Genomic DNA, 144,179 nt, shown 5'->3' with positions numbered 1-144,179 from the left:
AAAATTTACCATAGCAAAGTCTGATGACATTTTTGCCAGTAGATGAAATAAACATGTGTGAAATTCAGTCAGTAGAATAGACTGACACCTATAAATTTAGCAAATGCTTACATCCTGAGCTTAAGAGAGGGCAGGTAGGTAGAAGTTAATCTATCTTGATATGATGCTAAGAAGTGCTATTCTTATATATACCTTTGCAGTATAATTGACTTAGCTGAAAAGTTACAGTCTATGACCTTGGGACTAGTTAAAGATAATTTGACCTCAAGGTGGTTAAACCAATGACCTTGGCCTCATTAACCCTCATCGAATGAGTGCTTGGTCCTAATACTAACAACGCCTGAGTACATCATGATTGTACAGTTTCCAGGTCAATGGGCATAAATATCAAGGACTGAAAAATATAGAAATGATAAAGAACATAGCTTGCAATAATTTTTCCTTCAGGGAATTATTTCCTAAACCTACTATATTAAAGTTTTCTGGGATCTGTTGCACACCTAAATTGTCTGATAAATGGAAATCATCATTCAAAGCTGTTCATCAATTCTGTGATGAATCCAGTTGACAATATAAGGATTATTGACACTAATAAAAGGAACTGGCTGAAGTTACCAGGGACAGCACGTCTCTAGAGCTTTTAAAAAACCCTGCCTGAAAAGCAGATAGCTTGTCTGTGAATTAGGTGATGTGTTGCATGGGAGCATGAGCAAGGTTTTCAATGCTGAAATCTAACTCTTTCATTTATTTCATTGTAACTCTGGAATATTTACCTCTGAATAAGGATGAACTCTATGATGATCATGAAAATGTGCTTCCCAAGAAGCACACTAGACTGAGGGTCCTGCTGCCGTGCTTTGATATCCGGGGCTGTGTTTGCCTGGAGTCTGTGCTTCCATGGGTCAGCAACATTCAATGAATAAATGTGTTCTGACCCCGTACCAAGTCTTGTTTCTGGGATACTAGGGACTCTTTGCTGGCAAACTAGGGCAGATGCCTTGCCCAAATCTTTTACTCCCCAGATGCCTTGCTAAATCTTCCCCAAACTGCTTGGCACTCATGGACACTTCCATTTAACCTTTTCTACTTTCTCCTTTCATGATTATATTCTCATTGCAGTCCACTGTTTGCCTGCCTTTGCTAGGTCTCTTCTGTATTATCTGTGTATTTTTATTCTAATACTTTGATATCTGTGTCTTTTTATTCTAATGCTGAGCCTGGAAGGAAGGATCTTTCCGGGGTTTAAAGATTCCAAGACATAATAAACAACTTGCCGCTGAGCTTTCCTTTCTTTCCAATGCAGACCAATCGATGCACACCAATCGATCCAGAGACCATATACCTACCAACCACTTCTTGTTGGGCTCTTACCCCCAGGCCACTGTCTACTTGCTCTAATTATCCCAAGGCCAGGTACCAGGCAACTCTAGGCTGCTAAAATTATTCAAACTAGTCAGTTATTTAGGATTGCCTCTGCCTATTCTTGCCCATAGAAACCAGTCAAGGCTTTTGCCCACATTCCTCTGTTCCTTTTGTCTTCTGACCAACCCTGGTGCTCACCTGTGTGGCATGATGCACCTCTTCTTCCTAGAGAATTATAAGTATTGTTTACATTTTTGCATGTCTTACCATTCCTGATTAAAATTAATCCCAGGTTTTCTTAAAACATCTTCCCATTTCCCTTCACACAGGCATCTCCTTAATAATATCCTTTCATATCTAACCCCCTCTTGGCATCCATTTATCTGAAAATCCAGACTAAATCAAACTGTTTGCTAAAATTGCTGTTTTTATTTATTTAAAAAAAATGTTTATTTACTTTTTTATTTGGCTGCTTTGGGTCTTGGGTGCAACCCTGGGGCTCTTTGGGGACCTTTCATTGCCATGCATGGATTCTCTAGCTGTAACAGTGCCTCGTTCAGTTGCTCCCCAGCACGTGGGATCTTAGTTCCTGGACCAGGAATCAAACCCGTGTCTCCGGTATTGCAAGGTGGACTCTCCACCACTGGACCACCAGGGAAGTTCCTTAAAATGACATTTTTAAAATACTTAAGAAAAAAATAAAAGACATTATGTATCTCCAGGACCGGAGGATAATGCCACTTCGCCCTGCTTCAGGTTTTTTTTCTGAAGAAGAAATCTGTTTTTAAAATGTTCATTCAAATGCAAATAAAAATGCTGTGAAGATCAAGTAAATATCAAAGGGCTGGATGTGGCTTGTGGAGTCAAAAAACGGGCAGAGTAAAGAGTGTGGAATTGCATGCAGAGGAGAACACCACATGAGCCAAGCTGGCAGGCGAGAGCAGCGCCGGCCACGGAGAGAGCGTCTTTCAGTATGTCTAGTGTGTGCGTGCTAAGTCGCTTCAGTCGTGTCCGACTTTTTGCTATCCTATGGACAGTAGCCTGCCAGGCTCCTCTGCCCATGGGGATTCTCCAGGCAAGAATACTGGAGTGGGTTTCCCTGCCCTCCTCCAAGGGATCTTCCCGACCCCTGGTTAGAACTGGAGTCTCATATCTCCTGCCTTGGGAGGCAGGTTCTTTATAACTAGCACCACCTGGGAATCCCCATATGTCTAGAGGTGAGAGTTTTTGGTAGGTAGGAGTGGCTGGAGGAGTCAGCAGAGTCCAGATTAAGAAAAATTTTGTCAACCATTTATAGAATATTGGCCCTAACCTTTCAAGGCTTTTAAGAGATGAAATTAGTTAGCTGGATTTCCCCTTCAGAAAGAACTATTTGGCTGCAATATGGAAAAATAATTTGAGTGTGCATGACTATTAAATTGGAAACCATTATCTTCACCTCTTCAGAGATATCATTTTCTGTGACAACATGACAATAAAGTGAGCTTTGTGGACCATGAACAACAAAATGGAATCACTTATGTCAAACGGATCAAGTGGAGCCAAGAGGCCATTAAGGAAGGAGAACTTCCATATGTCTACACCCGAATGCAACATAAAATTCTGACTTGGCAAACCACAACTATCCAAACTCATTTTCTTCACTCACTGGAAACCGCAGCTTAGCAACCAATCAGCTGCTCACAAATAACTGAATGCCTGCTGGCACCAATCATCCTTCTACAAAACAACTATGTAACTTCCCTGGGATGTCTTTGTCTGCTGTCTTTATAAACTTGTACTATTTTTACTTCTCTCAGGTCACATTCCACTTGCTGCTTCAATCTGTACCTCCCAAATTGCATTCCTAAGACCCCAAATAAACTCTTTTTATTTGTAACTTTCTGTGTATCTTCATTGACAGGATCAACCTAAACCCTTGGGCTGTCTGTATTCCCATCCCCCTCTCCCAGTTCAGTCTCCACCTCCAACCTGCCAGTTAATTGGAAAATACCCCAGGAGTAGTGGAGACAGCCTACCATAGGAAAGAAAAATACACACACACACACACACACACATACACACACACACACAGGCTCTATTAGTCAAAAGTTTTATCCATAAACTTAGCAGCTTAAAAATAACAACAAATATTATTCCTTCAGAGTTTCTGTGAGTCAGAAATTTGTGAAACAGCTTAGCTGAATGATTCTGGCTCTGTGGTTTTGTAAAAGGTTGCAGTCATGATGTTGGTTAGGGGTGCAGTTATTGAAGCTTTAACTGGAACTGATAGGCCCACTTCCTAGATGACTCACTTACACAGGTACTGGTGGGAAGCCTCAGTTCCTCCCATGTGAACCTCTTCATAGGACTGCCAGAGTGGCCTCATGACATGGCTAAAATGGACTATCACTCCAACACTGAGATGCCCAGCTATTATTAAAACCCTCATAGTTTTAAGGTATACCCAGAGGAAGAAAGTGCAGGTTCAGAGACAGACATTTGTTTGGCTTGAACTGACTTAATCATTTGATCAACAAATAACCTTTGAGTAAATCTGACCAACAAATCACTATTTATTTTAACTTACATGTAATAGTTTGAATAGTTATTTACGAAAAGACCGTCTGGGAGTTGAGTCTGAAATCAAACTTAGTTCTAGTATAAACTTCTATTTTATAGAAGTCAGTTTGTTAGTTGTCATAATTGGTGAAATAGATACATGATAGGTGCTAGGAAATGTGGACTAGTAAAAGCTTATCCCTGTTCCCAAGGGGACATGGGAGACTCAGTTTTGGCCAAAGACTCTCTCATTTAATGAGACTACTACCTTAACATACGCTTGGGGAACCAAGGATGTTCCAAACTATTCTAGTGATACCAATATGCATGAATTCCTAGAAACCCAAGGGAACTAAATAATAATCTGAGTGTCATTTAACTCAAGACATTTAGCTAAATAATATATAAAGAAATTCTTAAATATATTCGGATTCCTTGCTTTAAAATAGAAAAACTGATAATATAACATACTGAAGAGTATAACTCACAAAGAGATTCTGACTGAGCTGAAAACTAATCTCATGTCTACATTAGTAAATCACGTGAAAGATTAATGATAAATTAATATTTAACATTATAAGTGAACTTAACTGCTACAATGATTTTTCTCCCCCCAAAGAGACAGCTTACTATATAAGAAACTTGAAAGCATGAAAACAGATCATCATTTCTCAAAAAGCCACTCCTGTTAAGCATAATGGAATTATGCATCTTTAGCACGAAACCAGGACAAAATGGCAAGCTAACATTTTTAAGATACACATAAACTTAACTGTTTAAAAAGTAAATCAAAATAAAACACAGGTAATGAAGAATATATCAATGATTTTTCAGTGAAGATGACCCAAGAAATCACATAAGTATTTTAAACTATGTTCTCTGCATCAGCTGAAAATTACTATGGTTTCTGTCATGATTTGCCACTTTTTTTTAGTTTTGCAGAAGTTCTTCATGTGTGAGACTGAGAATATGCTTATTCTATCTGCCAAAGGTCCAGTTAAGACTCCTCACTTCCAATGTGGGGGGCATGAGTTTGATCCTTGGTCAGGAACTAAGATCCCACATGTTGCTAGTCTAAAAATAATTAAATATATATATATATATTATAATACATATAAATATGCACTCTAAAAATTATCTGCCAAAGCAAAAATTGCACTGGAAAAATTTAAACAGGCAAGGAAGACTTTATTCAAGGCTACTGAATGCAATAGAGGAGAGAGGCAAGAAAATCTGAGCTCAATCTACTATTAATGAAACAAAGAACTGGAGAGTTTTTAAGAGCTGGAAGAGGAATTGTAGGCCATCTGAGTCTGCTAATTATCTTTACCTAAAAGATAAACTTTACCTAAGAGTAAACATCCTCTGATCTTCATGACAGGAGGTAGTTGTACAACCTTATGAAAGATGCCTACTAAAGTTAGGTTTCTACCCTCTGGAAGCTATGGGAGACGGGGTACTTTTTGCCATGATAATTACATTGCAAAGGTATGATTCCCAGGTCTTCGAGAAAGACAGTCTTTAGGAAATAAAACTGGCAAAATCTCAGAGGGGGCAAAGAAAGACTTTATAGGTTTTCTTTGAAGTAGTTAAAAAAAAAAATCTAAGAAAAGAAAGGTCAAGGGCCTCAAGTCAGGAAGAAATCTGTCTCAGGTTGAGTCAAGCTGTGAGGAAGGTTAAGGCTGTTTTCATCTTACCAAATCTATATTCACACACATGTATTTGAACTAATCTGTCGTTCTTTCCTTGGAGGAGGAAATGGCAACCTACTCCAGGATTCTTGCCTGGAGAATCCCAAGGACAGAGGAGCCTGGCAGGCTACAGTCCCTGGGGTCACAAAGAGTCAGACCCGACTGAGCATGGCACGCAGGTTGAAGTGCCCTTTCACCAGTAGTAGACTCTAATTTTGCCCCAGATTTCAAGTTATTCTCTTTTATTCCAACTGACAGTTCAACTGAGGCAGGGATGAGGACCAATTAAACATGCAGGGACTCACAATGGAGAAAGCACCTTGACATGTTTTTTCATGTAATTTAATAGGAGAGAATCTTTTTTGTTCTTACAACTTCCAACAAGGCAGTCCGCCTTCTCAGTTATCTACTACAGTGTTAGCAGCCCTTACATGCAAGCCTTTGTTTCATAAATTCGATTAAAATTCTCACTTCCTATTTTAATGTTCTCCAACCTGCCCTTGGCGATCATCTCTTTCTCACTCTCTGTGCTACTATCCTTGTTGTTGGTGTTCAGTCGCTAGGTTTCCTTTGTCTAGGTCAAATATGATTTTCTCCTACTGTATTCGCTTTTTCAGCCTAAATTGCTCCTGTCCTGTCTTATGGCTTTTCCATAGTTGAATCATGTTTATACCATCATAAGTTAGCAGAAATATTTGGAACCAGAGAAATCGAGTTTCTAATCCTGGGTCTCCCACATTTCTAGCTAAAATCAACTACAAATTGGCACTTGCTGCTGGGCCTTGCCATCTACCTCTCCAAGAATTAAATCATGTGCTGCTGCAGCTGCTGGCTGTCAACAACCCAATTCAAGGAGCTCAGGGTGTGCTCTGGGGAAAACTGGCAAAACAGGTCTTCAGATAGTTAGATACTTTCAGGAGCTGATTTTATGAGCCCGATTCTTATATCTCCTTACATCTAGAAAAACATTAAAATTCTTCATGTGACAACTGCTCTCTGTGACTAGAAGAAACCTTTTGCAAAATATATGTGCTTGATTCCATGTACTCTCCCTTCACCAAAATCACATAAATACTAACTTTCCCCCTGGCCTCTTTGGAACAGTTTCTCAGAGCTATCTGAGGTGCTCTCAGATAATGAGGCTATTATCCTCATTTTGCTCCAAATAAAACAACCCTCACTTTGTACATTTTTTAAAGTTGACAGTAGGGAGCCTGGGACACCATTTTGGAATACCAGTTTCCTCACCATAGAGTCAATAAAACTTATTTTGAGAGAGGAAGATTAAATGAGGCAAGTGTGGAGCACAAGTGAGTGAAGTGAAAGCCGCTCAGTCGTGTTTAACTCTTTGCGACCCCATGGACTATATAGTCCATGCAATTCTCCAGGCCAGAATACTGGAGTGGGCAGCCTTTCCCATCTCCAGGGGATCTTCCCAACCTAGGGATTGAACCCAGGTCTCCCCACTGCAGGTGGATTCCTTACCAGCTAAGCCAGAAGGGAAGCCCTGAGCACAAAGCAGATGTCTAACAAATACAAGCGCCCTTCGCCTTCTTTTTCACAATGGCCTATTTAACTTTCACACTGGCCACCGACTCTCCTACACTGAGAAGGGAGAAAAAATAATTCACCAACACATACAGCTTTTGAGCTACCATTTTACTGATGGGAATGAACACCACATTAAAGTCGTATAATATATCGTGAAGATCCGGAAACACTGATCCATCATTTAATTTATTAGAATAAAAAGGCAGCAATGTTGGAAACCAAATTATGGTTTGATGTGATTGATTTTAAATGGATGCTAGAAAAAACATTTTTCATTCAATCTCCCTTAAAAACCAGTTAAACCAATTTCTTTAAGTTCATGGAAGCCAAAAGGGCTTGTAGATTCATTTCCACTCTCTGATAAAAATAAATGTCATACATAAATAGTATGGGCATTTCCCTTGGTGCAGGTATGTGGAGGAAGAAACTTGGTGATCTGTTATATCACTGATGTGATAAGGACATCAGCTTTTAGAAGTTCCAAGTGATAATTCAACTCTTCCTTAAATCTAAAACAAAACAAATTATCTCCTAAAAACTGAATGTTTTCTATCCTTAAAAGACACATGACAATATTTCCATCGCCTGTTTAGTACTACATTTAACACAGGGTCAAAAACAGAGTCAGCTGAGTAAAATTCAAATATGTGTACCCTTCCCAGAAGGCAAGGCAATAGATGTATTTACTAAATGTATTATGTCCACAATAGAATACATTGCCAGGGGCTTTAAAAACCTTATTGAATTAATTATCTTGTTACCTTCTGTCTCAATTTCCTTGATATTCAGAGTCACGTCCTTTTATAAGGAAGGGTTAGGCTGAGCCTCTGATTCTGATGCACTTCTTCTTCAAGTCAACACAGCATTTACTGAGTATCTATGCATATTTGACTGTGTGGATCATGATAAACTGTGGAAAATTCTAAAAGAGGTGGGAATACCAGACCACCTAACCTGCCTCTTGAGAAACCTATGTGGAGGTCAGGAAGCAACAGTTAGAACTGGACATGGAACAACAGACTGGTTCCAAATAGGAAAAGGAGTACGTCAAGGCTGTATACTCTCACCCTGCTTATTCAACTTCTATGCAGAGTACATCATGAGAAACGCTGGACTGGAAGAAGCACAAGCTACAGTCAAAATCGCCGGGAGAAATATCAATCACCTCAGATATGCAGATGACACCACCCTTATGGCAGAAAGTGAAGAGGAGCTAAAAAGCCTCTTGATGAAAGTGAAAGAGGAGAGTGAAAAAGTTGGCTTAAAGCTCAACATTCAGAAAACGAAGATCATGGCATCTGGTCCCATCACTTCATGGCAAATAGATGGTGAAATAGGGGAAATAGATGGCGAAACAGTGGAAACAGTGGCAGAATTTATTTTTTTTGGACTCCAAAATCACTGCAGATGGTGATTGCAGCCATGAAATTAAAAGACACTTACTCCTTGGAAGGAAAGTTATGACCAAACTAGATAGATGTTGAAAAGCAGAGACATTACTTTGCCAACAAAGGTCCATCTAGTCAAGGCTATGGTTTTTCCAGTGGTCATGTATGGATGTGAGAGTTGGACTGTGAAGAAAGCTGAGTGCCGAAGAATTGATGCGTTTGAACTGTGGTGTTGGAGAAGGCTCTTGAGAGTCCCTTGGACTGCAAGGAGATCCAACCAGTCCATTCTGAAGGAGATCAGCCCTGGGATTTCTTTGGAAGGAATGATGCTAAAGCTGAAACTCCAGTACTTTGGCCACCTCATGCAAAGAGGTGACTCATTGGAAAAGACTCTGATGCTGGGAGGGATTGGGGGCAGGAGGAGAAGGGGACGACCGAGGATGAGATGGCTGGATGACATCACCAACTCGATGGAGATGAGTTTGAGTGAACTCCGGGAGTTGGTGATGGACAGGGAGGCCTGCTGCTGCTAAGTCACTTCAGTCGTGTCTGACTCTGTGTGACCCCATAGACGGCAGCCCATCAGGCTCCTCCGTGCTGCAGTTCATGGGTTTGCAAAGAGTCGGATACGACTGAGCGACTGTTCTGAACTGAACTGACGCATATTTATTGAGGCTTCCCAGGTGGCTCAGTGGTAAAGAATCTGCCAGGAGACCCAGGTTTGATCCCTGGGTTGAGAAGATCCCCTGGAGTTGGAAATGGCAACCCACTCCAGTATTCTTGCCTAGGAAATGCCATGGACAGAGGAGTCTGAGGGGCTACAGTCCATGGAGTCACAAAGAGACAGACATGACTGAGCGTGGGTAAGTGTTCTTATACTCATACAAGGCAGGAGGAGAAGGCAGGAGGAGAAAGAGATGACAGAGCCTGAGATGGTTGGATGGCATCACCAAATCGATGGACATGAGTTTGAGCAGGCTCTGGGAGCTGGTAATGGACAGGAAAGCGCAGCGTGCTACAGTCCATGGGGTCACAAAGAGTTGGACATGACTGAGTGACTGAACTGAGCTGACTGAACTGAATACCCATACAAAGCCCTGTTTCTATAAGAAATTGAAAGAGGCACTAGTCACTGTAAGAGACAGAGAGATGTGGAAAACAAAGATGTCTTCTTAGGAAATTTAAAATGTATCGGGGATACAAAATGTAGAGAGGGACCTATAATAAGCATATTTCACATTTTATTTCTTGTCTGAGAATCACCAGATTATTGGTTCATCACTTGATAATTAACTATTACTCTCTATTAGGTAAGGAAATAAAATATAGAAGACTAGAGATGTATCTAAAGGCTATAGATTGCTAAAACTTCTCTTCAATAATGTAAGAAGTCAAAGGTACCTTGATTAAAAAGCACAGTTGGTATTGAGAAGAGAGAATTAATATCTAAAAAGGGAGCAAATGCAAATGAATAATTGATGGAGTTTATAAATGAATAAGAATGCAAGGGGTTCACAGGCAAGAAATAATGTAAAGCATATAATTACATTTCCTGAGACCCAACCTAAAGTAATTTGCAAATGCAATATTGTCTTTTAAGACTGCTGGTAACTAAACACCTGTTCACTGTTTGAAGCTTTTGCTAAATAAATTTGGTATGTGATAGCACAAACTAGTTAAGACCCTAACCATTTTTACACTGACATGTATTAATTTCATGCTAAGAAATTCAAACCAGTTCAGAGCAGAGGCTTTCATCATTGGTGTCCCCTTCACATCAGCTTTTCCTGTTCAGGGAGGCTTTGCACATTGCAAAGTACATTGTAATTCCAACACAGTTGTCCTTCAGCTTCACTTGATCTGTGGAAAATCAAGAACCAATAGTGGTGATAGCCAGAGTAAAGCAGAGTTTGAGATGGGGGTGATGTAACTTTATCTGGTCTTATGATACACACACCTGCTATTATCACTTGGTCTGGGTTAAATGCTTTTAACTCAACAACCCATCTGGTGATGCAGTGTTGTGTAACAGAGAAAGTTATCTCTGAAGCGAGGCCATTATGCATCCTCATTTCAAATGACACCTAGGTTTATTCTCACAGACCAACTGGAAAAATAATAGATTCTGTTCTAATAAGTGGTGATTTAAAAACCATCTGGCTAAGACTCAGTTGCTTAATTAAAATGAATTTAAAAAAGAAACCAGTTAGGAAAGATATAACTTTGGTGGGGGAAAAGCAAATTTCTAATAAAGATAGCTTCATAGAATTTACACCTAGTCCTTTTGAAACAGAAATATTAACTCATGGTGCACATGCATCAAAAGCTGAAGTTGATATCATTACTTGTCTTTCTCTGCCTGACTTATCTAATTTTAAAAAATGATATGAATGAGTTTATTTACAAAACAGATACTTAGAGAGATTAGAAAGAAACTTATGGTTACCAAAGGGGAAATTTTGTGGGGAGGGATAAATCAGGAGCTTAATAATACCATATACATACTACTATATATAAGATAGATAATCAACAAGGATCTACTGTATAGCACAGAGAACTATACAATATTCTGTGATAACCCATAGGAGGAGAGAATCTGAGAAAGAATGAATGTATATATGGGTATAATTGGATCACTCTGCTGTACATCTGAAACTAACACAACACTGGAAATCAACTATAATCCAATACAATTAAAAAACTTTTAAAAAGACATTCACATTAGTGGTTTGATGTAAAGCTATGGTGAGAATACTTTTATTTCTACCACAGAAAGAAGAAACAAAACCAAAGGTAAACTCCATAGAAAGGACTCTTCCCAAAGATCTACTAGGGTTATCCCCATATAAATCACACACACCCACACACACCCACACACCATTAACTTATTATTTAAAATTATCTCTGAGCATAGCCAAACGTCAGCACTTGATACGATATAAGATTCAAACAAGCCCTCTTGGAGAGGTATGAGCTGTGAAGGTGGGGGTGTGCTGACTCCTCTCGCCCCAGGACCCAGCATTTCAGCATGATTCTTCCCCATGGACACCTAGCACCCATCCCTTTCAGGCACATGGTCCTCCATAAACCTCAGGCTCAGTATGTCCTCCCAACGCCACCCCCGCAGCTCCCCCGCCCCCACACACTGATGTTGCCTTGAGAGTTCCAAGCTATCAGCTCCAGAGAAAGAACAAATGCAAATTAAAAATGAGAGGCCTCATGCTCCCCTTTGAAAATGGGGACGAGAGTTCCATCCCTTCATTCTTCTTGCAGCATTTACCTTAAATTTTTTTCATTGTAAGTATCAATACTTTCTCATTCCTTTGAAATGAATAAAAATTCTTTTGAAGACTAGTTAGGTCTTCTGCCAGCTTTTTAACCCAGAATCGTTTTTCTCAAGGACCTAGGAACCCTTTCTTTGAAATGTTAACATCAAGGGAGCTAGCACCCCTCTTTTCCAGTTTCTGTGGAATTGTTGGGATCTAACTTCAGGGGGTCCCTTGCTCGAAGCTGCAAAACGACCTATAGTCATAAAACCACAAGATTTGTTTTTCCTCTGGATGAAGCCAGTTAGCTAACAGCACCCCCAATTACTAGGACAATTTAGGATAAACTATACATGACAAGCTGTGCTATTAAATCCTCTTACTTGAAGACTAGTTACTGTTTATCTTGAAAACATGTATGTGATGAATTGCATGTGGTTGTGTATAAAAGGGGCAAGATTTTTATCTTTGCCATTTTTAGCAGGTGGTGCCTATTACATTCTGGTTTAATGCTTATTCAATAATAAATGTGTTTTATTTTTCAGATATCTTTGTGAAGAGGATTTCTGGACTGAGAGGAGATTTGCTTTTGATTATATTTCCCTAAACACAGGTAGAGTCCAATCGACCACCTAGGGAAGTAGAGTTTCAGCAGGGAGCCCTCAGCCTGGATAACAGAGGTACTATGTTTATTTACTCATCTGTTCTGAACCCACCTTATCTTCCCTTCCTCGGTGTGAAGGAGATTTGAGCTATTTTTCTTATCTTAAAATCGTACAAATATTCAGTGGCCTTGGTCCTGCCCTTTGACAGTAACTGTGTTAGCCTCTTACATGTTAGGCTTTTCAGAATAATTTATGAGCCCCCGCAAAAAACTGAAGTAAAACTTTGATAATGTTAAAAATTTTTGAAAATAGAATTTTTATACTTGATAAATCCTAATAACCCAGATTTTTTCAACAGAACAAGTATACCAATAACCACCACTACCTCAACCAGTTTCAGATCTATTCTTCTGGTCACATGAGGGGACAAATTTTCTCCCTTCTCTTTATTTTTTAATTGTAGTTTAAAAGATATATATATATATATAATGAGATCTACTCACAACAATTTTTAAGTATATAGTGCAATGTTGTTAACTACATGTGTATTGTTGCACAGTAGATCTCTAGAATATTTTCATTCTACATGACATGACCTCTATATCCAATAAACAATAAGTTCCCACCCCCCTCTCTCTCAACCTCTGGCCACTCTTCTACTCTCTGCTTCTATAATATGACTACTTTAGTTAGATCACTTAAGTGTGAGAGTGAAAGTGTCAGTTGCTTAGTAGAGTCCGACTCTTTGCAACCCCATGGACTATAGCCTTCCAAGCTCCTCTGCCCATGGAATTCTCTAGGCAAGAATACTGGGGTGGGGAGACATTCCCTACCCAGGAACTGAACACGAGTTTCTTGCATAGTAGGTAACTGTGGATTCTTTACCATCTGAGCCACCCGTACAAGCACAATCATGCAGCATTTGTCTTTTTGCTGTTGATTAATTTAGCATAATGTCCTCAAGTTTCATCCATGTTGTAGCATAAAACAGATTTTCTACTTTGTTAACCATGAATAATGTTCCATTGTATTTATATGCCACATTTTCTTTATCCATTTATCCACAAATGGACATCTAAATTTTTTTCCACCTCTTGGGTATGGCAAATAAATGCTGCAATGACCCATGGGAGTGCAAATATCTCTTTGAGACCCTGTGTTCAAGTGAGATTGTTGGACCATTTTTTTAGTTTGTTGAGGAAACTCCATAATGTTTTCCATAGTGACTGCACATTTTACATTCCTAACAACCGTGCACAGGGGTTTCAATTTCTCTACATCTTTTCTAACACTTAATTTCTGTGATTTTGATAATGGTCATACTAACAGGTGTGAGTTAATATCTGATTGTGCTTCTGATTTATATTTCTCTGATGACTGGTAAGGTTGTTTACCTTTTCATATACATGGTGGCACCTTGTATGTCTTCTTTGAGAAATGTTTATTCAAGTTTTGATAATTTTTAAATTAGGTTATTTGTGGTGGATTGATACTGAATTGTAGGAGTTCCTCACATTTTTTAAAATATTGACCCCTTACCAGATTGCCTTTTCACTTTGTTAATTTTCTTTTCCTTTATTCAGAAGAATTATAGGATGCTAAAGTTTCACTTGCTTATTTTTGCTTTTGTTGCTTGGACTTTTTGTGTCATAACCAATAAATTATTACCAAGACCAATGTCACAAAGGGTTTCCCTTATGTTTTCTTCTAATTTTATAGTTTCAGGTCTTCCTGTTAAGTCTTTAATCCATTTTGAGTTTATTTTTGTATATAGTGTAAGAGTCCAAATTAACTATTTTACATTGAATATTCCCAATATAATTTGTTGAAAAGATTATTCTGTCCCCATTTCAAAGATCATTAGCTGTAAATGCATGGGTTTATATCTGGGATCGCAATTCTATTTCATTGGTCTATATCTTTTTACTGATATCATACAGCTTTGGCTACTCTAGCTTTGTAATATGTTTTGCAGTTAGGAAGCATGAGATCTTCAGCTTTGTTCTGTTTTTCAAGATTTCTTGGTTATTCAGGACCCTTTGTAGTTTCACGTCAATTTTACAAATGTTTTGTCTATTTCTGCAAATAATGCTGCTGGAATTCTTATAGAAATTAAATTTACTGTATAGACTGTTTTGATAACATGGACATTTTAATAATCCTCAAACACTTTCTGAAGAACTGAAAAGCAGGGAACACTTTCAATCTCATTTTATGAGGACAGTATTACCCAAAGCCAGACAAAGACACTGCAAGAAAAGATAACTATTGGCCAAAACTCCTGATGAAAATATATGTGAAAATCTTCAGTAAAATGCTAACAAACTTAAGTTCATCAACACATTAAAAGGATCATATACCTTGTCTAATGAAATTTATCACTGGGATGCAAGGATGTTTCCACATATGCAAATCAATCCATGTGTTACATCACATTAACAGAATGAAGGGTAAAAATCACATGATCCTTTTAATAAACAGAGGAAAAGCATTTGATAAAATTGGATACTATTTCATGATAAAGAACACTCAGCAAACTTGGAATAGAGGAAATTACCTCAACATAGTAAGAGTCATTTATGAAAAGCATACAGGTATTATGATACTAAACAGTGAAAAACAAAGTTTTGCCTCTAAAATCAGGAACAAGTCAAGGATGCTGACTCAGACCACTTATATTCAACATAATATTGGAAGCCGAAGCCAGAGCAGCTATGCAGGGAAAAAAGTAATAGCCATCCAAATCAGAAAAGAAGAATTAAAATGATCTCTGTTTGTAAATAGCATAATCTTACATGTGGAAAACTCTAAAAATTCCACCAAAACAAAAAAAATAAAATAAAATAAAATCATTAGAACTAAGAAATGAACTTAGCAAAATTTGCATGATACAAAATCAACATGCAAAAATCAGTTGTGTTTATATTACACTAATAACAACCCATCCTAAAGAGAAATTAAGAAAACAATCCATTTACAATAGCATCAAATAGAATAAAATATGTAGGAATAAACTTAATCAAGGGAGAGAAAGACTTGTACAATAAAAACTACAAAACATTGCTGAAAGAAATTAAAGAGGACACAAATAAGAGGACAGAAATGTTCTCCATCTTGTATGGTACATGTTGGTACCCTATATGTTGGTTAATCCTTATATTCAAACAAGTGTTTGGCCCGTCCAGTTCTGACCACAGTCATCTACATGTTAATGGAATCACTTTACAAAAGTCAGTGGGTGAAAATACAACCTCGGAATTAGATGAAGAAGGTTAGGTGGGTGGCTTGATATGACACAGAGGACCTGAAGAGATACAGTGGAGAAAAATGGTAAAGAAGGGATTGGAAAGTAAAGAATATGGGGAAAGAACTGAAGTTTAGGAAAAGAAAGAATTGATAAAGTTTATCTTGCTGAACCCAATGAAATACCTACAGAAAAGTAAAATTTTCAGAACATTCTAAACCAAGGATTTAAATTCAAAATAGCCATTTAGAGATATCAAGGGTAGGTTATGAGATTTATCTATTCCTCGAACCAAGTGTTACCACTGGACGCAACTCAGTAAGGGTCCTGAGGAAGGGAAGGAGCAGTGACAGTTATTACCTAACAGGGTAAAACCCCGGAAAAGAAAATCAGTCTTACACAGTAATATTAACTACAGTGATACTGCCAACCTAAACTTTGCCTGCTTCCATATATTTTATGTACAAAGAATCTTTATTCAATTGTAAAGTAATTTTTGTACACTATACAATTACTTGAGATTGTGCTGATTCCCAAAAGTCATTGAAAAGGAAAATCCAGGCCCTGTTCCTCTGATCTGAAGAAGCAAAGTGTCCTTAGTCCCTTGAATGATGCTTTTAGAAGAGACTAGTAGAAGAGTTGGAGGTTTGTTTTGTGTGTGTGTGTGTTTTCAGACACTTGACCTCATTATTTATTATGCCACATTTGTCTTCAGAATTTCCATCCTTTACAAAAGAGATTTTATTGTTCCCCATAAAACTGAGTATGTCAGGAAGAAAGTATGAAAGTCAACCTTTCTCATTGTGAAGTTTGATAAGGAGGGGACACTGTATGAGCAAAAGTAACATAAGAGATCTACAGCTGCAGTCAGCAACATTGTTTCTCCCCTTATCCCTTGCAGAACCTCTTAATAAGTAAACAAAACTGGTTTTGACTCTTCAAGGGCTCTTTCCAGAGACCTCAGAATGAGTTAGGGAGTGTGGGATTGATATATATACAATGCTACATTTAAAAATGAATAACCAGAAGGACCTACTGTTAAGCACAGGAACTTGACTCTATATTCTGTAACACCCTAATTGTGAAAAGAATTTGAAAAAGAATAGATACATGTATGCATGTATGTATGTATATATGTGTGTGTGTGTGTGTGTATAAAACTGAACCATTTTGTTGTACAGCAGAAACTCACACAATATTATAACTGTACTGCAATATGAAATTAAAATTAAAAAAAAAAAAGAAAAGAAAGAACTGCTGGCATGCTTAGAGTCAGTGAGGATAATGGAGGCACTACTTACAAAAACAGTGGCAAATATTTGTTTCTCAAAATTGGAGGGTTAGTCTGATTTAGGAAAAATACCATATAATCAAACCAAATTAGTTTTTTATGTTTGTGGCAAATTGAAATCTATTCATGAAAGAACTTTCTAGCTGCTAAAAAAAAAAAAAGAGGCCCTCTGATATGGAATTGGATTTCTTGGATTTCTTATGACCTCTGTTTGTTATAGATATTGTCTGGCTTCCCAATTTCTCATAATAAAGGCCTTAGAGAAAACACAAACTGCCATGCTTGAAACATTCCGACTGTGCTTTATTCATCCTTCTAGCTACCTTGCTATTTCCAAAGCTCCAATTACAATGATTTATGCTCTAAGGAGACAGCTTTTACAGTTAACAACTCTTTAAAAAGCATCAGTGATGCTGAGCCAACAGGTAACTTCTTTGGCATGTGGGTTTTATGACTCTGATGGCATTTTCTATATCATGTCCATTGCTTCACAGAGAATTGACATTGAAGATTCAGCATGTATCACTCAATCAAAGAGCATATAATGGTGATAACTGTTTCACTGATGCCCATGCCATGAATCTCTGTAGAAAGAACAACCTCATTTTTACTCGTGAGGAAAAGATATTGATGCCCTTGAAGACGACATTTTAATAATGGTTGCATTATATAGTTGAAAAGCATCTTGTTCAACTCAAATATTTTCCCACACTATCTCATTTAATTCTCAAACTAACACTTTAAGATAGAAGAGCAATTGTGACCTCAATTTTATAGATAAAAATAATAAGAGTGCTTTCACAGTCTTCCACAATTACATCTGAGGTAGGTAGAACTCTTGTTATTTTCTCAGATTTGGTGATGCAGGGCTTAAACGGTTGCTCATATAGCAAGTCCCCAAGTATTTGTCTCTGTCACTGCTCCTACAAGTGTACTATTATCTCCTCTAGGAATTCTTTGAAGGATGGGAGAATGTTTATCAACAATAGTTTGTGTGTGTGTGTGTATGTGTGTGTGTGTGTGTGTGTGCTCAGTCATGTCCGACTCTTTGCAACCCCATGGTCTGTAGCCCCTCAGACTCCTCTGTCCATGGATTTTTCCAGGCAAGAATATTGGAGTAAGTTCCCATATTCTCCTCTAGGGGACCTTCTTGACCCAGGGATCGAACCCCGTCTCTTGCATCTCCCGCATTGGCAGGTGGATTTTTTACCACTAATGCCACCTGGAAAGCCCCATCACTGCCCCTACAGGTGTACTATTATTTCCTCTAGGAATTCTTTGAAGGATGAGAGAAATGTTTATCAATAATAGTTTAGGTAACTTCAACTGCATTTGAAATTCTTTACTTAAGCACATATTAGAAACTCCAAACAGTGTCCCTCTAACCCATGGTGAGATTGATTAACCATGCCAAATGTGAATGCCAAATCTGTTAGATGTCAATCCTTAGGCAGAATTCCGCTTGGCAGCCAACTATTGCTTCTGAGTCTCAATGCTTCATAAATACATAGAACAGGAAAGCTCTGCCTTTACAGCAATCTTCAGATAAAGGCTTATCAATAGAAAGGTCCAAGATTGGCTTGGGATCATAGTTTACATCTATTTAATGTAAAATATGTAATCTTATATCTGTTCACTCTAGGTGTGGAGATATTTGCTTCCTGTGGAAGTCTGTAGTAAAGTCAGCTGATGGTCAGGCCGTAGATGTATGTTCTAAATTCACAAAGCAGATGTTAACACATGCCCCACCAATCTCTCAACCAACAAAAATTTGCTAAACTCCCATACTTACCAGTTGCAGTACGAAGCATGTGAAAGATTTAAGCATGTATGAGACAGGATCCTTTAATTGTTAGGAATACCAAAAGAGCATATATGTGGAAATCATTTAGCATTCCAGGAATATTTATTCAGTTCAGTTCATTTCAGTCACTCAGTCATGTCCGACTCTTTGCGACCCCATGGACTCCAGCACACCAGGCCTCCCTGTCTATCACCAACTCCCAGAGTTTACTCAAATTCACATCCATTGAGTCGGTGATGCCATCCAACCATCTCATCTTCTGTCATCCCCTTCTCCTCCCACCTTCAATCTTTCCCAGTATCAAGGTCTTTTCCAATGAGTCAGTTCTTCACATCAGGTGACCAAAGTATTAGAGTTTCAGCTTCAACATCAGTCCTTCAAATGATTATTCAGGACTGATTTCCTTTAGGATTGACTGGTTGGATCTCCTTGCAGTCCAAGGGACTCTCAAGAGTCTTCTCCAACACTACAGTTCAAAAGCATAAATTCTTTGGCGCTCAGCTTTCTTTATAGTCCAACTCTCACATCCATAATGACTACTGGAAAAAACATAGCTTTGACAAGATGGACCTTTGTTGGCAAAGTAATGTCTCTGCTTTTTAATATGCTCTCTAATTTGGTCATAGGTTTTCTTCCAAGGAGCAAGCATTTTTTAATTTCATGGCTGCAGTCATCATCTGCAGTGATTTTGGAGCCCAAGAACACAATTCCTGCTCTCATAGAATTTAAAAGCCCTAAATAAGCAAAATGCTGCTATTATAATTTTTAGCAATTCTTGTTATTACCATATTATCATTTACTGCTAATAGTGATATTTATAACAATAATATGATTTATAAGTTCATATTCAGATTAATATTTTTTTCATCAGTATTAAGCAACAGTAAGAACTAACTAGTTAATAACAATCCACAAGACTTAATTTGATCTTTTCGAAGTACTAACCTATGCCTTGAAACCACATTTAAAGGTACTGGCTTTGGGGGTTTTTTAATTCAAAAGGTGATATTTTCCTGTGAAGTCTTGGATTAAATTCAATCTTCTCATTATTATTTTCTTAGTGTATTGTGCTAGATATTAAAAATATATTTATTTAATCTCTTGGCTATTTTTTGGTAGCAAAAGCTTTCTTTCTCTTGCTATGAACATGTATTTGCTTCATCAAACATGCAGATGAACCCTGAGTGAAGAATAGTGACCAGCAGAGTGGAGACTGGGTGAGATCCTAGAGTTCTACTTCAACCTTGGTTAGAAGATGTACCTGTGGACTTCTCTGGTGGTCCAGTGGTTAAGACTCTGCCTGCCAATGCAGAGAACATAGGTTTGATTCCTGGTCTTGGAAGATTCCACATGTTGAGAGGTAACTAAGGCCTTGTGCCCCAGCTACTGAGCCCACATGCCCTAGAGCTTGTGCTCAGCAACAAGAGAACCTACCACACTAAGAAGTTCGAAACTGCAACCAGAGAACAGCCCCACCTCGCTGCAACTAGAGAAAGCCTTTGAGTAGCAACTGAAGCACCAGTGCAGCCAAAAATAGATGTGCTCGTGCCTAAAATTTGTTGTAAGAATTAAGTCTGAATGTAGAAGCTCAAGCCAGCAGGATACAAGTATAAGGGAGAACAGCTTGGTAACGATGAGAAATATGGCAGCTGTATTTCCTCAGTGCAGTAATCAGTCCCAGAAAACTAGAAACTTTCAATCTACTAATTATCGTGCTGTTGGGACTGTTTTTACCAATGAACTTTGCTCACCACTTGCCCCACAGACTTGGTATTTGAAGCAATCAGTTACATGGGTGTTGTGCCAAAGCTAAATCTGTGCACTGTCTCTGCATTTCTAGCTGAGTTGCTGGAGACAGATCAGTCTCCATGGGCAGAGGGCAGGGCAGGAGGGGACACAGAAGGGGAAAAGAGGGACAGTGCTTCATTAGTCAACACTTTTAGACCAGGCCCATGTACTTTATGGTGCCCTTCTACCCGCCGCCCCACCCCCTACCCCCACCAAATTATTTGCAAGCTTCTATCATTCTTGTCTTCATTTAGTGGAGGGGAAAAAAAAAAGAAATTGTGTTTTGATCACTCTCCACACCACATCAAAGCAGAGAAGCTAGGTCACTGTGCCTACAAGAGACTAAGAGCCGTCTGATAAGCCAGCGGTCATGTTTCTCTACAACACACACACACACAGAGGCACATACACACACACTTTGGCCTTAGTGGAGTAGAAGGCTCAGGATCTCCTCTCTCCCCTGGCTGCTGTGCCATGAATGACAACTCAGACAAGCCCCTCCCCTAAGCACTTCAGCTCTCTGGGCTTCGCTGCTCCTGCCCTGCCCTGTCTCACTTCTGTCCTTCCCTTGTGGAACTGCACCCTGAACATGCATCTGACTCAATTTGACCTTGTTTGATGGGGCTTCCAAGGTGGTTCAATGGTAAAGAATCTGCCTGCCAATGTAGGAGACATGGGTTCGATCCCTAGGTTGGAAGATCCCCTGGAGGAAGAAATGGCAACCCACTCCAGTATTCTTGTCTGGAAAATTTCATGGACAGAGGAGCCTGGTGGGCTACAGTCCATGGGGTCGAAAAGAGTCAGATATGATGGAGCACACATGCGCACACACCCTTGTCTGATATTTACGTAAATTTTGAGTTTCTATCAGATGTCCTGAATTTCTTTTGACTTCTCTGTTTTTACTACTAATAAATAACCACCTTTCTGTGAAATACAAACACCATGAAATGGCACGCAGACATACACACGTACACAGACCAAGAAGAGTATCACATTGTCAAATCCCAAGCTTGTTGTTATGCCATTAATGTCCTCCATGCCATCTTGATCTGAATGTGACCCATTTGAAGCGCTGGCCAATTTTACAGCTCCGTTGAGTCACATTTTAAGCCTCATTACTGGGCCTAAAATGATTTGCATCGCCTCCCACTCTGAAATATAAGCTTTTTAAAAATAAAGTTCCACTATAAATAGAACTGTTCTGAAATTACATGTGGTACATAATTAAGTGGTACGCATTTAAGCACTCAGCTGTTTCATAATTCTCTAGGACCTGATGGTGCGGCATTGAAATCCAGAAAATACACTGCCCTTATTCCGGGCACCATCAAACCAGTGAGAAAGGCAGCCACAGATTTAGTTCATCAGGATGTAGTTGCGTAAGCAACATTTAGAAGCAGGGGACCCTACACCAAATGTGTTTTCTTTCTCTACACAGAAGCATCACAACATCAGTACAGTGCCTAGAATTTTGGCTCCCCCTCCTGATGGACAAGGCCTGACCTTTCTTGCTGCTGCCATAGTAGCCTGTGTATCTGCTGATAAGCATCAGAAAATTTTACAGCTCAGGCGAGAAGTAGAACTTCTCCCTGGGCAGCAAATCTACTGACAGGCACATGGGTTTTTTTCACCCTTGGCAAACTTGCAGCACAAGGCTGGAAGAACAAGTAACAGAAGAAAAAGATGGCTAAAGTCTCTTACCTGCGATTGTACATACAGCTCCCCTTGCTTCTGCAGAGTGCCAACCACAGTTACATTAGCAGGCTGCTAGTGTGATATCATCAATATTTAAAGGGGGAAAGGGACAGGTAGAGAGAGGGAGGGAGGCTTGAGAAGTCAATTTCATTTCTGAAAGAGGCCAGAGAGTATCTTCTTTCCTTCTATCATGACTAGTTGCTTTTGAGCCTTGGGACTGAATGCCACAGCCTAAAGCAAGCCTTTCCTGGGCAAGAATAAGAATGCAAAAAGGAAAAGAATGGGACAAAGAACAAAGAAAAAAAATGAAAAAGAGAACAGAGTGAGGAGAAAAAAAAAAGAAGCAGGCAAGATGGGCAGATGGCAAGAAAAAGAATAAAGCAAGGGAAAGAACAAAGAAGATGATCAAATGGAAAAGCAGAACAGTAGAAAACAGAACTGAGTTGATCTAAACATAATCAAGCACTTGTTCAGGAGTCTCAGAGGAAGATTTTCCCAAACAGGGGAAAAAACAGACATGAATGAGCGTTTATCTCTGTGAACACTGCCAAGTGGTACATCATCGTAGGAAGTACCTTGACCTGCTTTGACCAAGGGAAGAATTATCAGAACATATTATTCAAGGGGCTGAAAGGGAATTTTGTTGTTGTTGTTTAGTTGCTAGTTCATTTCAGTTCAGTTGCTCAGCTGTGTCCGACTATTTGCGACCCCATGAATCGCAGCACGCCAGGCGTCCCTGTCCATCACCAACTCCCAGAGTTCACTCAGATTCACATCCATTGAGTCAGTGATGCCATCCAGCCATCTCATCCTCGGTCGTCCCCTTCTCCTCCTGCCCCCAATCCCTCCCAGCATCAAAGTCTTTTCCAATGAGTCAACTCTTCGCATGAGGTGGCCAAAGTACTGAAGTTTCAGCTTTAGCACCATTCTTTCCAAAGAAATCCCAGGGTTGATCTCCTTCAGAATAGACTGGCTGGATCTCCTTGCAGTCCAAGGGACTCTCAAGAGTTCTCCAACACCACACTTCAAAAGCATCAATTCTTCGGCGCTCAACCTTCTTCACAGTCCAACTCTCACATCCATACATGACCACAGGAAAAACCATAGCATTGACTAGACGGACCTTAGTCAGCAAAGTAATGTCTCTGCTTTTGAATATGCTATCTAGGTTGGTCATAACTTTTCTTCCAAGGAGTAAGCGTCTTTTAGTTTCATGGCTGCAGTCACCATCTGCAGTGATTCTGGAGTCCAAAAAAATAAAGTCTGACACTGTTTCCACTGTTTCCCCATCTATTTCTCATGAAGTGATGGGACCAGATGCCATGATCTTCATTTTCTGAATGTTGAGCTTTAAGCCAACTTTTTCACTCTCCTCTTTCACTTTCATCAAGAGGCTTTTTAGCTCCTCTTCACTTTCTGCCATAAGGGTGGTGTCATCTGCATATCTGAGGTGATTGATACTTCTCCCGACAATCTTGATTCCAGCTTGTGTTTCTTCCAGTCCAGCATTTCTCATGATGTACTCTGCATATAAGTTAAATAAGCAGGGTGACAATATACAGCCTTGACGTACTCCTTTTCCTATTTGGAACCAGTCTGTTGCTAAAGTTGCGTCCAATTCTTCTGCGACCCCATGGACTGTATATAGCCCACCAGGCTCTTCTGTCCATGAGATTTCCCAGGCAAGAATGCTGGAGAGGGTTGCCATTTCTTCTCCAGGGGATCTTTCCAACCCAGGGATCAAACTCATGTCTTTTTCATTGACAGGCAGATTCTTTACCACTGAGTCACTAGAGAAGCCTGAAAGGGAATTTAGAGGTTATTTAATTCAATCTCCTATTTGATATAAGATTTCACTACAACTTTTCAGTTAAGTAGCTCTCCACCCTCTTCTGATAGATCATTTAAAGTGAGGAGTCACTGTTTAACAAGTTGTTGTGTCCGTTGTAGATAATGCTCAGATTTAGAAAGAGCTTCCATCTTTTGAACAAAAATATTCTTCCAAAAATTTCCAAAAGTTTTTTCACTGCAAACTGTGTCTCTTTGGCATGAAAATTAATTTAGGCTATTATTTTTAAGAAGCAGAAGGCTCAGGAAGTTTTTCTTGTTACCTCCTCCTTCAATGCCTAAAAGAATTTAGGTAAAGGACTCGTTGCAAGAATACAGCTATTAACAGAGATGTAAGTAAAGAATCTGGGCTTGGTTGTTAGGGAAAATTCAGTAAAGTCTAGACATCAGAGTCCTCTCTCTGTCCCATTGTCTCTGCAGGGCCCAGCAAACATTTATTTACCAAACGTTTGTTTTTCCTTCTCAATGTGAATTATCTTCTTCTCCTTTGAAATTCCAAATCACTACTGTTAACCTCCTCTGTAGCTGAAGATGATATTTAAGATGGGGATTTCTGCTGTTTGGCAAGTTACTCAGTTTTCCTGGGTATCTCCCATGTATACATGTTATTAAACATTTTTTCCCCAAGATTTTTGTTTTTTCATGTGGCCCATTTTTCAAGTCTTTATCGAATTTGTTACAACATTGCTTCTGTTTTATGTTTTGGCTTTTTTGGCCACGAGACATGTGGGATCTTAGCTTACTGACCTGGGATCTACCAGCAACCCCTGCATTGGAAGGTGAAGTCTTCACTGGACCACCAGGGAACTAAACTTTTGTTTGATTTTTTTTTCTGTTAATCTGCCTCATGTCAGCTATTAATTCTCAGAGCAATGAGAAGAACTTAGAAGGGCAGAGGAAAAATGTCTTCCTCTTCAGTACTTCCAATGGTGTACTTCGTAGACACAAAGAAAGAAAATAGAAAAAAAAAATACAGAATAAAGTGAGAGAAAGTATGGTGGAAGATCACATGCTAACTAAAAAGAATGTATAAGGAAAAATAAAAAATATTAAAAAGAGGGAAATTTTGACTGAAGAAAAAGGAAAATTGAAAATAAAAGGAGGCTGTATGAAGGTATCTGCCATTGAAGGAGGAGAGATAGAAACAGAGAAGAGTGTTTTGTCTTCTAATTAATTTTATTTTAATATTTCTCTAATGACTTTTATATCTTTCTCAAAATAGAACTTTATTGTTCTGGAGAATACTGGTAGCAGCTTAATTATCTTTTGTGTTATAATTCTGAAAGTGTTATTTTTCTATAATTTTCCAAACACAGCCAAAATCTCTACAATCCGGCTTTTGATTCAAGAATGAAGAAGCTAAATTTGTGATTCTTCTTTCTACCATGGTCATTACATGGTTAGAGATACAGTAATTGCTTTTTTGTTTTTTAAGTGTTAGTGATTTTCTGTACTATAAATAACTGGATGCTCTCTAGTTGTTCATAAACAACTTCCATCTGGGGTCCAAAATTATAATGAGCTTGGCTTGATACGTGTTTATGAATTGCCAGCATCTGAAATTTATTAAAAAGAGAGATTTTATCTACTGACCTGTTTCTAGTCACACATTCCTGAATTTCCAAATAACTTCAAAATGCCCTGTTCATTTGTATTTCTAGAGCAAATAAATGCATGTTTATAGAAACAATATTCATTTTAAATGTATTCCCTACATAATAATAAGGAAGCCATGAATACATATTGTTACTGCGGAGGGAATTTCTTTACATGCAATACATTAGATAAAAGAATTGTGAACACAACGTTGCAATGAAATTATTGTCCACTTGTGGGGTTTTTTAAAAAGTTTGATTTTCCTATTTGTCAGAAATCTTTGAGTTAAAGAAACATTTGAGAGATCAGTACTGCTAGTGAATGCTCTTGAGGTATTATTCAAAATAAAATGCTTTGTTATGAAAGCCCTCCAACTTTTCATAAAATCCTCTCTAATCAGCTTGAGTAAACTCTTCAACATGAAAATTACACAGAAAAGTCTACGTGATCGCATCATCTGGACGTTAATTGAACGTAAAAATGTCTCCTGTGGTCTTTTACACTCAAACGTTTTTCATCATTTGCTTTTTTAATTTTATAGCTCTTCATGAAAAATAGCAGCATATTGAGAAATCCAAAAAGAAATATAGTCTTCTCCAGTGTTAGGAGGACAGATTTGAAATCCAGGAGAGGAAGAACATTTTTTTTTTTTTCACCAAACTGAAATACAAAGCAATGAGATTTACTTGTTTCAAGAGATATAATTCACTCACATAAATGCTAACCATAAAGGAGTATTGTCATCAGATAAACAGCTCTTCATATGCTGTGATAACTTTTGAGACAGTGCCTAAGGTCTTATTAATGTTAGTTCCTGAAAATTTTCAGGTTAAAGAGTAACTATACCACTGAAAGCTACCATCTTCAATAAAAGTCATATTCTCTGATTCCAGGATTCAATCTGTCTGCTTCTTTCTACATTTGTATTTCTGACACCCAAACTAGTGATCTTATTTATAAAGTGCATGATGGTTAGTATAGAAACTAGATTAATCCATATCAGCATGGACATTCTGGCAACTTTGCTGTTTTCCACATGTTGTTTTCTGTGAGAATTGAGTTGTATTGAAGAAGAGACCTTCCTACCTTCATCTCTTTCAATTTTCTACCAATGACACTTTTTCCAAATTTTACAAAATACTTTCTACTGCTTTAGTTTTGTAGCCATTATCCCACTTAATCTGTGACTTTGCCCAGACATTCAGGTTTCTGGCTTCTGTCTTCAAAAGAGACCTTGCTAGGATTACACATTAGCCTGGAATCTTCACGAGCCTCTCCAGAGCTCTTGCCATGTTGTATCTTGAAGTCTGTTCTAGATCCATAATTACTCACTCATGTTTTCAAAGTCCAAAAATTACAAGTTACAATCTGCAAAAACTTTCAGGGTGGAAGAAGACAGATATAAATGATAACTAAATATTCTTTTAAGGAGATTAGGTTGATCTATACTCACAATGATTTCATTTTCACAAAGACTATGAAATGGTTATTTTTATTAAAGAATTCCATGATGTTTATTTTCTTAAAACAGAATAATAGCTCTTTCTAGAAAGCAATATTGCAACATCAGGAATAATTTCTTTCTCTACTGAAAAATAATGAAAGGAAAAGCAATTTTTTTGATAGAAGTGCCCTGAAGTTGATATCTTGTTTTATGTGGAGAAAATAGATAGGCTGCAAACTTTTTAAGGAAAATAAATTATTTAACTCATTCCCAGGTGACCCACGGCTTCCCTGGTAGTTCAGATGGTAAAGAATCTGCCTCCAGTGCAGGAGACCTGGGTTCGATCCCTGGGTTTGAAAGATCCCCTGGAGAAGGAAATGGCAACCCATTCCAGTACTTTTGCCTGGGAAATCCCATGAACAGAGGAGCCTGCTGGACTACAGTCCATGGGGTCACAGAAGAGTTGGATACGACTTAGCAACTAAACAATAACAACAAATATTCTGGGTACTTTTCTAGGGTCAGATGAAATAATGTTGAATAAGACATAGTCCTAACTATGGCTTATTTGTATTAGTAGGGTCAGAAGGGAAGAAATTTTCTTTTACCCTTCTAGGTTCTTCTGGCTGATCTAGAAATTAAACTGACATGAGACAGATTATAGAAGAAAAATTTAATGAAATATGTACATGGGAGGTGAAACCGTATAATTGAGATTGGGGCTTGAACCCACACCTGGCCTCAGCTCTTGAAGAACCTTAATTTCTTGATCAGTGAGAGACAAAGTGGTAGATAAGAACTGGATTTATTTAGAGACATAGTGTAGGCCATCTCTGGAGAAGATCGCAGCCTCAAAACATGGCATGGTTAGTTTTTATACAAGTGGATGATTTCATAGGCTAATGAGTGGGAGGATTTATTCCACCTATGTTGGGGAAGGGGCTAAGATTTACAGGAATTGGGCCTCCACCCACTTTTTGGTCTTTATGGTCTGCCTTGGAGCTATCATAGTGACTGTCAGTCAGTTCAGTTGCTCAGTCATGTCTGACTCTTTGCAACTCCATGGACTGTAGTACACCAGGCTTCCCTGTTCTCCACTATCTCCTGGAGTTTGCTCAAACTCATATCCATTGAGTCAGGGATGCCATCCAACCATCTCATCCTCCTCTGTGACCCCCTTCTTCTCATGTCCTCAATCTTCCCCAGCATCAGGGTCTTCTCCAGTGAGTTGGCGTTTCACATCATGTGGCCACGGTATCACATTGCTTTGTGCAATTTGAAAGTCTGGGGATATTTCTATGCTCATAAGCCCTGAGAATTCCTGTCTAGTAGATGAACAAGAGCTTCAAATTTTAACCTGCTTAGATGAAATGGGACAGATAATAGTGAAATGGCCTTAGATTTTAATTCCTACATAAAAAAAAAGAGTCAAAATGAAGTTGATTTTCTTAAGCCTTCAGCAGCAATAACGTACCTCCAGAAACTCTGTCTGAGGTCTTTTTCCAAATCTGTGACATTGCAAAACCTGTTTCCCACTCAGGTCTGATTTTAGAAAAAAAAAAACACAAACTCTGTGTTAGATTTGACAGATTTCAGAAAGAAACTTGAACCAAAAAATCTGCTGTCACAGCACTGGAAATTCAATTTTTTAAATGTCACCCTTTCATTCATTTAAGCATAGTTCCACAAACATTTATTGATATCCTACTGTGAGCCAGGCACTTTAGTTGAAACAAGAAGTAAAAGATCTCATGGTACTGAGGAATGAGGTAAAGACTGTGATTAAGCTGAGACTTAAAAAGTGTTTGGGCCAGATGATATATTTCATGTCTTACTCCTATAGGCTTGAAAGCATCAGATGGCCTGTGCCTAGTGGACAGAGAGTCTGGGGCAGCTAAATCACATTCAGAATTTGAGCTTGATGGAGGAAAGGAATAGTCACTAAAATTAGGATAAAAGCCTTGCAGTGAAAATTGCAGGTGGTGTCAGCTAGTTCAGAAACAGTCTTTTCTGAGAGAAAACCATTCCTAGTGGTGAACAGGAAATGAAAACATAATACTCTACACAAACTCCTGCTGTATCAGATGGGCATGTCTTAATGCTATCTATTCCCAGCTACTGTTGGTTGATCCTTAATAGCCCTGACATGAATAGAGCCCTAACCCACTAATTTTGTTACTGCTTCTGGGTACATTGAAATCTCCAGCAGCCCGTCCCAGGGAATAGCATTTGACAAGAGCTCTGCCCACATGCTGCCAATCAGTTAGCCAATGGACACAATGGAGAAGAAGACCCTCTTCGTGTGCATCAGGTGCCATGAGATATGATGTCATGAGACAGCTCTGAAAGAAAGCTCATGAAGTTAAATCTCTTTATTCTAATCCAAAGATGAAACAGTAGGATTGCACCCCGCAAAGAAGCCCATGATTTTTTACAAACTGCATGAGTATCAGGATTATAACATCCAGTTATAAATAAAGTTAATTGTTAAACATATTTAATTTAAAACCTATACCTAAATGTTTATAGTCATGGGAAAATGCTCATGCTAGATTACTAAATGAACAGAGAGAAGCCTACAAAGGAAAATGTCAATAGCATTTTTTTTTTAATTGTGGAAGGACTCATCAAAATGTTTAAAGTGGTAATCTTGTGACAATAGGAATAAAAGTTTCTTTCCTTCATGATTTTCTCTTTTCAAGTGGTTTTTGTTGTCGCATTGAGGATTTTAACATCAGAATGCCATATACATAAATAATTTGATAGAATTAAATAATTTAGTACTAGAATAATGTACAGGAGAAGCATGTATCTGAATTTTGGCCATGGTAAGGAAAAGTGGTCACCGGACACCTTTAGTGTCATAATTTCATTTGGAATTGGAAATTTTTTGTCATTAAAAAGTAAAATGTATCTGGAAGCAATGTTTGCTTCATCAAGCGAGAAGGAAGGCATCTCTAAACTCTATTTCAGGCAAAATACAGTTATGGCCTATTCAGTCTGGTGTCCTTTGCTAACAGGTATTGTAATAAAACAGAAACATGGACCTGCATTTTCTTCTGATATTTGCTTTTTCACATGTGCCATCAAGCGCGTTGTGTAGACTTCTCTGGCTTTTCTTATTTCAGATGGAAATTTATTTCTGAAATTCTTATTTCCGAACACCAGATGGACGTGGAAACACACAGTGTGCTATGAAACATTTACTCCTCCCACTCAAGATTTGTTCCGACAGATTTTACTCCATAATTTCCCTTAAACTACATCATAGTCAAGACCATTATGGATTAACCCATTGCCAGCAAATGTAATGGTTGGTAACTTTTATTACAACAGCAACAAATCTGACACTGAGCCAGGATTCTCAGAGTGCTAATTTGAATAAATCCGGACCCATCTTTTATTTTATATTATTAAAAACCCAACGATTGATTATTATCATTTTGGGAAACTTTAGTTTGACATGAAAACGGGAAGAGTTTAATGGAATTCTGGCTGCAGGTATGCTTGTTGACTCATTAATTTATGCTCTTGGAATAAAAGCTCACACATCACCATAGATTTTCTCATTCATGCAACTCTTTGGGACGTGGTGGCTCAGACGGTAAAGCGTCGCCCTGCAGTGCGGGAGACCCGGGTTTGATTCCTGAGTCGGGAAGATCCCCTGGAGAAGGAAATGGCAATCCACTCCAGTAATCTTGCCTGGAAAATCCCATGGACAGAGGAGCCTGATAGGCTGCAGTCCATGGGGTCCCAAAGAGTTGGACAGGACTGAGCGACTTCACTTTCACTTTCACTTTCACTTGGGACGTTGTTAAAATGTTATTCTGCTTGTATGATACCTTCTCATATTTTTAATCTAAAGCCATCAATGAAACAGTAAGAATGTCTTTTAGTCTAATTCATTTGTAAATAATGCATTGTTTTTTAAAACTAGGTTAGAAAGAAATCTAGTCTATATTATCTCTTCTTAGAAAAGGGTACAATTTTACCCTCAGTATTAGTTCTCAGCTATGGTTGGTGCAAAATACTTTAAGCATCTTTCCCTTCAGTATTAAAAACAGCAGCAGCAAATGCAGGAAATAATTTAAGCATGAAGCTGTTATTACATTTCTACTGTAAATTACTACCTGAGAGATTTCTGAGGCTTTTTATAAAGCGTTTAAACATATAAACACACTTTTTCATCCCAGAATTATCATCTTCATGTTTTCACACATCCTGTAATCCATAGGTCCTTTATATGCAGTGTGACTTGATCTGTGAGACATCAGGAAGATAGTTTATCACTAAGGCCAATTTTTGCAAAGCCCTTACTGACTCAGTCCTTGGGGTATTCTCTTGCAGAAGAGGAGTTTTGTAGCATCCCCCGATTGGTGTATCCTCAGATGTCTTTGCCCTGTGATAGAAAGAATAGGAAAAAAAGTCAAGTCTAACTTTTCTGCAAAATATCTCCGGTAACCTGCAGAACAGAGTAGCATCATTACATTTTCATGCAGAGCTAATGTTACTGAGAAGTCATCCAGAGAAGGACAATTAGTTGCATTACAGCAGCTGTACAGACCAATGCAAAGCACACTGCATTGCACTGGCCTCTCACTGGCACGAGAGGCCAGTAGTGGAGTCCCCTGAGTGTATACAAAATGACATAAACTCTATTAGAAGAAACTTCCTGTATGGGAGTCTTAAGACAAACCGGGATATCAGTGAAATTCAATGTGGACAATCTTTTCAGAACTTCAACTTGAGGTCCTCAAAACCTAGGAGTCTAAAGTTACTCCCTAGGTTCAGATATAAGATTATTTCTTGACTGTACCACACTTTTTATATATATATTATACCCATCTCATGGGTCTCAAATCTGTTTGCCATTTGCAACTTCCAAGTCTCTGATCAGTGATAACAAATAATAAACAAACTCAAGATGAGAATAGGAACCCTTCTTCTTTTAAAGATTCTATGTAAGCACTTTCTGGGCATAGTTGTTTTACCACTGCAGCCAATAGAGAAAATTTTAGTAGAAAGAACTTTAGAGAAGCAAGAAGCAGAGAAGTAGGGAACAGATCTCTGGAGGGATACTGTGAAAAAGGACTTTCTTTTCAGAGGATCTGCCTCAAATAATAACCCACAGATTGTGAAACATTTATTTTGTTATGTGTGTGTGTGTGCATGCTAAGTCACTTCAGTCATGTCCAACTCTTTGCGACCCTTTGGACTGTAGCCCACACCTCTGTCCATGGGATTCTCCAGGCAAGATTACTGAAGAGGGTTGCCATGCCCTCCTCCAGGGGACTTTCCTGACCCAGAGATCCAACCCGTGTGTCTTATATCTTCTGCATTGGCAGATGGGTTCTTTACCACTAGCACCACCTGGGAAGTGCCTATTTTGTTATGGATGTTTTGTATTATACAATATATTGTATTTTCCATATAGAGAGAGACATCTCTCTCTCTATATATATATATATGTATACATATATATTATATATGGCTTCCTCAATGGCTCAGCAGATAAAGTATCTGCCTGCAATGTAGGAGACACAGGAGACATGGGTTCAAACATCCCTGAGTCAGGAAGATCCCCTGGAGAAGAAAATGGCAACCCACTCCTGTATTCTTGACTGAAAAATCCCATGGATAGAGGAGCCTGGCAGGCTACAGTCCATGGGGTCACAAAGAGTCAGACATGACTGAATGACTAAGTGCACACATATTGTCATACATATATTGCAGTATGTTGTTTTTGTACATGTTATTATGCTGTAATATACAATGCAGTATATGTATAATGGAATAAATTGTCATAATTTGTGGATTATTATTTGAGACAAACCTTTTGAAAGGTGTTCCTTTCTTACAATCTCCCTCTGTGGATCTATTTTTACCTTCAGTTCAGTTCAGTTGCTCAGTCATGTCCGAGTCTTTGCGACCCCATGGACTGCAGCATGCTAGGCCTCCCTGTTCATCACCAACTCCCGGAGTTTACTCAAACTCATGTCCATTGAGTCGGTGATGCCATCCAACCATCTCATCCTCTGTTGTCCCCTTCTCCTCCTGCCTTCAATCATTCTCAACATCAGGGTCTTTTCCAATGAGTCACTTCTTTGCATCAGGTGGCCAAAGTATTGGAGTTTCAGCTTCAGCATCAGTCCTTCCAATGAATATTTAGGACTGATCTCCTTTAGGATGGACTGGTTGGATCTCCTTGCTGTCCAAGGGACTCTCAAGAGTCTTCTCCCACATCACAGTTCAAAAGCATCAATTCTTCTGCACTCAGCTTTCTTTATAGTCCAACTCTCGCATCCATACATGAGCACTGGAAAAACCGTAGCCTTGACTAGACGGGCCTTACACACACACACAGACATAGTCATGCACTGCCATGTAACCCTTTTGATCTTGCTACATAGCAAGGCTGAGTCCCTTCTTGTGAACCATTCCTTTCAGAGCAGGAAGGGATTCCTGGGGTCAATGCACTCCAACCCTCTTATTTTCAGATACAGAAACTGAGAACTTGAGAGGTTAAATATTTGCCACAGCAAACAATTAGTTAACAGCAGCGTCTGGTCTAGATATCATCAAGGTTGACTCCTAGACTGGGAGCTTGTAGGCAAGTTTGACCCTGCCTGAAAGTTAAACACTCTTGGATTACCGAGAAATCATTTTGTAAGTCATTAAGACTTTATTTCTGAGCATCTGAGAAGCAATTTCATCAGTGGTGGCCTATAACAGGACTTGACAGTTAGTGGAGCTTCTCAAAATGCCCCTTTTGGTCCTCAGGGAAGTTCACCAGCGAGAATAATCTAGTTCATTGTGTGCAAAGCAGCATAAAATACCATATATTTTGAAAATAAAAATATCATCATACAAATGAATGCTTCTGAAAGAAGCCCTAAAACACAAACAGATGGTTTGTGTATCTTAGAAACACATAGAGTGATAGTTATTTTCTTGGTGGAATTATTAAAAAACAATTCAACACTAATATCCTTTCTTCTCTAAAAATAAAGTTGTTGATTAGGGGAATGTTGCAGAAATTATTAATACCTTTAGATGTCAGCAAAGCATTGGACAGTCTTTTGTGATATAATAACATAGAAGAACAAAAGCAAATAATACTAGAGTTATGTTGATACATAATGGATTAATTATTATGGTAATTATTTGTAATAATAATAATTATCAAGGAAATAGATTTATGTCACCTAGGGAAATCATTCACATCCAGCAAGTTTCTGTTTGAAAATATAGACAAAATTTTTATCAGACACTATAATTATTATTATTCACTCATTCCAAAAAGATATCTGACATAGTTTGCAATGATAACCATACTAAAATATGAAAACATTGTTTAGAACAAGGAAAGAGAAGTAAGACAATGTGAGAAAATTGAAGCCTGAATGAGATTAGTACTCCCAATATATGTGCAAATGCCATTCATTCTCCACAGAGCAGTGGAAAAGTCACTTCATTTCTCAGGAATTCACAATTAAGAGAAAGAGGTTTTTTTTGTTTGTTTGCTTTTAAATTTTTATTTTTACTTTATTTTACTTTACAATACTGTATTGGTTTTGCCATACATTGACATGAATCCGCCAAGGGTGTACATGAGTTCCCGATCCTGAGGTATTTAGGTTTAGTTGCTTCATCTATTAAAAAAGAAATATTAATAATACCTTTCTCATATGGTGAAATTGAAGATTGAATGAGATAATGCCTTTAAGCTCTTTAACACAGCTCTAGAATGCAGAGCATATAGTTCAATTAAAATTTGTTGAATCAAAACCTCATGTATAACATTTATCAAATTATACTTATTTTAGCCCTAGAAACTGTGGGCTTGGACCCCTTGCTTCTTGGGGAGAACCTCGGCAGCTGTGATTTCCCTCCCATTTTTGTGTTGCCTACCCAGGGTTGCGGGTCTCCACCCCCTACCTGCTTTATTGTGATTTCTTCTTTGTATCCTTTGATGTGGAAAATCTTTTCAGCTACTCTTCCTTTTGTTCCCGTCCACAGTTGCTCTGTAAATAAATGTGATTTTGGTGCGCTCATGAGAGGAGGTAAGCTCAGGGTCTTCCTACTCTGCCATCTTGGCCACTTTCCCCTTAAAATTAGAATTTAAATCCAATCAAACTATAACTCAAATATGGGGGGAAAGCCATTGGAAGATTTTACATAGAAAGTTTACCTCTTCAACACACTTTCTGGGAAAAAGTTACTTAAGGATGTACTCTAACAAAAGGGGAGCTGTTCTTTTTTGGAAAGCAGGATGTACACTATAAGAAATGGTAGGAATAACCTAGGAATGCGAGAAAAAGAAATCCCAGAAACAGCTCTGAGGCTAGACCAGAAGTCAGTTTATATTATAACAGAAAGTCAGAAAATCTTCAGAAGAATGACATGGAGAAGGAAGTAGATTTGAATATGTAAACTGTATGTTCAATCAAGAATGTTAAATTTCTTAATGACAAGACAAAAATATATTTTCTGTGGAACATATTAAATTCTATCAGCTAATAAAATATGAAATAAGAAATGCTGGGGGAAATGACAGTTCTAAATGTAACCACTGCTCAAAACCAAAATAAAGATTTTGGATACATTTTGAATAAATAATGGGGAATGAGAAAAAAATAATCCATATGAAATTGCTCTGTGGAATATTTTCCTTTGATTAGCAAATTTAAAGCAGTATAAAGTAATATTTTCTTCTTTATAAGCACAATCACTTTATTGACTCTTCACTGAATAATTTATGTGTTTATAATATTGGACTGTCTGGTTCCTTTTTTCAATTTTTTCAATCAATATATAAACAAAAAACTGACATTTCAGTTTATATAGTGTTAAAAAAGAATGTAAATATGAATAGTGTAAACATTGACATTGCAAAAGCAATAACAATAGAACTGACAGAATTTGGAAGGGGAAGAGAGTTACAGAAGATGAAAGATGAAATCAGGATTATATGTCAATTTTATGCTGTCTATTATTGATAGTTCAAGAAGTAGAGATTTAAGTGCATCATTTATAAATAAAACAGCTAGATGAAAAACCGAAAACCACCAGCCCCTGACGCTGAGAAATATTGAAGGCAAAAGGAGAAGAGGAGAGCAGAAGATTAGATGGTTGGATAGCATCACTGACTCACAGGGCATGAATCTGAGCAAACTCCGGGAGATAGTGGAGGACAGAGGGGCCCGGCATGCTGCGGTCCATGGGGTCGCAAGGACTTGGTGACTGAAGAACAACAAAGTTTATAGTTCAAGAAATGGACGCATAGTGTATCATTTATAAATAAAACCACTAGGTGAACTAGAAATGAACAGAAAACTAATAAAGTGAGAAAAGAGCAAGGGTCAGTAATGTTATTCAAAGTCGATGAATCAAGAAGTAGATACATAGGTTATGTCAGTAACATTCAGAAGGATTTTAAAACAACAGCTGAAATGGTTAACTCAGGAGCTGAAGTGGGGTACAGGGTGGAGAGCTGCTGCTTTTCATTCTGAGTGCTTTTGAACTTTGAGGGCTTTGAGCATGTTGGTTAGCTTTAGCTCAGTCCCCCTCTCAGAATCAACTGAGAAACGAAATATTAGCTTTATTGCTGATGAAACTGAATCTGAGAATGCAGACATGTGGATATACTGGATTCCCCATTTCTCCATCCTTCCCTCCCTTCCCTCATGCAGTCATTACACAGGCAGGGAAACTGCGTAACCAGGGATACAGTTTATCCTTGTGACTTTACAAGATCTGAAAGAGACAAAGAGAAAGAGAGAAATATGCACTCAGTATTTTCCTCCTTGTCTCATCAGAGGTATCACTTTTTCTCTCACTCAGAGTTAGAGAAATGTTTCAGAATGGAACTATTCCTCTGGAAATGAGACTTCATCAATGGAAATAAAAATGAAAGTGCTCGACATCATACATTTACTGAGGGCAGCTCAGTGTCCATCTTCATAAATCCACTCCTTAAATGCAAAAATTCTATGTCCTTCTGAGAAAACAACATATTTCAGAAATTCTTATTGGGCAAAAAATTATTAAAATTAACTCCAAATCATGCTACAATTACACTGAAAATTCATTCAACATTTTTTTGCCCACGTAAAATTTTTCTCAGCCGTGTTTTCCAATAAAAAGAGGCAATTCTTCAATCACTCTTATCATTGATTCTATACCCTCCAATAATTTCCTGTGTCTGGCTCTTCTTGAAAGTCATTTACTCTTTGAAATGTTGACTTTTTCCCCTTAAGTTAGGCCATACTTGGTTCTAGCCATCCTTTCCGATTTATTAATGAACACAATTTGCCATTTATTGAAGTCTCATCTTTGAGAACTATTAGATTTGAATTCATCTTCCTTTGCCATTTGACTGTGTAGCCTTGTCAGTCCTAAGCTTCTAAACTTGTCACTAAAATTTTAACCTTTTAGGAAGGAAACTATTTTCCTTTTATTCTTCCATTTCTGTCCTTGCTCTAATTTCAAAATTTACTTTGACATTTCCTTTAGGAAATCTAAGCAAACTAAATTCTTACTGACACTGTCCAAACTATAGTCTGTTTATATTCCTTAACAGTCTATCAGTGATTATAATAATTGCATTGACTTAATTCTACCCACTGGCCCAAAAGATGATATCTTTCTAGCTCTCTCTCTCTCTCTCTCTCTTTTTTTTTTTTTTATTGTTGGTAAACTCTTTGTGGTGAGCCCAAATGCTTTAGACTGAAACATTTATATGTTGACTCCAAAATTTATATGCTGAAGCCTAACCCCCCATTGTGACTATATTTGGAATACCCCCATTGTGACTATATTTGGAATAAGAAAATAATAATTAAATGATGTCATAAGGGAAGGGCCCTGATCCTCTAGGGTTTGTATTCTTATAAGAAGAGATATCAGAGAATTCTCTTCCCCCTCCTTGTCATGTAAGAACACAAAAAAAGGTGAACTGTCTGTAAGCTAGGAGGAGAACTCTCACCAGAATTGCATCTGCTAGACTTTGATCCTGGACTTTTAACCTCTCAAACCATGAGAAGACAAATTTTAGTTGTTCAAGTTGGCCAGTCTATGGTATTTCGTTATGGCAGTCCAAGATGACTAATACACAAAACTGTGGGTCTCTGAAGTATAAAACACAACTAGACCTTATGAAATTAAAAATCAACATGAACCCAATGAGTGATGAATTTAAGAGATTCTGAACAAGAGCTTAAGAGGTCAGCCCTGCGATAGTCCATTCTTGACCCTGGGTAAGGTTCAAGACAGGATAATGTAGAACAGAAAATTTGACCCACATCAAAGTGCCAACTCCATATGCCTGGCCCTCCACATTTAAGTTAGAATCTCACGCACCTGGGCCCTGAGGCAATATGAATCTTATCTGCCTTTGCAGTATAGTTTTGGCCTGAAGTTCACAGTAAAAATCAAAATAAAGAGAGCAAAACTGATTCCATCCACCAGTGTCAAGAAGATAAATTTCAAAACCTGCATGATGATATGCTTCATTTTCTAATATTCTAACCCTGACTCAGCTGGACTTCCTTCCTGTAGAAGCTGTAGCTTGCTGTTCCCATTAAGTCATTTTTGCTGTATCAACATGGATGGTCTATGCTAACTAAGATCCACAGGACCTTGGCTTATTAAAAACACTGTTGACTTATGACTCCAGTCAACAGTGACTTCAGAAGGCTTGGTATCTTCATATAGTATTTGTTCACCAAATCTTGTGCCACGTCAAACTTTCCAAGAACCATGCATTGGGTTTTCAGTGTACCAAATAATCAAACACCTCTCTTTTCCTAGCAGTTAATTCTAAGAAAGAAATAATCAGAGTTATAGAATTTTTATGAGAATGCAAATTTGTTAACAACTCCAATAGCCAATAAAATATAAAAAGTATATATACTAATATGTTAATCATTATTACAGTGTAGTGGATTTTGTGTTTGTTTTCCTGGATTTGCTCAAATTTATGCATCAAAAATTTATTAATTTAACATTTGTTTTGTGAATAAAGAATCTAAGCTGCCTAGAAAAAGAATCATTACAATTTGGGGTGAATTTTTCTTTATCACATCCCTCCTGTTGCCGAAACTCAGTTAAAATACTCTGCCTCCAAAGGTCTGACAAACAGCTTGAAAAGCCCTTTATTTGGACTTAGGAAAACAATGGGCTATCTGTGTCTGGCCAGATGTATGGTTATGATTAAATGCCATCTTCTCTCAAAAGAATGGCTACTTAACCCAGATGAAAGGCCATTCACAAGCATGCCCTAAATAAGTGGACACAACTGTTTTGAAGCTGTTTTGGCTATTGATGCTAAATTATATTCTCTTGCATGTTTTAGACTCAGAAATATTTGAGGAAAATAACACACAGACAAAAAAGGGAATACAAGCTTAACAAGTTTCTATATTTTTTAATTTCCTGAATCATTTAGCAAGCAATTATTCATATTAGACTGTGGAGGCAAAGCTGACCCATATGTTTGTATGTCCTCAAGTAATCTACCAGCTAATAAGACATACCAATATGCATATAAATAACAACAATGAAATAGATGCTGGAGTAAACCATGAAATAAATACCAATGCAATGGGAAGAGAAGGGGGAGAGTGACAAACCATAAACTTAAGACAAATTGTCCATGGATTCTTCTTTCTTTCTTTGTGTAGATAATGCTGCAATGGGCAGAAAGTAGTCAACTATACAATTCTAATCAGAATATAGAATATTCTATGAAGAGTATCCTCTGCAGCTATGCATCACGGCAGCCCTAGAAAAGAATCCATCCTTTACAAACACCTCCATGTGGTGGCTTAGAATCCACCACTTCTTAGGCCTGTCAATAGTGCTTTGGGTTGCAAAAGCTTAGTGTATGATTATGAAAGATATCATTATATCAAAATACAAAAACTGATATTAGATGCTCTTTCTCCTTGAGAAGTCTATTGCCAGCTCTCTGATTCTTTGTTGTCGTGGATAATCTGTTCTTTCTTTCAGAATCCTGAAGAAGGTGAAGGAGAGACAATGCAAGTAACTTAAGGAAGGGCATGCCAGCTGCAGGTGCTCAGACTTCCTCTCAGCACACAAGCTAACATAGGCTGCTTGGTGTCTTCCTACAGACCACCTTTTCAAACTGACTTTATCAAATAGCCTTCCCTGACCTCATCTATGTAACAGTGAGCACTCCTCACACAACCTTGCATATACTGCTTAACTTTCTTTATTTTTCATTCATTAAGTTCCCTTTTGTTTGTTGTTGTTTAATTGCTAAGTTGTGCCTGATTCTCTTGCAACCCCATGGATGGGGTCCTCTGTCCATGGGGTTTCCTAGGCAAGAATACTGGAGTGGATTGCCATTTTCTCCTTCAGGGGATCTTCCTGACCCAGGGGTTGAACCTGTGTCTCTGGGTCTCCTGCATTGCAGGTGGATTCTTTCCTGCTGAGCCACAGACATATTTTATTTCTTTGTTCCCTTCTGTTAGAATGCAGTCCCTTAAGGGCAGGGACTTGGTCTTTTTTATTTACTGCTCTCTTCTTCACGCCTAGACTGTTCCAGTGTAAGTTGCTGAGTGAGTGAATGAATGCAGAGGTGGTACAGGGACATGGCTAGTCTGTCATTTTCAATGCATGTGTACAAGGCATGCGTTTTGTGCAGTTCTGCTGTCCTGAAGTGGGACTTCTTGAACTCCTGCTATCTGATTCTTAATAAAGTAATGGAATCTAGGAAAAACTGCAGTGCTTGGCTTGCACTCTTACGAGGCTTTTTAGACATCATCTGCTTCAGCTCAAAGTATTTTACTTTGGGGAATTAACTTCCCAGAATGCAGTGTACCACTGTAAGTCTCTCCTTGCTGGTTTTGGGGAGTTACAGTCTCTGAATGAAGTAGGAATATGGGAGAGTTTTAGAAAAAACAGAAATTTCAAAGAAAAGGAATATGTACTGTTTCCTGGCTTGTAGAAAACTATTGCTTGAGTCAAGGGCCGTTTGAAAAGGAATTTAGCTTCTTCCTATCTTCTTTCAGGTTAGAAGAATTATTTGATTTCCTGAGACAAAGCATAAGGCATTGATTACATTTTTTAATTAATTGAAATTCATCCCTGGTTGTAATGAAAGATTCACTGTTAAAATTTCCAATGTTTTGTGTTTTTATTATTCCATAATTCATTTTTCTTTTTTTCACAGGTGTGATTTCTGGAAAATATGCTATGTTGCAATCCATTAACCTTAAGATTTCCTAACCCTGAAGTCAAAAATGATCAGATAGAGGCTAGTAAACATCTGTTAGTGATGTTAAAGAAAAAATAATCCTTAGATTGAATTAGGCAAAACTTAAATATTCTTCCAACTTTTATATTCCATTGACAGTAAACACCTCTGAAACTGATTCAAAGAAAAGATGTTTTACAAATATAAAATATTGCCTTACATTTATATCTACATCATCTATCTCTAAGTCTGTGTATATATCATCAATCTTTATGTCTATGTTTATGTTTAGATCTATATCTAATCTATATCAGTATATTATTGGTATCCATGCTACTTTTTAAACTCACCTTTCTTAAAGCTCACTTGGTCCTCTTATAATTTGTTCTCTTTTTCCAAGACAGTGGATTCTTACTCTAGAGTTGTGGGGTGCCACACATTCCCTGGTAGAATAGACAGGGAAAATGATAAACTTTTTTTTTTTTCATTCTAAGTTTTTTCCTATACCAAGAGCTACCTTTTTGGTTCACTGCAATATATTTCATCTATTCTCCAAGTAGGTAGGATGTAATATATATTGGCTATTTTGAGTAAAAGAAAATATTATAAACTGATATAAATTACTGGCAGTGCAACAAAAATGCATTAGAATATAAAATTCTATCTCATTGCAAGTGTATCTGTCAGAGTTCTCAGTTGCAAGCAACAGAAACCCTCTCTAGTTGATTTAAGCAGAAAAGGAACTTATTTAAAAAAGAATCTCAGCATCACCAGATAAGCTGAAAACCAGGCTTGGGAAAGAAAAAAACAAGGTTTTGCAGCCCGAAACTGAGGCAAAATCATTCCAGTTGAAATAGGTTTTTGCTTGTGATAAATCATTCCAAAATTTTAGTGGGAACCATTTGTTTAGCTTACAGCTTTGCAGTTTGACAATTAGACTGGATTCCTTTGTGGGTTTGTTATAGTTGCCAATGAGCTAAATGGCTCTGCTTCTGATGGTTGTCTGATGGATGGAGGACACAATAGGGCTGTGTGATCCCCATCAACCTGCAGACTAGCCTAGGTTCATCTATATATTTGCCACACATTGTTTCAAGGGAATGAAAATGTGACATTCTTTTGATGTTACAAAAGACAGATATAATTCGCACCCACCATGACTCTTATTGTAGTGTAGCAGATCCTGAAAATGCAATATTGGATTTAATATGTTGAATTTAAGCAGCTCAATTCAATTAATAAATATCAATTAATCCTCTGCAAATGCAAATGTGCTGGCCCAATTAATAATTGTAAGTGTAATAATTATTAACCATAAATATGTCAATCAATTTATGTGTAATAATTCTTTTGTCTACCTCTCTGTTCATTTATTTTGTATTTTAGTACTTTGAGTGATACTTGAAATAGATTTGGCACAAATATAAGCTTTTACTTTAAGTTAAAGGCAAATTCCAAAAACAAACAATTTCTGATTTTATAGGGTTTTTTTTTACTTCCTATATCATATAAATTTCACTTAATAAACAGAGTGCTTCTAAGTGAATGATCATTTATTATGTCTTGGAACTATATTTTCATGTACTTGTAATAAATTGAGAAAACAAATGATTATAATGCCTAGTTAACAAATTATTTTTCAAGACAGGCAAAATCTCCATATGAATTTTATAATCAGATTGTCAAGTTCCTTTTAAAAATATTTTGGAATTTTTATTGGGAATGCTTTGAATTTATGGGTGTTCAGAGAAAATTAACAATTTTGTATTGTGTCTCACTCCACAAACATGGTATAATTCTCCATTTATTTAGGCCTCTAATTTCTATCATTAAATTTTTTTAACTTTTACTGTAGATGTCTTGAAAAGCCTTTGATTAATTCCTATAGCAACTTGATAGCTTTTTATTCCATTATAAATTAATAGAGCTACATCAGTTTCTTCTGGTTGTTTTTATATGGTGTAATATTTCCTTTCTTTATACTTTAATTTTCAAAATCTTCTGTAAATATGATATAATTAATTTTAAAATTTGTGTGCTAGTTCTCATATTTTAGCTAACTTAATCAATTTGAAGTCATGTAATTACATATATAATTATATATTTTATGTTGTTATTGTTTAATCACTTAGGTTGTATCTGACTCTTTGCAATCCCATGGATTGTACCCCTACTGGTTCCTCTATCTATGGGATTTTCCAGGCAAGAATACTGGAGTGGGTTGCCATTTCCTTTTCCAGGGGATCTTCTCTATCCAGGGATCAAACCCATGTCTCCTGCATTGCAGGTGGATTCCTTACCACTGAGTCCCTGGGGAAGCCCATGTATTATACACTACACATTATGAATTATATGCTTATATCTTCCATTCTCCTATGTGCTTTTCTTGTTCTACCTGAAAATTTTTTCTTCACCTGATATGTCTTTATTTCCTCTTTTTCTCCTCCTGTAATACAGACTAAAAGTTTAAAATACTATAGATTTGATCTTCTCTTGATCATGTTTATTTTCCATCTTTACACTTTAATAAGGATATAATCTCCTATTAAATCTTTCTGTATAATTTTGAATTATATAATTTTTAGATAGTTCCTCTTCAAATCTTCAAAACTACATTCCTTGAAAATTTTGAGTTTCAATTTTATCTCCATGAAAAGAATGTATCTGTTTTATTCCTATATATGTCTGGTAAGTCCAGTATTTGAAGTTCTTTTGGGTTGGTTTCTGTCTACTGCTGCTCATTCTGATTCTTGTAAACTCATGTGCTTTGTAATTTTAAATGATTTGCTGGCCAATTTTATTTGAAAATAAACTAGTGATAAAATTTATCACTTATGCTATTATCTTCTTCAGAAAGAATTTTATTTCCTGTTCCCAGTTACCCATGGACACTTGCAGTTATAGAATCAAGGTATGAGGTTTCTCTTGAGTTATCCAGGTTGTCTCCATGAAATATTTGCCCATAACAGGAGTGAGTTATGTTAAGTTTCTGCCTTTGGCAGTCACTGAGCTTAAGGTCAGTCCCCTCATCTCCAAAAATCAGCCCCAAAGCTATCTATGGGAAATTCCCTCCTAGTTGCACTAGTTCCTTACTAATTAAGTATGAGTTGCCTCCTCTCCATGTCCCCAAGGACAACATCTCCAGTTCACTATGTATGCAGTCAATATATATACTTTTAAAAATTGTATTGTGTGTGATGACAATGAGTAACTAGAATATAATGAGTCAATGGAATGTAATATCATTTCCATTAAATCAAGTCATATTCCTTTCTATCAATACAACTATTGGTTTCAGTGTTTAAATGACAGTAAAACCAAGTTCCCATCTGTTTTTCCTGAAAAATTGGTGAATTTACTCTAATTTGCAAGCCATATTAAATACCTCTGAAAGAATTCAGCACAGATTGAACAAATTTGATTTGGCCTTTGCCATTTTATGACATTTAAGGCTTAACATTTTCTCTGAATAATATCTGCAAAGGCAAATGGATGTCTGAAATTTAAATATATTATTAAGACTACTACTTGACTATATTTTGTGACATATTAGGAAATATTTTTAATTTCCCTTAAATCTTTAAACATAAGCTTTAAACTCAAATTTGTGTTCAAATTTTTCTGTGTGTTTGAAGTCATGTCAGAAGTTCACTGTGCTCAGTGATTTCATGTCCCTAGAATGTGACACTGAAGAATCAAACACTTTGATATTTTAGTGGAGTAGGATGTTGTTTGGGCTTCCCAGATTGCACTAGTGGTAAAGAACTAGCCTGCCAATGCAGGAGACTAGAGAGATGTGGGTTGGATTCCTGAGTCGGGAAATCCCCTGGAGGTGGGCATGGCAAAGCATGCCGGCATTCTTGCCTGGAGAATCTCATGGACAGAGGTACCTGGTGGGCTAAGGTCCAGAGGGTTGCAGTGAATTGGACAAAACTGGAGCACCTGCATGTACACACAGGGTGTTGTTTATGAACTCAGCCATGAGCGAGATGGGTGAAAATGGTATGTGAAGAAAAAGTCATGGTTCATTCTGGAGATGGTAAGAGCAAACATGTGCTCTCAGAGTAAACTCAGAGACAAAAATTGGGAATAAGAATAGGTGAGGTAAAGCAAAATTGTTAAAGTTGTTAAATATCAGGAGTCAGCAATGGTTTCTGTAAAGGACCTAAGAATAAATATTTCAGGTTTTGTGAGGGATATAATCTATGTCACAAGTCCTCAACTCTGCCACAGGAGCACCAAAGCAGTAGCAGACAATACAGAAAGGAATGGGGGCAGTTGTGTCCTAATGACATTAGAAAAGAAGGCTAGATTTGGTCTGTGAGCTTGTCATCTACCAGCCCTGCTCTGGAGAGACCAAGGACCACAGGGGGTTGATTAGTTGCTCAAAAGCCTGAGTCCACTGCCAACTCCAGAAGAGAGAATCACAAATCTTACTCTTCCTCTGACATTTTCCTCCATTTGCTGCCATACCCTCAGCATCTGCAGTCCAACTCAGGTTAGCCTAAGGCTGCTCAGATTCCCTCAGTGACTCAGAATCTCACAGCTAATTCAGTTCAGTTGCTCAGTCATGTCTGACTCTTTGTGATCCCATGGACTACAGCACGCCAGGCCTCCACATTCATTACTAACTCCAGGAGTTTACTCAAACTCATGTGCATTGAGTTGGTGATTCCATCCAACCATCTCATCCTCTGTTGTTCCCATCTCCTCCCACCTTCAATCTTTCCCAGCATCAGGGTCTCTTCAAATGAGTCAGTTCTTCGTATCAGGTGGCCAAAGTATTGGAGTTTCAGCTTCAGCATCAGTCCTTGCTATGAATATTCAGGACTGATTTCCTTTAGGATTGACTGATTGGATCTCCTTGCTGTCTAAGGCACTCTCAAGAGTCTTCTCCAACACCACAGTTCAAAAGCATCAATTCTTTGGTGCTTAGCTTTCTTATAGTCCAACTTTCACATCCATACATGACTACTGGAAAAACCATAGCTTTGACAAGATGGACCTTTGTTGGCAAAGTAACAAAGTAAAAGTTGTCTGCTTTTTAATAAGCTGTCTAGGTTGGTCATAACTTTTCTCCCAAGAAGCAAATGTCTTTTAATTTATGACTGCAGTCACCATCTTCAGTGATTTTAGAGCCCAGAAAAATAAAGTCAGCCACTGTTTCCATTGTTTCCCCATCTATTTGCCATGAAGTGATGGGACCAGATGCCATGATCTTAGTTTTCTGAATATTGAGCTTTAAGCCAACTTTTTCACTCTCCTCTTTCACTTTCATCAAGAGGCTCTTTAGTTTTTCTTCACTTTCTGCCATAAGGGTGGTGTCATCGCACACAGGCTGTAACAATACCATGGTTAGAAGTGTCTTGTTTTGCAAATGCTCATCATTGTTCCTCTAAATACCACACCATGTCAGAGTCAAGTCCAGAGGGACTTCCCACCTTAGTTACATATCCCTCCAAAAGGGAGCTGTTCTTTGACTTTGCTTGGGCCCTATTATTTTGGACCAGGATCAATGAATCAGAAATTCTTTCCTTCCAGAGTGTTCCTCTTCTGTCTCTATGTCTCCGTCTACCAGGAGACCACTTCTTTAGGGCTATCCTAGGTTACCTGTAGTCTGTACCCAGTTAAATAGATGTCAGAATCTGGGTCTCTTTCTTCACTGAAACTTTTTATAAAGTAGGTTCACCTCTTGGCATACTAAAGAAAATAGAAAAGCAGCATCCCTGGCTACAGAAGCTGTGTGATAACCTTCTCTGAGAATGTTTCCTATTAAGTTTACATTTGTTCTTGATTACCCTTTAAGAAATGGAGTAGCCATCATGGTCAACAAAAGAGTCCAATATGCAGTACTTGGATGCAGTCTGAAAAACAACAGAATAATCTCTGTTCGTTTCAAAGGTAAACCATTCAATATCACAGTAATCCAAGTCTATGCCTCAACCAGTAACGCTGAAGAAGCTGAAGTCGAATGGTTCTATGAAGACCTACAAGACCTTTTAGAACTAACGCCCAAAAAAGATGTCCTTTTCATTAGAGGGACTGGAATGCAAAAGTAGGAAGTCAAGAAACACCTGGAGTAACAGGCAAATTTGGCCTTGGAATGTGGAATGAAGCAGGGCAAAGGCTAATAGAGTTTTGCCAAAAGAATGCACTGGTCATAGCAAACACCCTCTTCCAACAACACAAGAGAAGACTCTACACATGGACATCACCAGATGGTCAACACCAAAATAAGATTGATTATATTCTCTGCAGCCAAAGATGGAGAAGCTCTATACAGTCAGCAAAAACAAGACCAGGAACTAACTGTGGCTCAGATCATGAATTCCTTATTGCCAAATTCAGACTTAAATTGAAGAAAGTAGGGAAAACCACTAGACCATTCAGGTATGAACTAAATCAAATCCCTTATGATTATACAGTGGAAGTGAGAAATAGATTTAAGGGACTAGATCTGATGGACTGAGGTTCATGACATTGTACAGGAGCCGGAAATCAAGACCATCCCCATGGGAAAGAAATGCAAAACAGCAAAATGGCTGTCTGGGGCTGCTGCTGCTGCTGCTAAGTCATATCAGTCGTGTCCAACTCTGTGCGACCCCATAGATGGCAGCCCACCAGGCACCTCGGTCCCTGGGATTCTCCAGGCAAGAATACTGGAGTGGGTAGCCATTTCCTTCTCCAATGCATGAAAGTGAAAAGTGAAAATGAAGTCACTCGGTTGTGTCCGATTCTCCGCAATCCCATGGACTGTAGCCTACCAGATTCCTCCACCCATGGGATTTTCCAGGCAAGAATGCTGGAGTGGGTTGCCATTGCAAATAGCTGTGAAAAGAAGAGAAGCAAAAAGCAAAGGAGAAAAGGAAAGACATACGCATCTGAATGCAGAGTTCCAAAGAATAGCAAGAAGAGATAAGAAAGCCTTCCTCAGCAATAAATGCAAAGAAATAGAGGAAAACAACAGAATGGGAAAGACTAGAGATCTCTTCAAGAAAATTCAGTGCATGATACTGGATGCCTGGGGCTGATGCACTGAGACGACCCAGAGGGATGGTACAGGGAGGGAGCAGGGAGGGGGGTTCAAGATGGGAACCATGTGTATACTTGTGGTGGATACATGTTGATGTATGGCAAAACCAATACAATACTGTAAAGTAATTAACCTCCAATTAAAATAAATAAATTTATATTTAAAAAAAAAGAAAATTAGAGATACCAAGGGAACATTTCAGGCAAAGATGGGCTCAATAAAGGACAAAAATGGTATGGACCTAAGAGAAGCAGAAGATATTAAGAAGAGGTGGCAAGAATACACAGAAGAACTGTACAAAAAGGATCTTCACGACCCAGATAATCACGATGGTGTGATCACTCACTAGAGCCAGACATACTGGAATGTGAAGTCAAGTGGGCCTTAGAAAGCATCACTACGAACAAAACTAGTGGGGGTGATGGAATTCCAGTTGAGCTGTTTCAAATCCTGAAAGATGATGCTGTGAAAGTGCTGCACTCAATATGCCAGCCAATTGGGAAAACTCAGCAGTGGCCACAGGACTGGAAAAGGTCCGTTTTCATTCCAATCCCAAACAAAGGCAATGCCAAAGAATTCTCAAACTACTGCATAATTGCACTCATCTCACATGCTAGTAAAGTAATGCTCAAAATTCTCCAAGCCAGGCTTCAGCAGTACATGAACCAGGAACTTACAGATGTTCAAGCTGGATTTAGAAAAGGCAGAGGAACAAGAGATCAAATTGCCAACATCTGCTGGATCATTGAAAAAGCAAGATAGTTCCAGAAAAACATCTATTTCTGCTTTATCGACTATGCCAAAGCCTTTGACTGTGTGGATCACAATAAACTGTGGAAAATTCTGAAAGAGATGGGAATACCAGACCACCTGACCCGCCTCTTGAGAAATCTGTATGCAGGTCAGGAAGCAACAGTTAGAACTGGACATGGAACAACAGACTGGTTCCAAATAGGAAAAGGAGTACACCAAGGCTGTATATTATCACCCTGCTTATTTAACTTATATGCAGAGTACATCATGAGACATGCTGGGCTGGAAGAAGCACAAGCTGGAATCAGGATTGCTGGGAGAAATATCAATGACTTCAGATATGCAGATGACACCATCCTTATGGCAGAAAGTAAAGAGGAACTAAAAAGCCTCTTGAAAGTGAAAGAGGGGAGTGAAAAAGTTGGCTTAAAGCTCAACATTCAGAAAACAAAGATCATGGCATCTGGTCCCATCACTTCATGGCAAATAGATGAGGAAACAGTGGAAACAGTGTCAGACTTTATTTTTTTGGACTCCAAAAACACTGCAGATGGTAATTGCAGCCATGAAATTAAAAGAAGCTTACTCCTTGGAAGGAAAGTTATGACCAACCTAGATAGCATATTCAAAAGCTGAGACATTACTTTGCCAACAAAGGTCCGTCTACTCAAGGCTATGGTTTTTCCAGTAGTCATGTATGAATGTGAGAGTTGGACTGTGAAGAAAGCTGAGTGCTGAAGAATTGATGCTTTTTTTTTTTTTTACTTTACAATTCTGTATTGGTTTTGCCATACATTGACATGAATCCACCAAGGGTGTACATGCATTCCCAAACAGGAACCCCGCTCCCACACCCCTCCCCACAACATCTCTCTGGGTCATCCCCGTGTACCAGCCCCAAGCATGCCATATCCTGCATCGGACATAGACTGGCGATTCAATTCTTACATGATATTATACATGTTTCAATGCCATTCTCCCAAATCATCTGACCCTCTCCCTCTCCCTCTGAGTCCAAAAGTCCGCTATACACATCTGTGTCTCTTTTGCTGTCTTGCATACAGGGTCATCATTGCCATCTTTCTAAATTCCATATATATGTGTTAGTATACTGTATTGGTGTTTTTCTTTCTGGCTTACTTCACTCTGTACAATGGGCTCCAGTTTCATCCATCTCATCAGAACTGATTCAAATGTATTCTTTTTAACAGCTGAGTAATACTCCATTGTGTATATGTACCACAGCTTTCTTATCCATTCATCTGCTGATGGACATCTAGGTTGTTTCCATGTCCTGGCTATTATAAACAGTGCTCTCACTGTTTGCAGATGACATGATCCTCTACATAGAAAACCCTAAAGACTCTGCCAGAAAATTACTAGAGCTAATTAATGAATATAGTAAAGTTGCAGGATATAAAATCAACACACAGAAATCCCTTGCATTCCTATACACTAATAATGAGAAAGTAGAAAAAGAAATTAAGGAAACAATTCCATTCACCATTGCAACAAAAAGAATAAAATACTTAGGAATATATCTACCTAAAGAAACTAAAGACCTATATATAGAAAACTATAAAACACTAATGAAAGAAATCAAACAGGACACTAATAGATGGAGAAATATACCATGTTCATGGATTGGAAGAATCAATATAGTGAAAATGAGTATACTACCCAAAGCAATCGACGGATTCAATGCAATCCCTATCAAGCTACCAGCGATATTTTTCACAGAACTAGAACAAATAATTTCAAGATTTGTATGGAAATACAAAAAACCTCGAATAGCCAAAGCAATCTTGAGAAAGAAAAATGGAACTGAAGGAATCAACTTGCCTGACTTCAGGCTCTACTACAAAGCCACAGTCATCAAGACAGTATGGGACTGGCACAAAGACAGAAATATAGATCAATGGAACAAAATAGAAAGCCCAGAGATAAATCCACACACATATGGACACCTTATCTTTGACAAAGGAGGCAAGAATATACAATGGAGTAAAGACAATCTCTTTAACAAGTGGTGCTGGGAAAACTGGTCAACCACTTGTAAAAGAATGAAACTAGATCACTTTCTAACACCGCACACAAAGATAAACTCAAAATGGATTAAAGATCTAAATGTAAGACCAGAAACTATAAAACTCCTAGAGGAGAACATAGGCAAAACACTCTCTGACATAAACCACAGCAGGATCCTCTATGATCCACCTCCCAGAATTCTGGAAATAAAAGCAAAAATAAACAAATGGGACTTAATTAAAATTAAAAGCTTCTGCACAACAAAGGAAAATATAAGCAAAGTGAAAAGACAGCCTTCCAAATGGGAGAAAATAATAGCAAATGAAGCAACTGACAAACAACTAATCTCAAAAATATACAAGCAACTCCTGCAGCTCAATTCCAGAAAAATAAACGACCCAATCAAAAAAATGGGCCAAAGAACTAAATAGACATTTCTCCAAAGAAGACATACGGATGGCTAACAAACACATGAAAAGATGCTCAACATCACTCATTATTAGAGAAATGCAAATCAAAACCACAATGAGGTACCACTTCACACCAGTCAGAATGTCTGCGATCCAAAAATCTGCAAGCAATAAATGCTGGAGAGGGTGTGGAGAGAAGGGAACCTCCCTACACTGTTGGTGGGAATGCAAACTAGTACAGCCACTATGGAGAACATTGTGGAGATTCCTTTAAAAATTGCAAATAGAACTGCCTTATGACCCAGCAATCCCACTGCTGGGCATCCACACTGAGGAAATTAGAATTGATGCTTTTGAAGTGTGGTGTTGGAGAAGACTCTTGAGAGTCCCTTGGGCTGCAAGGAGATCCAACCAGTCCATTCTGAAGGAGATCAGCCCTGGGTGTTCTTTGGAAGGAATGATGCTAAAGCTGAAGCTCCAATACTTTGGCCACCTCATGCGAAGTGTTGACTTATTGGAAAAGACTCTGATGCTGAGAGGGATTGGGGGCAGGAGGAAAAGGGGACAACAGAGGATGAGATGGCTGGACAGCATCACTGACTCGATGGACGTGAGTCTGTGTGAGCTCCGGGAGTTGGTGATGGACAGGGAGGCCTGGCGTGCTGTGATTCATGGAGTTGCAAAGAGTTGGACAGGACTGAGCAACTGAACCGAACTGAACTGGACTACCCTTTCAAAGCAAAGATCTGCTCCAAGGAGCCTTTCCCTTTCCCTGTAACTAAACTAGCAGTTTGTCATCATAAAGTGAAAGTTTATCCCTATTTAAAAGAAGCTCTTATTTCAGTGTGAGGTCATTTTCCTGGGTCATTCTTTCTGGAAGGACTAGGCTTTCTAAACTGAATAAAAGTTAATTATCCAAAATGCAAATTCAAGAACACTGCATATTTTAGTTCTTTTTAATTGCAGGTACTCTTCTTATCTTTATTCTGGCATCACCTCACACATGCTGGCCCATTGTACAACTTGCACAATTCTCCAATCAAAATTTGCCAACTTCAGTTAATCCCAGTGAGTTATAGGGCAAGCTATGTGTGCCCACAAGTAATGAAGCACCAGAATCACTTCCTATGATGGTTCACTGACACCCTTATCATCGTCCCTTCCAAAAGTTCTACAGTGATGAATAACTTGTGTTGAGGTTTACTTTGTAGTATGTTGTGATACATTGCAGCATGACAGCACGGTAAGATTGTGGCTTGACGTCATTTAGACACTGATTGCGAACACCTCATAATTTATTACCACAGAAGAACTCTTAAAATATCATTAGCAGTAGTATTCTTGTAGACTGTGTATTACACAGAGATTTTTGGTTGCAAATGAGTGGAATTTAAAGGAAAGTAATTCAGGCACAGGTGGTTGGGGAAGGGGCCAATTATTGACTCATGTAGTTGAATCTCTCAGATTTTTCTGCAACTGATCTTGTGGGTAATTAAATTCAAGGACTCAAAACTCCCAGAAATCTCTCTATATCCTTGATATTTTATTCTCTTTTGATTCAGCCTTATTCTCTTCTACTACTATGAGCCTTTCTTCATTTAGCTGAGGAAACATGACTTCAGGCAATTTGGGATTTAACACTTGTTTAGCCTTATCACCAAAAAGGGAAGGCATTCTTCCTTCCTATCTCTAGTATGAAAACTCCTGGGAGAATGTTCTGATAGGCTTCCCCTGGTTTCAAGACCATCTCTGGGTAAATCTCCAGGACCAGAGGGTGAGTGAGTGAGTGAGTGAAGTCGCTCAGTCGTGTCTGACTCTTTGTGACCCCATGGGCTGTAGCCTACCAGGCTCCTCCCTCCATGGGATTCTCCAGGCAAGAGTACTGGAGTGGGGTGCCATTTCCTTCTCCAGGGGATCTTCCCAACTCAGGGATCGAAACCGGGTCTCCAGCATTCCAGGCAGACGCTTTAACCTCTGAGCCACCAGGGAAGCAGAGGGTAGAATGTCACATATGATAGGCTTCACTTCAGGTGTGTGCTCCCTCCATGACCAATGTGGTAAATTCTGTGACAATAAATGCCCTCATGCTTCAGAATAATATATCAATTTATATAGAGAGAAGATGCCCTACCTCAGAAGAAGGAGTGATTTTAAACCAAGCAGCACATGTTTCCTATGCCTGGAACCTATAAAAAATAAAAATTGGGTGAGAAAATATTTCACTAGATTACAAATCAATGACATACAAGTTCATGTAAAACTTGAGTCAATGAATCTGAGAATTCCAGAGTTTGAGTGAGCAACATCTATACGTCTGCAAAGACAGAAGAGATCCTCTCCCATTTGTGATCCCATACTTATGTGAAATCAAATTTGTATTAATTTAGCACATCAAAATAAAGTTCAACATGAATATGATTATTTTTCAAATATCAGTGAACAAATATTTATCAAAAACATAACTAAAGGAGTAAAGTTTGTTTTAAATATGTAATTTTCATGTAGTTTGTGTATTACTAAGAAATTAAACTATAATTCTATTGTATTTTAAAGCCATGAGATATCTTAATTTTAAGAGCTGTCTTGCTTTTGATCTTTCCATAAGTGCTTTGAGCATATACTGTGACAATAAAAATGGTGTGAGTGGTGTCAAAGGTTCAGAGCCACTTCTCTACATCATTCTACGGTGCCTTCCATGTCTGGGAAGATGTTTCCTTTCAATAAATCCTTCTAAAATCATCTGGACTCCTGCTCTAATTTTTCTTATAGTTGGTTATGAAACAACATGGTGACCATAGTTAACAGTGTTGAATGGTATATTTGAAATATTGCATATTTGAAAGTTGCTAAGAGAGTAGATAATAAAACACTCATTATAAGAAAAAATGTATAATTATGTATAGGTACAAACATGAGCTAGACTTATTGTGGTGATCATTTCACAACGTATACAAATGCCAAATCTTTATGTTATACATCTATAACTAATGTAATGTTACATGTTAATTGTACCTCCATAAAAATAAAACATAATATTTATCATTATGATAGTCAAATTAAGACAGCGTAAAGAGAAATGTAGTTTAGCATGACAAACACAACAGAAGTCTTGGCCCACAGAGGAGTTCAACTACGGAGACCAGAATAGGCCAGAGGATCTACACAAGAGCCACATAACTGAACAGGTGCTCAGAGAAAGAAGACAGCAAGCATATGGATGATGGAACATGCTTGGATCTGTTAGAGCCCAAAGACCAGCCTAAAGTAACTTCCTAAGGGACTTGTTTCTCTAGGAGAATTTGATCTATAATATTTAAGAGAGATCACTGTTGGTTGGCTAGACACTGGGCAGAGAAGAGGATGAAAGTCTGGTGACTGGAGCATACTTTTTAGCCAGTCCAGACAGATACTCAACCTCCTCATGTTGAATTAATCATTAGACAGACTCTGTGCAATCAGTGAATAATTATTGAAGGATTGAGAGAACAGGAGTCACTCTGGACTAATTAAAACAAGTTTTCATTTGTGTGTGTCAGAGTCCTTTTGCACTTCTTGTGAGAATTGTCAGTATTTTCAAAGTGTTGAGAAGGAGAGAGAATGAGAGAATGTTTATTCCTACAGAATCATGGCTCATAAAACCCTAAATTAATTAATAAGTATGTACTCAGAATCTCTGCATTGTTCTAGAGCTGTGCTAGCTACTGCAAGGGAGAGTAGAAATGATGGAATTCATTCATTCAATAAATATTTACTGAACTTTTTATGTGTACTATGCTGAAGGTTCAAGAGAAAAAGAAAAGAATGATGAGTTAGATATGACCCATACTTACAAGAAGCAAAATATCTTTGATGAAAAATAAGACAATTGATGCAGAAAATAACATGATCTACAAACAGTGTCCAAAGAAAGTCTTAAAAGACTTTTAGACTTGGAAAAGATTGAGTAAGATTCACCAGGAAGTTGTTTTCTGTCTGTAAATTTTGAGGGTGGAAAAGGAAGCAAACATAAAAAGCTTCATTGCAGAAAAGTATAGTTTCTGCAATACCATGTAGTTTGGGGTATCAAGTGTAGGCTCTGCATAGGGGAGAATAAGGGGTGAGACAGACTGGTGGAGGCCAGACCAAGGAAGCCCTTAAATAAACATCAGGATAAAGACTGGAAAACTATGGAGCATCTTGAGCAGATAAGTGGCATAATCAAAATTGTGCTTAGGAGAATTATCCTGGTACAAATTAAAGAACTGATCAGAAAACAAAGAGATGAATCCAGGGAAACTGGCCTGGAGCCTATTCTAATGTCATAGAACTAATGAAGAGCTGAACAAAATGGGGAGAGCAGAAGTGGAAGAGAGGGAGATGGACAGAAGGAAAAAGGCAAGCGTCTCTCCCCCAATTCACTCCTACAGTTGGGAGGACAAGATTATAATGCATCAAAGAAAACAGTTCATAATTAAGAGCTAGAATGTACAGTGCAAAATAAGGACCACTGGTGTTCAGAGAGAGGTCACTGAACATTGGAGCAGCAAGAATACAATTCAGAAAGGAGAGATGTTAATGCATTTCAGGGGAGGGGAACACATATGAGGAGGCACAGGAACAGAACAAAGAACACGGTCCAAGTATGGGTCAAACAAGCTCATCAGAGGAGAGGACACAGTCTGCAGAGCAGGAAACAAGGCTGTTTAGCTGAGACAAGGAAAGTCGAGTGGCATATTTATCCAGAGGGGTGTTGTATGGCAGAAAACTTGAGTTCCTTTTCTTGATAGTCATCACTGAAGAGAAACTGTACACATAGTTAATAAAAATCTAAAATCGTTGCTTTGTAATCATTGAAAATACAGCAACCCTTGAAATTACATTGGAAAAATCCAATAACTCTGCCTTCATTGATAAAGGTAACCTTTACATTTCTGTGATAACTTGGATGTTTTTAAATCCAATTATACATTTTTATGTCAAGTGTTTCAAAACAAAAATGATGCTCTTATTTGCAGAAAGTGTATGTATTTGGGGGCAGTTACTACATAGTGGGCTGGACACCCCATAAAAAACATGGACAGGCTTAACAGATCTAAGAGGGATATCAGTTATACCCATGAGGAGACTTCTGGATCTGTCCATTCTCTCATCACCCCCAACACACCACACCTGAGGCTGTGACAGTAACATGTTCTGCGGCTGACTGTCCAGATGTATGTTCAGTGATTCCAGGCTCTGCTCAGTGGGTTTCCAGGTGGTGGGGTTCCTTCCTGGCTCTGTTCAGTGCACTGGGATGGAACAGCAAGTTCTGATATTATTCCTCTGGTTTTCTTGCTAGCAGCCCTCAGGGCATAATAGCAGAGGATACTCCACCTCCCCACCAGGATGCTCACAACCAGATGCAACCTGAAGAGACAAATATTTTGTGGGACAGATGTAATCCATTCCCAGCACACTAATATGCCAATGCACACCCACAGCAAATCTCTGTAAGGCAACCTTTTGTTCTGTTCTTTGAATCATTGCTATGAGATTTGGGCTTCTCTTTTGAACTGTGGTGTTGGAGAAGACTCTTGAGAATCCCTTGGACTGGAAGGAGATCCAACCAGTCCATTCTAAAGGAGATCAGCCCTGGGATTTCTTTGGAAGGAATGATGTTAAAGCTGAAACTCCAGTACTTTGGCCACCTCATGCAAAGAGTTGACTCATTGGAAAAGACTCTGATGCTGGGACAGATTGAGGGCAGGAGGAGAAGGAGACGACAGAGGATGAGATGGCTGGATGGCATCACTGACTCGATGGACATGAGTCTGAGTGAACTCCAGGAGTTGGTGATGGACAGGGAGGCCTGGTGTGCTGCAATTCATGGGGTCGCAGAGTCAGACACGACTGAGTGACTGAACTGACCTGAACTGTGGCTCAGCCAGTAATGAATCCACCTGCAATGCGGGAGACCTGGGTTCCATCCCTGGGATAGGAAGATCCCCTGGAGAAGGGAAAGGATACCCACTCTAGTATTCTGGCCTGGAGAATTTCATGGACTGTATAGTCTGTGGGATTGCAAAGAGTCAGACACGACTGAGCCACTTTCACTTTCTTGGGGTAGCCCCTATCCCCAGAGGAAAGGCATATTCTGGGGAATGACATTCCCTAGAATTGTGCAGATCACCTTCTACCATGCCCTGACAGGGAATTATAGGAGACCATGGTGGGCCAAAGTCATTGGTAGTAAATACAAAATTTGATTTAAAATTATCTCCTATGTCTCTTGCCAGAGGATACTGTTAGGTGTTAAGGGTTTTTCTGTTTGTTTTGTTTGCTTTTTTTTTTTTAGATCTTAAGTTAATCATTTAGCAAATAAATGTCTTGTGATTCTTTGTAATAGTTAGGTGTTTGGGGTCACAGAAGTGGGCTCTGGCTAAATTAATGGAAAAATGAGAGATGGGGAGAGGAAGAGAGAGATAGAGACAGAGAGAAGAATTTATTTGAAAGAATATGGGATGTACCAAAAGGAGAAAAGTCAGACTTCTGAAAGAAATGGATCAAGGGTCATTCTGAAAATTGAAAGACCAACGTTAATCACTGTTCTCTCTGCTTTTGCCATGAATTGATACCAAGACTTTTCTGTCTCAGGACCACTCTCCTCAAGATTCAAGTTCCTGAGAGCAGAGCCAAGTTGTTTGCCTTGGCTCACCATCCCTTTCTCAGCTCTAGAGAGAGCTGAGCACCTTCATTCTAGGCCCAGTCCTGACTGTGACCAGCAGGACAGTCCATCAGGAAAATTCAAGAAACAAGCTCAAGAAGAATGAACGACAGATCTTGGACAAACAGAAACAACAGATATTCAGTATAAGTCTACTCCATTTTTTAGGTGAGGAAACTTGAGTCGCTAAGGTAAAATGTTCTTCTCCACAGCCTCATTGTTAGTCAGTGATGAGGCCAGAACCAGAAAATCCCTTTACCATCTTCCAGGATGTTCCTCATTTCAGTACTTTTCCTCCTTTACAATCTGCATGTTCAGTTCTTTTAAACCTCTGTCTCTTAGAAAAATGAAATAAAATCTTACAGTGTCTCCTCAAAATACTGTGAAGTGAGCTGATTTCTGGGAAATACATTACTAAATGAAACACACCTTTTTATGATCTTAAAGATAAATGTCAGACAAATATTCTGAGGATGAATAGTTGCCAGGAAGCTGAAGAAGGGTTTGTATTTGGCTGTGGGCAACCAAAAAGGATATATAGAAGAGCTGCTTCTTTCTTATCTCTGGAATCTGACAGTGTTAATGATGATGTCAAATGCATTTTCAGGCATATTTTTCCAAGTTATTTGTGCTGGGAAGTACACTGTCTTATGAAATGTCAGAGTGCAGCTTTTTCAGTGGGAGCCATTTTTCATTTGAACGCACTGAAACAGGATTTTCATGGAAAATATTCAAGTTCTGTGAGGCACCTTAAATTATTTCTAATGCCACTGTAATTATGAGGACCTGCAGCTGACATACCTGAAGCAATATTCAACATATGAGTTCTGTCCTTGACCTAAAGGTGGATTTACATGGTTTGAAGGTGTGATGGAGCATATTTTTCAGTACAGGACCATCCTGTAGTAACCTCAATACTATAAGCAGGCTTGAATGTCAGCTCCTCCTAAGGTCTTCCTTGGCCATCATACTTAAGTTTCTCATAGTAATTATAACTGCATTCTAACGTTTCTTCAGTAGTGTATAGCACAAGATCTAATTCTATGTTTGCGAAGAGATGCAGTATGTGTAACCCTTAAGATCACAGAACTGAAGCAACCCAATGAGTTCACAATCTCAGCTTCACTAATTATAGTAATTATACTCGTTGCACTTGCATAACCATAACTAACCTCTCCAACTCTCAGTTTCTTTTACTGAAAAAATGTGGGAGGGTGGTACCCATTCTTAAGGATGTGGTGAGAATTAAATGAGGTAACATGTGCCAAGCACTTTTAACAGTGCCTCATCTGTGGTTAGCATCATGTAAGTGTTTTCTATTGCTGTGATTAATATATTATCTGTGTCTCTCTCCTCTCCACCTGTGTTAGACTGTGAGCTCTGTGAGGGCAGGAACCATATCTCTTCTCTCCAGCAGATATTCAGAAGGAAAAATACCTCTCACACAGTGGAGGGTCAATCAATATTTGTAGGTTGAACGGATAACTGTATGAATGGATGGGCCAATTTGATCATCTACCAATTGCATTCACACACATTTGAGCTAGAGAATGGTGCTGTCAGTGGTACCAAATACTTTTCTCACTTTACAAGTTAGTAAACTGAAGCTTCACTTCAGTTCAGTTCATTTCAGTCATTCAGTCATGTCCAACTCTTTGCGACCCCATGAATCTCAGCACGCCAGGCCTCCCTGTCCATCACCAACTCCCGGAGTTCACTCAAACTCATGACCATCATGTTGGTGATGCCATCCAGCCATCTCATCCGCTGTCGTCCCTTTCTCCTCCTGCCCCCAATCTGTCCCAGCATCAGAGTCTTTTCCAATGAGTCAACTCTTCGCATGAGGTGGCCAAAGTATTGGAGTTTCAGCTTTAGCATCAGTCCTTCCAAAAAACACCCAGGGCTGATCTCCTTTAGAATGGACTGGTTGGATCTCCTTGCAGTCCAAGGGACTCTCAAGAGTCTTCTCCAACACCACACTTCAAAAGCATCAATTCTTCAGCTCTCAGCTTTCTTCACAGTTCAACTCTCACATCCATACATGACCACAGGAAAAACCATAGCCTTGACTAGATGGACCTTTGTTGGCAAAGTAATGTTTCTGCTTTTGAATATGCTATCTAGGTTGGTCATAACTTTTCTTCCAAGGAGTAAGTGTATTTTAATTTCATGGCTTAGAGTTATTAAATGACTTTCTCAAGAGCAGATTTCAAATGTAACAAGTCCTGGGCTTGAACTCAGTTCTTCTGAATCCAAATCTCTTTCTCTGCTGAATCAACCTTTTATTTATTTATTTATTTATTTTTCATCTCTGAATCTTCAAGACTTCAAGACTTTTCCAAAAAATAGGGGGGAAATTGCCCTGCTTATTGCTTTGTTTGAGCATCAAAAGTTTAAGTAGGTAAAATGCATTAAACTGTTACCCTAATATAGGCATTATTACTCTGTTTAGTATTTAAGGGATTGCATGAGTAGCTTGATTGCTTAGTGAAATGATTTTATACAAGAGTATTTTAAAAGAACGGGGAGAGAAAGAAAGAGAAACTGGGTAAGAGAGTGAGAAAGAATTTGAAATAGGAATGGACTTTTAATTCTGAAATATTTCTTGATCCCTGACCATGTGATCAGGTCAAGTTGGTCAAATAACCTAGTGAGGAAAGGAGAGTACCTTTCTGATGTCTCAATATATTCCCTAAATTATTGAGGTGCAGTCAGGATGTGTCTCTTGTATTTTGACACATATTTTAGCTTCTGGCCAATGACATTAGGGAGCTATAGTTTTAGCCTTGTGTTTTATTTACCTTTATATATAAATGCTGAGTTTCCAGGATGATAAATTCAGGGAAGTTCTAACTTACTTTTCAATATCTACCAAGAATTGTAAATTCTGTCTAGATATTGAGAAAGTTGAAAAGAGAATACTCACACACACAAAGTATCTTTGGTAGTCATGAGAAACACATCTGGTCAATAACATGATAATTAATAATGGAATCAATTAAAAATTATTGAACATTTAATAGGTGGGAGAAGCTGCTACATGATTTTATGTGCATTACTTAACAGACTCATCCATGTTTTTAAACAAATATTTACTGAAGATCTATTATTTTCCAGAAATAGTTCCACTAGCTAGACACATAATGATTTTTTTTTTAAGTGCTCAATCTTATAGAGCTTACATTCTAGTGGGAGAGAAGGCAATGAAAAAGCTGGGCAATCAATACTTCATAAGTTATCAGATAATTATAAGTTCTATGAAGAAAAAGAAAATAATGTGTAAGAATAAAGAATAATGGAGGCCTGGGATGATTAACTGGAGATGGAAATGGCAACCCAACCCAGTATTCTTGCCTGGAAAACTCCATGGACAGAAGAGCCTAACAGGCTACCATTCCTGTGGTTACAAAGAGTTCAAGTCCCTGAGATAGTACAAAGAGTAGTCCTTGAGATAGTACAAAGCTAGATTGGGATCGCCAAACCAATAAGGCACAAAGCACTATGAATGAGGTCCATGAGTCAGGCAGGGTACCTGGGCTTTGAAGAAGAGGTTTGGATTTTCTCCTGAATGTGATGGAAAGCTCTTGCAAGGTTTGGGAAGAATGACAAAATTAGATTTACTTGTCAAAAGATCTTTCTGGTTGCTGCATAGGGACTTATTTGTAGGTTATAAGGGTAGCAAGGGAAGAAGCTGGTAGAACACTTGGAAGCTATGGAGCCAGTCCAGGAAGGAGACAGTGGTGCCTGTGAAGGATGGAGGTTGGAGGGAAGTAGTCAGGTTTGGAAGAAGGCAGAATTCTTTTCTGATTAATTTCATTCTCTGATTAAAATTCAACTCCAGCTTCTTTGGCATTAGTGGTTGAGGCATAGACTTAGGATTACTGTGATACTGAATGGTTTGCCTTGAAAGCAAACAGAGACCATTCTGCAAAAGTAGGAAGTCAAGAGATACTTGTAGTAATAGGCAAGTTTGGCCTTGGAGTACAAAATGAAGCAAAGCAAAGGCTAACAGAGCTTTGCCAAGAGAATGCACTGGTAATAGCAAACGTGCTCTTCCAACAACACAAGAGATGGCTTTACACATGGACATCACCAGATGGTCAATACCTAAATCAGACTGATATATTCTTTGCACCCGAAGAAGGAGAAGCTCTATACAGTCAGCAAAAACAAGAGCAGGAGCTGATTCTGACTCAGATCATGAATTGCTTATTGCCAAATTCAGACTTAAATTGAAGAAAGTAGGGGAAATCACTAGGCCATTCAGGTATGACCTAAATCAAATCCCTTATGATTATATAGTGGAAGTGCCAAATAGATTCAAGGGATTAGATCTGATAGAGTGTCTGAAGAATGATGAACTGAGGCTCAGGATATAGTACAGGAGGCAGTAATCAAAACCATACCCGAGAAAAAGAAAGGCCAAAAGGAAAAATGGCCATCTGAGGAGGGCTGACAAATAGCTGAGAAAAGAAGAGAAGCAAAAGGCAAGGGAGAAAAGGAAAGGCATGCCCATCTGAATGCAGAGTTCCAAAGAATAGCAAGGAGAGATAAGAAAGCATTCCTAAGTGAACAATGCAAAGAAATAGAGAAAAACAATAGAATGGGAAAGACCAGAAACCTCTTCAAGAAAATTAGAGATACTAAGGGAATATTTCATGCAAAGATGGGCACAATAAAGAACAGAAATGGTATGGACCTAAAAGAAGCAGAAGATATTAAGAAGAGGTGGCAAGAATATACAGAAAAACTATACAAAAAAGATTTTCATGACCCAGATAACCATGATGGTGTGATCACTCACCTACAGCTAGACATCCTGGAGTGTAAAGACAAGTGGGCCTTAGGAAGCATAGCTATGAACAAAGCTAGTGGGGGTGATGGAATTCCAGCTGAGATATTCCTAATCTTTAAAGATGATGCTGTTAAAGTGCTGCATTCAATATGTCAGCAAACTTGGAAAACTCAGCAGTGGCCACAGGACTGGAAAAGGTCAGTTTTCATTCTAATCCCAAAGAAGGGCAGTGCCAAAGAATGTTCAAACTGTAGCACAATTGTAGTCACTTCACATGCTAGCAAAGTAATGCTCAAAATTCTCCAAGAGAGACTACAACAGTATGTGAACTGAGAACTTCCAGATGTTCAAGCTGGATTTAGAAAAGGCAGAGGAATCAGAGATCAAATTGCCAACATCTGTTGGATCATAGAAAAAGCAAGAGAATTCCAGGAAAACATCTACTTTTGCTTCATTGACTATGCTAAAGCCTTAGATTGTGTGGATCACAACAAACTGTGGGAAATTCTTCAAGTGATGGAAATACTAGACCACCTTACCTGCCTCCTGAGAAATCTAGATGCAGGTCTAAAAGCAACAGTTAGAACTGGATATGGAAAAACAGACTGGTTCAAAATTGGGAAAGTAGAACATCAAAGCTGTATATATTGTCAACCTGCTTATTTAACTTATATGCATAGTAAATCATGCGAAATGCCTGGCTAGATGAAGCATAACCTGGAATCAAGATTGCCGGGAGAAATATCAATCACCTCAGATATGCAGATGACACCACCCTTATGGAAGAAAGCGAAGAGGACCTAAAGAACCTGTTGATGAAAGTGAAAGAGGAGAGTGAAAAAGCTGGTTTAAAACTCAACATTCAGAAAACTAAGATCATGGCATCCTGTCCCATCACTTCAAGGCAAATAGATGGGGAAACAATGGAAACAGTGAGAGACTTTATCTTCTTGGGTTCGAAAATCACTGCAGATGGTGACTGCAGCCATGAAATTAAAAGACACTTGCTCCTTGGAAGAAAAGCCATGACAAAACTTGATTGTGTATTAAAAAGCAGAGACATTACTTTGCCAAGAAAGATCCACCTAGTCAAAGCTATGTGTTTCCAATAGTCATGTATATATGTGAGAGATGGACCATAAAGAAGGCTAAACACTGAAGAACTGATGCTTTTGAACTGTGGATTTGAAGAAGACTCTTGTGAGTCCCTTACACTGCAAGTCCAAGGACCAAACCAGTCAATCCTAAAGGAAATCAGTCCTAAATATTCACTGGAAGGACTGATGTTGAAGGTGAAGCTCCAATACTTTGGTCACCTGATGCGAAGAACTGACTCATTTGAAAAGACCCTGATGCTGAGAAAGATTGATGGTGGGAGGAGAAGGCAAAGACAGAGGATGAGATGGATGGCACCACTGACTCAATGGACAAGCAAGCTCCGGGAAATGGTGAGGGACAGGGAAGCCTGGTATGCTGCAGTCCGTGAGGTCACAAAGAGTCAGACACGACTGAGCAACTGAACAACAGAGAACTGAATGAAAGCAAGTTAAAGCCATTAGCTGAAAATGTCAAGGTTTGAAGAGACTAGAGGAGGTGTGAGTTTGTCCTCAGAGAATAAGAAAGTGAACAGACTAAGACTATGTGAGAAGTAGTAGGGACTAATTGAAGTTTGTAGTCCTGAGTCTAATGTGGCACAAAACCACATAGTTGTGAGTTCTCCATCCACCTTCTGCTAAAGGCAGAGAATTGGGTTTAACTGTGCTGGGGTTTTGCCAGGTGAGTGTGGTGAACAAGAAGTAGGAACTGAGAGATTATACTTTTGAATTCTGGAACCTAAACCAGTAGGAGAAAGGAACGGTATGAGATGGTAGTGGCAGGGGTAGATGAGAAATATGGACATTGGTAGATCAGACGGTCCTGATGCTGCCAAAGATCGCCTGCAGTATGCGATGGAGTGAGTATTTGTGGCTCCTCAAAATGCACATATTGAAACCTAACCCCCAAGATGACAGCATTTGGAGGTGTGATCTTTGAGGGGCAATCAGATTTAGATGAGGTCATGAGGATGGTTTTTCTAGTAGTCATGTACGGATATGAGAGTTGGACCGCAAAAAAGGCTGAGCACCGAAGAACTAATGCTTTCGAACTGTGGTGTTGGAGAAGACTCTTGAGAGTTCCTTGGACTGCAAGGAGATCCAACCAGTCCATCCTAAAGGAAATCAACCCCTTAATAGTCATTGGAAGGACTGATGTTGAAGCTGAAGCTCCGATACTTAGGCCACCTGATGCAAAGAGCTGACTCATTTGAAAAGACCCTGATGCTGGGAAAGACTGAGGCAGGAAGAGAAGGGGGTGACAGAGGATGAAATGGTTGGATGGCATCACCGACTCAATGGACATGAGTTTGAGCAAGCTCCAGAAAGATGGTGAAGGGCCGGGAAGCTTGGTGTGCTGCATCCAGGGGGTCACAGAGAGTCTGACACGACTGAACTGGAAAATAACAACGAATGAGGGTGGTGCCCTCATGATGGATTAGTGCCCTCATAAGAAGAGACCAGAAAAGTAGCTCTCTTTTTCCTCTAGGTAAGCATACAGCCAAAAAGAGAATCCTCACCACAACCCGATCTTGCTGGCAGCCTGAACTGGCACTTCTAGCTTTCAGAATGGTGAGAAACTGTTGTTTAAACTACCCAGTCTATGTGTTTGCTTGTTTGTTTGTTTTATAGAAGCCCAAACTAACTAAGACAGGCTAGCAATTGGCATGAGTTGAAAAGTGCGGTGGGAATTGGCTCTCAGATGCTTAATGTGGAGACTTTGAAATGACCAGGGCCATGTAATCCTGGAAGTGGGTTATCTTACTTAGCATAACACAGTATTTTATATTTTTGAGTTTTTTCTCCTCTATATCATTTGACACCTCTGGGTTGCCAAAATAATCCTAAAGTTGAGACAAGCCAAGAACATCACCAATAAAGTGAAGGACTTAATTTAGATTGTTAATGGCTGAGAAGTGTCTCCTTTTACGGTGATGACTGTAATACTGACGTGGTTCCGGGGGTGCGATGATGAGGTAAGAGCATAATATCGTGGCTTTGGGGCTTTATGTGGATGCCCACACATCCGCCTCCACCAGTGCCTCACCATTCCCAGACAGGCAATAGTGAAAGTTTATCAGCAGGTTAAGTCTGTGTCCTAGGGAGCCAGGGAGTCTCCTAGGCAGAGAATCCTCAGTCGGGGAAGTCATTCCTGGATGGCAGCCAGCTCTCAGTGAGTTCCCACCACGGCCTACTTTTCAGTGTGGGATCTAAGTTTTAATTTGGCGCAGGTGGAGGTCGGTTTTCGCGATGCGGGTCAGTGAGCAAGAGCTGAGCTTCCTCTCTGCTCTCCAGCAACCCTGAAGTTAGAGTTCCTAGAGGGATCCAGGAGGCTTCCCGGGGGGCCGTGGGTGCCTGGTCTCCTCAGCCTCTCTGCTGCAGCATCCAGGGGTGCGTCCCCCTTTGCCGATTCTTGACGTCAAGCCCCGACCGCCACGAAGCCTCGCCAGGACTGTGGAGAGCAGAGGGAGGGTGGCGGGGAGGGGAAGCCATTGCAGCAACAGCTTGGAGGAAGGAGCTGGACGTCTCCGCCGAGAAAAACTGGGGGTGGCAGCCAGAGTAGGGAGGCGGAGGACCTGCTCGCTCTGGGAGCCGCTGGGTTGCTGCAAAGAGGGGCGGGGAGAGGCGGGGACGCTGCCTGCACCGCGCTGGCTCCAGCGGTGCCCGCGGGGAATGTGACATCAGCGGCGCCGGGCGCTTGCGGCTGGAGGAGGCATCTCGCCTTGGCTGCGCTGTGCACACCTCGCCCCGGGGAGGACGCATCCCGGGCAGGCGGCAGGGATGTCGGCGAAGGAGAGGCCAAAGGGCAAAGTGATCAAGGACAGCGTGACCCTGCTGCCCTGCTTTTATTTCGTGGAGGTGAGTTGGCCCAGCGCCTTGGCGTAATGCAGATCCTCCGAGGGGCTCCGGAGCCAGTTCGGGTCCCGGGAGGTGCTGGAGGCGCAGAGACCGTGCTGGGTGCGCGCTGCTGCCCCCAAATGCCCCCACGCTCCCCTTTCCCCCTAGGTTTCTCGGGATGTCCCCGGAGTGTGCCTGTGAGTGCCCGCCAGCCAGGGCTGGTTGCCAGTAGCGTTGCCCCTGCTAGGTGGCCTGCAGACGGGGAGATACCTGTGTGAGTGAGTGTGGGGCTAGTTCCCTGGCCCTCCTGGACTGTCTGTGTGCACAGCGTCGTCCCTGGCCCGGAAGGGCCATGATGCTGATATTTTGGGATTTGTGTCCTCAATCTACGAATACCTGTCTAGAACTCTGTGAGCTTTCTCAGGGAGTTCAAATACACACAGTCATGCCCTGGGTGTCTGAGGGCTGGGGATGTTTATATAGGATTAGGAATATCGATTGCTTTATTACACAAAAACAAAAACAAAAAGCCCCTCCTCTATTAAAATTACTATGGTGTTCACATCTGCTTCTAAAATTGGGCCCACATCTCTAGGTATCAATCTATTGGCTTTTTTCCATGGTTAACAAAAATTATATGCATATATACATGTATATGTATATTTATACATATGTATACGTATGTATAATGTTTTAAAATAAATGACATCATCTGATTTTACATGTTTGTACATGTGCATTTACTCTGTGCTGAGCAGTATCACAGATAAGCAGTTAGCATGCAGATATATTCATAATGAGCGTCTAAGTTACCAAAATGCGGTATTTAAGGGAGGAACAATTTATGGGAGGGTTATAAAGATTGACAGGTCCAGTGATTCCATGCACTGTGGTCCAATGCATTAGGAAGACATTTTTAAGCAAGAGGTTTATTAAATCATGGGTAGAGAAGAGATGTGTTGGATATGTTTAGTGAAATCATATGGTTTTTAAGCATAAAACTATATTCTGTGTAATTAGAGCCTGGATTGCAGAGAGAAGTATAAGACCACTGTTGAATTATAAATATCCTTCCTTGGCTGTCTTTTCAGCCAAATATGGAGGTTTAGCACTTACAAGTACAGATAGTAGATTCTGTATCTGATGATTGTGAGGCTTATCTGTGTTGAGGTATAGTCACTGTTTTGAAACTTGGGAGAAGTGACATTGTCAGATTGTTTTTATAGATAACAGTATACCTGCAAGTTTCTCTTAGGTTTTGCAAATTTTTTTTTAAATGGTTTCAGGATTAAGAAAGATGTACATGATTTGCATAAGTCTCAGAGAAATGATGGGTGATTCCTTCATCCATGACCCATAGAAAAGAAGGGAAAAAATTGACCTGTTTATTTAAAATAATTAATTGATTCATTTATTTTTGTCCTTTCTCTTTTCACAAGGGATTTTGAGGCCACGGTTTAGATAATTTTGTTGAAAGCTTATGAAGAGTTTTCCCGAAGAAAAAAATATGGGCACAGAAGATTCCATGATGAACAGGGTAAAGGGATAGAGAGATGAGATCCCTGCCTTCAAGTTAAATCCTGTCAGGCCACTTGTCGCATTGCTAATCCGCTGTGGTTTTGTGCAAAAGCACGTTCATTCCCTTCTGGATCTATTACATCTGTCCAGGAGAAATCAGTTAATTGCTGGCTTCTGCCTCCAGGACAGAGCACACCTGAGGTCAGCTAGAATCTGACCACATTTAGATTGCAGCTGTATGGCTTCGAGGAAAACACTTTCATGAAGGAGGATGCAAACCAGAGAATTAAGGATGTACCTTTAAAGAATCTATGTGTGCACTTTTGAGGTACCTTTAATAGGAATACACTATCTTTTAATTTAAAATTTTAAAAGTAAAAATGCCACAAAAGAAATTTGAAATATGTTCTCTAGGAACAAACATCTCACAAATGTTTGTTCTTTTCCATGAATGGAAACAGCCCAAAATCATTACCTTCACTTTGACCCATTCAGATACCCTCTGTGGATTCCCTAGTAGGGCAAGCTATAGAACAATTGCCTGAAAACAATTCATGGAATCTGGATGTGCACTTATGATATTATGTCTTGAGAGTAACAGATTTCAAAGGAGGAGCCACAAAACTGGATTGCAAATGATCTCTCCGAAATTTATATTCATGATGAACCAACCAAATCAGGCTCACCTGACAGGCTGACGTCTCAAAAATGGAAGGAGACATTAGTACACCGATTATTTAAAGAGTAATGGCACTTTGCTTTCCAGCATAGTTTCTCCAGACCTTAGTAATTAAAATGGAAGAATGAAATTGAGTGAGTCTTTCACCACATATCAACCCAAAGCACATATTCAAGTCTTTTCTGTTACATTAGACAATAATGTAAGGAATAAAAAGGTAAAAAAGACCAGAAGTTGAGAAAATGGGGCCCAAGAATTAGGTTAGGTTCCTACCATATCCCATACAAAACTAAATGCCAGACAGACCAATAATTTAAATTTTAAGAAATGGCTAAAAACTAAACAGTAATAATAGCATAACCATATATTTCTTAGATTTTACAGTGTGAAAGACCTTTCTTAACATGTAACTAAAGTCAGAAATAATATAGGAAAAGACTAACACATTTTCCTACCATCCCAAATAAAGTTTCTCTATAACAGAAGATACTCTAAAGAAATTTTAGAGAAAAGGTCTCTAGGTCTCAAGTCAGTGATACCATGGACAATTTAAACTTTGCCTTTCTTCTTGGAGTTCAGGCTGTTTTAAATTGCTATTCATGATAGGCATTAAATATGAAAAAACTAGGTCTTCCTTGGTAGCTCAGTTGGTAAAGAATCCACCTGCAATGCAGGAGACCCAGGTTCAATTCCTGGGTCAGGAAAATCCCCTGGAGAAGGGAAAGGCTACACACTCCAGTGTTCTCAGGCTTCCCTGGTGGCTCACACGGTAAAGAGTCTGCCTGAAATGCAGGAGTCCTGGGTTTGATCCCTAGGCTGGAAAGATCCCGTGGAGGAGGGCATGACAACCCACTCCAGTATTTTTGCCTGGAGCATGCCCATGGACAGAGCAGCCTGGGTCCCTGGGGTCACAAAGATTCAGACATGGCTGAGCCATTAAGCACAGCACAGCACATGAAGAAACTAACTAGGGAAGTGAAGCACAACATTCATTCCAACCAGAGGGGGCTGAAATCAGGCTAAACTGAACTATGGCCAGAAAGCCTGGTCTGACAGACAGGCTGACCTGGTTCGTATACCACCTGTTCTACATACTACTTGGATAATTCTGGCCAAGGTACTTCTCTCATCCTCAATTTCTACATATGTGATAAAAATTATATGATATGACATAAATATATTTATTCATATATACTAGAAATTATAATATCCATGTATCTTAGAAAATATTATGCAGTTAAAGCATGAAATATACCAGCTATCATACCTGAGCTAGAATATCCACTCAGGATATATCAGGTGCTTTTGCATGGTGACAGGGTATAAAAATTATATCCCATATATAGGCTGAGGTACTCAGTCACTAAAATCAAGTAATCATGTCTCAGGTGATGTCCAAACTCGATGGTAAGCAAATGGTAAATTAATGGATAGAATTAATTTTTTCTTACATTTTTGGTTTATGCTGCCAATTGTTTATGCTAATAAAGGGGTTATGGTTGACAGTACTTAAATATACCAATATTACATGTTAATTTGAAAAACAGAAATGATATCCAACATGGTACCTCACTTTATGAACATGTTTGACAATTCAATTTTGCACTGTTTAATTTGGGAAGAGAAAAGTCAAGTTATGAAAGGAACTTTAAAACATGCATACCCTAGGCCTTATCAGGTTAAACAGAAAAGCAGGTGAAAAGGAACATTCCACTGAAGAAAAGGTTTCTCTTGCCTTTAAAGTTCCAAAGCCCTCTCCAAGTGATGGTTGTATCACTTACAGTGCAATTGCAGCCGGCAGCACACCTCAAATTAATAAAAGGTGTTGTAGCTTAGGAACCCAATATTATACATGAGAAGGCTGGTTGTGTGCCTAATTCATTCCCTTTATGCAATGCTTAACAATGGTTCCACCTGTGCTCAGACTCACAATTTTGTTCTCATTAGTCATCCTTTTCCAAGATATGAATTCACATTGACTCAGTATCTACTATAAACAAATAACAAATTAACCTTGAAACCAAAAGTTGCAAGTTCTTAATAAATAAATGGGGAAAAGATTCTCTATCCTTTGAATGTGAAATAACTACCTGAAGCCAATTCAAAATATTTTAAACATGACAGGCTTGAAATCACATAGAAAATTTTCATTAATTGAATATTGTACTTAATGGATATGTATCAGGATTTTGTTAATGCAGGTTAGTTACTATAGTTTAAATCAATATCTAGACATTGTGTTCAGGAGTAAAAGCCGTCATTTCTCTGTTACTGTCCTGCCTGAAGAAGTTCAAAAGGCCTTTGTTTAAGCAAGCAAAGATACCCTGGTTAGTTCAGTCTGAACATCATGCCTAGACATTATTGTGTCTTGACAGAGCCTTAATATGTTTTTATGTTTTTCCTCACTGGAAAGTGTCCACTGTATCTTAATTGTAGCAAACATTAACTCATAAGATTTCTGTTTAGCTCAAGATCTATGTGAAAATTTTATAACTCACACGATCTTCCTGGGAAATATAGCTAGCTGATTTCCTTTTACATAAACTTTAGCATCAGCAGGAAGTACAAAATGACAACATTTCTGCAACACACATACCAAAATAGTTGTAGGATTTTTCCCTTTTCAGCGTGGCATAGGTGGTCCACTCAAAGAAGCAGAAACCCTACCAAGAGAGACAAGCTGACAAATCTTTCTTCCTTTTTTAAAGTTACAGTGCAGAGTCCTTTGGTGAAAAACGAAAAAGAAATAGAGACAATAATAGAGTCCTGGGTTTTAGAGACACTAAATGAGGACATTTCCACAAATACTGAAACCAGGTCTGAACATAGAACCAACTGTTACGGAATCCTATACTATTCCTAGGTTGCTCCACTTTATGGTCAAGTCACTCATAGTAATTCCTGTCCTAGTAGGGAAAAAAATGGGTGCCTTCTACCAACCTTAAAGGGATGTTAATAATAATGATAATAACAATAAGGAATAGTCAATTTCAAGCCTCCTTTAGATTACAGACTCTATATATACATTATCTTTAATCCTGAGAACTACTTTAAATGGTAGTATGATTTGTATTTAGGTAGTATCAAGAAGGGGCTTCCCTGGTAGTTCAGCTGGTAAAGGATCTGCCTGCAGTGCAGGGAACCCCAGTTCAATTCCTGGGTCAGGAAGATCCCCTGGAGAAGGGATAGGCTACCCACTCCAGGGTTCATGGGCTTCCCTGGTGGCTCAGACAGTAAAGAATCTGCCTGCAATGCAGGAGACCTGGGTTTGATCCCTTGGTTGGGAAGATTCCCCTGGAGGAGGGCATGACAACCCACTCCAGTATTCTTGCCTGGAGAATCCCCATGGATAGAGGAGCCTGTCAGGCTACAGTCTGTGGGTCACAGAGGGTTGGACACAACTGAGCGATGAAGCACAGCACAGCAAGAAGGCATTATTATTCGTATTTTTTAAATCAATATGTTGTAACTCAAAGAGCTAAATGTCTTTCTGGGGACACAGCAGTTAAGTGAAGAGCCACGATTTGGGTGCTTGTCCATCTTCCTCTTGCATTACCATTACCCCCAGTCTACCGCACAATGACTCTAATAATGCTAACCTTAATGAGGGGGTGGGTTGGGGAGACCTCTCCTGTGACTTGGCTAGCTTTGTGGTTTTGGAAGTCATGTGTGTGGATGATGTCTTGTTGGGGTTCTACTCTGTGGAACAGTTTTCTCTTCATTTAGCTACTGAACTTGGCTTTGATAGTGTTATCTTCTGCAGAGAGCAACTGGTTTAATTCTAACATAGATGTGTAAATGGCACAGGGGCTGTCTACCCCAAAAGATGCTTCCTTTGGGAAAGTACAGGTGGTACACTTGAGACTCCTGTGAAGGAAGAGTGAACATGGAGCTTTGGGTAGACTGAGAGGGCAGAGTCGGAATTAAAAAAATATTTTAGAAAAATAGATTGTGTATGTCTATGAGAATAAAATGCCATGGATGGAGGACCCTGGTAGGCTGCAGTCCATGGGGTCGCTAAGAGACTGAACGACTTCACTTTTACTTTTCACTTTCATGCATTGGAGAAGGAAGTGGCAACCCACTCCAGTATTCTTGCCTGGAGAATCCCAGGGACAGAGGAGCCTAGTGGGCTGAGGAGCTCTGTGGACCCTTATGGGGTCGCACAGAGCCGGACACGACTGAAGTGACCTAGCAGCTTAGCAGCATGAGAATGATAGAGCACAGAGGAAAGAATTCCTAATAGAATAGAAATGGAGGGAGGTTAGACCAAGGAGGATTAAGAGAAAAGGCATGTGAAGGCAATGGACATTGAATCTGTGAGCAAGCCGTGAGGATTCCTTTAGGGAATTGAGTTGTCTAAATTGGCTTGTTAAATAAAAAGCATTAAGGGTGCAATTTTTCGTGTTTACTTTGGGAATCTGTTACAAATATTATCACAAAGATTTCTTCCCTTCATGTGTATACATCACAGGCTATTTCTCATGCAATGTATTAACAACAAAATGTGAGGAAATGTCTCATTGCTGAATTAGGTCTAATAAAGTCATGTACTCCCAGAACACTTGGTTTGAATCTCCTATCACAAATGAGAAAACTGTGGCTTGAAAAGGTTAACTGAGTTACCTAAAAACACACTATGGTTAATATCAGACAAGAATACAGCCTGTCTCCCCACTGCTGTTCTAGTGCTCCTCTCTAATTATACTATTTCTAGAATTCCTTACATTACAGGCTTTCCCTCTGGATTATAACACCATATAGGTCATTATAATTCTACACATGAACAAATTGTGTTCACTTTTTGAACTTTATATCTAAATACCTTTACATATTTCATGTCACATTGCATTAGCAAGTTAAAGCAATTATGAATGGATCTTCTGCTTTTCCAAATTGTTAGGCTTGTTGAAAAGCATGTTTACAGCTAAAAATCATAAAATTGTAAGTGATACTTTTATTTTTCATTGCCTACTTGTCTACTTATCATTTCACAATGACTTCTCTGGACATGATGAGGTCTCTGACAGGAAAGAAAAGTGGAAACATTGAAAGAAGCAAGGATATAATTTACAATATAAGTGACAAAATAACTGAATTTTCTTTACAGTTTGTTGTTTTTTAGTCTCTAAGATATGTCAGACTCTTTGCAACCCCATGGACTGCAGCAAGCCAGGCTTCCCTGTCCATCACCAACTCCTGGAACATACTCAAATTCATTTCCATTGAGTAGTGATGCCATTCAACCATCTCATCCTCTGTCACCCCCTTCTCCTCCCACCTTCAATCTTTCCCAGCATCAGGGTCTTTTCAAATGAGTCAGTTCTTCTCATCAAGTGTACAAAAGTATTTGAGTTTCACCTTCAGCATGAGTCCTTCCAATGAATATTCAGGACTGATTTCTTTTAGGATTAAATGGTTTGGTCCCTGGACTTGCAGTCCAAAGAACTCTCAAGAGTGTTCTCCAAGACTATAGTTCAAAAGCATCGACTCCTCAGTGTGCAGCTTTCTTTATAGTCCAACTCTCACATCCAACCATAGCTTTGACTAGACAGACCTTTGTTGGCAAAGTAATGTCTGCTTTTTAATATGCTGTCTAGGTTGGTCATAGATTTTCTTCCAAGGAGCAAGCATTTTTTAAGTTCATGGCTGCAGTCATCATCTGCAGTGATTTTGGAGCCCAAGAAAATAAAGTCTCTCATGGTTTCATTGTTTCCCCATCTATTTGCCTTGTGGTGACGGGACCAGATGCCATGATCTTGGTTTTCAGAATGTTGAGTTTTAAGCCAACTTTTTCACTTTCCTCTTTCACTTTCATCAAGGGGCTCTTTAGGTCTTCTTCGCTTTCTGCCATAAGGGTGGTGTCATCTGCATATCTGAAGTTATTGATATTTCTCCCAGCAATCTTGATTCCAACTTGTGCTTCATCCGGCCTGGCATTTCGTATGATGTACTCTGCATGTAAGTTAAGTAAGCAGGGTGACAATATACAGCCTTGATGTTCTCCTTTCCATTTGGAACCAGTCTGTTGTTCCATGTCCAGTTCTAACTGTTGCTTCCTGACCTGCATCCAGATTTCTCAGGAGGCAGGTAAGGTTGTCTGGTATTCCTACCTCTTTAAGTTTTCCACAGTTTGTTGTGACCCACAGTCAAAGGCTTTGACGTAGTCAATAAAGCAGATGTTTTTCTGGAACTCTCTTGCTTTTCAATGATCCAGTGGATGTTGGCAATTTGATCTCTGGTTCCTCTGACTTTTCTAAATCTAACTTGAACATCTGGAAGTTCTCAGTTCACGTATTCTTGAAGCCTGCCTTGGAGAATTTTGAGCATTACTTTGGTAGCATGTGAGATGAGTGCAATTGTGAGGTAGTTTGAGCATTCTTTGGCATTGCCTTTCTTTGGAATTAGAATGAAAACTGACCTTTTCCACTTCTGTGGCCACTGCTGAGTTTTCCAAGTGTGCTGACATATTGAGTGCAGCACTTTCACAGCATCATGATTTAGGATTTGAAATAGCTCAAATGGAATTCCATCACCTCCACTAGCTTTGTTCGTAGCAATGCTTTCTAAAGCCCATTTGACTTCGCATTTCAGGATGGCTAGCTCTACGTGAGTGATCACACCATCGTGGTTATCTCGGTCATGAAGATCTTCTTTGTATAATTTATCTGTATATTCTTGGCACCTCATCTTAATATCTTCTGCTTCTGTTAGGTCCATGCCATTTCTGACTTTTATTGTGCCCATATTTGCATGAAATAGGCCCTTGGTGTCTCTAATTTTCTTCACGAGATCTCTAGTCTTTCTCATTCTATTGTTTTCCTGTTTCTTTGCATTGATCACTGAGAAAGGCTTTCTTATCTCTCCTTGCTAGTATTTGGAACTCTGCATTCAGATGGGTATATCTTTCCTTTTCTCCTTTGCCTTTTGCTTCCCTTCTTTTCACAGCTATTTGTAAGGCCTCCTCAGACAACCACTTTGCCTTTTTGCATTTCTTTTTCTTGGGGATGGTCTTGATCACTGCCTGCTGTACAGTATCATGAACCTCCATCCATAGTTCTTCAGGTACTCTGTCTATCAGATCTAGTCCCTTAAATCTATTTGTCACTTCCACTGCATAATTGTAAGGGATATGATTTAGGTCATACCTGTATGGTCTAGTGGTTTTCCCTACTTTCTTCAATTTAAGGCTGAATTTGGCAATAAGGAGTTCATGATCTGAGCCACAGTCAGCTCCCAGTCTTATTTTTGCTGACTGTGTAGAGCTTCTCCATCTTTCGCTGCAAAGAATATAATCAATCTGATTTCCGTGTTGGCCATCTGGTGATGTCCATGTGTAGAGACTTCTCTTGTGTTTTTGGAAGAGGGTGTTTACTATGACCAGTGCATTCTTTTGACAAAACTCTGTTATCCTTTGCCCTGCTTCATTTTGTACTCTAAGGCCAAATTGGCCTGTTACTGCAGGTATCTCTTGATGTCCTACTTTTGCATTCCAGTCCCCTATAATGAAGAGGACATCTTTTTTGGGTGTTAGTTCTAGAAGGTCTTGTAGGTCTTCATAGAACTGTTCAAGTTCAGCTTCTTCACCATTACCAGTTCCAGACATAGACTTGGCTTACTGAGATATTGAATGGTTTGCCTTGGAAACGAACAGAGATCATTCTGTCATTTTGGAGATTGTATCCAAGTACTGCATTTCAGACTCTTTTGTTTACTATGATGGCTACTCCATTTTTTCTAAGGGATTCTTGCCCACAGTAGTAGATATAATGGTCATCTGAGTTAAATTCACCCATTCCAGTCCATTTTAGTTCACTGATTCCTAAAATGTTCATATTCACTCTTGTCACCTGTTTGACCACTTCCAATTTGCCTTGATTCATGGATCTAACATTCCAGGTTCCTATGCAATACTGCTCTTTACAGCATCAGACTCTGTTTCCATCACCAGTCACATCCATAACTGGGTTTTGTTTTTGCTTTGGCTCCATCTCTTCATTCTTCCTGGAGTTATTTCTCCACTTATCTCCTGTAGCATACTGGGCACCTACTGAACTGAGGAGTTCATCTTTCAGTATCCTATCTTTTTGCCTTTTCATGCTGTTCATGGGGTTCTCAAGGCAAGAATACTGAAGTGGTTTGTCATTCCCTTCTCCAGTGGACCTCGTTTTGTCAGAACTCTACACCAAGACCTGTCCCTCTTGGGTGACCCTACACTTCATAGCTCATAGTTTCATTGAGTTAGACAAGGCTGTGGTCCATGTGATCAGTTTGGTTAGTTTTCTGTGATTGTGGTTCATTCTGTCTGCCCTCTGATGGAGAAGGGTAAGAGGCTTGTGGAAGCTTCCTGATGAGAGAGACTGACTGAGGGGGAAACTGGGTCTTGTTCTGATGGTCAGGGCCCTGCTCAGTAAATCTTTAATCCAATTTTCTATTGATGGGTGGGGCTGTGTTCCCTCCCTGTTGTTTGACCTGAGGCCAAACTATGGTGGAGGTAATGAAAATAATAGGACCTCCTTGAAGAGGTCCCATGCAGGCATGTCACACTCATTACCCCGGATCCTGCAGCAGGCCACTGTTGACCCATGCCTCCACTGGAGACTCGTGGACAATCACGGGCAAGTCTGGGTCAATCTCTTGTGAGATCATTGCTTCTTTTTCCTGGGTCCTGGTGCACCCAAGGTTCTGGTGTGCCCTCTAAGAGTCTGTTTCCCCATCCTGTATAAGTTCTGGCAGCTCTATGGTGCGTTTAATGGTGACCTCCTCCAAGAGGCCTTATACCATGCCCAGGTCTGCTGCACCCAGAGCCCCTGCCCCTGTGGCAGGCCACTGCTGACCTACACCTTCTCAGGAGACACTCAAGCACAGTTCTGGTCAGTCTCTGTGGGGTCTCGGGGTCCTTGTGCTCACAAGGGTTGTTTGAGCCCTCTGAGCATCTCTGGTGGGTAAGGGGTTTGATTCTAAATTTGATTTTACCCCTCCTATCGTCTTCCTGGAGCTACTTCTTTGCCCTTGGACGTGGAGTATTTTTGTTTGTTTGTTTGTTTGTTTATGGGATCTAACATTCTCCATTTGATGGTTGTTCAGCAGTGAGTTATTTTGGAGTTCTCGCAGAAGATGAGCGCAATTCCTTTGTACAATTCCTTCTACTTTGCCATCTTATGCCACAAAAAAACTGAATGCCAAGAAGGAACCCTTCCTGCTCACACCTCCCAGGGACACCTTGGGCCTGGTTTTGAAATCAAGGTGGCTTCTGTACATTCTGCTAAAACTGCCATTAGGCCATTTTGGTACAAATTAAAGAGAAGAGGAAATAAAGGTAATAAAAATCAATGTATTTTCAGGAAAAGGTGAACAAGTTATCAGGACATTTAATGGACAATTGTTTGTGAGTAATAACCATGGAAATATGTGTGGATGTATGGTCTACAATTTAATGTCCTCACCAAAGCCTGTGCCCTAGGAATGCTTTGGTGGTAAAATCATCATTTAATTAAGTTCTATTCACGCCTCAGAAACTGGGCCTTCATGGATGGTCTAAAAGAGACCATTCTTATATTAAAGATACTCCAAAATGGGTGCCAAAGTAAAATAGCAGAGTGTATTCTGTTTGTACTTTTATGAAAATTCATTTATTCATTTCATAAATACTTATTGATTGTTTATTATATGCTTTTTGGTTAAATTAATGGAAATAATATGGAATCATTACTGGCATACCTTCTAATCTATAGTAGAATTTCAATAAAGTTCTATTGAATGGATGGAGTAAAATAAGACTAATAGTTATGAACATAATTGTTTTTCTAAACTTTCTTTTCTCAGCCAGTGGTGACATTTGTATATGAAAAAGTTGTGATGAAGGTTAAGATTGAATCAATCTCTAGGATCTCTAAGTCCTCATTCTTAATTATATTTATGCTCATTTATGATCTGGAGCATACCTACAGATTATTTGAGATTTGCAACTTCAAAGAAAGGCATATTTAAACAAAGAACTTGTAGTTTTAATTTTCATAGAAAATTATTTGATATAAAGTGCACATGCCAACAAAGGCATTTTTTTTAATTGTTGCTTTGGGAGAATATATTATCAGAATTGTTAGTAATAAAATGTGTTTCTTTGTGAGATATACTTTTATCCCATATTAGATTTTATTTCTTTTATATATTTTGTTCATAATTTGACTTTTTGGTGCATCTCACAATGAAACACATAACAATCATACTTAATTTAATCATACCCTTAGGATGTTGGAAAATTAAAGTTATTAATGTCCCACATTAACAGCCCCCCTTCAATATCTCTTATTCATCAATCCCTTTTATAGACATATTCAAGTAAATAAGGTCTTAAGCAGCCTTGGAAAGATTTTAATACTGAAGTTTGACCTATAATGTGCATTTAAATATGATCTAAGAGTCAGACATGACTTAGCAACAACAACAATTATATAGGAGACAAATTTGAAAAGACAGTGGTTAATGATATATTGCTGAATTATCATCTCCCAGAGTAGATTAGATCCCTTCTCTGGATAACTTATGGATTGAATGAAATATATCAGGCACATGGTATACACTCAATAACCATTTGCGAGATAAACTAGTTATTATATAATATAAAATGTAAACTTTTATAGTCCTTAAATAAAATGGTTTATTTGCAACAGTGTGGATGTACCTAGACATTATTAAGTGAAGTAAGTAACAAAAGAAAGATAAATACCATATAACATCACTCATTTGTGGAGTCTAAAAAAATGTACAAATGAACTAATTTACAAAACAGAAATAGACTCATAGACCACAAACTCTTGGTTACCAAAGGGGATAGCTGAGTGAAGGGAGATAAACTAGGAGTTGGGGATTATTAGATGCACACTACTATATATATAATCAACAACAAAGACCCACTGTATACCACAGGGAACTGTATTCAGTATCTTGTAATAACCTACAATGGAAAGTAATCTGAAAAAGAACACACACACACGTATATAATTGAGTCGCTTTGCTGTACACCTGAAACTAGGACCATATTATAAACTACCTATACTTCAGTTTTAAAATGGCTAAAGAAAGTGGTGGAAACTACATTTTGAATAAACTTTGAAGTTAGTATGACATGAAATGTTTTAAGGACAGATTTGATACTTAACTGAGTAAACAACTCAAAAGAAGTAGTTTACAAATATTGATGAAAGTGAATGGGATCATTTCCCTGCTCTCAGGATCTCTTCATTGAGTAAGAGAGAAAAGTAAAGGAACAACTGCCATCCCAAATGACAATTGCTATGTCAGAGGCATTCACTGGGCCATCTCTGTGCAGTTAGAGAAAGTGATCCAAAAGAAACACGATAGGAAAGCATCCGGGGAGCTTAAAATGTGCCAATTCCTGATATTTTGTATTTGAGACATTTGCTATGGAAAATAGAAGTGAAGATGAAAGCCAACCATGTCCAAGATATAATTAAAGTTCTTGAGATTTTTTTTTAAAAAATTGGAGAAAACTGAACAGGAAAAAAAATTATCAAGACCTTAGAATACCATATAATTAAGAGCATGATTCAAAAGTGCCTGGCACCCCTTTGCTCTGGGTGTCATTAAACCTCTTGTACACATGGCCATCTTGAACTTCTGTCCTCTGATCTGGTATTTCCACTGAAGCCTGCGGCTATTCTTTCCTGAAAAGCACCAGAATAGTGCCAGATGGCCGTGGTGACATGTACCAAAGTGGCAGCAGGGTGTAATGGGACTCATGCTTCCAGGAATTTAACAGATTGGGTTCCTACAATTGGCCTGTACTTAGAATCCAGGCATGCTGTTCACCTTATCTTGAGCAGGGTCTTCATCTTAAAGTTTATCTTAAATTCCCAGAAAAATTATGGGAAAAATGTTTAAATAAAAAGTCAATATATTCTTTTTTTTTTTTTTAAGGAAGAAATGCTCAGTATATTTTTTTCTGAAACAAAATGAAGAGAGCTCTAGTAAAGATAGATACTAGATTTGCTCAAAAGAAGCAGTTTTCATGTTTGAGTGATAAAAAATCGGCAGAGAAACTGTTGAGTATTTAAGAGTTAAGAGCAAGGGGGAGCGTTTTCATACTGCACATTTCCTCTGCAACACCCTCTTCCCATTTGGGAATTTCAGCCATTGTAGCAATGTCGAGAAGGAAAGCAGTTTGAGACCCAGGAACAAAGCAGTTTAGAGCGTTTTTCCTACACTTAGGCACTTAGGCAGGAATCTGGGTGATCCCCTTTACCTGCTTTGTGACCATTGGCCAATTTATGTGCCCTCTCTCGGTTTTCTCATCTGTAAATTGGGGATACCAGTAGATGGTATACAGGGTTGCAGAACTGAATGCAGCAGTCTATTATAGAACTAGCCTAGTATCTTTCACCTAGGTCCTCAACACATTCTATGTACTACTAAGAAGCTGTCCATGTTTTCTGTTTATTTAGTAGTAATATTCTTGATTTCTTTCAATTAAATTTGGCAAGCATTTTATTGGACACCCAAAATTTTCAAAGCACTGTGTGAATTACAGAGGTCTTACTTTGTAGTACCAGATCTTAAGACAAAGGCTGATAATAAATAACTATAATCCAAGGCAGACTAACAGGTCCTACAATAAAGATATACATAAGCACATGAGGCAAAATCTTCAGTTCTGAATGGAGACCATGAGGGAGGTTTCAGGGAGAAAAAAGTTATGTGATCTCAGTTTCTACGAGGATAGTTTTTATGGGAAGCAAATGTGAAAATGTAAATCAGAGACTTGAACATGTCTGTCTGGGACATAAGTGTAAGGGGGTCATAAGCGTCTGAGGTTGAGCAAGTGAAGAGTAGGGACAGAGCACAATTAAACAAGAAAGGCAGATGGAAGTTGTAATATGAAAGATCATGTATAATACAAAAGGTTATTCTGGGAAATTTGCATTTTATTTTGTAATTAGTATGGAATCATGAAAGATATGATTAGAGGTGAATTCCAGAAAAATTAGACTTGAAGTATTATGGAGGATGAAACAAATTATAGATAATAGAGGTAAAAAAAATCTAATACATTATATGTGGTAGTAAGAGTATAAAAGAAGTGTCAGGGATGATTTTTACATCATGACAGCACATAGAGAATTTTAGATCTAGATGACAATATTAGAAGCCCCCATTTTACTGATGACAAATAAGGCCTAGAAAGTTTAAGTGACCTGCTCCAAATCCCAGAAGCTCTGTATGCGCTCAGTTCCTCAGTTGTGTCTGACTCTTTGGGACCCCATGGACTGTAGCCCACCAGACTCCTCTGTTCTTGTGATTGTCCCAACAGGAATACTGGAGTGGGTACCATTTCCTTCCCCAGGTTATCTTCCCAACCCAGGGACCAAAACTTCATCTCCTGCACTGCAGGTAGATTCTTTACCACTGAGCCACCAGGGAAGTCCAAAAGCTAGTGGAATAATTGAGGGAAGAAACTGAATTTTTCTGGTCCTGAGGTCAGCATTGATTTCTCTCAGTTATACTGTCCTGTTTTAATTTGTATCAATGCATGTCATTGCATAAGCCACATCCATTCTATCTGTGAAAAGTTGTTTAAATTTCTAGACCTTGAATACTTTATAGACACATTCTGACCTACTCTTAATGACGTTACATATGTTAGTATGCTTTTAATGATTTATATCCTTGAGGTTCATTATAGTTAACCTAAATATGCTACAATTATGTTGAAGATAAACCATAAAGCCCTATACCATATTACTAGTCATTATTATTTTCAGTATTTAAAGGAAATATTTATCTCTATTAACTATAAGGCAAAAATGCTAAGGAATATCATTAAAGATTGCACTATAGGAAATGGAAAACTCTATCACTGTGTGTTGACCTATGACCACATTCTTATTGGCCACGAGGTTTAATAAAATTACTTTCATCTGCTAATATTTCTTCCATTTTGAATTCCATTTGAATAGAATGTGTTTTAAGTTTCATATTTTGTACGACTGGGGGATACTTGAATTGATTCAAGTCTGACATTTAAAATTTGTTATTAAATAAAAATGTTCTTTTTCTCTTAAATTATCTCCTGCATATAAGTGGTGTGAATATATTCAATTATATTCCTTGATTCTTGTGACATTATTTGTATCAAAACCAAGTTAATTTAAGTTTGAAGTTTCCTGTGCAAGTGGTGCTTTTCAAAACTAAAGGTAATGGTGTTCAAATCATCCTGTATCAATGACATGCAGCTTTCTCCCTGCAACTTTGGACTCACTTTAGACCCAGATTGGCATCTTACTCTCTTCTTGGTATTTTGATAACTGAGAGGCATCTCAGTTTGAATATTTCCAAAACAAAGCCTTAGCTTCCTCCTAGTTAAGCTTCTCCCAGCCTTCCTTATCCTAGTAAATGACACCCCCTAGCCCAATCACTCAAGCCTCCAATCCTTAAAATCAACCTTTGTTGTTTTCTTTTCAATAACCAGCTCATCAGCAAGCCCTGTCATTTTTATCTCTAAAGTTATATCCAGAATCTGCCAGCATCTCTTTGTCTCAGTGCTGTGTGCTATGTCTTATGCTAAGTCTCTTCAGTGGTGTCCACCTCTATGCAACTCTATGGACTGTAGCTTGCCAGGCTGCGCTGTCCCTGGGATTTCCCAGGCAAGAATACTGGAGCAGGTTGCCATTTCCTCCTCCAGGGGATCTCCCCGACCCAGCGATAGAACCCATGTCTCCTGCATTTGCAGGTGGATTCTTTACCACTAGTGCTGCCTAGAAAGCCCTAGCACATGCTAGGCACTCAATAAGTATTTGTTGGGTTTTGAAGAGCCTTCTAATTTTCACCCTGCTTTTACCTTTGACCCATCACAATCATTCTCAACTCAACTGCCAGTGATCTTCCTAAAATATATTTTGAGTCTTACTACATCTCTGCTTAAACACTTCAAAGTTATTTCCAAATGTACTTTGAATGAATAAAATACGAATGCCTGCCATGGACTTCAATGCTCTGCGAAGTCTGGTCCCAAATCCACCTCTCTGACTTTAGCTTTCCATTTGACTATACCTTTTATCTGGTTTTTATATGGTTAGTTCATTCTTGCCCACTCGAGTCTCTGTTTTAAAGATACTTACCTAGGTAGGTCTTCCTTGATCTAAAATAGCAATATAGGCAATTACCACAGCCCCCTGTCTTGTCTTCTTTATAATATGTGTTTTTGCTGATATTGTAATTTTTATTTTTTATCTGCATTCTTCAGAAAGAATGAAATCTTCATCAGATAAGGACTTTGTCTTTTACCACAGTTGTATTCCCAGGATGTAGAACAATGCCTTGAACTAGTAGGCTTCAAAAAATATTTGTTGAATGAATAAATAAATGAGGCATGGATACAATGTATGTAACCGACCTTCTGTTACCATGATCCCACCAGTTTATGAATATCTCAGTGGACTCCAAATTTACCATGTCTGTGTAAAAGGAAAAGAATGGAATTGATAGGTCTCTAGGCTGAGAGCAAGTGAACTCCCTGAATGAGAAAAGTTTGTTATTATCAAGATGCTAAAAACAAGTAAGCTATCTGACCTAGATAGAATGTCATGATAGATTCCATAAAATGTTTCACTAACATTGATGTACACCTTGTATCTGTCTTTTTCAAGTTGGCTTTAGAAAAATCAATATTATCTAGTAAATGCCATCTTTTGAAATACATTTCTTTTGTTTGCTCTGTTCTCTAAACTATTATAATTTTTTCTCTAAAAATTGCCCTATTATTTTTCTCACAAGTCTCATATCAGAGGATAATTATAAAAATCAATCTTTTCCTTTTGAAAACCACTTTCCCAATCTTCAGATAATTTCCCTTCTCTGTATTGGTGCATAAAAATAGTGTGGTTCACACTTTTTCCTTTGCTCTGACATAACTAGAAAATAAAATTCTTAATACTTAACTATATAAGACTTTAAAAATCTCTTTTTAAATCTCATCTTAAATGCAATCAAAAGCTGTCTGTGTGATTCTATGTATATATATCATTTTATGTATATATATCAATTCTATATCTATGCCAAAGTTAGCACATACTGTCTGTTAAATTTCTTACATTCCAAAGAAAGTTATTGTTGTATACTTCAAGAGGTAAAAATAATCTTTGAAGGTAAGTATGTTAGAAACAAACGTTGCCATTTAATCCATTACACTGTCCAGTAGTAAAATACAGTATAAGAAAATGATGTCTAAAATTACTTTTACCCCAAATATTTTAATAAGTATTTTGTTTAAATCTCTTTCATAAAAACCAAAATTGATATAAAAGGCAAAGAGTAAAAGATACCTTTTTTAAAAAGTCAGAGAAACAAATATCAAAAGGGAATGAAAATTCAATTCTTATTTTGAAAACAGTTGAAAGTCTTGAAACATGCTTCAATAGAACCATATAAAAGATATTAACATATGGATAGAAAGATATATGGATTCTGGAAAAATTAGCCATTTCAAGAAGGCTAATGTCTTAAAAGGCTAAACTGAATAATATTAATAATGAAGGAAATTATTTTCACACATATTTATTTATAATATATATGCATATATATTTGAAAGACACTATGATATTATGATATTAGTTTAAATATTAAAGTGAATAAGCTTAGGCCCCATCTTAAAGATATTTTCATTGGAGAAGCAGAAGAAAGGCTATAAGTAATCTATACCAGATCACTGTAATAAAGAACAGTGTGTAGAAATTTCCAAAGACAAAGTAGTGGGAAATTAAGAAAGAGGAAATTACTCTCAAAAAGGATTACCAAGTAAGGTAAGTGGGAAAGGTTACATTTGAATGGTGTATTATTATTAATAGGTATAACAGCAACAACCGTCTCAAACATGACTCCTGTTTAAAACATATATGTAGAAGGTCTAAAATATGAACTAATGGCATCAAGGGAAGAATGAAGATCATCAAATCTGGTTAAATATTTGACATTCAAAATAATGGAGGAAATTTTTTTTTAATTTATTGAAACCACATTTCTAAGATTATGTTTATGCTAAGTGAAAGTGAAGGTGAAGTCACTCAGTCGTGTCTGACCCTTTGCAACTCCATGGACTGTAGCCTACCGGCTCCTCCGTCCATGGGATTTTCTGGGAAAAGGTACTGGAGTGAGTTGCCATTCCCTTCTCCAGAGGATCTTCCTGACCCAGGGATTGAATCCAGGTCTACCTGCATTGCAGGCAAACGCTTTACCCTCTGAGCCACTAGGGAAGCTAGTGAAACTTACTGTTAACTACAGATTTGCAAATATAAACTCTTATTTAAACAGAACTGCAGATTAAATGATACCCCCATTCATTGATGCTAACTGTATTTCAGAATACCAGACCACCTGACCTACCTCTTGAGAAATCTGTATGCAGGTCAGGAAGCAACAGTTAGAACTAGACATGGAACAGCTGACTGGCTCCAAATAGGAAAAGGATTATGTCAAGGCTGTGTATTGTCACCCTGCTTGTTTAGCTTATATGCAGAGTACATCATGAGAAACGCTGGGCTAAAACACAAGCTGGAATCATGATTGCTGAGAGAAATATCAATAACTTCAGATATGCAGATGACACCACCCTTATGGGAGAAAGCAAAGAAGAACTAAAGAATCTCTTGATGAAAGTGAAAAAAGAGAGTGAAAAAGTTGGCTTAAAGCTCAACATTTAGAAAACTAAGATCATGGCATCTGGTCCCATCACTTCACGGCAAATAGATGGGGAAACAGTGGAAACAGTGTCAGACTTTATTTTGGGGGGCTCCAAAATCACTTCAGATAGTGACTGCAGCCATGAAATTGAAAGACGCTTACTCCTTGGAAGAAAAGCAATGACCAACCGAGACAGGATATTAAAAAGCAGATATGTGGTTTTTTCCAATCCCAAAGAAAGGCAATGCCAAAAAATGCTCATCTCACATGCTAGTAGAGTAATGCTCAAAATTCTCCAAGCCAGGCTTCAGCAATACATGAACCGTGAAATTCCAGATGTTCAAGCTGGTTTTATTAAAGACAGAGGAACCAGTGATCAAATTGCCAACATCCACTGGATCATCAAAAAAGCAAGAGAGTTCCAGAAAAACATCTATTTCTGCTTTACTGACTTTGTCAAAGCCTTTGACTGTGTGGATCACAATAAACTGTAGAAAATTCTGAAAGAGATGGGAATACCAGACCACCTGACCTGCCTCTTGAGAAACCTATATGCAGGTCAGGAAACAACAGTTAGGGACATGGAACAACAGACTGGTTCCAAATAGGTAAAGGAGTCAAGGCTATATATTGTCACCTTGCTTATTTAACTTATATGCTGAGTACATTATGAGAAATGCAGGGCTGGAGGAAGCATAAGCTAGAATCAAGATTGCCAGGAGAAATATCAATAACCTCAGATGTGCAGATGACACCATGCTTATGGCAGAAAGTGAAGAAGAACTAAAGAGCCTCTTGATGAAAGTAAAAGAGGAGAGTGAAAAAGTTGGCTTAAAGCTCAACATTCAGAAAACTAAGATCATGGCAAGTGGTCCCATCACTTCATGGCAAATAGATGGAGAAACAGTGGAAACGGTGGCTGACTTTATTTTTCTGGGCTCCAAAATCATTGCAGATGGTGACTGCAGCCATGAAATTAAAAGATGCTTACTCCTTGGAAGGAAAGTTATGACCAACCTAGATAGCATATTCAAAAGCAGAGACATTACTTTGTCAACAAAGTTCCATCTGGTCAAGGCTATAGTTTTTCCAGTAGTCATGTATGGATGTGAGAGTTGGACTATAAAGAAAGCTGAGCGCTGAAGAACTGATGTTTTTGAAGTGTGGTGTTGGAGAAGACTCTTGAGAATCCCTTGGAGTGCAAGGAGATACAACCAGTCAATCCTAAGGGAAATCAGTCCTGAATATTTATTGGAAGGACTGATGCTGAAACTGAAACTCCAATACTTTGGCTACCTGATGCAAAGAACTGATTCATTTAAAAAGACCCTGATGCTGGGAAAGATTGAAAGCGGGAGGAGAAGGGGACAACAGAGGGTGAGATTGTTGGATGGCATCATCGATTCAATGGACATGAGTTTTAGTAAATTGATTTAACTCTGGGTGTCGGTGATGGACAGAGAGGCCTGGCGTGCTTGGGGTCGCAAAGAGTTGGACAGGACTGAATGACTGAACTGAACTGAACTGATCCTAAAACTCTACTCCCATTTTTGGAAATGAAGCACAGAACTATGTTTAAGAAATAAGACCTTGTGGCTACAATTCGTGGATTCAGAATCCAACCACTTCTACTTGTTAGAGGATACTGAGCTTATCTATCTGAAAAGTATAAATAATTGTTTAGCATAAGTACCTCCCAAATAGTTAGCACTTCTGTTATAATTGAAAGTTTTTAATTAGATGAATTAAAATTAATAAAGTTAATTAAAATTTCAAAAACAGAAAATTATCTGTCATATTGAGTGCTATTTAAAGTATTTGTTGAATTTAAGATAGAATATATTTAACTTGATTTAAATGGAAAAATCTTGATTGTGCACAAAAACCATAAAGTGTTGATTTATTGGTCGAGTCTGGAAGCTACTACTTCTTACAGGAGAGGGAAATGGTGAGGAGGAATGACCAGATATTTAGAGTGGTCAAATGGTCATGGATTTTAATAGGAAAAATGTAAGTGTTTTTACAGGCTTTTGTTCTCTCTATTGAAAAACACCCAGGTGAAAAACAGAAAGACAATGCCAGATTAGTTTCATACATTATTAATTTTTCCAATAAACTTAATTCTCACCTCATTACAAAAACTATATTGGGAATAGAAGACATAATACTGTCTTGTAAATTTATTTATTTTTAAACCAGATGACCGAAATTATGGATGGTCAATAATATTTTTTTAATAAAGCTTGATCTGCTTTGTTAAATAAATATTGTATCCTCCACTAGTAAGTCAGCCTTAAGATAGAAAATTTTTTCAATGTTGTAGGAATCTGTGTCTTCAGATTCTGAAAGACCTGGCATTGGACATTATATTTGAAGTAGCTTTCTCTAGCTGAGAACAGGTGTCTAAGTAAGCTTATGATCTTTAATCACCAAGCGCAGGTCTTGTTTGCCATATCACAGTAAGGACCCACATAGTACCTGAAACATTGTAGGTTGAACAAACGAATAATTCAATCTATGACACAAAGTCTAGAAAGTAAATTGTGCCTAGTTTAGATTTAGTAGACAAACTGGAGGACATCCAGTGAAATTAGAATTTCAGATAAATAATTTTTAACATAAGTTATCTCCCAAATATTACATGGGGACCACTCTAAAAGTGATTTATTGCTTATCTGAAATTCTAATTTCACTGAGTGATGTATTTTCATTTGCTAAATCTGGTAACTCTAGTCTAGTTATTGTAATGAATTAATATTTGCTTTTTTATTCAATTAGTCATTTATCAACAGGCATTTATTGTTTTATTAAATTACGAAATGATATATTGCATGCCTACCATGTTCCAGGAATAATTCTATACCTTGGGGACTCAGCAATAAATAACACTGGCAGACTCTCACTTCATGGAGCATGTATTTCAGTGGGAGATGAGGGGAGAAGAAAAATAAATAAGTGAAGTATTAAATCAATTTCAGTTAATGATAAATATCATGAAGAAATGAAACGAGATGATAAGGGTAGAGGGAAAGATGGATCAATGACTAATGATGATACAGAAGTCATCATTAAATAAGGAAAAGCCATTCAGACAAAGAGCTGGGGGAGAGCACAAGAGAAAGAAGAAACAGCACATGCAAAAACCCTAGGTAGAAATGAATTTAACTGCTACAGGATAAGAGTGAAGACCATAGGACTACGTCAAACTAAAAAGCTTCTACACAGCAAAGGAAACCATCAAAAAATGAAAAGATAGCCAATCAGATGTAGTGAAAGTGAAAGTCGCTCAGTCATGTCTGACTCTTTGTGACCCCATGGACTGTATAGTCTATGGAATTCTCCAGGCCACAATACTGGAGTGGGTAGCCTTTCCTTTCTCCAGGGGATCTTCCCAACCCAGAGATTGAACCCAGGTCTCCACATTGCAGTCAGATTCTTAACTGACAGCTATGAGGGAAGCCCAATCAGATGTAAAAAAGTATTTATAAATCATTTACCTATTATAATAGCATCACCAACTCAGTGGACATGAACTTGGGCAAACTCCAGGAGATAGTGAGGGACAGGGAGGCCTGGTGTGCTGCAGTCCATGGGGTTGCAAAGGGTCGGAAATGACTTAGCGACTGAACAACAAAATCTATTATAATTAGGGCCAATGTCCAAAGTACATACAAGGGTCTCATAGTACCTAATAGGGCCTTCTCCAGTGACTCAGTGGTAAAGGGTCCACCTGCAATACAGGATACGTGTGTTTGATCTTTGGATTGGGAAGATCCCCTGGAGAAGGAAATGGCAACCCACTTTAGTATTCTAGCCTGGAAAATCCCATGGACAGAAGCTAGTGTGTTGGGCTACGGTCCATGGGATTGCAAAGAGTCAGGGACAATTTAGCAACTAAACAACAACTTAATAGGGAAAAAAAAAAAAAAAACCTCCCACAAAACAAGAAAACCCAAGCAATTTGATTATAAAATGAGCAGAGGATCTGAATAGACAATTTTGCAAAGAAGATATACAGTGGGCAATAGATATAGGAAAAGATGCTCAATATCACTAATTATGAAGGAAATGTAAATCAAAACCACATGAGGTACCACCTCACACCTGTTAGAATGGTGATCCTCAAAAAGACAAGAAATAACAAGTATTGACATGGATGTGGTGGAAAGCGAACCATTGTGCACTGTTTGGGTATGGAAATTTGTGCATCCACTATGGAAAACAGTAGTTTTCTAAACAAATGTAAAAGAAGAGTGTCATATGATCCTGTGGTTCCACTTCCAGGTATTTATCTAAAGAAAACTAAAATACCAACAGGAAAAGATATACGCCCCACTGTGTTCATTGCAGCAGAGTTTGCAGTAATCAAGACATGGATTCAACCTAAGTGTCCAATGATGGATGAAGAAGTAAAGAAAATGTGGTACACATATAGTATAGAATATTATTCAGCCTTCAAAAAGAAGGAAATACTAACATTTGAGACAACATGGATGGATTTTTAAGGCATTATGCCAAGTGAAATAGGTCAGCCAGAGAAAGATAAATATCATATGATTTCATTTATATGTAGAATCAAAGAAACAACAGCAATAAAAAATCAAATTCATAGAAAAAGAGAACAGATTGGTGGTTGCCAGAGGTGGAGAATGACAGTGGGCAAGACGGGTAAAGGGGGTCGAAAGTCACAGATGCTCAGTTATAAGATAAATAAGTCCTGAGGATGTAATGTTCATATGGAGACTATAGGTAATAATACTGTATTGTATGTGTAAAAGTTGCTAAGAGAGTTGATTTTAAAAGTACTAATCATAAAAAAGAAATTGTTAAATATGTGTAGTGATGGATGTTGACTAAATTGATTGTGGTGATCATTTTGTAATATATATAAAAATATTAAATCTTATGTTGCATACCTGAAATTAATATAATGTTATATGTTGATATATGTCAATTTCTCAATTAAAAGGGGAGACCCATTGGCTTATAGTGGTTAGGGGGCTGGTTGCTACTGCTGCTGTTTAGTCGGACACTAAGTTGTGTCCGACTCTTTGCTACCCCATAGTAGCCCTTCAGTCTCCTCTGTCTGTGGGGTTCTCCAGGCAAAAATACTGAAATGAGTTGCCATTTCCTTCTCCAGGGGATCTTTCTGACCCAGGAATCAAACCCAGGTCTCCTGCACTGTAGGCAGATTCTACAATGAGGGGCTGGGGAATAGTATAAATATGGTATAAAAAGATGTAAGAAACTGAAGCAAGAGCCAGATCATGCATTCAATGGTGTGAAATTTGAATTTTATTCAAGCAAAATGGGACCCACTGGAGTAGCTAAAATCAGGATCAATATGACCTAAAATAAAATATTTTCAGAATATGTAGGATGCTGGGTAGAAATTGGATAGGTGGGATGGGGAGGGTAAGTGTGAAAGTGGAGCAGCATTTAGAAGTAATCCAAGAGCAAAGGTGAGGCATGCTGTGGGTTCAGAGAAGGCTGGTGAAAGAGGTGGATGAATTGGAGTTTATTTTGAAGGTAGAAGCAATAGTAAGTATGAATGATTTTAATTCTGAGATCAGAGAGGAGTGGTAAGAGAAAATGGAAAACACTTGTGTTTCTAGTTTCAAGATGTACTGATTCTATGTATGACCTGTGTAGAAAAATAAATTGATCTTCTCTGTCCTTCATTCTCAGTTGCCTATATTGGCATCATCGGTGGTTAGCCTGTATTTCCTTGAACTCACGGATGTCTTCAAACCCGTGCACTCGGGATTCAGCTGCTATGACCGGAGTCTTAGCATGCCATACATTGAACCCACCCAGGAGGCAATTCCTTTCCTCATGTTGCTTAGCTTGGCTTTTGCTGGACCTGCAATCACGGTAAGAATTGCCCCTAAATTGTGTTTGTCAGCCCCAGAAGACTAAGAATGACCACATTTATGTAATAAATGAGGTGTCCCTGGTGGCTCAGATGGTGAAAAATCTGTCTACAATGCAGGAGACCTGGGTTTGATCCCTAGGTTGGGAAGATCCCCTGGAGTCGGGAATGGCAACCCATTCCAGTATTCTTGCCTGGAGAATTCCATGGACAAAGGGGCCTGGTGGGCTGCTGTCCATGGGGTCGCACAGAGTCGGAAGGACTGAGTGACTGATTTTCATTTTCATGTGATAAATGGGTTCAAAGCAAACAATAAATTTCTGATACACTTTCTCATTAATGTATTTTTCATGTGTTCATGGAGACGGAAGTGACAAGCCACTCCAGTATTCTTGCCTGGAGAATCCCATGGACAAAGGGGCCTGGTGGGCTGCTGTCTATGGGGTTGCACAGAGTTGGGCATGACTGAAGCGACTTAGTAGCAGCAGCAGCATGCATTCATACCGTATCTCAAGTCTTAGAAACTGTGGGAAAGAAACAAATATTTCTATAGCCAACAGACATTGTTCTCCAAAGTGCATGTTGCTATCAATTTTAACAGATTAGCACTTTTTATTGATTCTTAGCCCTGAGCATGCACAACTGTATAGAAAAGAGGGTACAACTCACATTCCTGCCCCCCGCAAAATAAAATAATTTAGATTCAGAATAAGCATTTGGATTCTAAAATGTGTAACCTGAAGAAATGACCTAACCTAATGAAATTGAATTAGAAATGTAGTTGTTTTTTAGTTTGCTAATGTACAAATTGGGAATTAAATATTTTTCAATAAATTTATTAATAAGTAACACCAGCATAGTCTTTACAGTATCTCTTTTGCCCCCAAACCTACCTAAAGGACAAGAATCATGTGTCACGGTTAATAATATTTATTTCTAACAGCAGGAACTCTTACTTTACTTTTATGATGCTAATGAGGAAGTGGTCATTAAATAACAAGCTGTATTTGACTGGAGTTTTTATAGGATCCCCTAAAGAACTGGTCTATTCTGGTTCAGTATATGGCAGCAGTTTTAGAAAAGTCTCTGCATTGACCTTTTGTATACCCTTGGATTTGTTTCTTTTTTAGTTTCCCCACATTAAACAACAACATTCTATTTACACTATAAATTACATGAAATATTATCAGAAGATAAAACTGAAACTTACTTTTTCCTAGAACTTCATCATACTTAAAAGATGAATTTTGAGACCTTTTGGCCTCAAAACACTTTGTAAGTTTTAAAAAATGAGTTATCTGAACTTCAATAACTCCAGGGTGATTGGAACTGTTAATGATGTACTTGGAAGTAGCTGCGACTCTGACTAAAAGCATATTTAACGTGCAGTATTGTTTAGAGTGGGCTGCCTTGGTGGCTCAGATGGTAAATCATCTGCCTGCAATGCGGGAGACCCAGGTTTGATCCCTGGGTTGAGAAGATCCCCTGGAAAAGGAAATGGCAACCCACTCCAGTACTCTTACCAGGAAAATCCCATGGACAAGGAGCCTGGTAGGCTACAGTCCATGGAGTCACAAAGTCAGACATGACTGAGTGACTTCACTTTCACTATTGTGCAGAGTAACAGTATTTTCTGGTCATTTCTCTAATGACTTACCAAAAAATCTATTATCATCCAGTTATTTGACAAAAGCAAAAAGTATATATGTTTTAAATCTAGTAGACCAGAAAGCATTTGTCCTAACTGGAATATAATGCAGAAATTTATTGTAATTAATATATTAGAAGTACAATTGTAAAATACAAATGTTTGTGACTCTACTGAAGAGACTATGATGATATTTCATCAATTGCATAATTTCTTTTTTATATACCCAGAAGTCTTCCTTCCCTCGGTTTTAGACTAAGTGGCTAGGAGAACACATCTGATTGTGACTTTTCCTGCCAGCATCATTTATTTCACACTGTTCCCTTTGCTGACACTGTTACAGGTCCTGGGGCCAATGACCTTGGCCTCATCATTGTGTTCCCACTTTTCTGACTCCCTCATTTCCAGTTATAAATTCTCAATATGCAGTTAAGGATGCTTTCTGGGGGATTCTGAGTCAACACTTTCTTTCTTGAGCCTTGAGACATGAAAGAACAAGTTTGCTATGACTACCTCTACCAAGTTGACCTGGGAAACCCAGTGCCAACTCCTTCGGCAAAGACTGCCTGAATTCCCAGGTTGCCCCTGGGCCTCCATAAGCTGTTTGCATGCCTCTTTATGGGAGGAGAGGCAAACTAGGGAAATGTTTACACTGCTGGGTCCCTGATCTTCCCCTTATCATTCAGGATATTCCAAGATGTCAGTGATTCTTTTCTTCCACACTTCCTTCATGGATTTTGAGTGAACAACTTGGTGGTAAAACAAATCTTGACTTTATGGACATCAAATAACTGTCTTTTACACCTTACTCTCTAAACATATATCTTCTCTAAATTTCTAATTTCATTTTCCCTTGTTTTAAAGCCTTTCCCCAAAACATTGGTTCTATAGTGTCTGTATGTCACTATAGTCCTAGAATAGGGGTCACCAACCCCAGGGCCATGGACCAGTACCAGTCCATGGCCCATTAGGAACCAAGCAAAGCTTCATCTGTATTTACAGCTACTCCCCATCACTCACATTACCCCCTGCGCTTCACCTCCTGTCAGATCATTGGCAACATTAGGTTCTCACAGGAGTATGAACCCTACTGTGAACTGTGCACGTAAGGGATCTAGGTTGCTCACTTCTTATGAGAATCTAATGCCTGATGATCTGAGGTGGAGCTGAGGTGGTGAGGCAAGCGGGGTGGGAGTGGCTGCCACTGTCTCTCATCACCCCCAAACCTTGTTGCAGGAAAACAAGCTCAGGGCCCCCACTGATTCTACAGTATGATGAGGTATATAGTTATTTCATTATATACCACAATGTAACAATAATAGAAATAAAGTGCACAATAAATGTAATGTGCTTGAATCATCTTGGAACCATCCCCCCACCCCCATCTGTGGAAAAATTGTCTTCCACAAAACCAATCTGTGGTGCCAAAAAGGTTGGGGACTGCTATGCCAGAACCATGATCCTGTCTCTAAACTTTCTACATATGTTACTGCTCCAACTTCTTTCCCTACTCTTCCTGAAAGTGAAAATAACAGACTCTAATTCCCGACTTTCAAGGTTGCCATTTTCTTTTTTTTTCTTTTTGGCAGTATTAATCTGTTCCAAAATGGAATGGTGGGGGAGACAGAGAGGCAGGATGAATGCTTCCTTTGAAAATCACTTTCATAGTCCATTTGTGTAAGGAAAGATGCTTCTTATTTTCACCCATTCATATGAAGAGAAGGCAAAGCAAAAAAAAAAAAAAAAAGACCATACATAGGTAGTATTCTTTAAAAGGAAGTTTCTAATTCTTTACAAAAGGAAGATCAACTGATTTTTTTATACAGGCATTTACATATAAATCATTTGATGTTTGCTTCTCAGGTTAAAAATTTTTTTTTTTTTAATTTAGTTATTTTTGGCTGTGCTTAGTCTTTGTTGCTGTGTGCTGGCTTTCTTTAGTTGGAGCAAGCAAGCGGGGCTACTCTTCATTGTGGTATGTGGGCTTCTCCTTGTGGTGGCTTCTCTTATTGCAGAGCGCAGGCTCTGGAGTGCACGAGCCTCAGGAGTTGTGGTACATGGGCTCAGTTGCTTCATGGCATATGGGATCTTCCCGGACCAGGGATCAAACCAGTGTCCCATGAATTGCAAGGTAGACTCATAAGCACTGGACCAACAAGGAAGCCCCTCAGACATTTTTTTTGATGCTGTGAAAGATATTTTAAAAATTACCTGCCTTTGTATTGTTACACAAGAAATTGTAAAACTTCTTTTGTGTCTGTGAAATGTATATTCTTATTTTTTGAAACGGTCTTTAAATTTTCATCTTTAACATTAACTTTTAACTTACTTTTAAGTGATAATGAAACAAGCATTTTGTTTAGTCCTTTGGAGATTCTCAGGGAAAATAGCACAGAATATCGAGGCTTATCATAAACCTTTCTGAAATCTGTATGAGTAGAAAACATGTGTATGTTCTCTTCCCTGGAAGTAAAGGGATTAAAGGGTAAGCATATCCAGTTTTATAGAAGAATTGTATTGAAATTTATTATTGTTTCTGGGAGGTAACCTTAGCTTTAGGAGAGTATATACTCTCCTTTAAGTGGCTTTTCCAAGGGCAGTGCCCATATAATAATAAGCAACGTATTTCCTCTCTGCATCTCCCCTGAAACAGTCACTTTAGAATCTATTTCAAAAACCTGCGCAAGATATCTGACATGCACAAAATGGTATTGTTTCTTTTCAGGATTGTGTACGGCATAAACAGAATATTGTGAGAAGATACTTGTCATATACTGTTTTCTATTTCCAAAGGACAACAGCAACAAATAATTTTGTTGTCAACACCTAATCCTTTAAACCATATTGCATCACAACAGCATGTCATTCAGAATGGGGAGACAAGCAGGCATATTTGAAAATACATCAGGAAACATCTATCCTTTCCCTGAGGAGAATTCTATCTTTAAAGCAAATTAAGTCATTTTGAAAATGCATACAGTGACATGTAGGTCAAGGTTAAATGAATAGTAGTGTGAAGAGAAAATTAATGTGCTCCTTAGAGAGTGGGAGAATTGGATGATGTCAAAGTACTGACAAGAAACCTCCATCCATTATCAAACCAGGGTGTGAAAGCACTCTCCTGACATATGAGTTTTGAGCTTATTAAGCAAAAAGTGAAAACTCGAAATTTCAAGGTCACTTGAGATAATGACTGCTGTGTTATATGACAAGAAGCATTTCCCTAATGACACTAAACAAATAAATTCTTACATACTTTAGCATTCAAGGATAATATGTGAATCACTATTTACATGTATAATTAAAAAGAAACAAAATGATTCACAGAATTATTATTAAAGAAATGAAAATGAAATGAGTCTCTCAATGCATTTCAGGACACATTTCAGAAATGAGTGGTTAATTTTCTTGAAATGATGAATTTGGGATAACCATGATATTATTCTACTTGCATGGTGCAGCATGTAACATCTATCTGTGCAGAATATTATAGAATCTTTTGTGTTTCTATGTCTAACTTGAGGTGATAATGTATTATGGTATTTTTCAAAAAGTATAATTAACTTAGTATTCAATGATCTGAAAAAAAATTCCTTCTGATTATTTATATAATTATCCATAAAGGAGTGTATCAGTGTATGCCACAAGATTTTCATGCTTGTAAGGTTATTGGTAGAATTTTATTAAGAAAATTGTTTTTATACAAGTAAAGGTTCTTTGTAATTGTACACACACCATATGGAACTAAATATATCAGATAGAACATTTGAAGCATAACGTCATAGACTTAGTCATGAGTTTTAAAAATCATAAATTTAAGAACTTTATATATAAAATAAATGTTAAATAGGTGTTGAGAACTGGGAACTTTCCCTTGGAAAATATATTTCAGTTCCCCGTCACTGTGATGATCTTTAAAGTAACATGATCACTTATATCTAAGGGACTGCTTGTTCCCAGTTTTTCAGTTCCACATTTTTAGTCATACTGATTCTAATTTCACAATAATCTCTGAGGCACAGTAACCCCAAATATTTGATTTTTTGCATTAAAAAAAACACATTATTTCAAGTCTTACTTTTCTTAATAACTACCAGCCCAAATGCCCAAAGTAATTAGCCAATGAGAATCCCACAGTGAAGGTAACAAAAGCAAACCCCACAATGCAGGACACTGTGCTAGACAGAATAAAAGGTAAAACAAAAAAGATGGTTTTCCCACAGAGGGTCACAGTCAAGTGAGAAATAATCAAGCTATGCTAGAGAGGAGGACAAGATACTAAGGGAGCCACATAGAAGGGGGCATAATTCAATTTAGGATATAGTAAGGGATTTCAAGGGAAAGTTCTTGAAGGAAATGATGCCTAAATGTATTGAGTTTTTCACTGATGTCCTGTGCCTTAGAATCCAAGAGCAAGTGTGCTGTTCCTTATCATAAATATGGTCCTCTGTTTACTGAAAACACATTTTCTAAATATTTCATTCTTAAGACATATTACTCACTGGTAGTGGTGGTGGTATAGTTGCTAAGTTGTGTCTGTTTCTTGGACCCCATGGATTATAGCCCACCAGACTCCTTTGTCCATGGGATTTCCCAGGCAACTGGAGTGGGTTGCCATTTCCTTCTCCAGGGGACCTTCCCTACCCAGGGATTGAACCCATGTCTCCTACATTGTAGGTAGTCTCCTGCATTGCAGGAGGATTCTTTACTGCCAAATCACCATTACTCAGCATTACTCAGTATGCATGGATAACTCTTCAGAAATTAACCACATCAAATTCTATTTCAGTTGTTCTGGAGCATTTTCATCCAAATGTTACTGCTTACCTAGATAGATTCTCTTATAATCTACATTCTCCAATAAGATAGTTACTAGCCACATGTGGCTATTTCATTTTAAATCTGATTGATTTACATTTTAAATTGCAGTAGCAAAAAAATTTCAAGTGCTCAGTAGCCAACAGTGCTATTTCAAGTGCTCAATAGTGGCTGCCATATTGGACAAAGCAGAAAATATGTCCATCATCACAGAAAGTTTTAGCAGATAGCTCTGCTTTAGATTGAACCTTTCTACTTTCATGTCTGCTTTACATGGGTGATCCTTCTGCCCAATCCCAAATTTTATTGAAATAATATGCTAATAAAATATTCCTGATTCTAACTCTGGTACTTATTTTATTCTCTCCTTGGACATCTTGTTTTCATGGTTTTAAGGATAAAATGTCAAGACTCTAAGCGTCAGAGCAGAATCAGTCACCATGTGATTAATCAGCTAAGCAACACTGGGTATTGTTGGGCATAGGGCCAAAGTCTGGGTGCTGCAGCCACATTGCAATGCCAGGATGCTATCACAATTTTGACCAGTAGGTAGGAGCACAGAAGATCCAACAACACTAGTTACAATGCCCTGATTACTTCTCACTGCTTCTGCAAATACTCAGGACAAATCCTCCCATCTCTAAAGTGCCTACAAAAGGTACATCTTTACTTAATTTAATTGATGGCATGTTAAGAGATAACTTCCCCTGTAGGAGGAAATGGCAACTCACTCCAGTATTCTTGCCTGGAAAATCCCATGAACAGAGGAGCCTAGCGGGCTACAGTACATGGGGTCTCAAAGGAGTCAGACATGACTAAGCAACTGAGCATACGTATGTAAGAGATAACTTACATAATTCATCTGCACCCGTTGAATCCATTTTGAATACCCTCTTGTCTTTGCAGATTATGGTAGGGGAAGGAATCCTCTACTGTTGCCTGTCCAAAAGAAGGAATGGGGTTGGCCTGGAGCCCAATATTAACGCTGGAGGCTGCAACTTCAACTCGTTCCTTAGAAGAGCCGTCAGATTCGTTGGTGGGTGTGGGAAACCACAAAGAAAGAAAATGTTTTTCAAACAGAAATGTTATATTTAATTACAGATATTGTCTTTAAAGCTGTAATTTAGATGTATAATGTCAGGTACATGATGAATTTTACATTATACAAAAAAAAAAAAAACCTGTTAAAAACACCCTAATTTAAGTTTTGTATCCACAATGTGTTATTTATAGTTATAGTCCTTGTTTTGAGAGCCAGTATACCATGCATTTCAGTTTATTTTTGTCTTAGCTCTGGTAGAATCATGAATTTACTTTAAAATGGTTTCTTGGATCTGGGTTCATTTTTTTAAATGGAGAATAAATATCAGCAGACCAATATAAATGGATAACCCTTCAGAAATTACTTTAGCTGCATCAGTGATTCCATTTCAATTGTCCTGCGGTGTTTTCATCCAGAAGTTACTGTCCATGGAAATGTCACCATGCAGCACGGCATCAAGGCTATTTTTCCTTGGTTATATCATCTAACTCTACCTCCTATTTTCATTGGACCTACAGAATATCCATAGGCCTGTATCAGAGTCAAATGAGCATCTAAACCTTCATCTCTTCTGATTAGCATGTGACTATCTTAATATTATTTGAGTCACAGATCTTTCTTTTTAACTGAATTGAAAAGTCAAGCCACAGTACATCACACCACTGTGAATGTTTTAATTCATTCCCAGTAAATCAGTAAAAAGTTATTTTCACCTGTAACCTCTCAGTTCAAAGGAATAGGTAGCTTCATTTAATACCTAATAGAAAATTAAGTACCATCGTCTCTTCCACTGGGAAAAAAATCTGGCCTAAATCGTTCCCTAGACTCTGCCCCACTAAGAAAGGCACATTTTTGCTCCACAAAGACTACAGCAAGAATAATCCCCCTACCAGGATCATGAACTAAGAGCAAGAAGTAAAACTTTAGGACATCTAGCTGATCTCAGAGGAAGTTTTCCTAATGTAACACAATGCTGTGGCAAAGGGGCATATAACCTCTCTGAAAAACCTCATGACTGTGAGGACGCTGCATCTTATCCTGGAGAACCCAGTCCCAGAGTCAACCACGCCCATGCCCTGGGGGCCTAGAGATGGGTAGATTTCCTCACTTACTCATACCCCTCCCCAAGATCTTACATGCTGCTAGGAATTAGAATATAGAAATAAAGGTCCAGGGTCATGAATCTGAGGTGAGTAGGTGGAGAAAGAACTGGGAGAGCGGTTGTTAGGCGACAAGCAGAGAAGGAAAATGCGGAAGGGGCCAAGCCAGAAGGAGAACACTGTCGTGTTACCTGGCTGCCTGTCACAGTGATTTCTATGAGCAAATCATGAATCAGAATCCAGAATCTCAAGTCAGAATGACTCCAGGGTGTAGAGGGAGCAGGCAGGCTAGACTCCCAAGGATAAGAGCAGGCAAGGAACTCGAAGCAAGAATGGAGTTTGAATGTACAAGCCTGCATCAGGGTTTGTCAGTTTATGGTTTCAAATGGTCCCAGAAGAAAAAACAAAGAACTTAATCAAGAGGTTTAAGAATGTCATTTCTGTATTCTGAAACGAAGGGAAGCGTCCCACAGCCTGGTACTTGTATGATTATTGTTTTCACCATAGGGCTGGCTTGCTGTCTTCTCTGTTTTAATTAGCATTCCTGGTATGCTAGTCATCTGTACGTAGTCATACCAGGAACCAGTCCTGTAGGGTTTGCCTACTGTGGCTGGGGTGAGGAGCTACTGGGGAGAGAGCCCTGGAAGCACAATTCTGCTAAACAGTTTACAGTGATTTTGAATTTTGCTTCATTCCCCATATTGAATCCTTTTCAAATCACACACTTGTCACCTTAACATGTTCCAGGTATCTGTCAAGTGACCTACAGTTAATAATATTAAGAATTGGCCTGATATAACCAATCAGACAAAAATCCTTCAAATGACAACTTTGGAGATACTCATTGCCTTCAGCATCTGTTTGGAAGTTTAGAAATGTTCTTTACTGTCTTCCTGAAATAAACTCAGAGAAAGTGATCACAGCAGATGTCAAGGTTGTCGTGTTAGTGTGTAATATGCAAGATTGATGATGGCACCACATTGGCATCGAGTGCTCGCTTGGTAACAGGAAAGTTTCCTTTTCCTTATAGGTGTTCATGTCTTTGGACTCTGCTCTACGGCTCTTATCACAGACATCATCCAGCTCTCCACAGGCTACCAGGCACCGTACTTTCTGACTGTGTGCAAGCCAAACTATACCTCTCTGAATGTGTCTTGCAAAGAGAATTCCTACATTGTAGAAGACATTTGCTCAGGATCTGACCTTACAGTTATCAACAGTGGCAGGTTAGAAATGGAGATTATAAAAACTTCCATGTTGGTGTTTTTATTGTTCATTAATAGTTTGGGGTATCATCATAGGCATACCCTTTTCAATCACAATGACTTGGATTTTATTTTTCTTTTCAATTCAGTGATCTCTTTAGGGATGATACCATAGAAACCCATTGGTGGCTCATTCCAACTCCTCCTCTCTCTCCAAATTTCAGCCCCGTATTCATTCTGCTCATCTTCATATCACCAAACTCCAGTCATGTTCTGTGATCTCCTCTATACTAATTATGGGTTTAGAAAGAAAGAAAGTGAAGTCACTCAGTTGTGTCCAACTCTTTGAAACCCCATGGACTGTAGCCCACCAGGCTCCTCCATCCATGGAATTTTCTAGGCAAGAGTACTGGAGTGGGTTGCCATTTCCTTCTCCAGGGGCTCTTCCCGACCCAGGGATTGAATTATGGGTTTAGGTTATCACAAATTGGTTTATTTTAGATGTTTATAGATAGTCACGGCTTATCATCAGTATGTGTCATGTAGTGACTTAAGTAGAAGACTTAAAGATATTTACAGCTCTATTACATATTTGATTAGAAAAGGAATCATATGAATTTTCCTTTTGGTAGCTGAGTCGGATACAGCTGAGCGACTTCACTTTCACTTTTCACTTTCCTGCATTGGAGAAGGAAATGGCAACCCGCTCCAGTGTTCTTGCCTGGAGAATCCCAGGGACAGAGGAGCCTGGTGGGCTGCCGTCTATGGGGTCGCACCGAGTTGGACACGACTGAAGCGACTTAGCAGCAGCAGCAGCAGCAGAGTTTTTAAAGAAATAGCATCTAGGATTGCATGAGTCTCCTCTGAATAAACCCAGAAAGTCTGTACATACAGCTCCTGACCTTGCATTTCAGAAAATAAAATCCGAAAAGCTCAAGAAACTACCAAAGCATTAAACTGTTTTCAATCAATTAAAAAAAAAAAAAAGAAAGAAACTTAGATGGCAAGAGAAGTTCAAAAGAAATAAATTACAGAACGGTGAAGGCAGCAAAAGACTGATATAAGAATTTTATTTTTTATTCAGTCAGTTCCCAAAGATTGGTTTAAGAGTCAAAAATAATTTAAATACACTTGAAGAATCAGAACCTGATATTATATAATTATATACATATGGTCCATTCAATTCAATGAATTTTGAACTTACATTTAAGACCTATATTCTATATTCTTTCTCAATTTTTCTACATTATCTTGTCTGTGTTGAATAGTAGTCCTTTTTATTGGGTACCGAATAATTAGGAGGTCATTAATAAAACTGAATATTTTCCCAATTTTTATTCATTAAAAGATCTCTGTTCTCCTTCTGGCTATCCTTCACAGTCCTCTGTTCTACCTTTCCCATCTTGCTTCTTATTTAACAAAACAATATACTTTGTGATTCTTGAGATAATAATCATTTTAAAGTGGGATAGAGAAACATTTTGCTAAAATTAGATTTTTTTCCCATGCTTTCTAAAGTGTAAAAAACACCTCTAGACCCACTACTGTGAGAATGTAATTATTCTTTTAAATATTTATGTAAATTAAACCATATATTTAGGAGCATAAAGAAAGTTTAAAAGCATTAAAATCTTAGGTTTTATAGGCTTTTACTTTAACCTGACGTAATTATAATACCAATAAACAGTTATAATGCTTTCCACCCCATTTCTACTTTCAACCAGCGTTCCGATTATGTACAGAAGTGATCCCTTAGAAAGCTAACACTTTATATTGGAAAGTATATCACTACTCTTCTTTAATACTAATGATGATTAACAGTGTTTATTTTATCTCTCAGATCTTTCTCCAGAAAACCAAACAGAAATTAAAGTTATTGCTTATTACCTTGCAGCTTTTTAGTTGAACATTTTAACCACTCAGTGTTCTTGAGATAATTGTTAGCAGTGTATCAGAAATAGAAGGCATAATTTGACTTCTTCCTTTGGCAGAAAATCATTCCCTTCTCAACATGCGACCCTTGCTGCCTTTGCAGCTGTATACGTTTCGGTAAGTAACTGGGTCTTTTTCATCAAACTGTGTCCTAGAGAAAATCAGTGAAATGAGTGTTGTCTCCAAACACTAATTAGATTATATTGTAGCTGGGTAATAACAGAAGAGTATAATGGCATAAAAAATAGAATTTAGATGCTACTATAAACAATATAATAGTAAGATAATTTTTGACACAGTCATAGTATTCATTTAGCCTCATATCTCTTTAATGTGATATTATACTTCATGAGAGAGTACTGTGAACTACATGAATGTTAAAAACTGTAAAACTGAAAGAATTGTGTTAAGTATATACATACACAGCACACACTTTCATTTCAATCATTATGTAACAGCAAATGCTAAGTGAGTGTAAGCTGATAAATGCTCTGCAATGAATTGTCACTATATCTTATTAATATATAGTTTATTAGATTTTATGTGAAAAAAAATGGATTGAAATTAAATGACAAGTAACATAGAGACTAACCAGTTATCTGGCTAATTCTACTGCTTTAATTTTTTCCCAAACTTTTCTGTAATCACATAAGTGGCCTGTTATTTATTTGATTAATTTTGTCAGGCATTCCTTTTTTTTCAGGTACAGAAATTAGCCATAGCAGGGGGAAAGGAATAGTAAAATTGACATCAAGTGTATCAGAGATTTGAGTTTACCTTTTTGTTTGATTATAATTGAATGGAAAAAAATGACCTTTAAAACATACTTACCCCAGTTCTTTCATTTTTTAAAGATGTACTTCAATTCCACACTAACGGATTCCTCTAAGCTTCTGAAACCTCTCTTGGTCTTCACCTTTATCATCTGTGGAATCATCTGTGGGCTAACACGGATAACTCAGTATAAGAATCATCCAGTTGATGTCTACTGTGGCTTTTTAATAGGAGGAGGAATTGCTCTGTACTTGGTAAATAATTTACTATTATTCAACAAACCACAGTTTAAAAAGGAAAATGTGCACAAAATGTCTTGCACTGTAATAATTTACTTCCAATATAGTTTGTATCTATGAGAAAATCGCTGACTCCTTCGCCATTCTAAGCCAAAACATATATTCTTCTTTCAGTAAAATAATTTATTAAACTCACACATTGGGCCAGAAAAGGTGATTTTAGAAAGATTATCACATTTTCCCCTATCACTCTCCCACCAAAAAAAAGTCAAGGACTACTATTACTAGTATAATTTGATAGATGAGGAAAATAAGTTAAAGAGAGTAGAAGTGTAATGGAAAATTATATACTTTGCCCAATAACACAAATGTGGCACCTGGATATAACTAAATACAGCTAATATTTAATTCTTTGTGTATGTTTATGCTCAGTCACGTCTGACTCTTTGCGACCCTGTGAACTATAGCCTGCTAGGCTCCTCTGTCCATGGGATTTCCTAGGCAAGAATACTGGCTTGAGTTACCATTTCCTTCTCCAGGGTATCTTCCCAACCCAGGAATTGAACCCATGTCTCTTGCCACCGGCATTGGCAGGTGGATTCTTTACCACTGTGCCACCTGAGAAGTCCCATTGAATTCTTTAGCAATCTTCATTTCCAAACCTGATCTTCCTTTAAGGGAAATATCTTCAGCATAAAGGAACTGAAATTGTCTGTTTCATTCACGCATTCATTACCTTTACATTTATTCAAAATCTGATCTGTGCCAGGTACTATACTGAGCATCACAGCACTGATAAATAGATACATCATTTATGAGTTTACAGTGCAAAGATTAAGAAAAGTATAAATGTTAAAATATGTTAAATGACAAAATAGGGTATAAACAAAGTACTTTGAGGATAGCAAACTGCCTAAGGAAGCTAAGGAAGGCTTCACAGAGTTATACTCATGTTTTTAAAACATGAGAGTTTCTTAGGGTACAGAAAGGAGGAGAGCATTCAAGCTGAAGAAACTACATATGCAAAAAGATGGACATATGAATGATCAAGTCTTTGTGGAGGGTGAAGGAACAGAAGATATGGTGAGAGGATATGAGAGATATGAGAGGGTGAGAAGATATGAGAGATAATGGCCAGGTTTCTAGTTTGGAAGACCAGCAAATGGTGACTTCATTAGCTGACTGATGGATGTGTACAAGCTCAATTTAAAGATCAATAGGCAGTTGAATAGTTGGGTCTGGAGCTTAAAGAAGCAATGACTGGTGGAAGATAGATTTGGAAATCACGGACATTATAGGTGGAAATACCATTTTATAATTATGGGAATATATAAAATTGCCAGGTCCTAAGAATAAAAGGAGCCAGGAAATCACCAATATGCAAGCAGCATGCAGAAGAAAAGGCAATAATGAAAGAAACTAAGAGGATCTACAGAGAAATAAAAATTAACTGTCTGTTGGAGCAGTTCTAAATCTTGTGATCTTAGAATACTTGTGAAAAGCATTAATAAAAATGCGTACAAAAACAGGAAATGTACTAAAGTGAGCAATTATTTCTTTTTTTCATTTTTATATACTAGTGGCATAGTCAGGATTGTCACTTCAGATCTCATACTTCCTACTCATACTTTCTTCAGTGAAGGAGAAAGCCATCAATTGAAAATGTGTGCCAGGAACTGTGCATTAGCCTGGGTTGTCCTGGGAGTGTTCATTGGCAACAAGTGTTACAGAATAAGACTGAGAACTGTCACTCTCCAGTTCATGCATTGCTTTTGTACCTGTCTGATTTTCATGGTGTCTTGAAGTCCCAAGGGTTATGGGCTCGAATCTCAGTTCTTCTGCTATTTGGCCAATTTTGCAGCCATATAGAAGCCTGATTCTTCATCTATAAAATGAAGATAATAACTATTTGCCTTATATCATAACAAGGAATCAAACAACTATATTTATTATGCCAAGTTCTGGGCACTGAATTTTGAACAATGTAGATAGAGGTTATAGCTGTGAAAAGAAGAGAAGTGAAAAGCAAAGGAGAAAAGGAAGGATATACCCATCTGAATGCAGAGTTCCAAAGAATAGCAAGGAGATATAAGAAAGCCTATCTCAGTGGAAAGAAACAGAGGAAAACAGCAGAATGGGAAAGACTAGAGATCTCTTCAAGAAAATTAGAGATACCAAGGGAACATTTCATGCAAAGATGGGCTCAATAAAGGACAGAAATAGTAGGGACCTAACAGAAGCAGAAGATATTAAGAAGAGGTAGCAAGAATACACAGAAGAACTCTACAAAAAAGACCTTGATGACCCAGATAATCATGATAGTGTGATCACTCACCTAGAGCCAGACATCTTGGAATGTGAAGTCAAGTGGGCTTTAGGAAGCATCACTATGAACAAAGCTAGAGGAGGTGATGGAATTTGAGTTGAGATATTTCAAATCCTGAAAGATGAAGCTGTGAAAGTGCTGCATTCAATATGCCAGCAAATCTGGAAAACACAGCAGTGGCCACAGGACTGGAAAAGGTCAGTTTTCATTCCAATCCCAAATAAAGGCACTGCCAAAAAACGCTCAAACTACCGCACAATTGCACTCATCTCACACACTAGTAAAATAATGCTCAAAATTCTGCAAGCCAGGCTTCAGCAGTACATGAACCATGAATTTCCAGATGTTCAAGCTGGTTTTAGAAAAGGCAGAGGAACCAGACATCAAATTTCCAACATATGCTGGATCATCGAAAAAGCAAGAGATTTATAGAAAAACATCTATCTCTGCTTTATTGACTATGCCAAAACCTTTGACTGTGTGGATCACAGTAAACTGTGGAAAATTCTGAAAGAGATGGGAATACCAGACCACTGGACCTGCCTCTTGAGAAATCTGTATGCAGGTCTGGAAGCAACAGTAGAACTGGACATAGAACAACAGACTGGTTCCAAATAGGAGAAGGAGTACATCAAGGCTCCACATTGTCACCCTGCTTATTTAGCTTATATGCAGAGTACATCATGAGACACGCTGGGCTGGATGAAGCACAAGCTGGAGTCAAGATTTCTGGGAGAAATATCAATAACCTCAGATATGCAGATGACACCACCCTTCGGCAGATGTGAAGAGGAACTAAAAAGCCTCCTGATGAAAGTGAAAGAAGAGAGTGAAAAAGTTGGCTTAAAGCTCAACATTCAGAAAACTAAGATCATGCCATCTGGTCCCATCACTTCATGGCATATAGATGGGGAAACAGTGTCAGATTTTATTTTGGGGGGCTCCAAAATCACTGCAAATGGTGACTGCAGTCATGAATTTAAAAGATGCTTGCTCCTTGGAAGGAAAGTTATGACCAACCTAGATAGCATATTAAAAGGCAGAGACGTTATTTGCCAACAAAGGTCCATCTGGTCAAGGCTATGGTTTTTCCAGTAGTTATGTATGAATGTGAGAGTTTGACTATAAAGAAAGCTGAGTGCTGAAGATATTGATGCTTTTGAACTGTGGTGTTGGAGAAGACTTTTGAGAGTCCTTTGGACAGCAAGGAGATACAACCAGTTCATCCTAAAGGAAATCAGTCCTGAGTATTCATTAGAAGGACTGATGTTGAAGCTGAAACTCTAGTACTTTAGTCACCTGATGCAAAGAACTGACTCATTGGAAAAGACCCTGATGCTGGGAAAGATTGAAGGCAGGAGGAGAAGGGGACAACAGAGGATGAGATGGTTGAATGGCATCACCGACTCATTGGACATGAGTTTGACTAAACTCTGGGAGTTGGTGATGGACAGGGAGGCCTGGCATGCTGCAGCCCATGGGGTCACAAAGAGTTGGACATGACTGAGCGACTGAACTGAACTGAACTGATGTACAGTCTGGTGGAAGATGGTCCTAGACTTATGAATTTAAATACAATTATTAATGTAACATGAGGTAGAGACTGTTTACTCAAAACTTTTGTAGTGAGAGCATAGATAGGTATTATTTAGAAGAAGGTTTTAGACAGGAATTAAAATACTTGGAGAGGGAGAAGCCTGACTTTATTCTGCTCCTGTTTACACTCTGCCCTGAAATTATTAGTTTATCCATTCTCAGCTAATGCCCTTGTTCATTGTTAGGCACTCTACATAATATCACATAGGTGGAATTCCTTTGGCTTGATCTAAAAATTAGACAGTGGGTCCCTTCTGTTGAGATTAACACTCAAATAGTTATCTGCTTCTGGCTCTTATCTCTAAACTGAGCATCTCAAAAACTGAAAATTCAGCAGGGTTTAGACCTTCTACATGTCAAAAGTTTAAAAATTCTGAATCTGATCTTTAACCTTTATCAGATTTTTTATCCCCCAAATCTAAAAAAAAAAAAAAAAATGATCACTTGAGTATGAAGACAAGATTAAATAAAAATAAGCTCGTTTAGTGTAATAATACTGAGTTGATCAAATATTACCTTCAAAATTTAAGATAAGGTTTTAGTTGGAAAAGAACTTAGAACCCAATATAGGGACAGTTTCTGCCCTCTTTTCCCAGAACAGTCTATAAAATGCTGCACACATAGGGCTGAGCTCCATGTTGGCTGTGAAGATGTGTGTCTCTGACCTCAATACAAAACCTACGTCATATTTTATGAATGATTTGTTCTTCTGCATTTCCACATGCAGGTATGATTGAATGGTGTGATTTCAATCATACCATCATGAGGTATGATTGAAAATGGAAGGTAAAATACATCAGTTAAGCCATCTGAGGTGTCATTCAACAAGCAGTTCATAAATCCAGAAAAATGAATTGCTTTGAAAAAAACAGAAGATGGTTGATTCATGTTGTTGCATGGCAGACACCAACAAAACATTGTAAAGCAATTTCCATCTAATTGAAAAATAAATTTTAAAAAGAAAAACAGAAGAATGCCCTTATTTCTTTCATTGTCTGACTTCTCTTCTCAAAACAGAGGATAAGATTGTCCAAAACATCTGGTGGGATGGAGAAAGGAGAGAAAACCCAACTAATAATGAAAAATAATGGACTCTATAGTTCTGAAGAGTTAGTTATATAACTTACAACTATTTCCTGAGTAATTGCACTTTCAGTCTTGGTTATTTGTGTTAGTCAGTGGTGTATAGTGAACACATCTTTATGTGCCTCACTACATCCTCCAATGCAAACTCTCAGTAACCATGTCTCCCAGGGCCTGATGTTTATTGTTTCTCCCAACACTAGGGTCTGTATGCTGTGGGGAATTTTCTGCCTAGTGAAGAGAGTGTGTTTCAGCACAGAGAAGCCCTCAGGTCTCTGACAGACCTCAATCAAGACCCCAGCCGAGTTTTATCTGCTAAAAACGGTAGCAGCACTGACGGAATTGCTCACACTGAAGGCATCCTTAACCGAAACCATAGAGATGCTAGCTCCTTGACCAACCTCAAAAGGGCAAACGCAGATGTAGAAATCATCACTCCACGGAGCCCCATGGGGAAGGAGAACATGGTTACCTTCAGCAATACCTTGCCTAGAGCCAACACTCCATCCGTGGAAGACCCTGTGAGAAGAAACGCCACCATTCATGCCTCGATGGATTCTGCTAGATCCAAGCAGCTCCTCACCCAGTGGAAGAATAAGAATGAAAGCCGGAAGCTGTCTCTGCAGGTTATAGAGACCGAGCCGGGACAGTCACCACCCAGATCCATTGAAATGAGATCAAGCTCGGAGCCGTCCAGGGTGGGGGTCAATGGAGACCACCACGCTCCCAGCAGCAATCAGTACCTCAAGATCCAGCCTAGCACCGTCCCGGGGTGTAACAATAGCATGCCTGGGGGACCAAGAGTGTCCATTCAATCCCGCCCTGGGTCCTCACAGTTAGTACACATCCCTGAAGAGACGCAGGAAAACATAAGCACCTCTCCCAAAAGCAGCTCTGCTCGGGCCAAGTGGCTGAAAGCTGCGGAGAAGACCGTGGCTTGTAACAGAAGCAACAGCCAGCCTCGCATCATGCAAGTCATAGCCATGTCCAAGCAGCAGGGTGTCCTCCAAAGCAGTCCCAAGAACACTGAAGGCAGCACGGTCTCCTGCACCGGCTCCATCCGCTACAAAACCCTGACAGACCACGAACCCAGTGGGATCGTGAGGGTTGAGGCCCACCCGGAGAACAACAGGCCCATCATACAGATCCCGTCCACCGAAGGTGAAGGCAGTGGCTCCTGGAAATGGAAAGCCCCTGAAAAGGGCAGCCTTCGCCAAACGTACGAGCTCAATGATCTCAACAGGGACTCAGAAAGCTGTGAGTCTCTGAAAGACAGTTTTGGTTCTGGAGATCGAAAGAGAAGCAACATTGACAACAGTGAGCATCACCACCACGGAATCACCACCATCCGCGTCACCCCGGTAGAGGGCAGCGAAATCGGTTCGGAGACTCTGTCCGTTTCTTCCTCCCGCGACTCCACCCTGCGGAGAAAGGGCAACATCATTTTAATCCCTGAAAGAAGCAACAGCCCCGAAAACACGAGGAATATCTTCTACAAGGGAACCTCCCCAACACGGGCTTATAAGGATTGAGTGATAGTCATTCAAATCACTTGAGTCACCCCAAGAGACCACGTGTTGATTCTACCAGTGCTCTGTTCCAGCAAATCGGGAACCTTCTCACCAAACTAGATTATCCACCGTCAGCCCGCGACTCACTAACTCTCGAGAGCTATTCCACCCAAGCTTGTAGACTTCACATCAAGGGAAGGGAAAAGCACAATGCAAGAACTTAACTCACGTGATAATGTGAAGACTCTTCCTAAGACCTACCTTCAAACGCAAAACGTTTGCAGAGGGCAATATCAAAAGAAAGCGGTTTCCTTCAGTGTATACTATTGTACTTCCTGAATGTGCCAACTTTAGGGTTCTTTCTTTCTAATTAGCTGTGGGAATCCAGAACACACGTTTTCCCTGCAGCAGAGGCCATGCAGTATTATATATTCTTTTTGCAGAATCTGCACCAAAAGCTCAATATGGGTGGTGCTGATTATTATAGTACATATATGGTGTAAACTCTCCATTTCTATTTAGCTGTGAAATAGTGGTGTGCAATTCCTTGTCAAAGAAATGCTACTGTTATTAAGAAGATGTTGGCTTCTTTGTGTTAGAATAGGACACCCTGCAGCTTCTCTGTAGTGGCTCTGTCACAGTCAAAAAATGAAAGGATTTTGTGCATTTCTTCAAAGTTTTGCTTTCTTCAACAACAAAAATTTATAAGGATATTTTCAGTGAAAGGGAATAACCAGTACTTTTCTGCATAGCTTTTTGCTGCTTACTTTTTATTTCAAGTTACTGCTAATGAAAAATCTGTTTTTAGTGAGTAAATTTGCATAATTGAAAATATTATTTTAGTTTTTTGAAATTGATGTGATCATATTTTGCATTTTATGGCTTCTCCTTTATTTATTGATTTAAATTTTTATGTTATAGATATTTTCTATTTTAATGCAGAAATAACAGTTGATATTCCTTGAGCAAAATATAATGCTGTGAATTTATAAACAAGAAATATGAACCAAAACTTGACATTGTGGGTTACACTGCCAGCAGTGTTGATCATATGTTAACCTTAGATGTTTCCAGCCAGCTGGCTTAAATTTCTAATTTAAGTAACCCAAAATTTTCATTTTGTTCCAGATTATTAACATTTTTTGATATCCTGATAACCAGTTAGAGTCACAGTGGTTGGGTTTTACCATCTCCTCTAAAATATTTTATTTGCATACTAACAGGATGAATCTGAAAAAAAATGAAAATTGATAAGTAAAAATATCTCACAGTGTACATTAAGAATGTATTTCTTCAAAATAGATAGGCACAATTTTTGTGCTCAACATACAAATAACAGTTTTTGCTACCTATCCTGAATGAAGCCTTCAACTTAAAACAATGGAAACCAATATTGCCAATAAGAAGAAAGTAAAAGCAAAATATTTTGAGGTGTTTTTCCAACTTAAAATTTTAAGTATGAAGAAATATTTGGTTCTTGTAATTTCACATTTAACCTTTTTACACCATTTCTTAAGAATTCTGATGTACATCTCATGATTGCCACGGGGACAAAAGGTAACAACAATGTTGGTTAATCTGATCTCAGTTCAATTTTCACTGAGAACAGAAATAGTTGTTTAGAGATGAGTAGTACCACATTCTTAATCAACTTCTACTGGAAAAGGGCAGAGCTTTCTAGAGTAACCAACCTCCTACGGCATTAGGGATTTAGCTGAAACCATCAGAATTGAAAACTCTGGCAATAAAATACAGATTCAACTATATCCCTTCTGGCAATTTCCTTCTCAGAGAGGGGAGTGGGAGTAAAATGTTGCCTTCACCACTTCTCACCACCACCACCATTATGACACTCCTACTGGCTTTTGCCAATTTATAGAGAGAAAGGTGGATTGGTTTTCGTGCTCTGGAGAAAAAAAAGCTGCAGCATTTCAGGTGCAGTATGATATTTCCTAATCTTTCCTATTTCTTAACAAAAGATTTTAAAGTACTTCTCTAGTCATTGAAGTTTTTTTTTTTCTTTACATGAATATTGATATATTCTTTTTCTACTCAAAGTGCCAAAGGCTACAGTTTTTAATGACTTAAATTGTACCACATTGTTAAGGAAATATATAATGATAGTCACTAGAACTCAGACCTCTGCATGTGTATTTGATAACACATCTTTTGTAAACAAAAGATTACAAAGAATTATTTGTTTACATTCCACTGGTACCTTAATTTAAAACAAATGAGACTAACAGGTGGTATCTCTTCTTAGTGTTCTATTTATCTTATTTGCTAATAAGAGCACTTCTTCCTTTGTTAGGCTGTGCTTTATTGATAAAACCAAGTATTGAATAAAGAGAGTTAATTATCTTTTTAAAGTAAATAAAATTATGAAGATATATATGATATATATAAAGTATTGTGTTTAATAAAATGTTATGCAATGTTTTCCAAACTGATAAAGTTTGTAAAGTGCTATAATGTATTTTGTTAAGTACAGATCAGAGCTATTGTGTGAGTATATTGTGCTAACATCATAGAAATAAAGATTAGATTTCTTCATCAAAATTGGAGCATTTTGGTCTTTTACTTAAGAGTATGAATTGATAATACTTTATAGGAAAACAGCTGAAAAAATTAGAATGACTCAGAACTGATTATAATTAGAAGAAAGAGTATTGCACTAAGAAGGAAAAGCTTCTCAAACTATCACATAATGTTTCCTTATTGTTTAGAATTTTGGTTTTATGCTTATTAAAGTTCTTTTAAATTCATTTAGAGCTAGATTTTTCACATATCAATGTTATAGAGTATTGAAAAACAAAATAGGAAAGAATCATTTGGTAAGTACCCCTTATACTATGATTCGATAAGTAACCCTGATCCTAATACATTTCTCATGAGGTATCAGGTGAGTCGTTTCTGGGTTATACACATAAGTTATCATTAGAGCCATATCATTTATGCCTTTTACAGGTCAAGTCTTTACTTGATATCTATGGGTTACTTCATATTCAAATTCAAATGGAATATGGAAATTCATTATTCAGAAAGCAATTTAATTAAAATAATTGAAGGAAATCAAAAGGAAATGGTTTAATCTAAAAGGGAAATGTGGCCTGGAAAATGGGTAATGGTTTGTTTGTGACTGAGTGTTTCATTTTCTCTGCTTATTAAATGTCTCCTGTCTTTATTCTGTAGAAAGTTTCTACTGTGCTCTAAGAACAAATGCTACAGTTTGAAGGAAATGTAGATTTCAGTCATAGTATATGATATTATAGGCTTCCCCGGTGACTCAGATGGTAAAGAATCTGCCTGCAATGCAGGAGACCTGGGTTCGATCCCTGGGTTGGGAAGATCCCCTGGAGGAAGGCATGGCAACTCACTCCAGTATTCTTACCTGGAAAATCCCCGTGGACAGAGGAACATGGTGGGCTACAGTCCATAGCGTCTCAAAGAGTTGGACACGACTGAGCAACTTCACTTTCACTTTTCACTTTTGTGCATTGGAGAAGGAAATGGTAACCCACTCTAGTGTTCTTGCCTGGAGAATCCCAGGGATGGGGGAGCCTGGTGGGCTGCCGTCTATGGGGTCACACAGAGTTGGACATGACTGAAGCAACTTAGCAGCAGCAGCAGAGTGACTAAGCACAGCACATATGATATTACAAATGAGACCCAATAATGGGAGATTCCCAGTGACAATGCTTCCTAATAGTTAAAAAAAAAAGAAAGAAAGAAAGAAACAGAAGAAAACAAAATGTCTAGATGGGTCCTCTGATACAGAAATGACTCTCATTTCACTGGCCATACAATTGTCAATAAAATTCCCTAAGTGCTAGTATTTACTCACTATCATCAATGAGAAGGAGGGACAAACTGAGCAAAGCTATAGTTCTGCCACCAATTCTATTTAACAAACTTATTGAGTGTTCATTTTGTCTCCTTTACTCCTTCTTCATTAAGATTTTCAGTCATAGCCTAAGAGAAAAACATATCTAAACTCTAGAGTTAGATTTTAAAAATAATACAGTTGACAAGTAGGTGAATGAGTTTAAAGAAGAAAAAAATATGAAATCATATTCATGTATAATCTCCTTTTCTCTCAATCACCTCCTGACACTTTACACCTGGCTACTAACTGGTTCTATTCCTGGGTTGGGAAGATCCCCTGGAGAAGGAAATGGCAACCCATTCAGTATTCTTGCCTGGAGAATTCCATGGACAGAGGAGCCTGGAGGGCTACAGTCCATGTGTTGGCAAAGAGTTGAACATGACTGAGCGACTAACACACACACACAAACACACACATTAACTTATAGAAAGAAAGCTAGACATTCTCTATAAGAGGAATTTTCCCCCCACAAACTCCCTTGTTGTAGTTTGTACCTTCTAGCCTGTGATATCCTTCTGAAGAAAGATATGTAGTTTTGAGTATTAGGTAAACCTATTTTACTCCACCTGTAGCCCAGTCTTTCCCATTTTGCATCTAAATTAAATAATCACAGATATTTCTGGAGGTATGTGTGTTTGTGTTAGTCATTCAGTTGTGTCTGACTCTCTGTGACCCCATAGACTGTAGCCCAATAGGCTCTTCTGTCAATGGGATTTCCCAGGCAAGAATACTGGAATGTGTTGCCATTTCTTTCTCCAGGGGATCTTCCCAACCCAGGAATTGAACCCCAGTCTCCTGCATTGCAGGTAGATTCTTTACCATCTGAGCCACCAGAGCATAAAAAGAGGCATTAAAAAAAAAAAATCAAAATAAGTCAAAGACTTAAATGTAAAATGTAAAACTAAAACATATAGGAGAAATATTTAGGATATAGAACAAAGACCGGCTGCTAGTCCTTGGTTAGATATGTGTTTGCAAATATTTTTTTTTTTCAGTCTGTAGTTTATCCATCATCCTTTGAATAGAGTCTTTCAAAGAGCAAAGTTATTATTTTTGAATGGGTTCAATTTATCTTTTCTCTTTATGAGTTATTTTTTAAAAGTCAGATCTAGACTATATAAAAAATCCTCAAAACTCAACAGTAAAAACTTCAATAACAGTAAACAGAAGAGACTAAAAGAGAAAAACAGTAAATAAAAATGGACAAAGACATGAACAGACATTTCAAAGAGGATATATAGATAACAAATAAGCATGTGAATAGATGTTCAAAACTATTAGTCATTTCAGAAATACAAATTAAAATCACAATAAAAAATAAAATAAAATCACAATGAAATATTACTACATACCTATAAGGATGAAATTTTTTAAATGTTAATACCAAACACTAACAAGAATGTGGACAAACTGCATCACTGACACATTGCTGGTGGAAATATAAAATAGTATAACCTCTTTTTAAAACAGTTTGGCAATTTCTTTAAAAAAAAAACTAAACTTACATTTATATTTCCTAGGATTTGTACTCTTGGGTATTTATCCACAGAAATAAAAATTTATGTCCACAAGAAAAATGGTACCCATGTATTCATCTCAGTTTTATTAATAATAACCCCAAACTGAAAAAAATCCTGATGTCCTTCCTTGAGTGAGTTGTTAAACAAACTATTATATAACCATATCATAGACTACTATTCAGCAATAAAAAGAAATGAACTATGATACATGCAACTGAGTGATTCTCCAGGGTGCTATGCTGAATGAAAAAGCCAAAAGGTTACACCTGTATGATTCCATCTCACACAACACAGATAGGAGCAGTCCATGGCTAGAGAAGTTGTTTTATCATCTTTAATATATGGCTTCCAAAGTTGCTCTAGTTGACATGATTTCCCAGAATGATTGGGGTTGGGAAGGAGGAAGTCAAGGATAAGCAGCTTTATCTTGAATAAAATGACACTGAAGTTGTATTTGTCATGTATAATCCACCCAATGGGAGCAAACTGGATTATCCTGTGGCAAAAGATGCCAGAGAATGTAGTCTCTTGGTCAGAGAACTTATTACCAACTAAAAGTTTGTGTCTTCTCTAACCAGATGGCAAAGAATCAGAATGGTTTCTAAATGAGAACAATCAGTCTTTGTCATACAGCTTCAAGACTCTTCATAGTACAACCTATAGACCCTTATAAGCCACTACTTTTCCATACAAGCCTATTGTGCAACAGGCTTCTACATTTGTGTGTGTATTTGGCTGTATGCCTGTGGTTTATTTTTATCTCTCCTTCCAGAAAGTCTTTGCATTCATTTTTAAATCTCTTTTGTCCTTCAAGACTAAATTTCAATTTTTCCCCATACAACTTTAGAGCTAGAAAGGATTTCAGATATCTCACATCCTTTTAGATATAATAGCCTAATTATCCATGTCTCAAGAAAAGTAAGACACATGAGAAGTGACTTACTCAGAGTCACACAATGGGTAGGTTCCAGGAGGGTACTGGGAGCCGGAAACAACTACCTTCTGTTTATTTTGTAATTCCTACTGTTTAGCACATCGCCTACCGCATAGGTTAGACACTAAGAAAACATTCACAATGAATGAATGTTTGAATGAATGAATGAAATATAATGACACCAGAGTTGGTAGCTTTTCCAAAAAGGTTGAGTGATCTCTCTCTTTTGAGAATGTTTGTAGAGCTGTGTTTTTCATGACCAGTCTATTCACACTTATATAATTTGTATAATTAATCTAATTAATAAGACATTGAATATTTACTATACACTAGACTGTATGCTCCTTATATGCAGCACCTAACACAATAAATGATCAACAAATATAAGAATATTTGAAAGAGTACAGTATGTTCTACCTACTATGTGTGAAAAATTCATGAAAATAAGTAAATAGAATTTATTATATAAAGGAGAAAATATGAAGGGTCTTGGAACAGAAAGAAACAGTTGTTCATTTGATTGCTCTCAGAAGTTCCACAGTTCTCAGAAATCCCTTCATGATTTTGAAGCCAAATTTATTTATATTTTTCTCTTTTTTCTTATTTGAAGCATCTTTTAAAAATGTTGACATGGTGTAAGCCAGATTTCTTGGAACAAGCTGTCTTCTCACAATAGACGTGATTTTGCAACAGTTGTTTGTTCAAATGTTCCCACCTCCACAGTAATTTCTGTAGAGGCAAGTGCCAATGAAGAATACTTATTATACTTAAGCTATCACTAAAATGTGAAAGTCGCTCAGTCCTTTCTGACTCTTGGTGACCCCATGGACCAGTTCTCCAAGCCAGAATACTGGAGTGGGTAGCTTTTTCCCTTTTCCAGTGTATCTTCCCAACCCAGGAATCAAACCAGGGTCTCCTGCATTGCAGGTGGATTCTTCACCACCTGAGGTATCAGGGAAGCCCCGTGTGTTTTTCATGGCCAATGTAGTCACACTTATATAATTTGTACAATTAATCACCAATTAATAAGACATTAAATATTTACTACACACTAAATTGTAAACTCTTTATATGCACCAGGACCCAGAGACCCAACAGAGACTGAGCCAGAACTGTGTCTGAGTATCTCCTGCAGAGGCATGAGTCAGTAGTGGTCTGCCGCAGGGGCAGGGGCTCTGGGTGCAGCAGACCCAGGTATGGCAAAAGCCTTCTTGGAGGAGGTCACCATTAACCTCACCATAGAATCCCAGAACTTACATAGGACTGGGGAAACATACTCCTAGAAAGCACAAACAAAACCTTGTGTGCACCAGGACCCAGGAGAAAGGAGCAGTGACCTCACAAAAGACTGACCCAGATTGCCCATGAGTGTCCAGAAGTCTCCAGTGGAGGCATGGGTTGGTGGTAGCCTGCTACAGGGTCAGGGGAACTGAGTGTGGGAGTGTCTGCATGGGACCTTTTGAAGGAGGTCTCCATTATGTTCATTACCTCCACCATAGTTTGGCCTCAGGTCAAACAACAGGGAGGGAACACACCCCCGCCCATCAACAGAAAATTGGATTAAGGACTTACAGAGCATGGCCTCACCCATCCCATCACAACAAGACCCAGTTTCCCCCTCAGTCAGTCTCTCCCATCAGGAAGCTTCCATAAGCCTCTTGTTCTTATCCATCAGAGGGCAGACAGAAGAAAAACCACAAACACAGAAAACTAACCAAACCAATCACATGGACTGCAGCCTTGTCTAACTCAATGAAACTATGAGCATGCTGTGTGAAAGTGAAGTCGCTCAGTCGTGTCCGACTCTTGGCGACCCCATGGACTGTAGCCTACCAGGCTCCTCTGTCCATGGGATTTTCCTGGCAATAGTGCTGGAGTGGATTGCCATTTCCTTCTCCAGGGGATTTTCCCAACCCAGGGATCAAACCCAGGTCTCCCACATTGTAGACAGACGCTTTACTGTCTGAGCCACCAGGGAAGTCCAAACACAGAGCATGCTGTGTAGGGCCACCCAAATGGATGGGTCATGGTGGAGAGTTCTGACAAAATGTGGTCCACTGGAGAAAGGAATGGCTAACCACTTCACTATTCTTCCTTTGAGAACCCATGAACAGTATGAAAAGGCAAAAAGATAGGACACTAAAAAATAAATTCCCCAGGTCAGTAGGTGCCCAATATACTACTGGAGATAGGTGGAGAAATAACTCCAGAAAGAATGAAGACATGGAGCCAAAGCAAAAACAACACCCAGCTGTGGATGTGACTGGTGGTGATGGAAATAAAGTCCAATGCTATAAAGAGCAATATTGCATAGGAACCCGGAATGTTAGATCCATGAATCAAGGCAAATAGGAAGTGGTCAAACAGGAGATGACAGACTGACATTTTAGGAATCAACAAACTAAAATGGACTGCATTGGGTGAATTTAACTCAGATGATCATTATATCTACTACTGTGGGCAAGAATCCCTTAGAAAAAATGGAGTAGCCATCATAGTAAACAATAGACTCTGAAATGCAGTACTTGGATACAGTCTCCAAAATGACAGAATTATCTCTGTTCATTTCCAAGGCATATCATTCAATATCACAGTAATCCAACTCTATGCCCTGACTAGTAAGGCTGAAGAAGCTGAAATTGAATGGTTCTGTGAAGACCTACGAGACCTTCTAGAACTAACACCCAAAAAAGATGTCCTTTTCATTATAGGGGACTGGAATGCAAAAGTAGGAAGTCAGAAGATACCTGGAGTAATAGGCCAATTTGGCCTTGGGGTACAAAATGAAGCAGGGCAAAGGCTAACTGAGTTTTGCCAAGAGAATGCACTGGTCACAACAAACACCCTCTTCCAACAACACAAGAGAAGACTCTACAGAGGGATATCACCAGATGGTCAACACCAAAATCAGACTGATTATATTCTCTGCAGCCAAAGATGGAGAAGCTCTATACAGTCAGCAAAAACGAGACTGGGAGCTGACTGTGGCTCAGATCATGAACTCCTTATTGCCAAATTCAGCCTTAAATTGAAGAAAGTAGGGAAAACCACTAGACCATACACATATGACCTAAAATTATCCCTTACAGTGGAAGTGATAAATAGATTCAAGGGATTAGATCTGATAGACAGAGTGCCTGAAGAACTATGGACAGAAGTTCAAGACATTGTACAGAAAGCAGTGACCAATACCACCTTGAAGAAAAAGAAATTCAAAAAGGCAAAATGGTTGTCTGAGGAGGCCTTACAAATAGCTGAGAAAAGTAGACAAGTGAAAGTCAAAGGAGAAAAGAAAAGATATACCTACTTGAATGCAGAGTTCCAAAGAATAGTAAGGAGGGGTAAGAAAGCCTTACTTCAGTGACTGATGCAAAGAAACAGAGGAAAACAACAGAACAGGAAAGACTAGAGATCTTTTCAAGAAAATTAGAGATACAAAGGGAACATTTCATGCAAAGATGGGCTCAATAGAGGACAGAAATGGTAGGGACCTAACAGAAGCAGAAGATATTAAGAAAAGGTAGCAAGAATACACAGAACTATACAAAAAAGATTTTCATGACCCAGATAACCACGACGGTGTGATCACTCACCTAGAGCCAGACATCCTGGAATGTGAAGCCAAGTGGGCCTTAGGAAGCATCACTATGAACAAAGCTAGTGGAGGTGATGGAATTCGAGTTGAGATATTTCAAATCCTGAAAGATGAAGCTGTGAAAGTGCTGCACTCAATATGCCAGCAAATTTTGAAAACTCAGCAGTGGCCTCAAGACTGGAAAAGGTCAGTTTTCATTCCAATCCCAAAGAAAGGCAATGCCAAAGAATGCTCAAACTACCGCACAATTGCACTCATCTCATACACTGGCAAAGTAATGCTCAAAATTCTCCAAGGCAGGCTTCAACAGTATGTGAACTGAGAACTTCCAGATGTTCAAGCTGGTTTTAGAAAAGGCAGAGGAACCAGAGATCAAATTGCCAACATTTTCTGGAGCATCAACAAAGCAAGAGAGTTCTAAAAAAACATCTACTTCTGCATTATTCACTATGCCAAAGCCTTTGGCTGTGTGCATCACAACAAACTGTGGAGAATTCTTCAAGAGATGAGAATACCAGATCACCTGTCCTGCCTCCTGAGAAACCTGTATGCAGGTCAAGAAGCAACAGTTAGAATTGGACATGGAACAACAGACCAGTTCCAAATTGGGAAAGATGTACATCAAGGCTGTATATTGTCACTTTGCTTTTTTAAACTAATATACAGAATACAACATGAGAAATGCCAGGCTGCATGAAGCACAGCTGGAATCAAGATGTCCAGGAGAAATATCAATAACCTCAGATATGCAGATGACACCATCCTTATGGCAGAAAGCAAAAAAGAACTAAAGAGCCTCTTGATGAAAGTCAAAGAGGAGAGTGAAAAAGCTGGCTTAAAACTCAACATGCAGAAAGCTAAGTCCATGGCATCTGGTCCCATCACTTCATGGGAAATAGATGGGGAAACAATGGAAACAGTGATAGACCTAATTTTTGCAGGCTATAAAATCATTGCCGATGGTGACTGAAGCCATGAAATTAAAAGACGCTTTGTTCCTTGGAAGGAAAGTTATTACCAACCTAGACAGCTTATTTAAAAGCACAGACATTACTTTGCCAACAAAGGTCCACCTAGTCAAAGCTCTGGTTTTTCCAGTAGTCATATATGGATGTGAGAGTTGGACTAAAGAAAGCTGAGCACCAAAGAATTGATCCTTTTAAACTGTGGTGCTGGAAAAGTCTCTTGAAAATTCCTTGGACTCCAAGGAGGTCTAACTGGTCTACCCTAAAGGAAATCAGTCCTGGGTGTTCATTGGAAGGACTGATGCTGAAGCTTAAACTCCAATACCTTGGCCACCTGATGCGAAAAACTGACTCACTGGAAAAGACCCTGATGTTGGGAAAGATTGAAAGCAGGAGGAGAAGGGGATAACAGAGATGGTTGGATGACATCACTGACTTTATAGACATGAGTTTGAGTATGCTCCGGGAGTTGGTGATGGACAGGGAAGCCTGGCGTGCTGCAGTCCTTGGCATCCAAAAGTTGGACACAACTGAGAGACTGAACTGAAATGATCACTAAAAAAATAATAAGCACTGCATAGTCAGCATTCAAGTTTATTTTTCAAATTCAAAGTTAGTTATTAGAGTCCATGAATTATAGCAATTTATTTAGTCCACTGATCTCATATTCTCACCCCATCTGCTGCTAGGATATCACAATTATTTTTAGAATTATGGAGTAGCAAAAGAGTCTTTGGGATCAGGCTGACAAGTATTCAAATTCTAAATCAACCTACTGTGTTCCCATTTCCTATATAATAGGGATAATAATTTAGAGATGTTATGGTGATTAAATAAATAAATATAAGCAAATCATTTAAAATACTCTGTGGCAGTGGCAGTATATTTGTTCTTAACCTTGAGCATTGTTTTCTGACTTCTTTATCTCTAGTCCTCATCTCTTCTGCTGCTGCTGCTACGGCTACTAAGTCACTTCAGTTGTGTCCGACTCTGTGTGACCCCATAGACAGTTTGTTCAAAATAATAATAGCAATGATGTGTTTAATGATCATAACTTATAAATAAGTGCAATAAATGCCAGCAATGGGGTAAGAACAGGAGAGAGAAATTAAAATACTCTTTTTTTACGTTGCCTATCAGTTCAGTTCATTCGCTCAGTCATGTCCGACTCTTTGTGACCCCATGAATTGCAGCACGCCAGGCCTCCCTGTCCATCACCATCTCCCGGAGTTCACTCAGACTCACATCCAGCGAGTCAGTGATGCCATCCAGCCATCTCATCCTCTGTCATCCGCTTCTCCTCCTGCCCCCAATCCCTCCCAGAATCAGAGTCTTTTCCAATGAGTCACCTCTTCGCATGAGGTGGCCAAAGTACTGGAGCTTCAGCTTTAGCATCATTCCTTCCAAAGAAATCCCAGGGTTGATCTCCTTCAGAATGGACTGGTTGGATCTCCTTGCAGTCCAAGGGACTCTCAAGAGTCTTCTCCAACACCACAGTTCAAAAGCATCAATTCTTCAGCGCTCAGCTTTCTTCACAGTCCAACTCTCACATCCATACATGACCACAGGAAAAACCATAGCCTTGATTGGATGGACCTTTGTTGGCAAAGTAATGTCTCTGCTTTTGAATATACTATCTAGGTTGGTCATAACTTTTCTTCCAAGGAGTAAATGTCTTTTAATTTCATGGCTGCAGTCACCATCTGCAGTGATTTTGGAGCCCAAAAAAATAAAGTCGGACACTGTTTCCACTGTTTCTCCATCTATTTCCCATGGAGTGATGGGACCGGATGCCATGATCTTCGTTTTCTGAATGTTGAGCTTTAAGCCAATTTTTTCCCTCTCCTCTTTCACTTTCATCAAGAGGCTTTTTAGCTCCTCTTCACTTTCTGCCATAAGGGTGGTGTCATCTGCATATCTGAGGTGATTGATATTTCTCCTGGCAATCTTGATTCCAGCTTGTGTTTCTTGCAGTCCAGCGTTTCTCATGATGTACTCTGCATAGAAGTTAAATAAGCAGGGTGACAATATACAGCCTTGACGTACTCCTTTTCCTATTGGAACAGTCTGTTGTGCCATGTCCAGTTCTAACTGTTGCTTCCTGACCTGCATACAGATTTCTCAAGAGGCAGGTGTGGTGCTCTGGTATTCCCATCTCTTTCAGAGGTTTCCACAGTTTATTGTGATCCACACAGTCAAAGCCTTTCAATAAAGCAGAAATAGGTGTTTTTCTGAAAATCTCTTGCTTTTGCCATGGTCCAGCAGATGTTGGAAATTTGATCTCTGGTTCCTCTGCCTTTTCTAAAACCAGCTTGAAAATCAGGGAGTTCATGGTTCACGTATTGCTGAAGCCTGGCTTGGAGAATTTTGAAAATTACTTTACTAGCGTGTGAGATGAGTGCAATTGTGTGGTAGTTTGAGCATTCTTTGGCATTGCCTTTCTTTGGGATTGGAATGAAAACTGACCTTTTCCAGTCCTGAGGCCACTGCTGAGTTTTCCAAATTTGCTGGCATATTGAGTGCAGCACTTTCACAGCATCATCTTTCAGGATTTGAAACAGCTCAACTGGAATTCCATCACCTCCACTAGCTTTTTTCATAGTGATGCTTTCTAAGGCCCACTTGACTTCACATTCCAAGATGTCTGGCTCTAGATTAGTGATCACATCATCATGATTATCTGGGTCATGAAGATGGTGGAGAGGTCTGACATAATGTGGTCCACTGGAGAAGGGAATGGCAAGCCACTTCAGTATTCTTGCCTTGAGAACCCCATGAACAGTATGAAAAGGCAAAATGATAAGATACTTAAAGAGGAACTCCCCAGGTCTTTAGGTGCCCAATATGCTACTGGAGATCAGTGGAGAAATAACTCCAGAAAGAATGAAGGGTTGGAGCCAAAGCAAAAACAATACCCAGTTAGGGATGTGACCTGTGATAGAAGCAAGATCCAATGCTGTAAAGAGCAATATCGCATAGGAACCTGGAATGTCAGGTCCATGAATCAAGGCAAATTGGAAGTGGTCAAACAAGAGATGGCAAGGGTGAACGTCAACATTCTAGGAATCAGCGAACTAAAATGGACTGGAATGGGTGAATTTAACTCAGGTGACCATTATATCTACTACTGCAGGCAGGAATCCCTTAGAAGAAATGGAGTAGCCATCATGGTCAACAAAAGAGTCCGAAATGCAGTACTTGGATGCAATCTCAAAAATGACAGAATGATCTCTGTTCGTCTCCAAGGCAAACCATTCAATATCAAGGTAATCCAAGTCTATGCCCCAACCAGTAACGCTGAAGAAACTGAAGTTGAACGGTTTTATGAAGACCTACAAGACCTTTTAGAACTAACACCCAAAAAAGATGTCCTTTTCATTAGAGGGGACTGAAATGCAAAAGTAGGAAGTCAAGAAACACCTGGCGGAACAGGCAAATTTGGCCTTGGAATGCGGAATGAAGCAGGGCAAAGACTAATAGAGTTTTGCCAAGAAAATGCACTGGTCATAGTAAACACCCTCTTCCAACAACACAAGAGAAGACTCTACACATGGACATCACCAGATGGTCAACACCAAAATCAGATTGATTATATTCCTTGCAGCCAAAGATGGAGACGCTCTATACAGTCAACAAAAACAAGACCAGGAACTGACTGTAGCTCAGATCATGAACTCCTTATTACCAAATTCAGACTGAAATTGAAGAAAGTAGGGAAAACCACTAGACCATTCAGGTATGACCTAAATCAAATCCCGTATGATTATACAGTGGAAGTGAGAAATAGATTTAAGGGCCTAGATCTGATAGAGTGCCTGATGAACTATGGAATGAGGTTCCTGACATTGTACAGGAGACAGGGATCAAGACCATGCCCATGGAAAAGAAATGCAAAAAAGCAAAATGGCTGTCTGGGGAGGCCTTACAAATAGCTGTGAAAAGAAGAGAGGCGAAAAGCCAAGGAGAAAAGGAAAGATATAAGCATCTGAATGCAGAGTTACAAAGAACAGAAAGAAGAGATAAGAAAGCCTTCTTCAGCGATCAATGCAAAGAAATAGAGGAAAACAACAGAATGGGAAAGACTAGAGATCTCTTCAAGAAAATTAGAGATACCAAGGGAACATTTCATGCAAAGATGGGCTCAATAAAGGACAGAAATGGTCTGGACCTAACAGAAGCAGAAGATATTAAGAAGAGGTGGTAAGAATACATGGAAGAACTGTACAAAAAAGATCTTGACAACCCAGATAATCATGATGATGTGATCACTCATCTCTCCTAGAATTCTAGAACCAAATAAACAACTGACTAGTTGATTGATATCTCTAGTTCAGTTCATTCAGTCGCTCAGTCGTGTCCGACTCTTTGCAACCCCATGAATTGCAGCACGCCAGGCCTCCGTGTCTATCACCAACTCCTGGAGTTCACTCAGACTCGTGTTCATCGAGTCAGTGATGCCATCCAGCCATTTCATCCTCGGTCGTCCCCTTCTTCTCCTGCCCTCAATCCCTCCCAGCATCAAAGTCTTTTCCAATGAGTCAACTCTTCACATGAGGTGGCCAAAGTACTGCAGTTTCAGCTTTAGCATCATTCCTTCCAAAGAAATCCCAGGGTTGATCCGCTTCAAAATGGACTGGTTGGATCTCCTTGCAGTCCAAGGGACTCTCAAGAGTCTTCTCCAACACCACAGTTCAAAAGCATCAATTCTTCAGTGCTCGGCCTTCTTCACAGTCCAACTCTCACATCCATACTTGACTACTGGAAAAACCATTGCCTTGACTAGACGGACCTTAGTCGGCAAAGTAATGTCTCTGCTTTTGAATATGCTGTCTACGTTGGTCATAACTTTTCTTCCAAGGAGTAAGAAATGCAAAAAAGCAAAATGGCTGTCTGGGGAAGCCTTACAAATAGCTGTGAAAAGAAGAGAAGTGAAAAGCAAAGGAGAAAAGGAAAGATATAAGCATCTGAATGCAGAGTTCCAAAGAATAGCAAGAAGAGATAAGAAAGCCTTCTTCAGCGATCAATGCAAAGAAATAGAGGAAAACAGCAGAATGGGAAAGACTAGAGATCTCTTCAAGAAAATTAGAGATACCAAGGGAACATTTCATGCAAAGATGGGCTCAATAAAGGACAGAAATGGTAGGGACCTAACAGAGAAGCAGAAGATATTAAGAAGAGGTAGCAAGAATACACAGAAGAACTGTACAAAAAGGATCTTCACAACCCAGATAATCACAATGGTGTGATCACTCATCTAGAATCAGACATCTTGGCAGGTGAAGTCAAGTGGGCCTTAGAAAGCATCACTACAAACAAAGCTAGTGGAGGTGATAGAATTCCAGTATAGCTATTTCAAATCCTGAAAGATGAAGTTGTGGAAGTGTTGCACTCAATATGCCAGCAAATTTGGAAAACTCAGCAGTGGCCCCAGGACTGGAAAAGGTCAGTTTTCATTCCAATCCCAAAGAAAGGCAATGCCAAAGAATGCTCAAACTACGTATCTATAATTGTCTCAAATTTAACATTTTCAGAATACATTTTCTGATTTATATTCCCAAATTTATTTCTCCATCTTAGTAGTAGCAAACTGTCTTTCCCCCAGTACAACTACTAAAGCAAAGCAAAAAATATAAGCTAAGCTATATTTTGGTAAAAGCTATATATATATATTTTAATCTAAGCTATACATTTCATTTCTTTTTCTTATCAGTTATTATGGCATTGCCACAAGTGGTGAAAAGTAAAAACAACTTGTGAAAAATGGAGAACACTGAGTACAACCCTGGCTCAATTACTCACAAATTCTGTGATCTTGAGCAACTCTTCTGCCCTTTCTGAGAACTCTGCTTTTATTTTGTTAAATATAAATTTATTAAAAGAATGGTTTGTTGGACACATTAAAAACATCATACACCATGACCAAGTGGGCTTTATCCCAGGGATGCAAGGATTCTTCAATATCCACAAATCAATCAATGTAATACACCATATTAACAAATTGAAAAATAAAAGCCATATGATCTTCTAAATAGATGCAGAGAATGCCTTTGACAAAATCCAACATCCATTTATGATAAAAACTCTCCAGAAAGCAGGAATAGAAGGAACATACCTCAACATAATAAACGCTATATATGACAAACCCATAGGAAACATTATCCTCAATAGTGAAAAATTGAAAGCATTACCCCTAAAGTCAGGAACAAGACGAGGGTGCCCACTTTCATTACTACTATTCAACATAGTTTTGGAAGTTTTGGCCACAGCAATCAGAGCAGAAAAAGAAATAAAAGGAATCCAAATTGGAAAAGAAGAAGCAAACCACTCACTGTTTGCAGATGACATGATCCTCTACATAGAAAACCCTAAAGACTCCACCAGAAAATTACTAGAGCTAATCAATGAATATAGTAAAGTTGCGGGATATAAAATCAACACCCAGAAGTCCCTTGCATTCCTATACACTAATAATGAGAAAATAGAAAGAGAAATTAAGGAAACAATTCAATTCACCATTGCAACGAAAAGAATAAAATACTTAGGAATATATCTACCTAAAAAGAAACTAAAGACCTATATATAGAAAACTATAAAACACTGGTGAAAGAAATCAAAGAGGACACTAATAGATGGAGAAATATACTGTGTTCATGGATTGGAAGAAACAAGATAGTGAAAATGAGTATACTACCCAAAGCAATCTATAGACTCAGTGCAATACCTATCAAGCTACCAGTGGTATTTTTCACAGGACTAGAACAAATAATTTCACAGTTTGCATGGAAATACAAAAAACCTCAAATAGCCAAAGCAATCTTGAGAAAGGAGAATGGAACTGGAGGAATCAACCTGCCTGACTTCAGGCTCTACTACAAAGCCACAGTCATCAAGACAGTATGGGACTGGCACAAAGACAGAAATCTAGATAAATGAAACAAAAAAGAAAGCCCAGAGATAAATCCATGCCCCTATGGACACCTTATGTTTGACAAAGGAGGCAAGAATATACAATGGAGAAAAGACAATCTCTTTAACAAGTGGTGCTGGGAAAACTGGTCAACTACTTGTAAAAGAATGAAACTTGAACACTTTCTAACACCATACACAGAAATAAACTCAAAATGGATTAAAGATCTAAACATAAGACCAGAAACTATAAAACTCCTAGAGGAGAACATAGGCAAAACACTCTCCAACATACATCACAGCAGGATCCTCTATGACCCACCTCCCAGAATATTGGAAATAAAAGCAAAAATAAATAAATGGGACCTAATTAAACTTAAAAGCTTCTGCACAACAAAGGAAACTATAAGTAAGGTGAAAAGACAGGCTTCAGAATGGGAGAAAATAATAGCAAATGAAGCAACTGACAAACAACTAATCTCAAAAATATACAAGCAACTTCTGCAGCTCAATTCCAGAAAAATAAACGAACCAATCAAAAAATGGGCCAAAGAACTAAATAGACATTTCTCCAAAGAAGACATACAGATGGCTAACAAACACATGAAAAGATGCTCAACGTCACTCATTATCAGAGAAATGCAAATCAAAATCACAATGAGGTCCCATTCACGCCTGTCAGAATGGCTGCGATCCAAAAGTCTACAAGCAATAAATGCTGGAGAGGGTGTGGAGAAAAGGGAAGCCTCTTACACTGTTGGTGGGAATGCAAACTAGTACAGCCACTATGGAGAACAGTGTGAAGATTCCTTAAAAAACTGGAAATAGAACTGCCTTATGACCCAGCAATCCCACTGCTGGGCATACACACCGAGGAAACCAGAATTGAAAGAGACATGTGTACCCCAATGTTCATCGCAGCACTGTTTATAATAGCCAGGACATGGAAGCAACCTAGTTGTCCATCAGCAGATGAATGGATAAGAAAGCTGTGGTACATATACACAATGGAGTATTACTCAGCCATTGAAAAGAATGCATTTGAATCAGTTCTAATGAGGTGGATGAAACTGGAGCCTATTATACAGAGTGAAGTAAGCCAGAAAGAAAAACAGCAATACAGTATACTAACGCATATATATGGAATTTAGAAAGATGGTAACGATAACCCTGTATGCGAGACAGCAAAAGAGACACATATGTATAGAACAGTCTTTTGGACTCTGTGGGAGAGGGAGAGGGTGGGATGATTTGGGAGAATGGCATTGAAATATGTATAATATCATATATGAAATGAATCGTCAGTCCAGGTTCGATGCAGGATACAGGATGCTTGGGGCTGGTGCACTGGGATGACCCAGAGGAATGGTATGGGGAGTGGGGTGGGAGGGGGGTTCAGGATGGAGAACATGTGTACACATGTTGAGGATTCATGTTGATGTATGGCAAAACCAATACAATATTGTAAATTAATTAGCCTCCAATTAAAATAAATAAATTTATATTAAAAAAAGAATGGTTTGTTGGGAGAATTAAATAAGATTATAAATCATATCCCAGCTGTCACTTTTGTGATCATTTTTAAGCATCATGTGGTAGTATTTTTAGGAAATAAAGGCAGATTGTTGTCTCAGATCTTGTCTTTGTGTGTGTGTGTGTTTTAATTAATTTATTCTTTATTGAAGGATAATTGTTTTACAGAATTTTGCTGTTTTCTGTCAAACCTCAACATGAATCAGCCATAGTTTTTAAAATAATTTTTGTTGGAATATAGTTCTCTCGGGTCATACCTTGATTTATCCACCCACCAGTTGCTTCTCAGCCTATTGTGCTGATGTATACTTACATCTCTGCTTGTCACCATCAAGGATGATTAGACATGGTGGCTTAATACAACACTGTTCTTTTCACTTAGGTTTAATGGGAGGAAGAGTGAGGAGAGGCAGCTTGTTATGGCTCCATTCTTTTGTTCTCCACACCATCACATGAGTTATATTGATATAACCAAGGAACTTATAAACATGGAAGATAAAAATATTAAAGCTTTTGTGCTAAATATTAATTTCCTATAATTAAAGAAAGAAGAATCTAGGAAATTAAACTCTTCATAAAGGTCCTTAATTCATTGTCTTAGTTCTCACTTTGCTTTGATTTCTTTATTATTGAAGCAGCTTTTCTTTTTTCTAATCTCCATTGACCAAATCTCTCATGTATTACTGACATGGGCCAGTTTTAGCCGATTCCACCTATCTTTTCTTAAGCTCTAAGTGTTAGAATAATGTCCTAGGAAGCGAGGTTCTGGGAGGGTGTGGAGAGGACTTTGGCTGCCTAAGTGCCACCAAGAAATTTAAATTTGGACCCTTTGAGATTTTCCCATCAAGTGAGTTGTAGATAGGACCATTGATTCTTTCACCAATGAACTATTGAATTCTCTATTTCTAATATGAATATTTCTTTTTCCTTCCTTTCTTTCCTAAGCACTGCTATCTCAATTTTCATTCTCATATTTTCTTATAATTCTTTGAATTTTTATATCTCTTATTCTTGGGAAGAATTTTTGTATTTCTTGGTATTTAAGAATAAGTGTTCATTAGTTTTGTGATATTATTTTCCTTGGTTTAGTCTTCATGCTCAGTCATGTCTGACTCTTTGTGACCCCATGGACTATAGCCCACTAGGTTCCTCTGTCCATGGGAATCTTCAGGTAGGAATACTGGAGTGAGTTGTCATTTCCTCCTCCAGGGCATCTTCCCCACCCAGGGATCGAACCCACGCCTCCTGCTTCTCCTACATCGGCAGGTGGATTCTTTACCACTGCACCTGGGAAGCCCAATGAACAGGATATTTGATATTTATTAAAGTAATGAGAAATTCACTGCTCAAATATTAAATACATATATTTATATAGTAACAAAGAAAATGTCATTTAGAGCAGGACTTTAAGAAATATAAAATCCAGCCATAAGGCAATGTTGGTTTTATTGGACTAGTGTTAATCACTGCATAAGTCAGCACTTAGGGGAGAACATAGTACAGACTCCATTTTGCACCAGTAAGGAATTTCTTTCCCAGCCCCCTAGAGCCATTATCTTAACAATCTTAATTCTATATTTTAATAAGTACCCCAGGTGATAATTATTCACCTAAACTTGGAAAACACTCCATTGGGCAGTATTCATCAGAACAGGAATTATGTTTTTCCACTGTATTTCGAGTGCCAACTAAAGTGCATTGGTGTTGGAGAAACTCAAAAGCATCCATATGAATTTATTAAATTCTCCTTACAATTTAGGTGTTATTGTTTCATTTGAAAAATGAGAGACAAAAACTTTAAGAAGTTAGAAGACTCTGTCAAACTCAGTAACTAGTGAGCTTCTTAGTGAGTTTGTTAATCTGACAGGCTGGATTTTGGGACTGCAACTATGTATGTGATGGTGTGCCACAAGAATCTGACTTTTTTTCCTTCTTGGTGAGTATCTGGCTCAAAAATGTCCAACTCATTCAGGCTGGAGGACACATTTAGATTTGGAGATAAGTGGAGCAAGAAATGTAATCCTTCAAAATCCCATCAGGGAAAATTAGCTTGGAAAGTTCCTTATCAATAACAAAAAAAAGTATTGCTTCATTCGATAATTGACCTTTGAACAGAGCCCTTGTTCTGAGTTCTGTTTCTCATTTATTATTATTATTATTATTATTATTATTGGTTAAAAAAAATACCACAGTTTGTTTAGAATCCCTTAGAAGCAGTCTTGGGGGAAAAACATAAGGGACTCTTTCAAAATCCAAGACGGTCCGGATCAGAATTCCTATCTCTAAACGGAGTTTTTTGATCGATTTCTAACATTTTGTTAACTGACAGACACCAGGAGCACAGCAGGGGCCTCCACACTCGTGCTGTCTCGGAGCCGAGATGTTCCCAGCGAGTGATCATCACCTTTCAGCTCTGCTATCCGTATCCTGACCACTTCCACTCATGGCTTGCAAGGCCCTAGAGCATCATCAGTGGGTAGCCGCATTAACAAAGCAGAGAAATTATTCCAGTTCTTGTGGCCTAGATTGTTAAACATGTATAAATCTATGGCATGTGGGTTTGTGCATGTCTGTGCATAGCCTGTAAGAGAAAGCATATGGCTGTTAGTATGTTAGCGGAAGCTTCTAAGTAGTGATCGTATGAATATTTCATGTTTCCTCCTGGCTGTTGCTTCTATAACCTGTTTCTAAAGGGATAAAAAGAGAGAGAAGAGGACAAAAGAGGTCAGTTTCCATAGGAACGAATATAACCATGGAAAAAAAACCTGTTAAAGCTAGAGTATTGCCTGAAGTTAAACTGAATTCACACCACCAGAGTGTTATGAACAACACATTTACCTAATTCAACTGCATTTTCAAAAGTCATATCTAAAACCTTCCATAGTGATAGACTACCATATAAAAATTAACTATCTGGTCTCTGAAGACAAAAATACTTTAATACAGTATATTAACTATATTTTTTAAAATTCTGGTTGGTACTATTTGAATATGGAGGGAAAAGCCAGCTAAAGCACAAATATTCTAGGAGAAATTTAAAGTATTACAAAATAATAACTTTGTCTAAAGTATTAACTTTGTAGTACATCCAACTGTAAACACACTAAGAACTTAACAGAAAGCCTGAAGACTCAAAAAATAATAACAAAGTAATAAATAACTTTTAAAAGTTTTCTAAATTTACAAGATGAATTAATAGCAAAAAATTCAATTTAAAAGAAAAATTGTTAACTTACAAACAACTCCTGATAATCAATATAAGAAAGCAAATCTGAACTATATTTATATTTTAAAGGTCCAGAGGAAATTTTTCATTTTAGAAAAATAATTCTCACGTGAACTCTAAAATTTCTGCTTATAGCTTTTGAAGAGGAGTTTTTAAAATACTGACAATAGATAAGTCCTGGATCTCAGAATTATCTTTGAATTCTTCTTTCCTCTCTCTCTATGCCCAACTCATCATAAAACTCTGTCTTCTGTCAATTCTCATCCATGATCCATGACATCACTCTAGCCCTTCTTTACCCCAGTTGCTCTAGGTCCCCACTTTGCAAGCTTCCAATGTTCCAAAATTCCTTTTTGTAGTTACTTGTCCACACTCCCAGTCCTAATGAGGTGGTTTACCATTTGTTTGTCACACGGGCCTGGTTAAGTGATTTTGAAATATAATGTAAATGACTAATGAAGAGGTCAGTGTGTTATACTTCCTACCCAGGGCAATCTGAATTTAAAAGGGAGATTTATAATCTCCCAAAAATAATGTGTTGATTGAAATCATTTAGAAATGGGAGAAACATATTTTTATTTAAGTAAACAAATAAATATTCATAGGAAACTAAATATATGATGCTAGAATTTCAGCAATAACACAGCTGTAGACTGCAATAGTCTCAATTTGCATACTTTCAGCAACTAACTCCTTCATATACAATCATCAGCTCTGCAACAAAACTTTGGAAACTTAGAAGCAACCTGATTTGTTCTTTACCACCTCTACTGCATCCGAAATTTATAGCACCAGCTACCCTTAAAATGGAGACACAATGAGGCTGAAAACAAGAAGCTGTTTAAGAATCAGCAAGAGTCATCAAATAATCTTCTTTACCATCCATTCCCAACCTCTACAGAAGACTGAACATTTGTCTTTGAGATGGTGAGACAGAAGCTTATTTGAGAAGGTTAAGAAGTCTGTCCCTTGGAAGCACACACCACAGATGGGGGCAGAAATCCATATTAAAAGCTGAGTTAAGTCAAAGTCTATAGGTCATATACTGAATTTTGAAAACCTAACTTTTTCCCTCATTGGGATCTCAGAAATGATGACAGATAGACTAATAATCTCCAGGTCAAAGACTGAAAAATTCATTTTGCAAAATCTGACTGGCACAAGAGAAGAGAACTAAAGGTACTGATAATCAGCCCAGCCAGATGAACCAAGCCAGAGATCAATGACTCAAGACTTAAAAACAAAAATTAACAGGGCTAGAGGGAGAAATAAACAAATCCACATTCACAGGTAGTAATTTTAACATCTGTTTCTTTGTAATTGATAGAATACGCAAAAAAAAAAAAAAAAATCAGTAACAACATTGACGTTTTGAATCAACATTGCCAAACTTGATCTAACTAATGTTTACTCATTATACAAAACTGCAGAATATACTTTTTAAGTGTACTGTGAAATGCTCACTAAGACAGACCACGTGTTGGGCCATAAAACAAATCAGGATAAATCTTTAAAAACTGAAATTATGTGTTTTCATATCACAAGTGAAGTGAAGTGAAGTCGCTCAGTCGTGTCCGACTCTTTGCGACCCTGTGGACTGTAGCCCACCAGGCTCTTCTGTCCATGGGATTCTCCAGGCAAGAATACTGGAGTGGGTTGCCATCTTTCATATCACAGTTGCATTTAATTTAAAAAAATCAGTAAGATATCCAGAACATCTACAAATATTTAGAAATTAACTTCTAAGTAACTGATGGAGCAAAGAATAAACCGCAGGGAAATTAGAAAATATTTCCTATTAAATGCTAATAAAAACATAATAGACCAAAAACTAGCAGGATGTAGCTAAAGTAGTGCTGATGCAGTACTTATAAAGAAATTTATGGTTTAAAATGTTCATATTTAACTGCAAAACCAATTATCTAAAACAAGGCACTCTGCTAAATATCAGAATACAATGGTAACAAAAATACAGTCCCTGTCCTGATGGTGAATACAGATGGCAAACGTTGCCATATACTATCATGAATAATCACCATCAGGGGTATTCATTAAAATGTAGACTCGTTAATATGTACACCAAATTACAGATTTCCCTCTTGAAGCAATTGTTGTTGCAGTATGCCCTTCACAACAGGGAGATCCATGTGGCTACAAACCATATGCAGAAGGCTTCAATTTCATTACATATCAGGAAGGTGCTAATTAGAAACAATGAGAATTCATTACATACCCAATAAAATAGCTAGATGAAAAGGACAGAAAATGCCAAGTGTTTCAAAGACATGGAACAACCAGAACCTTCATCTACTGTTGGTGGGAATTTAAAGTGGTTTAAGCACTTTGAAGAGCTATTTGGCTCTTCAAAGTGATAGCTATAGTTGAATACGCATGTAACCCAGGACTCAGCAATTTACTTCCTTAGTGAATGATAAGTAGGAAGTTACCCTTGTGTAAGGAGAGGCAGACCCTTCAGCTAACCATCCAATCAATAGCTGCCTAATCCCACCAAGCAATTTAGCAGCCCTGCTCCTAATATGCCCACAGTACTCCAAAAATAGTCAGGGGGCATAAAACCCCCCACCCACCAACTGGCAGGACTGTCTCTACTCTAGCACGTGCACACAGCTCACATTCTCTTGTACTGAAGTAACTTTTGGTGGCCATTGGACTCATTAACTCCTCTTAAATATTCCATGAATGTGCTCAGTCCATGGGGTCACAAAGAGTTGGAGGCTACTTTAGTAAAGAAATGCTCAAAGTTCTCCAAGCCAGGCTTCAACAGTATGTGAACCATGAACTTCCAGATGTTCAAGCTGGATTTAGAAAAGGCAGAGGAACCAGAGATCCAATTGCCAACATCTGTTGGATCATCAAAAAAGCAAAAGAGCTCCAAGAAAGCATCTACTTCTGCTTTATTTACTATGTCAAAGCATTTGACTGTATGGATCACAACAAACTGTAGAAAATTCTTCAAGAGATAGGAATAGCAGATCACCTGACCTGCCTCTTGAGAAATCTGTATGCAGGCCAGGAAGCAACAGTTAGAACTGGACATGGAACAACAGACTGGTTCCAAATCAGGAAAGGAGTACACCAAGGCTGTATACTGTCACCCTGCTTATTTAACTTATATGCAGAGAACATCATGAGAAATGCTGGGTTGGATGAAGCACAAGCTGGAATCAAAATTGCTGGAAGAAATATCAATAACCTCAGATATGCAGATGACACTACCCGTATGGCATAAAGTGAAGAAAAACTAAAGAGCCTCTTGATGAAAGTGAAAGAGGAAAATGAAGAAGTTGGCTTAAAACTCAACATTCAGAAAACTAAGATCATGATATCTGGTCCCATCACTTCATGGCAAATGGATGCAGAAACAGTAGAAACAGTGAGGGACTTTATTTTGGGGGGCTCCAAAATCACTGCAGATGGTGACTGCAGCCATGAGACTAAAAGACACTCACTCCTTGGAAGAAAAGTTATGACCAACCTAGACAGCATATTAAAAAGCAGAGACATTACGTTGCCAACAAATGTTCATCTAGTCAAAGCTATGTTTTTTCCAGTAGTCATGTATGGTTGTGACAGTTGGACTAAAAAGAAAGCTGAGCACAGAAGAATTGATGCTTTTGAACTGTGGACTCTTTAGAGTTCCTTGGACAGAAAGGAGATCCAACCAGTCCCTTCTAAAGGAAATCAGTCCTGAATATTCATTGGAAGGACTGATGCTGAAGCTGAAACTCCAATAGTTGGGCCATCTGATGTGAAGAACTGACTCATCGGAAAAGACCCTGATGCTGACAAAGATTGAAGGCGGGAGGAGAAGGGGATGACAGAGGATGAGATGGTTGGATGTCATCACCAACTCAATGGACATGAGTTTGAGTAAGCTCTGGGAGTTGGTGATGGACAGGGGAAGCCTGGCGTGCTGCGATTCATGGGGTCACAAGGAGTCGGATGTGACTGAGTGACTGAGCTGAACTGAACTAGTGACTAAAACAACAACAGTGCTGTGTATCTATCCATCTGTCTTAGCTACCTACCTATCACATCTTCTTCATTCAGTCATCTGTTTATGGATACTTTGTTTCTATATTTTGATAACTGTAAATAATGTGTCTTTTAGCAGGGGAGAGCAGATCTCTCTCCAGGAGCATATTCTCATTTCCATTGTATATATTCCCTGAAGCAAGGTTGCTGAATCATACAATAGTACTATTTTCAATTTTTTTGAGGAAACTTCATGCTGCTTTCCCTCCTGGTTACAATAATTTACATTCCTAAAACAATGCACAAGTGTTCTCTTTCTCCACATCCTCACCAGTACCTCTTATCCCTTATCTTTTGGTGATGACCATTCTAACAGGTGTGAGGTACTATCTCATAGTGGTTTTGATTTGCATTTCCCTGATAATCAGTGATGTTGAGCCTCTTTCCAAGTATCTGTTGGAATGCTGTTTAGTTGCTCAGTTATGTCTGATTTTTTGCAGCTCCATGGACTATAGCCCACCAGGCTGGTCTGCCATGGACTTTTCGAGGCAAAAATATTGGAGTGGGGTGCCATTTCCTGCTCCAGGGCCATCTTCCCAACCAAAGGCTTGGACTCGCATCTATTGTATTTCCTGCACTGACAGGCAGATTCTTTATCACTACCACCACCTCAAATCCATCAATACGTACGTCTAACTATAATAGGCTGAATTATGGGAAGAATATGCACAGTAAAGCATCTTGCTATATAACCTGCAGCTGTCAATCAAGTCTGTCAGTCAACAACTCCCTTGGATTATGCAAATGACTGGATTATGCAAATGACTGCCTTGAGTTTGTACCCTAGTCCTCCAGGGCCATTTGCCTCCCTTGGAGTGGCCCACCTCTCTCTTGCATTCTCTCTGTTCTTTCTTTGCGTGTGCTCAGTTGCCTCCAACTCTCTGCAACCTAGTCTTTCCTTAGGTAATAAACTTTCTTGCAGTGGGTAAGACTTTAGATTCTTCTTTTCATCCTTACTATAAACCATGGCCCACAGAAGGAAGGATCTCTAGACTCTCCTTCCACTAACAGTGAACACCCTCCAAAAATGTTTATTAATATGTTGATAAAAACTGTGTATGTACAATCATATTTGGAGTAGCTCTATTTGGAAAAACCCAGATAAAAACCACCTGTCAACGGTAGAACAAATTTAAAAGAAAAAACTGACATAGCCACACACTATACAGCAATGACTATGAAAAAATGCAAATGCATGTAAAAGTTGACTGAATATCATAAATGTAATGTTAAATAAAAGGAACCCCATAGATAAAGTGGTATCGACCGAGTGATCCTACTCCTATAAATTTCATATCAGATAAAACTATTTCATAATAGTAAAAGTAAGAATAATGGTTTGCCTTGGGAGTGATGGGTGGTGACTGCTAAGGGATATAAAGCTAGCTTTGGGATGCTGGTAATATACTGTTCCTCAACTTGTATAATGTTAACATTTGAGGGTTCACTTGGTGACAGTTCTTTCATAGAATTTTGTTCACACATATTGTCTATCTGTAATGTTCAAATTAAACTCAAATAAAAACAGAAGAGATATTTTCCTTTATTTTTAATTTGATTCATAAAAGTCATCATATGACTGTCTTTATTATTAGGGTTTCTTATACTAAGAGTTGACAACCACTGTTCTTTTTCTCATTACACTTAGTTAAAATGGCCTACACTTAGTTTGTTCCCATATTTACCATGTACTAATTGGATGTTAAAATGAATGGGAGACCTTTAACATTTTCAGTCAAATAACAAGTTTACTATTTCATTAAGAGAATTATTTTTGAAGTGAACTAACTCTGAAATCTCCCTGTCCTCCAATATAATCCTTTTTGAATTACAAAGGGAACCACAGATATAGAGATGATACCACTCTAATGCCAGAAAGCTAAGAGGGACTAAAGAGCCTCTTGATGAGAGTGAAAAAGCTGGCTTAAAACTCAACATCCAAAAAACTAAGATCATGTCATTTGGTCCTATCACTTCAAGGCAAATAGATGGGGAATAAATGGAAAGAGTGGCAAATTTTATTTTCTTGGGTTCCAAAATCACTGTGGATGATGACTGAAGCCAATGAAAATAAAAGACACTTGCTCCTTGGAAGAAAAGCTATGCCATACCTAGACAGCATATTAAAATCAGACATCACTTTGCTGACAAAAGTCCATATAGTCAAAGCTGTGGTTTTTCCAGTGGTCATGTATGGATGTGAGAGCTGGACCATAAAGAAGGCTGAGCTCCAAAGAAGTGATGCTTTCAAATTGTGGTTCATTAGTGCACCAAATAGGTCAGCTGAAAACACCTATGCAATAATTGCATTAATTTGAAAGCATCAGTTTTCCTAAGCTTCAGGATCAAACCCACGTCTCTTACATCTCCTACATTGACAAGCAGGGTTTGTTGTTTTTTTTTTTTTTTGGCCACTGGTACCACCTGGGAAGCCTTTGAGTCAAGATATTTCCCTGCCAAATCAAAATGATTTGGAAATTGCACTTGAAATATGTCTAATATTGGAAATTAAGAAAGTGGAATAATAGTCGTTTGTCTTAGTATATAGACCTCTCAAAGTACATTAGAGTTTTATATTTTCTGGTTTCTTAAAATAACTGATTTCTTGAAGGCATCTTAAAATAAGAGTATGCCAACCTTTGTAACAGTTGCACAAATTTATACTGGTAGATAAACCATAATTGTTTTCCCTTTTATTAACATCCTTTGAAAAAAATTCTACTTTGCTTTTTTCTAATAATTATGAGGCATTTTATGTTTTAATGTTTTCTATTCATAATACATCTTTACTTACACTTTTATTGTTTCTGAATTGATTACTGTTTTAGTTTCTATGGTAACTCTGCCAGTTGCCTACCTATAAATAGATATTTTGTAACAGCAGGCTGATAAAAGTTCATTTCTTGAATACCCTTCTGCAAAAAGAATTGCTAGAAAAATAACATATGAAGCAAACGTTTAAGGAAACAGATATCTTATACATGTCAGGGTGTAAAAATAGAAGATTAAAATTAAAAATTCATGTAGGTGCAGGTTGGCAAGTGCACAGTGAGAAGAGAGAATACATGAGTATTTAAAAAGAAAAATGTACAGTTGGGATATATGTTTTATTTTAGCCGCACTAAAAATTTCGTGATACTTAAAAAAATAATATTTATTAACCACATATGAACTATCTAGCTTCCATTTCTTTCACTGGCATCTTAATACTACTCTTCAATGTGACTTTGTGGAAACTCTCTTGTATGAATATTATCCTTTAGAACATATTGAAAGTTTGAAAGTTTAATCATTCAGTCATGTCTGACTCTTTGGACCCCATGGATTGTAGACTACCAGCCACCTTCCTCCACTCTGGATTTTCCAGGCAAGAGTCCTGGAGTAGGTTGCCATTCCCTTCTCCATTTAGAACGTATATATATATGCACAAAGTCTCCCATTCTATTCTTTATCTTTTAACTTTATTTGTATTGTGGCTGTATTTCCCATACAGTTATAGTTAAACATGTCCGTTTTCTTCTGTGGCACGTGATTTTGTGTCTCACTTAGGAAGTCTTTCCTACTGCAATATTATATTGATAAAAAACATCCCCCTACATTTCTTTTCAAAATAGGCTTTAAATGAATTATGCTTTTAATTGATCCAAAATTTCTTGTTTGTTTAGTGTGAGATAGTAATTTTTTTATATAAAGGCAGTTGGATTTCAGCACTTATCCTTTCCCTGATAATTTTAAGTATTCTGTTTATTATGTATCAAATTTCAAAGGTACATAGATCTATTTTTGGTCCCTGTACTATAGCTCCTTCATTTGTTTTTCTGTCCCCACAATGATAGTTCTTAAATAGCATGTTTTAATATAAATAAGTGTGTTTCAAATGTGTTAGTATTTTGTTTATTTGCTCTTTTATATGAGCCTAAAATCAGCTTGAAGTTCCATAAAATCCCCATTACTATTAGCATTTAGTCTATTATTTAATTGAGGAACAATTTACATCTATATAACCTTTTATTTTCCCATTCAGAGACAGAGGAAGTGTCTACAAATGTAGACACTCTGCCTGGTTTTATGTTCAACAATACAGTGACATGTTATTCCCTGTTCAGATAGAATTGTGTAGTTTTGTGCTATTGTACATGAACTACAACAATGTTAGCATGCTTATCTTGCATTTTACCATTCAACTATACTCTGTTTTTAGTTCTATTTGCTTTTTTGTTTTACATATAAATATTTAAAGGCATGTTAAGATGTGCTTTCCTTTACTACCACATATCTTACAAAACTTATAAACCAATTTTTATAGCTCTCAAGATTTTTGTATGCTTTTAAAAATTAAAGTACCATAATCTTGGAGAAAAACAAGATTGTACATATACATAAATGTACATGAGTCTGTACATAGTGTCCCAACTAATATGTATCTAGAGACAGTAGGAACTGTAATTCTGCAAAATAAGTAACATTTCACTCTTTCTTATAAAAAATATTAATTTCAATGTTTTCCTAGATTTAAAGTGCATTATAAATGTTCACATGATATAATCACCAATGAATTGTGAACTCATCAAATTGTATGGATCCACCTAGCCATGTTAGCACCCCAGGCCCACCTAGTGCACTCATTCCACATTGTTGGATAAATTGACCATTCCTTACTACCTAATTATTTTTGGTCATCAAAGCAAGCCACAGTTTGACTGAAGTCCATGCTTATGAAATTTTACTCTGCTTTGAAAGAATTATATTTTCTTTTGCTACATTTTGTCTTATTCCTAAATGCTTTTTACATACCAGATTATTGTGCATTCAACTGAAAAAACAAAAAAAGGTTTTCACCTTAATCAGAATCATCAAAGGGCTACCTGTAAGTGTCTCACATAAGGAAACAAAAATAGCAAAAGTGACTATACTAAAAATAATCTAATTTTCTAGGAAAAGTTTTTAAGCAAAACATTAATATCATTTGAATACTGCTCATTGTCCTTTTCTTCTGCATTTTGATTGTAAACATCGTTAGCATTACACTTTCTGGCTAGATTCATGATACAATCAATAAATTGTATTTCCTGTGCTCTTTTAATATGCAGAAAACATGTTAGCGTAGACAAATATAAATTACTCCTAACAGTTAAGACTCACATTAATCACTTCTTTTGAGGTTTCTTCAGAGAATGATTGTAATAGCATGAAAGAGTTGCAGTATAGTATTGATTTTATTGCAAGCAGTACAATATTCTATTAATGGATGCATTTTTGCATTCGTTTCAGAGGAGACTGTGTATGTCAGATATTTAATGTCTGTTAGACATTTAAACTGCTCTCTATTTAAAAGGATAAGTTGGCCTTATCAGATGCCTATTAAGTGAAGTAACATTTCACTCTTTCTTATAAAAAATATTAATTTCAATGTTTTCCTAGATTTAAAGTGCATTATAAATGTTCACATGATATAATCACCAATGAATTGTGAACTCCTCAAATTGTATGGATCCACCTAGCCATGTTAGCTGGTGGATAATCAAAATATCTTCTATTATAACAGAAATG

The 144,179-nt window shown here is 38.3% G+C and overlaps 1 protein-coding gene across 1 annotated transcript; it reads left to right on the top strand.

The window, feature by feature from the left end:
- The first annotated feature begins 66,899 nt into the window (after positions 1–66,899).
- On the top strand, positions 66,900–114,567 carry PLPPR4 (phospholipid phosphatase related 4). Its single transcript, XM_040232243.1, has 7 exons — positions 66,900–66,992; positions 92,551–92,736; positions 100,107–100,236; positions 102,373–102,568; positions 104,539–104,596; positions 105,334–105,507; positions 110,701–114,567. Exons 1-7 carry the CDS (start codon positions 66,915–66,917, stop codon positions 112,027–112,029), a joined length of 2,151 nt encoding a protein of 716 aa, XP_040088177.1. The 5' UTR covers positions 66,900–66,914; the 3' UTR covers positions 112,030–114,567.
- Positions 114,568–144,179: the final 29,612 nt, after the last annotated feature.

The sequence above is a fragment of the Oryx dammah genome, unplaced genomic scaffold, assembly GCF_014754425.2.
Source record: "Oryx dammah isolate SB20612 unplaced genomic scaffold, SCBI_Odam_1.1 HiC_scaffold_28, whole genome shotgun sequence".
Lineage (NCBI taxonomy): Eukaryota > Metazoa > Chordata > Mammalia > Artiodactyla > Bovidae > Oryx > Oryx dammah.
This window is presented reverse-complemented; position numbering and strand designations above follow the sequence as displayed.

Bases quoted from the DNA above. Each gene is read 5' to 3' on its own strand.
- PLPPR4 (XM_040232243.1), top strand. From the start codon at position 66,915: ATGTCGGCGAAGGAGAGGCCAAAGGGCAAAGTGATCAAGGACAGCGTG. The intron at 66,993-92,550 runs GTGAGTTGGCCC...CTTCATTCTCAG, and splicing joins CCTGCTTTTATTTCGTGGAG to TTGCCTATATTGGCATCATC. The intron at 102,569-104,538 runs GTTAGAAATGGA...TTCCTTTGGCAG, and splicing joins ACAGTTATCAACAGTGGCAG to AAAATCATTCCCTTCTCAAC.